This window comes from Emys orbicularis, chromosome 12 (genome assembly GCF_028017835.1).
Source record: "Emys orbicularis isolate rEmyOrb1 chromosome 12, rEmyOrb1.hap1, whole genome shotgun sequence".
Taxonomy (NCBI): domain Eukaryota; kingdom Metazoa; phylum Chordata; order Testudines; family Emydidae; genus Emys; species Emys orbicularis.
Genome location: NC_088694.1, coordinates 8,457,541 through 8,590,917, shown reverse-complemented (window position 1 = coordinate 8,590,917; position 133,377 = coordinate 8,457,541). Strand labels below are relative to the sequence as shown.

The following is a 133,377-nucleotide window of genomic DNA, read 5'->3' as shown; positions in this document are numbered from 1 at the left end:
ATGCCCATGAAGATCAAACAAGCAACTGTTTAATTATAAGGATATAATGGCTCTGGAGGCTCTCTGGTGACCTCCAACCATGGGAAGCAGAGCTTGATTAGATAGCAAAATCAAGAAACAACCACCATTAAAGATTTGTTTCTCTGTATCAACTTATGTAGATTCAACTGGGTATGGAATTTTTGTTTTACAATGTCTTTAGGCTAGTCTGGTTTTTTTTTTTACCCCCTTTGAAAGTAATTCAAATAAATTATCACTCTTAACAATAATGGATTAATAAATAGCAATGGTTAGAGCTACATATGATCCAGGCAAGTGTGGTGAAAGCTTCTCTACGCACTGTCCTAGGTCTGACAGATTTCCAGTCTTGCCATATTTTATTATATGACAAATCATTCCTAACCATCGAGGTGCTAAATTTTTATTTGTGAAATAAACAGCATATGAACATACAGAAGATTCCTGGAAGTGAACTGTGCAATCCCTTTCTATTTTACTCTTACCCCACCCACTCAATCCCGATTTACCCTTTAGAGACAGCATTTATCTGGACACTTGCCTACTTTACTAGCTATAGAACCACACCTTAGATTGCAACTGAATGTATCAGGTACAACAGATATAGCATAATGCCATGATGTAGCAAGTACATCATAATCATTCATTCATGCCAGTTGAGCATACATACAAGTGACAGAAGGTTCAGTGGAACTCCAGCAATGGCGTTAAAAGAACCATCCTCCTTATACATTAAGGCTATTTAGTTGCAGTGATATAAGATGTGATGTGGTTTAACAGAACAACCTTTTCTTGAAAGTATGAGAAGAACCTTTTTCTTCAGAAAACTCAAATTCTCTAACAAAGGCCTCTTGATTAATTGAGAAACAAATAAAGCATGGAGGCTGTAACTGCTGGAAAGAGAGTCCTTCTGACAATTTAGGGAAGATTTTTCAAAGGCAAAAAGAGCAGCTAGGCACTCAATTCCCCTTTACTTGTTAGGGGACCTATGCAGTCCATCTTACTTTGTCATATGCTTGCTCTTCAAACTGAAAATATCATGGCAGGCAATTCATTTAGAGAGCAGTCCTTTAACCTGTTGTTCCTAAATGCCTTCAGGATTTATAGTTGACACAAATGTCTGAGGGTCTTCTCCTTTCTAACAGCTCTTAATTTAACTCCTCACTCTGCTCTCTTATTGCTTACCAAGGGAGGAAGTACCAAGATCAGGAGTCATCTGCGGGTGGGTGGGGGAGGAGCTGGGAATATTAATGAAAGAAGCAGAGTGCCATCCTGAGAAGATTCCAACTACACATTCAAACTGACATTAGGATTTTTGTTTGTTTCGGAAGTCAACAATTCCGGAAGGTTGTGCATTTCTAGTAGCCTACATTCTATCTGTGGAAGGCAGGTGGTGCCATTGAAGATTTGAGTTTTATCTTGTACTTTAAAGTCCTCTATCCACAGTTAAAAATTCTTGCTGAAGTCAAGATGTTTCATGGAAGTGATTAAAATATTATCCAGGTAATCATGCCAACATTTTATAGTCCTCAAGCTCACCAACACTGATTTCAACAATTTCAGATATTGGTGGTGGATAACAAGTTACAGTATTAGACAAACTGAAAATATTTGCTTCTGAGCTAATTCATATAATTTCTGGTAACTTTAAGTAATCAGTCTTGCCAAACCGTGATCCTTTAACTATGTTGTCTTGACTGATAACATCCTACAAGAAGTGAATTCACTCACCCACGTAACTGGGTCTCACTTTATTATTGAAGGGTGTCATCCAATTTGCACTCTTTACTATAAGGGCCAAAAAGAGATCACTATTTTCTGTTAGGATAACATTTAATCATTATGGTTACCTTGCTGGAAGTCTGACTGTCAAGAAAATGACTGGCAGCAAAAAAAAGTGAACTCTAGATGGAATGTGGTCACTTTTTATTACAAAGTGGTCAGTCCACAACAGAAATCCCACTCCCACTCCACTCCACCCCACCCCCAAGCAGAGTATTTACACCAAAAAGGAAAACTGCTAGAGATTCCATGAAGTGCACTAAGGATTTCACTATTGCTATCGATTTTACATGGAAGGAGCTCAGTTATGAGCAGCAGTATGAAACCGTAGGATAGATATATTCCCATTACTTTTGTGCTACAGAGTGTCAGCATATTAGAAAATGTGCCTCCAAATTCTCACACAAACTGGAACTTCCTTCATGATGCCATACCAATTAAAACTATCGAAGTGGTTCAGTGCAGAAATTCAGTAATTTCCCATTCCTATGCCCTGCACCTCCCAAAAAGTATAATACAGAAATGTGGGAGTTGTCAGGATAAAATGCTTCATATGTTACTCTGGAAAAAACAAAGTTACTACCTAAAACTGATAACTTTAATGATACCATCAACTTGCTATTGGTAGAGATCCAAACTTTGATGCACCCAAGTAGAAAGGTTTAAGTGGCTGCCTAGATGTCATCAGGCACCATCTTAAGCAAACTTAAGCATGCAGTTATGTACTGCTTCTGCATATCCCCTCCCCCAACCTCTTCTGTGATTCTACTCATGCCACAGAAAAAAAGTTCTCAGGACAGAACGATACAATACCTTACCCAGCTCAATCTTAACCTTTCTGCATTTCTTTCCTAAAAAGGGCAGAATATGTCCTTAAAATTTTAACTATTTCAATAATTGACAAAACGCTTGAACTTTGTCTTTGGATGCAAAGGTACAACAGAGAGGGAATAATGAATTAGGGAAGTATTATCCCCATTTTACAGATGGGGAACTGAGATATAGAGGGTATGTTCACATAGCTGCTGGGAGCAAGTCTCACAGCCAAGGTGGACAGACTGGTGTTGTGGGGCTCAGGGTAGTGTACAAAAATAGTTGTGGAGGCATTTGCTTTGATGTTTGGGTTCAGGCTCGGAAGTCCATGCTCCCTCCCCTAGGCTTCAGTGCCCAAGCTCCAGCCTGAGCCAGAACATCCACATTGCTATTTTTAAGCCTGTTACAGTAAGTCTGTCAACCCAGGCTGCAGTTCCCAGTAGCCATGTAGACACCCCCAGAAAAGCTAAGTGGCACAAGGTCACACAGGAAGTCTGTGGTAGAGCATGAATTCAAAGTAGGTTTCCCAAGTCCTAGGCTAGTACCTAAACCACTGGACCAACCTCCCACTCTAGAAAAGCTTCTACTCAACATGCATGCCTGCCTCCCTGCTACAGTGACTGATTTTGCCAGTTCTAGATCATGGTCATCCTTTTATTCCATTTGCTTCCTACCATCCTCCATTCCCTCCCACATATCTCCCAACCAAAAAAAAAAAAAAAAAGAGGAAACTTAGGAAAGATTGAAGGTAAAGAGTTGACTTGCTTTTCCTAGGTGAGTGTCTAAGAACAGGTATAGTTTCATAACTGACACAGCATCAACCAACAGTTGCTGTAGATGAATAAATTCATTCAGCAGAACCTGATATTTTATTTTTTGTATTACAGCAGTGTCTAGGAACCTTAATCAAGATTAGGACACTTACGGAGGCATTGCACAAACATAAAATAAGACATTCTCTGCCCTTAAGATCTTATAATTAAGTTGAGCAATAGGTGGCAGTATATGCAGGACGTAGTCTTGTACCTGAAAATACACATTATGGCTTACTGTTGAAAGGTTCTGATGAGTATCTAATGGCCCAAAGAGCTTTTGTCAAAGCTTTCAGCATGTCTACAATGCTTACATCAAAATCCAGACTCCATTAATTTTTGAGCTGGAAGAACTGGCAGATTGTGTGAGCAGGCCTTTCACCCTTTATTAGACGGTGACAGAAATGGTTAAATCATCAATCGGCTATGTTCAAGACCCAAACTATAAGCCTACCAAATGGTTTTATCAAGCACTACAGAATCTTTCATGGCAGCACCAGACTGATTTCAGTGACCTTATGAAGAGAAGTGGATGCAAGAGGTGTTGAACCATATAGCTAAGGTAAAGAGTGTAGTGTCTATCAATTTACTCAATTCTAGAAGATGCAAGCGAGGGAGAGAGAAAGATATTAAATTGTATCTAATAATTTTCTAAATTTGGAACCCCAAAAGTAAATGGCAAAGTCATACCAATTTTCTTGAGACTCTGCCTTTTTTCCCTTCCTTCTCTTTGTAAGTGTGATTATGACATGAAATTGATTAAAATAATAGCACCATAGCTCCTTCACAGAGCTGACTCACACAATGAAAAAAATCATAGTATAAGAGGGCTATTAAACAGGTGTTTTTCTGAACTTTGTGACGGTCTAAAATGTTTGTGGACTTAACCTATAATAGTTGGAATAACTTTCTTAAAAAATAAAAACCAGAACAACTCATGCTTTCAGGCTGGTAGAATCTGACTGTTGGAGAATAATCAGTGGGCCAACTTGCAGAGTAAGGTGCTATTCATTGTGAATAACAGTGGCTGAATCTGGCCCCAAGTAAATTATAACAAAACAGGTCAGACTTGGAACACTAGGCCGGTCTCTACTGAAGAAACAGGCATGTGTTAGTTTCCAGATTTAGGCATACATCTCTCCTTCACCCCATTTTTTAAGAGATCGCTCCTTTTCTGATGGAGTCTGAGGATCTTCCCATGTTTCCCTCCCCCATTTTTCATGCTTTTAGCACACCCTACGTTTTCAAAACTCCAGAAGGAAGGACTGACCGAAATATAGAATAAAATACAATAGGCAGCAAAAGAAGAAACTAGTGTAAGTTTAAAAAGGAGTTAAACAAATTTACCCCTCAAAATACATAATGGGGTACAAACACCAATTCAAAGGAGATGATACACCCAGGTGGACATTTAGATTCTTATGTTCTAAATTGTCCCTTTATAGTAGTGCTTTTCTTCATGAGGTTGCTCATGATATCCCTTTTATGATTGCAGAGTCACAACAATACCTGTAGTAACTATTAGTTAATTTTTCAGAGAGGACAGCCAACCCATGTGTTTGTGTAAACAGTCTATGTATGTATTACTAGATAGGAGGTAATTTGCATAGAACACTATTTTAAAAAGAATAGTAATGGAGATAGCAATAAAGAATGTGTAAGTATATCCCTCAGTCTTTTGTCAGAAAGTCAAATTGTTTTTGTTTCCCTTAATTATTGTCCACAGAGCAAAACAGACATCCAGGTCTCCTGCAATAATCAGTTCAGTGAACTAAGAAGTTTATTGTTCCATTAGTATTCCTTGAACTTAATATTAAGCAAGCTAAGTACAATTTTACTACTTGGTAGCCTGGCACAGCTGAAGCATGAACGCACAGTACCCAAAGAACAATAAAGTTATAAATCAAAAGTTAATGTCAAGTCCTCCAAGGCATCCCACTGCAACGTGAGAATATAAAATAGTCTTAATACTACAGAACACTTACATTTCAGACACACACAATTAAAGTCATTAGTAAAACAGAATTTGGTAAGCAGAGAGAGGCTTCCAAGACAAGAGTTTTAAATTTCCAAAACACGTAGAACACAAGTAAACAAAGGGGATTTTAAACTTAGTTTGAATTACTTATTGTATTAGATAGTGTCTGAATTACCTGTAACAGCTTCACACCCCTCCTGGGTAACTTTAAAAAACCTTTCTAGTAAGCCATTTTGCTTATATCACTGGGAAGACTGGCACAAAAACAAACTTCTTAAATTAATCTACTCTTGTTACTTATCCACTGTCTGTTCAGCCTAACACAACAGCTCTGGAAGGACCACTTTAAAGGGTGAGGGAATAAATCTCTCTCCATTCTTTGGTCCCCCTCTGAGCTTCCCAACAATTATGCTAAATTATGATGTGGACCACAGGTCCACTAGAAACTGAAGTCACTATATACCACCATCAACTCTGGAATGCTAGTTCTACAAAAACCTTGACAGACTACATCAAGCTCCCTTCATCATTACTTTTCTTCTGATAATACAGAGATTTTCAGTGTTTCTGGACAGGTAAACATAAGTTGTATAGAATCAAAAACTCACCCCCTTCCTGAGGTTTGGCTATATTAAAGAAATTAATAAAATAAAGTTCATCTCAAGGCTTTTTCCCATGCTCTATTTCTTCTGAGGTTTCTATCTCAAGATTACTCAACCTGCATCATATCTTCTCTTTTTTGTAGAGCCACACCCACCTCTATTATACCTGGGTGGAGTAATGAGCCATCTATTCAATGAGACAGTAGAATCAATGTAATCTTTTACCTGTAGACATCAGCAAGGAACACTGCCATTCTATTACAGGACAGTTCTAGCCTGACCAGTGATTCTATACAACATCATTATGGGGTTCCAATTCACTGTTTCTCACTGATTTCTTTTCAGTTTACAAAAAAAATAAGATTTTTTTTGTCCAACTCACATTGCCACCGTGCACGCCAAAGCCAAATTAGGTTCTTTTTAGCTCATGCATCATCAGTAATTAAGATTATTCAGGCCAATTAATGCCCTCGATTACACCTGTGCAAAGGTGTATTCATATGATGCCTCAGTGACAACTGTGAATCCAAATGAGCTTTCAGTAGGTTGGCACAGGTAGCATTGTGGGCATAGTAAATTACTGCTGATAATTATGAGTGAGATGGAAAGAACCCAGGATATGTTTGTGTGGGTGGCAATTAGGGGGGGGAATCCTTTTACTTGTAAACTAAGGACATTTGATATGGAAAGCAGTGAGAAAATATGAATACTAAATCTCATATGTTATTAGAGCCACTTTTCAGGGCAGAACTGCACTTTAATGGTCATTAACCACAAAATCCTTGTCCAGCTGTAAGAGTAATGTGAGGTATTAATAAGTGCAATAATACAAAACACTTTGAAGTAGTAAAGGTCACAACTTACAAATGCACATGCAAACTATAAGGTGCCACTACATTAGGGAGAAACAACAGCCACAGTTGACAATTCAGAAAGACAGTGCAGGGATACAATTATAATCAGAGACTGATCTAGAGTAGTTTGGCTTCTAAAAGATAAGAATTAAATAAAATAAACAATCTGCCTCCTGAAACTTCATTAAAACCCTCCTGTTATTACGGTTATTGTGTTGGGGAGCTATTGCTATTCCCAGCACCTTGTAACAGAGAAACAATTTGAACCCACGTCCCATTTAGAGATAAGCTGCATTTTTATAGTAAGTATAAAATACAAAAAAAAGAACACCATGGCAGAAAAACAATGAGAACTTATTGACATCCTCAAAGGTGTTTTTGAAACATACCTTTTATAACATATCCAAGAACTACTGTAGAGAAAAGTCAAGCTATGGATCTTGCAGCGGGTGTTATGCGTGGAAAGAATGAGCATGACGCCTAGTTCGACATAAGATGGTCTGCTCCCCCATTGAATAGAAAGGAAGAGAATCTACTAGTGACTTGCAGGTGAGGTGAGAGAGAGATTAATATCTCTGGCTCCAGCACTGAGTCTATTATAGAGAATTAATGCTATTCCGGTCTCTACACTGAAACATTTAACAAAAGAATTCTCTTTCCCTTATGTCCTCTCCTTACACTTATTGTATGAAGTGCTTTCTTCTAACAAGAGAAATGGGTGACAGGATCCTTCATCCTCTATTTAAAACTTGGAGCCAGTGAACTAGTGTTCAATGCAACTGTGACTGATCCTGCTCAAAAAATTGGTCTAATGTAGAGAGAGAAGTAGCAATATTGTTTGTAGAGCTCTTTGAAAGGTTTTTGAGTTTTCAGATAAAATGATAAATAAGTTTTTCAGAATTTGGTATGTAGGCTTCTTTATATGGAATACTGAAGCTTTCTATTCTGTTGACGTTCCAGCGAGATTAATATATATGTGCTCACTAACATGTCTTTGACTTGTTCTGTAGAATCACCTATAGGGAGTGAGTTTTCATTCTCCACTCCCCCTCTATTCCCTAGTCTCTATACTGAGGCTACTTGATAAGGTCACTAATTAGCATCAAATGCAGTGTTTAAAGGTGTCTGAAAAAAGTGGTGGGAGCATCCTATCATAATCAAGATGTAGCAGCTTTGGTAAGATAGTGCTTAAGTGCACACCTCAGCAATCCACTTTGCTTTTTCATTTTTGCCAGCTCTGTGACCCCTTGTGACACCCCACTACCCCCCTTACCCCCACACACACAATTTAAATGCTGGTCCGGTGTGATGGTGGATTTGTAATCTGGACACTTGTACACAAGGGATTGGATTTAGAGCATTAGTTATCACTGTTACAAACTGTAGATATCTTAACTAAAGAGTGGAGCTATTGGAAACTGACTGTAGGGCAAAATTCATGGACTCTTGGCATCCCAGTTAATGCAGATCTTTAAGCTCAGAAAATTTATTTACAGACTAATCTTCTGTAGTATTGCATTTCCCACAGATGAGTTTATGGCCACCCCATCTCTATTTTATCATCTTGTAACTTCTCAGCATTCAACCTTAGGTACCACATCTCTCTTTCATTCTTGTTTCTTTCCTCACTTTCTGCCTGAAAACTTCATGAAATCCTGCCTCCATTCTAGCTTCTTTTAAGTCAGCAAAGCTGTGAGAGGAGCATAGGTGTACTGAGACTCACACCACAAGTGCTTTGCAGCCCAAGATCATAAGAGCAAAGCAAAGCAAACTATGTAGCAAAACACACAATTGCAAGTTTTCCCACTTTGAACTCAGGTGCTTTAGGCCTAGACTCAGCACTCCCCACTGTTCTTGAAAAGCTATCACTGTACCCTAATTATTTCCAGACTCGGGTTCTTTGTCTTCAGTTTGTATCGCCATAACAGCAAGGTTCAGCTGAGTCAGTCTTTTATATCCCATTCATTTTACCAATTAACCCACCTTCTTGAAAGGATTTCTTTACATTAACAGCCTCCAGTCCTGTGAACAATCATCATCCAAATATCCAAAATAGTTTAGTCAATCTTGCCTCACCCGATTCAGAACAACTTCAGCATAAAAGATGCTCAGGCTGCCATTCTTGCATACTTTTAACAATTACGGCTCAGTGTTTAGATACTTGGGACTGAAAGTCAGAACTCCTGGGTTCTGTTCTTGGCTTTGCTACTGAGTTAAAGTTGGGTATGTCACTCTGTACCTCATCTCCCTGTATGTAATATAAATATAAATACTTTAGAGAGGTGTTAGGATGAATTAATTAATTATGGTAAAGCACTGTGAGATCATCCGACAAAAGGTAGTTACGTATGTCCAAAAAGTGTTATTTGTATTAAATGAAGTAAATATATGGTCCCTCCTTTCCCCACTGCATTAGGGGGGCATAGTTAACTTGAAATCTAAACAGCTTCAAAGAACAAGTAAAAGTAGTTCTTTGAATGGTCTCTGTATATTCCTTTTCATAAGATGCACCAACAGTGCAGCCTGAACCAGTCTAGGATGCACCATTGGCATACTATGTGAATGTGAAAAGTCCATCACAAAAGCCTCCAATTACAGGTGAGTAACCTCCATTTTCAGACACTATTATTATTTAATATATATAGCACCATAGCGTGTAGAGGCCCCGTTTGGAATTGGGACTCCATTGTGCTAGGCACTGTACAAATACAAAGTCAAAAAAGGTCACTGTATCAAAAATCAAGTCCCCCTGCCAATGTTCGTAGTTGTACAATCACATTTTCTATTTTAATAAAAGCTTTTTCTCTCCCCTCTTGGTGTGTGAAAGACACATATAGACTTGCACCAAAACTACAAATTAAACAAACTAGAAAATAAAAAATATTTTCTCTCTAATCTCTGGGTTTATTTGTAATAATATTTGTAATAATTTTTTTAATTGACCGTGTCCCAAAATTCCCTGCCCATGTTTTCATTATTTCCATCTCCCCTCAACATAAATTATCTTGTGGGGCAACTGATGTCCTATTTATAGATAATAAAATCATTCTCAGACAAGATTCCACCATCTTCCTATCTATCTAAATTTATCTTGTCTTCCTTAATCTAGGTATTAAACTCATCACTGTTATCTCACTGCTTTATAAGCAAACTAGTCTAGAACCAGTAGTTCTTTGCTGATTGGTTCTCTCAATCCCCTCTGCCCTATGAAAGAGAGGGATGGTTTCATACTCCTTTGAGGTTTTTTAAAAACAGTTGTGGGAAAACTATGGTGAGAAACTGGGCTCTTATTACCTTGAATCTCTTATTTGCTCCTATTGTCAGGAACCTGAAATTTGACTCACCCTGAATTTCTGCATAAAATCAAGCTGGACAATGAGAACGCACACAGTAAGACCTCAGTAAGCTTAGCAAAACCAGCCTCTTCTGGGCCCAATGTTGCACTGAAAAAACTGGTATCATGTTACATAAACTGTGGCTGTATAAATAAAATGATGAAGGTGTTGGGGCTACTTAAGGTTAGCTATATTTTCATGTACCCAGTTAGGCAGTTTTTGTTTACCATGTTTTCTTAGTATGTCATGTATGGATAGTAATCTGGTTTAATGCTCCTTTTTTTTTTTATTATATTTTTGAGCAGGGGTAGGGTTTGTACAATTACAAATTGTAACAGCTGTAGATTTGTTTTTCTTTAGAGGCGCTCAGATACTCCAATGATGAGCACAGTACAAGAACCTAATAGAATACAATAGAATTTTGGAATCTTATATTATTGTTCTAGAGGTAAAATCTAATCCCCTGAGTCGAAGACCTACTGCCTGGTGACTGTACCTATATGACTTCAATTACTGTGTTATCAGCCTATATAAATAAAAATGTTCACCTTCCTAAATGCATTATTATTCCAAGTGGTTTGAGCACTCAATTATGACCCTGGCTCTGACACTAATAGCCTCTGTGGTTTGAGGCTTTTCTTTCCCTTTTTTCCATTTCTTTATTAACTTTTCTATTTCTTTCTTTTCATCTCCTTCTTCCATTGTCTTCTTCTCCCTCCACTTTCTTTCTTCCATGTTACTACTATTCTCTCTGTATATCTACATTTTATTTATTCTATCTTTGAACCCTGCATTTCTTTTTTGAAAAAAAAAAATCCTCAGTTTTATACAGACTGACAGAGCATCTTTTTTTCTTCGAATCTTTCCTTTCTCTTTTCATTACCCTCCACCCTTCTCTTCTCTCCCTCACTCCTATACTTTGTTATACATTCCCTACTCCATAGCTAATTACTGAACATTGTTTCTCCATCCTTGTTCTCCTCTTCAGGCATCTTCATTTCTTTCAACCCATTACTCAATTCCCGCACTGTTCTACTTCTTGGGCTCATCCATCTCTTTACTCCTTTATACCCCTTTATATGTTATCTGTCCCCTTTTTCCCTCACCCATCCTAAAGAAAGTTCTTCCTCTCACTTTCAACTCTTCTCTTTCCCACCCTCTCTTGAGCCACCAGCCTTTCCTGGGCCATCTCTACAATTTCTCCCAGCCACCTCCCAATCACTACGTAGCAGCACTGAGGAAATTAGGGCCTCCTCTCTCTCACCCCCATACTGCAGCACTGGAAAGAGACTGGCTCGATGATATATAGCCTTCCTCTCTCTTCCAACTGCCACAACTGTCCCTCTATTGCAGTTGTCCTGCCAAGCTGTCTATAACTGTTACCAGTTGCCACAGATTTCCCTCCAATTGCCACAGGTTTCCCTTCAGCTTCTGCTATCACCAGCTTCCATGGTCACCAGTTGCCATATGTTTTCCTCCAACTGTCTTTAGGTACCACAAGTGTCTCTCCAGCAGACAGTCAACAGCTGCCACTTGTGTTCCTCCAGCTGGCACTGTTACAGATTTCTTTCCAATTGACATTCTGTCAGCAATTCCCATGTCCCAACAACTCACAGTGCCACAGACTTCCTCCTAAATGCCATTGTCATCAACTACCATGTGTCCCTCCAACTGTCACTCGTTGCTTCCAAAAGCCACTAACACCAGTGGCCATAGGTGTCCTACATACTTCCACTGTCACCAACTGTCACAGGTTACCCTCCAACTGCCATTAACTGTCATCAGCTACCACAAGTGTTCCTTCAACTGACACTGTCACCAACTATTGTTAGTGACCCACACGGTCACCAACTACCACTTCCTGTCACCAAATGCCACAAGTCTTTTCAACTTTGCCACCAATTGCCACACCGTCACCAACTGCCACTTATATCCAACTTCCACTGTCTCCAACTGCTTCTGTCATCAACTGCCACTGGTTGCCCTCCTACTGTCCCAAATGCCATACTGTCAAACTCACATCTGCCACAACTGTCCCTCCACTGTCATCTAATGCCACTATCATGGGTTTCCCTGCAACTCCTGTTAACTGACACAAACTTCCACACAGATATAGTCAGTCAACACACACACTGAGAGGAAGCTTCATCCAATCTTCTGACACTTAAGGGGCCAATGGCTACACTATAGATCCCCCTGAGCGACATAACTTATGCCAACTTAAGAGCTGGGGAAGAGCTCTCTCCTGTCGGCTTAGAGTGGCTATACTAGAGAGCTTACAGCAGCCGTAAGCTTTCTAGGGTAGCCATAGCCTTAACTAAGCTTACAGGGGCATTACAAGTGCAAGCTGTCATATTTCTTTTCACTGATCTTCTATGATCTCTGTCTTTTGTCATCCAGAAGCTGCTAAGGTAATTCCATAGCACAAATTTATGGCCACACTGTGCATGAGTTTATTATTGTGTGTCTCCCTTCCAGTGTGAAGCTTATGCCACTTTGTTCCATTCCTTTTTACCTTAATTATTACCCCCACATGACAATCCCTGCTCTGACAGGGAGTGATGGTCTTTTCCTCTCTATTGCTTTAAAACAGAGAGTTTAAAACTACTGTGATCACTTTTTCTGGGACAGGATGGAACACTGGAATCACAAGTTTCCAGGAAGGCTGGAATCACAATGGCAGGAGTCTTCTGGTGTCTGCATGTTCGTGAGAAACAAAAGGAGGTGGATTGAAGAAACTGGAGGCCCATAAGCCATCATCACACTTCTACAAATATGTAAGATTGGAAATGAGGACTATTAGATCAACAGTATTGTGAAGACTGGGGACACAGACTGAAAGAGAAAATACTTGGTTCTCCAGACGTGGCTACATTTTCTTCACTATCTTATACGGAATAATGAGCCCTGATGCCTCTGAACTGACTTCATTATTAAATTTTCATTATTTCTGCTTGCCCTATTTTTTGCAGTTTTAACTTTTCCACAGACCTCAGTTAGATGCACCTTAAATAGGAGAGTTAAATGAATTTTCTCATTTAGGAAAGTTTCTAATTGGTAGCTTTCAAGGATATAGGTATTTAAAATCAGCCTTGTTGTGCTTCAGTATAGTTATATCTTCTATTTAGAACCAGGTTATGGGAATCTAATCAAAACATCAATAGAAAGGTTTTTAATACCAGAAAACATTGATCAAATTTAAAAGCAACTTTTATTTTCAAATATGTTGTTTTTTAATTCACATATCATATTCAGGTTTTTTATTTTATACATTTTTACATTTAATTACAGGGCTTCATCAGTGAAAATTTAATGTGTGTGTGTGTTACATGTGTATTCCAGGCTCAGAAAAGAGATGTCTGTGCTCTTCATGCTGAAAGATCTCTGCTCTCCATGCTATATCAACCATAAAGCACTGTGGTAAAGGGGGAGAACTGCTCTCCAAGCCATGGAGCACAGCACTGCAGTGCCTTGGGGAAGGGGAAGAAATCTGTGCATGCCATTTAATGTGGTCCTACAGGCCCTGTCCCTGTTGTAGAGCTTGTGGAGGGCAGGGGATCACATAGACCTTGGAGGGATCTGTGCACTCTATATTGTAGGTCAGGGGTTGGCAACGTTTGGCACGCGGCTCGCCGGGTCAGTTTATTTACCTGCTGACGCGGCAGGTTCGGCCGATCGTGGCCCCCACTGGCCGCGGAGGCGGCGAGAAGCGGCGCGGGCGAGGAATGTGCTGGCCGCGGCTTCCCGTTGGCCCGGGACGGCAAACCGCAGCCAGTGGGGGCCGCGATCGGCCGAACCTGCCGCGTCAGCAGGTAAATAAACTGGCCCGGCCCGCCAGGGTGCTTACCCTGGCGAGCCGCGTGCCAAACGTTGCCGACCCCTGTTGTAGGTCACTCCATATTACAGGGCACTGGAGGGCACCACAGTCCCTGAGGGGACAGCTCTTCCTGCTGTAGGGCCCTGGGTGAGTCTCTGCTTACTGTGGCATTGAAGGGAGCATGGGGGTCACTACAGACCTTGGCTAGGGAGGTGCGGTCCATGCTCTCCTTGTTATAGAATAGTGTTTATCAAACTTTTGCATTGGTGACCCCTTTCACACAGCAAACCTATGAGTGCAACCCCCCCCCCAAATTAAAAACACTTTTTTTTTATTTAACACTATTATAAATGCTGGAGGCAAAGCAGGGTTTGGGGGTGGAGGCTGACAGCTCACGACCCCACCATGTAATAACCCTTGTGACCCCCTGAGAGGTCACAACCCCCAGTTTGAGAACCCCTGTTATAGAGCCCTGGAATCTCTGCCTACTGGAATCCTGAAGGATTAAGCAAGGAGGTACTCCAGGGCTTTGAGGCGTTTAGGTCTTCCTATTGTGGCCCTGCAGCTCTCTGGGGGAGGCTTCTGTTTTGTCTCTACTGCAGAGCTCTCAGGGCCTTGCTGTGCTGTAGAACTGGAGGGGGGCACTGTGGGGCCCTGGGTGGGAAGTGGAGTGCTCTGTATTCCCAGCAGCAGAGTGCACTGCTGGTATGGGGTCCACAGGGCCCAGGTACCTACAGTCCATGTTGCTATCTCTGGTAATCTCATAGCGTGTCTTGTGGCATCCTTAAAGATGCAGCTTCTGGAGCAATGGCAAAGGATGAGAATTTAAATTTTCAGAAGGAAGTGTCCAGCCCTTGCGGTTGTAGGGACAAGCTGGAGGGTGTGACCCAAGTGTCACCTCAAAGCTTAACCACCAGATGGCAAACAAAGAGACCCCACAACGTATCATCTTAAGAATCTCATGATTTGGGGGTCCTGACTAGCAATTGTTTAATGCTTGTGGTGGGTGGGCTTCTCACCCTGTGGTCCTAGAGCACAGGAGGAGCGCGACGGCTCCCAAAGAGGGGTGTGTCTGTACCCGCTGCAGGAGCGCATGCTGACAGTGGGCTCCTGCACAGCCCTACGCTTTGCCCTGCGCCGGCATCGCAGCTGGCTCAGGCGCGGGGTCCCAGCACGCGCTCTCTGCCCCGGGGCGCAGGGAGCAGGCGCACGTGGCACCCACTGCCGGCAGGATCACGTGACTGCCGTCTGACCCGGTCTCTCCCGTCTGGTCAGTGATGGAGAGAGGCGCATGCGCGATGTCGCACCAGCCCCGTCTCCCTCCGCCCTATATAAGGCGCAGACGGCGGCGGCGAGGCTCCCGACTCCGCAGTGTGTGAGGGGGCGAGGTTGGGCTGGCGGTGCAGCTACCTGAGCGGCCTCTCCCCCGCGTCTAGCCAGGGCCTACGCCGCCGAGCGGAGCCACCCGCCTCCTGCCGCTTTCTCCTCAGCCCCTAGCCAGGCCGCGCGGCCGGCCCCGGCGGAGCCATGAGCTCGGGCACCCCCTACATCGGGAGCAAAATCAGCCTCATCTCCAAGGCGCAGATCCGCTACGAGGGCATCCTCTACACCATCGACACCGAGAACTCCACCGTGGCGCTGGCCAAAGGTGAGGGGCGGCCGGGCCGGGCATCCTCCGCGCGGCGGCGGCGGCGGGGGTGGCTTCTCCCCACAGAGCAGACCGCGGGGCCGGTACGGGGAAGTCGGGCCTAGGCATCCGTCCCGCTGCTCGGTGGAGAATTGGGTTGCGGGGGGTCGGTGGGCACCCCGGCGCCTGGTAGGGGGCGGGACAGCGGAGGCACTCAGCGTCGCCTCCCCGCTCGCCGAAGGCAGCGATGCGGGCGTCTGCGGAACGACGTGCCCGGGCCCATTGACGCGGAGACGGCTGAGCTGGGGCCGGGAAACCTGCCGCGGCTGGCCACCCCCGGGCTCGGGGGCTGTGGGCCCCGACAGCGACTCCCTGCCGTGGCTCCGAGGCTGCTCCCTCCCGATGTTGCCTGGACCTCGGCTTCAGTCCGTGTTAAATCTCTCGCCGGGTCTGGGATGCTCTTTCAGCCCCCACACGCCTGAACAATGAGCCGAGCCTCCTGGCGAGGGAGGTGTAAACAGGCAGCAGCTGGAGCCAAGCTGCTCTGCAGGGGTGGTCTGGCGAAAGCCCCAGGGACCCCGCATCTTATTTCAGTCTGGGGCTGGCTGACTCCGACTCCAGCTCCGAAATACCAACCTGCCCAAGCTCAAGTGCGGAGGCAGACTGAGGAGCAAAGCCTTAATTACAGCCGGGGCTGGTTCATTTAGCTGTGGCCTCTTTCATGAGTCAGCATTTGATTAATTACTTTACAGTGCCAGAGCTACCTCCTACAGTATTGTGAGCCTGGCTTGTAGTGCAAATGGTCAAATGCAAGAAAGTCAAATATTCACAAGAGAACTAACTGCTGGATATACTGCACCTTACTTGGAGGCTGGTGGGAATATTACAAGGCCTTTTTTGGACACCTGTTTAATTTCTCAAGCATAGTGTAGTAATTCAGCTTTTTTTGTGACGAAAACATGTGAAAGAGTTGCTAGTATCTGAAGTTCACCTGTTAGTCTTAAACAGCCCCACTTCTTTCTCTTACAATAATTTAGTCATAACATTCTGTTCTAACAATTGAATTGATTTTTACTGTCCTACTTCATATACTTTCTATTACTTGGATGATAGAATAATTCTGCAGTGTTTGGATTGGGTGAGTAACAGATCAGAGTGTTTGTGGAAATAGAAGAATCTTAATTTCTATTATATTTTTGTTTAAAATAATGTACAAACCCTAAATCTTGGTTCCTCATTTTAATACTTGTGATCAAGAATTGGACTAAGTTCAAACTGAATAATGCTCTGGAATAGTAATCTCTTGTGCAGTGCCCTTAAATCCTATGTATAATCCTCAGTCTGTTTACCTGGTTTTTTGACACTGCTTTTCTGGTTCTCCTATCTTGCAGACTGCTTCTTCACTTACTCTTTAATCTGTCCTTGGGCATACTGATCTTGATTCTCTCCTAGTCTTTGGCTGTCCTTATTTTCATCTACCGCCTACACAAGTGACTCCCAAACTTAGTTCTGTTTGCCATCTCAAACCAGATTTCTTCCATGCTGCTTTTCTAATCATGCCACTATCCTTCTCCTATTTCCAGCCTCCTGTCTCAGTGTAAGCTTTGGTTTTCTTCGTCTCTGCCGTGTATCTTTAATTTTGTTGCTTTCTCGATCTTCACATTTCACCCTCTCCTCATTTTCCTAATGGGGGAAAAGACTTTGTGCCTTCGTAATGTCTAACTTTCCTCATCAGCACTTCTTCCTCTCCAGTCTGTTGAAAATGTTACTTCTAAAATCATTGAACTCTGCCTGTGTCTCAAACTTTAATCCTTCTACTAGCAATCTCTTACTGCATCAGATTCAAGGACCTCATCTTTTCGTCTTTCCATACTGGGAAGTATTCAGGGGATCCAGGCAATCTTTCCTGGTCCACAATTCCTATGTGCCGAACTGTAGATAAAGAAAATCTAACTTGGATGTTTGAAACCTACTTAAAATGAGTTTATTTTGAATTTCAGATATCTGACTAACTTCAAATAATGAGATATAGCTGAGCAGGATTTACCTCCACATAAGCATGCCTGTGTCTAAAGCTATGTACTTCATCACATCCTTTACAAAGCCTGAGTAACAGATTGTATGTAAGGAAGCTAGGAGAAGAGAATGGAATTCAGTTGGATCCCAACACGGCTGTCTGTCAGCTGGAACAGCAGGGCTATGGCTGCTTTGTCCTTTAAGTAGAGGTCCTAGCATCCATATATACACAAATGCAATTTTTTTACCTATGTCCTATCTACACTGCTGATTCAGAGCCTCCTTTGTAATGAGTGGGATGCAGCAGTCTCCTCTGTAGCCTTTGTTTTCCACCTAGCACTCACTACTTCAGTGCTTAAGTGGAGTGCCTTTCACAGGACCTTGGTACTAGAAGAATGTCTTCATATGTAGTAAATTAGTAGGGAAAAATACATGCTGTTTTCCTTAGAAATAAAGCTATAAGTCTTAAAGTATTTTGGCTGTTGGTCACTTTTTTAATTTGGTGCACTGCCTGCAGCATATTGGCATCTGTGTTGTAACTTAATTTCTTAACTGACAGATTCATATTCCATTGTTAAAATGCTACTTTATAAGTTTTTCAAATCAAATTTTGCTTTTTTGCGAAGACTAAGATTTCTTAAACTACAGGATTTATGTCAAGTGTTTTCTGATGCCTGACCACAATAATAGTGCTGCAGTCATACTTAGACCCATGCCATTGTGACAGAAGTGTGGCTCATAAATAAGACCTTGATTTGTTTGGAGAAGTAGAGAAGCATTTTGAACTCTTGACAGAATCTCTCAAATTGCAGATAGCTAGCAAATGCTAGCAATGTCCATTTAAAAGACTTGCAATAAGACTTCTGTCCAATGTCCTAGGTGTCCTAACGTTTTAGATCAGTAAGGTCTCAGCAGTACAGAAATAATCATGTCAGCAGGAGCTAACCCAGACATCTATAGAAACTCCTTTCCCACCCCCTTATCATTTTGGGACATACTCTCAATTTTCTCTAAAACTGACAGACTTCTTTTGCAGCGTGCCTGGAAGGTCACCACATTTGGGCTATTTCAGACCAAGGGAGGACCAAGCTATAGAGTTCTGGGGCTATCACAGAACACCCTACCAGCTGCTGCCTCTCTGAGGGGATCCAGCTTGGGTAGCCCCTGCTGACTGCAGATATGGTAGTATGGCATGAGGAGAGGCAGTCCCTCAAATAGGCTAGTCTCAGGCCATTTAGGCTTTTACACATCAAAACATGTTAAACTGCACCTGGAGAATGCACTTTGCAGATCCCAGAGTACCCGTAGCTTGTGGTGTTGAGGTAGTTTAAAAGGCTTTTGCAGACTCAGCAGTGCTGGAACAGAGAGGAGCATTAATCAGTTACTAGTGTCCTAGTCCTGTTCCAAGGATGTGCCACATAATGTAGTGCTCTGCATTGACCTGTAAGGAGAATGACTGACACTAGTCCTGCTCAAATATGAGCAACATCTTAGTCTGTGCTTCAAGAAACTGCAAATCCAGAAGTCCATTCAGTGCAACTTTGCAGTTTAGTGGTAGCTCAGTGTTCGCAAAATGTAGTTAAGCTGTGTTTGAGTTCTTTGCTTAAGATGTAAAGCAGGCAGTATATGTATTAATCATGAAACCAATGGCATTCCACTCTGGGAGTGGAGAGAGGTGAATAATGTGTATTAACTTGTGCTTTACCTGTACCTACCACACGCTTTCATGAAAAATTAAATATAATGTCATGGTTTGAACTCTAAAGCTTTAAATGGAGTGGGACTAGAGCTGGATGAAATATTTTTTTGGTGATTAACTTATTCTATGAAAAACAATTTCGGATTGACCAGAAGTATTCATGAATTTGTGCTGAGTTCATCAAATAGTTTTGACCAAGTAATAGGTTTTTTTTTTTGATAATGTCAAAACAATGTTTTGTTTCAACTATACTTGACTTTTTGGGGGAGGGGCACTTTGCCAAAAGCAAAGGAAAATTAGCTTCACAAAATTCTTGTACGGGTAGGAGGAGAGATTTTTAACTTGTCTTCCACATTACAGGCCAGTGCCCTTGCCACTGGGCTATGACCGATTCTGATAAGAGACATTCTCAGTCTCTTGTGTTGCAGCTGTTCACTTTTTTTACTAAAGAAACTAGTCATTGGAGCAGGAACTAGAACTTGAATATCTCACATTCTAGGTGAGGGCATTAACCACCAGATGAGTCATCCTCACTTTTTTCCTATTCCAGTGACAATTGTAAGAACAGCCCAGGTGGGTACCCAAACCACTGGACTAAAGGTTATAAGGGAGCTGCTGCTCCTAAGTGTTCTGTGAACCTAGTCGTCCTTTGCTTTTGGCAGATTGCCCAAATTGTGGCTGGGGGATCAAGCTGGGATGTTTTTGACTCTTTGGAAAGATTCAGCAAATGAGAATGTTTGGCCCAAAACTAATTAACTTTTTTTGGCATTGCCAGTGAACAAAACAAGTCCATTATTTGCTCAGCTGTAGTTGGGACCTTGCTGCCTGAGACGGCCCCTCTTCTTGTGCTATTCTGCCACAGTTGTGGTGGTTGGAGGAACTCAAGCTGGATTCCCCAGTTTGAGGCTGACAGTAGAGCAGTCTCGGGTAAGGGGGCGGTGGCAGCTCATCTTAGAAACAGGCTTCATCAATACAAAATAGCGCAAGTCATTGACTTTAAGAATCACCTGTTTACATGGACTACTGCTGAGGTGGGCTTTAGAAAAATCAGATGTGTGGGGGTCAGGAGTTGTTCGTTCTAACTGTGACCTGACTTCTGGGGAGGGTGGGTGGGGAGGGTTGTGTGTATATGTATATTGTAGCAGGGATCCTTAGAGCCTTGAGTACATGCCCTTTGCTGTGGCATAAAGCTAAACTTCACCCAAAACTATAATGTGTTGGAGAAACAAGTTGCAGTACTAATAGAGGTTAATATCTACTACTTTCTCTCTTAAATGCTCCAGTGCGGTCATTTGGTACTGAAGACCGTCCCACAGACAGACCTGCTCCTCCAAGAGAAGAGATTTATGAATACATAATTTTCCGTGGAAGTGACATCAAAGACATTACTGTATGTGAACCTCCTAAAGCTCAGCATACTCTGCCTCAGGATCCTGCTATTGTCCAAGTAAGAATTTCAATTTGAAATGGTGGTAGACAGTTTTGAGGCAAAATACAAGCAATTCAAAGCTTGACCTAAACCACAAGGCTTCGGGTTATAAAGGTGGTGGTACAAAACTAAAGGTCCGTGTAAATGTTTCCAAGAACTTTCATAATTCAAGAGGAAACACTGGTTTTCAACCCAATACTTCCTTCAGTCTTTGTGGCCAAAGTATTGCAGCATTGAAAACCTGGTAAGCAGTCCAGATTTTAATTGACCCAGGTGAAATCACTGCTGTAAGTTATCTTTAAATATTTTCATAAATAAATTGACATTTTAAACAGTCTTGTTACTTTTAGTACCTTAAAAGCACTAAATCCTCAACTGCGAGGACATTGGGGAAATAGGAAATACAAGAGTTCAGAAACTGCTGGGTGCTGTCAGTGGAAATGTACTTACACTATTCTCTTGTTATGCAGTCTTCACTGGGCTCTGCCTCTACATCATCCTTCCAGCCACATGTGCCTTATAGTCCATTTAGAGGCATGCAGCACTACAGCCAGCTTGCTGCCAGCTCTTTACTTAGCCAGCAATATGCAGCTTCATTAGGTTTAGGTGAGTAAAAGCTTGAAGATGTGCTCTTTGAAATTGTACCCTGTCTTTAAGGCGTGGTTTCACAAGGGTTTGTGCCCTAGCGTTACTAATAACTACATTTTCTGAATTGACTGTTTGCTTTAACTGCTGACAGAGGATACAGCCAGCCTTATGAAATGAGGCTTAATTGTATAAAAAAAAAGTTAAGAAATTTGTCTGTATAGAGACAGTAAGAACAGTAAATGAGTCTAATAGCATCTGTTTGGAAGTACTAATATATATACACAAGCTTAAACATTTTGGTTATTGACTTAATGAGGACATAGTCTGTTTCTAGTTTAAGATGACCTGCATATTCTGCACTCTGATACTGAAAATTCTCAGTACCGTAGGAAAGGACTCCAAATAGGTAGCATCTCAATACTATTCTAGGTAACTTCTTGTATCTCTTTCCAAGTCCTCAGTGTCTCAGCTACCTTGCCTTATTTGTGTACCTTTTTTGCTTTCTCTTCTCCCCTCTGTCTCTTTAGAGAAACTGGTAAGCCCTCCAACATCAGCAGCTGCTTCCAGCCCTAGCTCTTCTCCGTCTCCACAACCTGTTTCAGAGCCTGACATGTCTTCCGAGCCACATCAGCTCTCTTCCAAGGGTAACAGCAGTTTGAGGACTCCAAATATTTGGAAGAACCTGCATGGTGTTTGCAAAACATTCTATTCTGCTTGTTAACCCTCTCAAAATGACAGTACTTGTGTGTAACTGTAGCAAAATTGATACATCGTTCTTAGTTCTTTGTTTCGGACCATTTGTTAGAGCTCTGGCTTACTGCTACTCTAGGAGAATTGACTGGGGGGCTGGGGAAGGAGAAAAAGTACAGGATAGTGGTTAGTCTTCATAGGGAAGGCTGGCTGGCTGCAGAAGATGTTTGCTTGTTGGGACATAACAATAGATATTTATTTGCCAGCTTACAGAATGGCATGAAATGGACCTTTCCTTTCGGTAGAGGAAGGAATGATGCTTACAGCCCTGCAAATCCATGGATATCCACTTTATATCTGTGGACATCCACAGATGCAGATACAAATTTTGTTTCCGGGTAGGGCTATAATGGTACTAAGTTCTGGGGTAACTGCTAATTAGCTAGGTCCTTAAAGAAATACTAGAGCCTTCTCCCATTTGTGATTGGAGAGGAATTTTTGAATGCGTTCCACACTTGACATGGGCCACTGTAAATAGCTCTCTGCTTCAGTAGGTGGTGCATGAATGCAGTATTCATGCTTTACTCATTGAACCTCTTGTTTGACAATCTGCATTCATGGAAACTATCATATCTGAACAAAGCCATGACAGTTGGTCGATCTTAAATTTTATGCACTATAGTGAATCCAGTTCAAAAGTAGGTTCAGGGGAAAACTAGGTTGAAGAGCTTTGCAGTGTTTTCAGGGCAAATAGTGTGGGTACAATCCACATGTGCAGGTAGCTGTCATGAATCTGCTTATAATCTACACTTCAAAAAAATGCTTGGGTCAAGTTAGAAAGCAAACGTGTGTAGCTTCCCGCCCATCTCTATCTCTGTGTACCATATCAAAGATCCAATTAAAGTAAGCTTCAAAATGATGCTTGCTGATAGTAAGTACTGGGAAGGCTTAATATCTAGACCTACTCTAAGGGTATTTCTGGTATATTCTTGTGAAAGTATTGTGCCACATACTAACCTAGTACACACTTAAGAGAGAATCCTAGAAATAGAATGCAGATTCAGGATGCACTAAAATAAGCAATGGCTTGGCTTGTGTAATGGTGCAATGCATTTCTTTATCTTAAACTGAACCAGTTGCATGGAAGCAAATATCTCTGTCCTCACTTATGCAAAACTACCTAACATTCTGTTAATCAAATTTTATGTTCATATAAAGAATTAAGTGAGATGTCTCGAAGTACCAAACATTAACTTCTTTGCAACCATAGGGAATGAGTATTTGTCTGAACATTTATTTTAACTTTCTAAAATGGCTTGTTATACTTCACACCGTCGAGATAAGTTCCTAAATGTGTCATAGTGTAAAAAAAGGTGTTGAAACAAAAGTTCAGGAGGTTGGTTAAGGTTGAAATGTTACCCTCTAACTCCTGTACTGTGTGCTAGGAAACATTGAGACTGGACTAGTTTCAACTTGTCTCTGGGTTTTCTTGGTGGTGGTTTTTTTTTTTTAACAGTACCCAACTACTTGATGTAGTGTCCTCATGGAAGGACTTCCAAATGAATATAAATGTGACTTGTACTTGATGGACCATAACTACTAGAGCCATTAAACATTTATTTTAACAATAGATCTGACATTGATGCCACATTAATCTGGTTCTGCATATCAAAAAGCTGTGTACAGTAAGACCAAGCTATAGATGCAGTAAAAGTTATGCACATTGAGACTCACAACTACTTTGAAAATGAAGCACTTTCAGGAAAAGTCTGAAGCAAGCTTCTTTTAGCTAAAAAATATATTTATTCTGTAAAATCATACACAAACAAGAATACCTAATGAAGAGAAATGGGAATTTGTATATTTTGGAAGCTTATTGCGCATATATAGTGACTTCTTAATTTGATATGCATATTAACTTTGTCCTTAACCATTTGCTCCTTTATAGTAATAGTTAACTTGCATTCTTCAAGGGTAAAATTGTTGACTTGATTTATGGACCTGAGCTCATGGGCCAAAACTTGTATGCCAACACTTACTCATATGTAGTGAGATGCATACCAAACTCCCATAGCAGAATAATGGAAGTGCCTAGGAGGTTCTATGCAGGTATTGAAATCTGGTTTTGATCATGGAGGTAGATGGGGTTCAGGAGCACTGTTGGTGTAATTCTTTCATGCAGTACTTCCTGGAATGCAACTAAAAAACTAGTTATTGTAATCACCCCTTTGTTTTTCCAGGTACTGGCTTCCCGTTGGTTCACCCCGTACGCAAAAGCCCCATGGTGGAGCAGGCTGTTCAGACTGGTCCAGTTGATAACATGAATCAAAAAAAGCCACCCCCAGCAAAAGTAGTTTCCGGGATCCAACGCAATGGAAGGCAGATTCCGCAAAGTAGTAAGACAAATGGTATACCAAAGTCTTGTTTTCAAATGGGTATTTGGTAGAGCTTCCTTCAGAAAAATGTTGAAGTAACTTATCAAGCAGGCTTAAGGACTGTTCTAAGTTAGCGTACCTTAGAAGTTGAAAGTTAACTTTGTTCTTACATGCTTGGGTTATAAACAGTGTTCCTTTCCCTGTTTCTTTGCTGTAGACACAGTTCAGCCACCACCTGTGCAAACTCAAGGCCAGGTGAATGATGAAAACAGAAGACCTCAAAGGAGAAGATCGGGTAGGCTAACTTGACCTTAAACATACAAACTGCCTTATAGAACTCCAATTCTCTGCTCCATATAATTGAGAATACTGGCTAACGTAAGATGCTTATGAGCACCACCACGTTAATAGTAAAAAATAATAAAATAAAGAGGGTACATGGAACAAAACAGCCAAAAGAGCATTCAGGCATGCAGAAGTAATGCTTCCTTAGCTCCAGAGGTTCTTCTGCAAGAACCTTGCAGAGCCATAGAGAACATACCAGGGGAGAATTGCTCTGTTGCGTCTCCCCTGAAACTCCAGTATACTCATGTAAACTTGCTATAAATTGTTGTTGTCTTTACACAGGCTACCCCTCATACTGTGTAAGGATCTTCAAAAGGGATTTGAGGTAGCCATAACCAGCCAGACCATGTTATCACAACTCATCTAACTTGTCTTCCTCATGTATTGTAGAGAACCATTTAACTGGTTCCAGCCTTGTGTGGGTTTCCTGAAATCTGTACATATCCCAATGTGTGTGGATTTATGGGCTTAAATTCCTTCAGATTCCTTGGGAAACTTTAATTGTTTAGTTTTTTCCCCACAGACTGCTTGGCGTTATCTTTATAGTAGTTGAATGCAACACTGTCAGGGAAAGTTGGCTGTAGTCCTCTAACTTAACAGTAAGACTTAACAGCCAAGAATGTTTTCCAAAAAGTTAAAGTATTGCTCTAATGTGTTTCTACAGTGAAGATCAGACGTCTCTTTCAAAGAGGTGTGGCATAATCACAGGACTGGAAGCCAGAAACTCCTGAGTTCTAATCCTGGTTTCTCTGGCCTTGACCAAGTCATTTAACCTTCCTACGCGTTACCAAGTGTTTAAACTCTCCTGCTTTCAGGAAACAGGAGAACCAGAAATCGTTCTAGAGGACAAAATAGACCAGCCACTGTGAAGGAAAACACAATAAAGTTTGAAGGTGACTTTGATTTTGAAAGTGCAAATGCACAGTTCAACCGAGAGGAACTTGATAAAGAATTCAAGAAGAAACTGAACTTTAAAGGTTTGTGTCTTTATTAAATGTAAGTGGCTTTACTAATTTTAAGGATGGTGTATAGACAACCTCTTGCTCTGAGAAATTACGTGATTGATTAAAATAGGGAAGAATCTCCGATCTAGTTTGAGGGAGCAAGAAAACTGATGGCTCTTCAGTATACGCAGTAAGGAAGTATGTAATTAATCTTCTATCTTCAGATGACAAAGCTGAGGCAGGGGAAGAAAAGAGTGATCCTGGAGTAGCATCTCAGAATGATGGCAATGCAGATGAAGACCTCCTTGGACCCAATTGCTATTATGATAAATCAAAGTCTTTCTTTGACAACATCTCTTCGGAACTAAAATCCAGGTAATTATCTTTCTGAACCTCAGCCTGTCTTACACCCCTTAGTGCCGGCAGTATATTAGTGAGGTTCTATGCTAGGCAAAGCCTAGCCATTTATAGGAACATGGATAAATGAAACACTGCATCTTGAAAGGCTTCTTCTATTCTGAAGTTTTGGATGGTCAATAACCAGGCTTTTGGAAGGCATGTGGCCCTAGAATTTGACAGCTCACTAGACACTACTAAACTTACAAATAGTGATATCTGATCTTAGAACAAATTGCAGTCTTGGGTTTTTTTCTTGGGGGCGGGGGGAGGGAATTTACTTAACTTAAGCACTTGTTCACATCTGAGTTTAAAGTTATGCTTTTGGTGTATCCGATTGAACGCAAGACATCCAAATGGTGAACTATTGGAATATCAAACTACAATATCTTTTAGACATTCTAGAAACTGTTTTAAAATATCCTTAACTTCTTTACCTAATTTTTTCCACTTAGTCGTTACCATTTGTCCTCCAAGCCTGAATCCGTTCCATTAAGATTATGGAGAGTTGCTTGCTGTTCTTCCAGGCACAAGTGCTGCAGTGTTTGTAGGGGAAAGTCTAAATCCAAGTTGTTCCATGCTTCCATTAGAATTTCCTAAATATAATTGCTTAATTTAAGGATTTTATTTAAAACATTGTCTCTAAACTATCTGTGTCCCTTAAATATCTGTTTAAAAAAAAAAAAGTTCTCCTGGGTTTTAAAATAATCCCCTGATCACCTATCCATTCCTGTGTCCTTACCAGACAGCTGGTGGCTAGATTGCCCTTAACTTTTTTCTGAAGTTCTAAACCACCTCCTCTCCCATTACTGTATGCTGCACTTCCTTGGCTAACAGTTGCATTTTTATCCTTCTAAGTCACTAATTGCACTCTTTTTCTTCCTATATAAATTGTGCAAAGTAATCAGTGTACACCTTTATCTATTGAGGGGAAGGGGTGGGAAGGTGTAGAGTAGAGCTGTTGTAGAAGTCGGACTTCTAATGCTTTAATCCAGGCTCTGCTGTTGAATTTGTGTGGGCCTTAGGCAAATCACTTCATCATCTGTTTCCTTGCACCCTCTTTTTCACTATTTAGACTGTAAGCTCTTGAGTCCAGGAACTGCTCTTGAACAGCAGCTTGCACAAAAGCCCTGATCTTGGTTGATTCTAGGGGCTGCTGTAATTCTGAATCTTTAAACAGTGACTTTGCCTATCTGTCAGCACTCAAGCCCAACATTGATAGTCTCATTTGTTGACAGTGGAACTCGGAAATATAATCCTGTTCTTCCATACAGTTACTATAAGTAGTATAGTGATATACAGTTACCTTTTTTGTGGGGAAGGTGTCGTCTAGTGCTTTCTAGTTACTAAAGCTGGTCTAAAACAGGAACTCCTTTTCTGGTTGTCATGATTGAAACTTGGTAGAACTTAATTGCTCTAAAGGTACCAATAGTATTTCAGGAAAACATGTGGCGGGTACTGTAGCACTATTGAAACTACTGTTCAGTCCCTTTAAGGCACTTGTGGTTCCTGCTTCCAGTTGGGGTGAAATGGTAACTAACAAGATATGACCATTGAGCCATCCCTTAATATGTGACAAGTCCAAGGCTTGAGTAAGGGTGCAGAGAAGGCAGGGTGCAGCATATCAGTCTTTCTAGATCTCTGTAAAATGATTTCCTCACTCCTGCACAAGTGGGACAGACTTTCACAAAACATCTTCTGAATAATGGTCATGCTTGACTCAAGCCTGACTGCAGTCTTGTTCAGTTCCAGGCGTACAACATGGGCTGAAGAAAGGAAGCTTAATACAGAGACATTTGGCGTGTCTGGCAGGTTTCTTCGTGGACGTAGCTTTCGTGGTGGATTTCGAGGCGGAAGGGGTAGTGGAGCAGCACGGCGAAACCAAACAACTCACAGAGCTGGTACTGGAAGAGTGTAATGGAGGCAAGTTTTTTGTAGCAAATGCTGTCAATTTTTACCTTGGCTGCTAGTTTTGCAAGCAGACCAAAGGTGATTCCTTATGGATGCACCTTTCATCCTCTCTTCATAGTGGGTGGTATCGGGATAGAGCAGCCTTAACAATGTCATTGTCATGCCACTCATGGTTATTCTTTGCTGCGGTTGACATTCTGACCAAGTCTGGATAAAAGTGGCCCTTGCCTTCCTCCCAAGATAGTAGAATGCAAAACATTGAGGTTGCATTTGTGATTTAGTTGAGCAAGTATAGCTTGACCAGGGGAACCAATCTCAGATTGGTGTTTCTGTGGGCATGGATGGGAAAGAGGTGGGATTGGTCTCCTTTATTTGATGCCTAATTCTCTCTCTGCAGGCTCCAAATTCCTCTGCCATGAAGATGAAAATTATGTATATAGGATGAAAATGAACTGCTGTACCAATGTGGGAGAAGAATAAGTCCTTGTTTAAAGTCAGTGACAGAAGTTCATGTACTACTGCTTGTATTTTGGGCTTCAGCTTAATTTGAACCAGCATCTGAGAGCTGGAATATTTTTGCAAGAGGGAATGTGTTCAGGGTTATCTTCTCTGGAGTCTTTTTTTCTTCCCCAAAGTGCAGGCTAACTTAAAATATGGTTCTTCTTTCTGGGACTCTATAAGGTTGCTGTAGTTGAAACAAAGTAAAACTCCCTTTCTGTACCCTGAAGATCATGCTATTTTAACTTTCTTTAAAACCGAACCAAAGCTCACTGGAAGTAAACCAGCTAACTTGTTTGTTCTGAGCAACCAAATGTACCCTTTGCTGCTGCTGAGCTCTCATTGTTAAGGCGGCATAACTTCAGTAGCATGTGGTCTGGAAATAGATTTCCACTGCTGAAGGGGTTGTGTATAGTGTGACTTGGGAATACTGGGTGGCTGCTGATCATGTGATAGTGTAAAAAAAAGTGTACAGTTATTTGCAAGTCCACTACTCTTTCAGGGGTACTGCATGATTCCATGCAATGGCACAAAATCAGTCACTTGGGGCTGTCTCTGAAGTCCTGTTTGGAGGAAAAAGCCCAAAGCCTCTAACTAGCCAGGGTCTATGTAGGGGAGAGTGCTATGCTGTATATCCTCACTCATTAAAAGAGTGCTAGAACAGCAAGTGATCTCCTACATGCAGTGTTAAATACTCCATGAAATGTTCTTGCAGTAGCTTACCTGTAAACTAGGCAAGAATAAAGATGGAGAAACCTCTCAAAAGGAGCAATTTGAGAGATGACTTATTGCCCCCCTAACAGTACCAGATTGTGTAAACAGTATACACTGCAAACAGCTTTATGTACACTAGTAGGCTCTGTGATGGAACACTATAGAATGTTGCTTTCCCTAAACTTAAAAGGGCAGCCCATGTAATGAAGCTTATCGGATGGGTATTTTTAATTTGTTTTCTCTAACCCCCCAAACTGTAAATAGTGTTTGTTTGTTTTTTAAGAGGTGTGGGGGGAATTGGAGGGAGGGGTTATAAACTTGTTTGCATGAATAAGTGGGTTAAGCTCTTAGTTATTAGGTGTGTGTTCCTTTCATGGTTGATGGGGAATTTTGTTGAAAAAGCACTTCAATAACTGAACCCATTACAAGCCAGAACTTTAATTTATGCATTGACTAAGTTACTGTAAAAGCTTGGATTTATTTTTGTTAGGACTTCATTGTTAAGAATTAGAACAGAGCTGCCCCATTGCTATGGAGTAATGTAAATTGTAATAAATAAACATGTATATGTTTAACACTTCTCCCATTTTTGTTCCTGTAAATGGCTAACAGTTGGTTGCTTGAAGGAGTGTTACTCAGTGGCTTAATGGCTGAAACCTCTGGTTTGAAATAAGCCAGAGCCCTAGTATCTAATGAAGGATGGGCTTGGTGTTAATCACCAAGAAATGTCTAACTTTTATTTGTATGAAAAAGAAACTCAACCAATCTGTACTTCCTCCACAGCTTCATACTTCCATCCCTTCATTTTGGATGGCTGCTTCTCTTGCTTCAGTGGGAATGAAGACTTCAGCACTTGTCTTCTCCTGGGAGAAACAATTAAAAGCAGCAGCTGAACTCTTATTTTCTGTACTGGATCAAATATCACTGTTTTAACATAGAATCTAATGGATTTCTCCTTTGCATTTCCCTGTGAGCTTAGCCTGAAGTGTTCAGCTATCATGTTTATCATTTATCTTTATGCAAATACCCTGGAGTGGGAACCTCATGCCAGATCAAATTCCTTTGATTAAAAAGGAAGAGATTGTTCCCTCAGCCTTGTGTAAGGGGAAGTAGTAGCTAAGCTTAGCTAGGAATGTCCTGGTCTGGCTTATGCTAAACTTATTTCTTAGCACTAAACTCCATAGGCTCAAAAGAGGGAATCTACATGTCAGTCCTATTCTAATTTAAATCTGTCACCTTGTGGTTGGACTAGTGTCTTTATTATTTGACATAATATCTGCTATTGGTGTGTACTACAGCATATAGATTATTTTACTTCCTAGCCCATTACACTCTACACACTTAAAGCAAAACCCGGTTCTGGGGCACATCTAAATGCATAACTTTTTAATTGTCAGGCAGCTGGCCCTAGCTTTCTTGCATTTTGTACTAGAAAGTGGGCTAGATGACTTCAGCATTACAGCTCTAGAATTAAAACCATTAAGGTGGGGTGGGGGGGGTGCCCTGTACCTTCTAAAATTACTGAATTCTACTAACTGCAGCTGTCTCATTTAAGGATTTGAATGTACTCATTTGACTAGATTTCATCCATAAGCAAGTCTCTACCCTTCTCCAGTCAAGCTAGCTGTCATTAAGCAACACCATGCTAGTAACTCCAATAACTACTCCCTTCCTTCATATCACTTAAGGCACAGTGCTAGCACCAGCTCCTCCAACCCCTATAGGCTGTCCTCTCTTCCACAGCTAACATACATTCTAAATTCTGTATGTATTTCAGGAGCATTGCTTCACTAGCTGTCTTCAGCCCCTTCACTGTGAGTAGCAGTGTGTATATTAAAACCAAACTTAAAAAAAAAAAAGCTGAAAGGTGCTGGGAGTCCCTTCTAAGCTTCAGGAGGATTAGACATGTTAAAAGCATGAGCTAGCAGCTCTATTCCTTATTAATTGTACATGGTGACACATGCTGGGGCTTATCTAGACCCATACCACCTGCCTAGTAACTTTAGGTGCCTTAATACTTGACAGTGCTGCCTGTGGGAGCCAGCTGAGGTCACTCAATTAGGGTGAACTGCAAACAAAATGGGGCAGACAAACCCCAGAAGCTGGTGGATATTCCAATACTTAGATTTACCAAGCCAGCACAAAACAGCTTCTAGAGTACCTCGCTGGTTACTCAGAAGTCCAAACAACACAGTTCCCTCAAAGTGCCCAGCCTCAGGCCTCTGTCCAGACACACCTGTCAGATATAATGATTATTGAAAATCATCTCATCATATAAAAGAAAAGGTTCTTCCAATCCCAAAGTATCAGCCATGCACCCAGGTCCAATTATAACTTAGATCTTACCTAAAATACATGCTTATAGCCAATTCTTATTAACTAAGCTAAAATTTATTAAAGAGAAGAGAGAGGGTTGGTTAAAAGATCAATATACATACAGACTTGAATTCAATTCTTGAGGTTCAGATACATAGCAGAGGTGAGCTTGTAATTGCCAAAAGTCTTTTTAGATATAGTCCATAGGTTATAGTCCAATGTCCATATTCAGGGTGGCTCCAGTCAATGATTAGGGTTCTCAATCCTTGTGGCTTAAGGTTTCCCCCTCTTGAAACCCAAAGCAGATCTGAGATGCAGAAGGATTGTGTCTCAAGGTTTTTATACATGTCCAGCAGCCTTTTGGCCTGAGAAAACAATAGGCTCAACTTTCCTTCTTCTAAACATCATGGCAATTAGCACAGGATAATTTATCCATTAAACAGTTCAGATACAGGTTACCACAACCTTCAAAGAGACATATAGACAATAATACTATTTCACTCAAGTATCAAATGTTAATATTCCTTTTTTTAATCTTTGAATTCAAGCTATAGCAATAGACAAGACTTGTTTGCTTACATCACAAGACCTGAGCAAACACCTACCCTTCTACCTCTAACAATATAGACTTACATTTCAAAGCTCTCTGCATTTACTTCTCTTCCTAACCAGTCTCTACAGGTCAGCTGTGGGTCAGGTCAGTCCGTGAGTTAATTAACTCTTTCTGGCCCTGTCACCTTCCACTGAGATATATTACACTCATAACATCACAATGTTGTGTTCCCATGGCTCTGAGTTCTGACAGCAGTAACCAGCCCACATGCATTAAGGTCTGACCCTGGCTTCCACCAGCCTAGTTATTCCTTGCAGAGTGACCAACAGCCCTTCTGGCCCCAAGTCTTCCCAATTGTTAACTGCCAGGCACTCAGACTTTCCCTGTCTGGCTCATCACCCTCAAAGGTGTGAAAACAACCCCCAGTTACCAGGTCACTTTGGGGGGACATACTCCATGGAGTTTGCCCAGTAGAGCTCTGCTTGGGGTAAAAATAAACTAAGTTTATCTAGTAGAAAAATCACAGATTCAAAAATGAAATAGTAAGGAAAAGCAAACACATGCAACTTACACCAAAAATAAACTATAATGGCCCATCATTTGTCTTCTCCTGTGTAGTGCCATGCATCGTTACTTATGTCTAGGTTTGCGTAAACCCCTGGCTTGAGAGGAGCACCTCCCTGCTGCAAGATGTATTTGAAATTGTAATACAAGTCATGAACATAGTATTCTAAATACATAAATTCATAGCTATACTCGTACATATCTCATTAGACTATCAAGTTCAGAACATTACAAGTTTTCAGAAAAAAACGTAACCTGGCATATTTATATACACACTACCATTCTAAACAACTAGTTGCTTCAATTGCTTACACCTGGGGGTTCAGACCTGCTGTTCTCCCTTGGGTTGTCTAGACCCTGATTGTCAAACCTGTGTGAAGTACAAGTTTTCAACATTAAAGAAAGGTAATGAGTAAGTGAGAGAAGTAAGGACCATATGTTCTGAAAGTCTAAGTTCTTGCTGATCATGGGGGTTTCTGATAACTTATACCAACTTCAGACGCTGAGATGACCAGGATGTCTACCTAGGCAGATGATGTTGTTTAGCTCTAACTATAGCCTGAAAAAAACCCTGAGGATTTAAAGCCTAATTTGACATGTATTATCCTAGTATAAAAGCTTGAGGTATTGAAGTATCCACCTGAGAAAATAAAACTTATGCTGTTAGAAGTCTTTCAAAACTCTGTCAGGGTGGTCCCAAGTCATATGTACCATAATGACCTTTGCTCACATCTATCGAAAGGAAGGGTGCCCAATGCCTCCTGAGGGGATGCCTTCTGTTGAATCAATTAACTAGGTCAGCCAATAGTTTTTAATGTCTTGACTCATATTTCAGTGACTGTAAGGTGCAGTTGCATGGTGAGAAATGAATTTGTATAAATAGGGAATTCCCCACTTTGACTGCAGTGCCTGACTTGTTCAATTTTCCTAACACATGGTGCAGCAACTTGTCACGATCTGAAAGTCAAGCAGTCTTCTAGCTCTTGCATGGTGCAAGTAAGAGATTCTGCCATGGAACCTTAGTTAAAAATTCTCCCCCAAAACTGTAGGGCGCAGCTATGCTGGCTTTCTACGAAGAGTCCTCCTTCCACAAACCATACTTGGCAACCTTGCTTGTTGCTCCTCTTTGCCATACTGTTGCAAGTAGCTGTCTCAACTAGTTGCCGTTGGGTCTGGCTTTTTCTGTTGCAGGCCCCTTTGGTTCCTGTGTGGGACTTTCAGTCCTTCACCAGACAGGCATTGCATTTCACATGGGAGGTGCCAGGGTCAAGGCAGAGATCCGGAGAAGAGTGCAAACTGGTTTAGGGGACCAAGTGTCCCAGTTTCCTTTCCAGCTTATCCCTGCCTTGATGGTCCTTAACTTCACATGCAAGGAACCTACTTGAAGATCAGGCCTGTTTCTCTAGCAGTGACCCTAAAACAGACAGGATTTCCTACTCACTTGTAGGGTCTCCTTTAGGCAAATTAGGGATATTTCCCTCTTCCTACCCCACATTTGTGGTCTGTTGGATAGTAGGGCACTGGGGACTCAGGAGGCCTGGGTTTTATTCCCAGCTCTACCACAGGTCTGCTGTGTGACCTTGGACAAGTCACTTGCCCTCTCGTTGCTTCTCTTTCTCCCCCCTGTCTGGCTTGTCTGTTTAGACTGTTAGCTCTTCAGGAGAGAGACTCTCTTACGACATGTAGCTACAGCGTCCAGCGCAATAGGCTCTGATCTCAAACGGGGCCTTTAGGACTAAGGTAATACAAATAATAATATTGGTCCGTCAGAGTAAATATAAAAAGCAACAGAGGGTCCTGTGGCACCTTTAAGACTAACAGAAGTATTGGGAGCATAAGCTTTCGTGGGTAAGAACCTCACTTCTTCAAATATGGCTCTCTTGAGATGGGGAGAGAAGGCACATGATGTTGCAGGCATATCTTTGTTTTCCCCTCACAGTACTAGTTATTGCCATCCAGCAGCCCTGGGGTTTGGAAAGTATTTGCCAGAGGAAGGCGTCTCTCCTGAGTCTAGAGCATGCCAGAGTAGAGTTATAAGGAAATTACTTCCCCCTCCCCCCCCAGGAAAAACCTTGACTTCTTTTATTGGCTTTTTTTGTTGTTGTTTTTGGATGCTTGTCACAAAACAAATTCTAACCTGAAAAAACGGAATCTGTTTTTGTCAAAATCAATTTGCACAAATGTCTGTTGTCAAAAAGCCATTTTGCACTGAGGAAATGTTTCAACAGACATTTTTCAACTAGCTCCAAGCATGCCTGTCTTTGCCAGAGAGCTTTTTGATTCCCCTCAGGAGAGCTGTGTTCTCCATCCTGGATTTGTCCATTTAGGGTTCCCAAGAATAGAAGCCTCACCAGGAAGAACTTTGAGAAGCATCAAGAACACTTTGGGCACTCAACTGGGGTATTTAGTGTAAAGGAATTGGGTAGCATCCCTTTAAATACTTGTGAGACCCACTACAGGGCTCCCAGTAGGCTGGTTTATGGTACTTTAGAGAAATACTTGTACTACAGAATCTAAACTTTCCTTTAGACAAAGAATGGAGGCCTGAAAATAACCTTAAAAATATGAACAGTCAGCAGATGGAGTGATGTTTGCCTGAGTCTGCAGACAGCCTGAAATAATAGCATTGAGAAAGGTATGAGCTAGCCCTATTAATTTCAAGGCATTGTTGATCCTGAGGTCTAAGCATGACAATTTAAATATCAACTATTTCACTGCTGATCAAAGCACACAACAAAAGAGCAGGACAGTCATATTACAAAAAGGTTTACTGAGCGGAGTCTTGTTTTGACCTCTCAAGTCAATGGAAAGAAAAGTTACTTACCTTTTAGTAACTAGAGTTTTCTGAGATGTGGTGTTTTTACACTTCTGGTGTGCATGCACCCCACACCATGGAGAGCAGAATGCTTTAGCCAGCAGTGTCTATTGTCCACAGCTGCTCCCTTGATTATCTTGAGTCTTTCCTCCCCTTGAGAGCATAAAGGAGGTGGAATCACCAACAGACCCTCAGTTCCTGCATTGCTATCAAGTCCAGGCTGTTAGAGTTGGTAATAGCAGGGAAAGGAGGATGGGTCATGGAACACAGGTAAACAACACATCTCAAAGAACTCCAGTTACTAAAGGTAAGTGCTTGTTTACCTATGTTCCACTTATAGAGACACCCAAACAGCATGTAATAGATGATGGAGGGAACTGCAAATCTAATTAAACAAAGTCTGCAACACATCCCTCCCAAATTGGTTGTCTGAAGGAGATGTTTGAACTAAAGAGTAATGGGTAGTGAAAGTATATATATACTACTGCAAGTAGTAGCGGTGGTCATTCCCCTAAGAGGGCTGCAGAAGTGGTCAGTGCTCTGTTGGGATGTGACCAAACATGATCTGGGAGTTCTAAATTGACCACCTTGTAACACAGCTTTATGCAGTATGACACCCAATTAGGCCATCTCAACACAGAGAATATCTAATGCTTGGAGCTCAGCAATAGAAATAAATAGCTTTGGGGACTGCCTGAACGGTTTTGCTCTAATCAAATAAAATGAGGGAGCTCAGAGGACATCCTCAATATGTAATGCAGCCTCACTGTTGGATGAAAGACGCTTTGGGGGGGGGGGGAACAGGCAAGTAAATGGCTAGACTTTAAATGGAAAATCAGAGTACTTAGGGAAGAAATTTTGCTGTAACTTTATTTCTCTGAAAAATAGTATGTGGGGGTCCCGCAATGAGAGTTTGCAATTCAGACCCCGCATGCCAATGTAATTGCAACAAGGAATAAACGTGTCCTAGACAAATGGAGTAACAAGCATGAGGTTAGTGGCTCAAATGGAGGTTCCATCAGGCTGGTAAGTACCATGTTACGATTTCAAGATGAAAGGGGTTGTCTTATCAGAGGAAAAACTCTCAGATCTTTCACAAACGTTAGCTGAAGGGTGACAAAAAAAATTGGTGTGGTCTTGAATTGATGGATAAGGAGCTGAGATAGCAGCCAAATGAACATGGAACAAGTTTAGTGACAAACCAAAGATTTTTAAAGATATTAGGTACTTAAAGATATGAGGGATGGATGTCTCTGTGGAGAAAAACTATGCTGGTAAGCTCAGGGTGAAAAAATACTTCATTTTGCAGTATAACTTGTCCTTGTAGATTATGCTCTGAATCAATATGCTTTGTATATCAACAGAACAATTCTTCTCTAAGTCTGTTAGTCAGACAGTTTTCATGCCATGAGGGGTAGAAACATATCTGGATGGTGTCCTGTTCTGAGTAATTAAGTCTGGTAGAAGACGTAGAGATATTGATGGTATCACTAAGAGACTTCTGATGTCTCTGAACTAGTAGTGCCTGGGCCTGTCTGGGGCTATTCGGATGATTGAGACCTTGTCCTGTTTGACCTCCTTTAACACACATGGGATCAGAGGAAGTAGGTGGATAAGCATAAAACAGGCCCTGAATTCAGAGGATTAGGAAGTCATCTCCTTGAGTACCTAGACTCTGTCCTATCTTGGAACAAAATATTTGCATTTCATCTTCTGTTCATTCACAAAGAGATCTATGCGGGGAGCACCCCACTAATTGAAAATGGACTTGAGGATTGAATCTTTTATGGACCATTGGTGATTCCGGGAAAAATGCATAATTAGATGGTCTGCCAGCGTATTGTGTAGGTTTCAATTAGTGTTACCCCAATTTCACAGAAGGATTGCTTCTTTACATTAGAGCATTGATCTTTGTTTACCTAAAACATTGCAGTGGTATTGTCAGTTCTTATCTGTACACTCTGATCTTTGAGATGAGGTAAAAGGTCGTGCAGACAAACCACGTCACTCTGAGCTCCAGGATATTTATATGAGCCGAGCCTCTCTTTGAGACTGCCAATCCTATATTGTAAAGTTTGTCGAGATGGGCTCCCCAACCCAATAATGAAGTATCAGTTACTACTGACGTGGTGGGAAGTGCTGGGGAGAATGGAACTCCTTGTGGATTTGATGTGGGTCTTTCCACCAGATGAAGGAATTCAAAACTTCTTGAGTGATGTGTATTCCCATATCTATCTTGTGAATAGCAGGGTGATTAGACCATCTGTAACCACCCCTGAAGACAGCGAAGATGCAGTCTGGTAAATGGCGTCACCAGAGTACATGAAGCCATCACACCTAAAAGACAGAGACATGTTCTTGCTGTAGTACATGGATTGTTTAGCTGTTGATTTATCAACTCTTGTATGTTATCAAATCTGGTCTGTGGCAGGTATCCTCGAGCCATTGTGTAATCAGTTAGAATTTACTGGGGCTCTATATTTTGTTTTGGAATTAAATGACATTTTCAAGTTTAGTCTCAGTCTGGAGAACAGATGCCTATGTAGTGAACACAGTTTATCACCTGTTCGGGAGACTATCCTGTCACCAACCAATTGTCAGGAGATGGGTAAACTAATACATGTCTCTTTCTGACATGTGCCGTGACCACAGCCAGACATTTTAGTGCAAGTTCTCAGGGCCATTGACCCCCTGAAAGGCAGCACCTGTATTGGTAATGTGTATTGCCCACTATAGAACAGAAATATTTCGTGTGTGTTGGATGGATGGAAACGTGTATTTGTAGACTGAGAGCTGCAAAGCGATCTAGGGAAGGAAGTAGTGAGGACAGGGTTATCAGTTGTAATTTCAATTAGCTAACAAAGACATTCAGATCTGTCAGGTCCAATATTGGACTGTAGCCTCCCAATTTTTGGGGTCTAGAAAATATCAGTAGAACCCTTTCCCTAATATTGGGGTGGAACCTCCTCTATAGCACCAGGAGCCAACAGAAACTGAACTTCTTGTTGAAGGAAACTCTCATGAGAGAGGTTCCTGAAAAGGGATGGGAGGAAGTTGGGTTGGTGTGGGACTATTTTGGAATTGAATCAAGTGGCATTTTTGGATTATTTCCTGTTCCTATCTCTTGCTGGTGATACTGCTCTGTTTCCTGGAAATAATGCAGACAGTCCCCGAAAGGGGTAGGGAAGGGGTAAAGATCCTCCAGCATTGGTTGGTAGCTCTTGATTATATACATCAAAACAACTTCTTAAAGCCAGCCTTAACAACATTCAAAGCGGATGCTGATGAAGGTCTCCTCTCATGTGTATGTTGTTTCTTAGAGAAGTCCAGCCTTCTTGCTTCAGGATGATAAAAAGGAGTAGAGACAGGCTGTTTCAGTCGAGGATGATATTGAGACTGCTTCTTCTTGTATGGGGAAGTATAGATGTCTAATGCTAACTGCTAGGTCTCCAAATGTAACTGTAAATGGGAAATTTGTCACTGAGCAGGTCTGTTTCCAGTAGATCCTGCAGGGATTGGTTCTGGGCCCTATGCTATTTAACATTTTTATCAGTGACCTTGGAAGAAAACAAAAATCATCACTGATAGTTTGCAGATGACTCCCAAATTGGGGGAGTGGTAAATAATGAAGAGGACAGGTCACTGATTCAGAGCGATCTGGATTGCTTGGTAAAAAGGTGCCCGCAAACAATGTGTTTTAATATGGCTAAATGGAGATGTATAAATCTAGGAACAAAGAATGCAGGTCATACTTGCATGATGGGAGACCATCCTGGGAAGCAGTGACTCTGAAGATTTGGTGGCTGTGGTGGATAAGCTGAAAGTAAGTTCCCAGTGTGATGCTGCAGCCAAAAGAGCTACCACGATCCGAGGATGCTAAAAAGGGGAATCTCGAGTTAGGAGTAGAGAGGTTAGTTTGCCTCTGTATTTGGCACAGGTCTGATCACTGCTGGAATACTGTGTCTCGTTCTGGTGTCCATAATTCAAGAAGGATGTTGATAAATTGGAGAAGGGCCAGGGAAGAGCTATGAGAATGATTAAAAGATTAGAAAACCTGCTTTATGGGGATAATTAGCGGTTCCCAAACTGTGGAATTTGGGGTTATGCCATCAGTGGATGGGGTTGCAGCGATCCTTAGTGTGTAGAGGACTCCATTTTGCTCTGCACAGTGTGACCTCAAATGTACTGAGAGTGCAAAATCACAATGCACGAAGGTCTCCGTTTTGCTCTATAAAATGGCAACCTCCATGTAGCATGACCTCACACATGCAGTGCATGTGAGATCATGCTGTGCAGAGGATGCCATTTAGCTCTACAAAATGGCGTCCTCCATTCTGTCTGGGGTCCCGGGAGGAAACAACTCATTACAATGGGGTTGTGCTGGCAAAAAGTTTGGGAACCCCAGGATAGACTCAAGGAGCACAATCTATTCAGCTACCTTAACCAAGGGAAGCTTAAGAGGTGACTTGATTACAGTCTATAAGTGCTTATATGCGGAGTAACTATTTAATAATGGGCTCTTCAGTCTAGCAGAGAAAGGTCTAACAATGGCTGGAAGTTGAAGCTAGGCATCAGCTAATCATCCTTCACCCTCTAAACTGAGGGAGTGAAGAGAGGTTACCTGGAGCCTCTCACTGATGATTGTCTTTCAGTGACAAAGAGAGAGAGATTTTTTTTTTTTTCATAAAATGGTTTGTATTTAAGTATGTAGCCCTTTCACCTGTGCAGGCAACAGCAATCACAGGTGCCTAGCAAAGGATTTTTCTTTTTTTTTCTTTTTCTTTTGAAGGAGCCATTGGTGTGGGGAAGTGGGTTAAGAACCAAACATTTTTTGCTCGTATTTCTACCTTAGACAGATCAAGAATTTCAAGTTTGGTCTGTCCTGGTTTTCTGAACAACCCTGGGGAAGCTCCTAAACCATGGTTGTTGTGAGCTGTAAGGGGTAGTTTACATACGAACTTGCAGACTGTAACTCAGTTAGCTTCCTGAAACAGAGGATTATTTTGCTGTAAATCCAGTTTTGGACACTTCAGCATTAAGGGGCTAGTCAATTTAGCTAAGGTCAGTAACAAACCAGCCTTAGCTAACATGAATGTAATCACCTTTTTTACTCCAAGATGAATGTTCACACACAGTCTGGCACAAAAACAATGTAATGGGTTTCAAGTCACATTATTTTGGTGGAAGTTTGTAGACCATCCCTAACACTAATTGAATGAGTTGGGTTTTGAATCTTTAATGCAAGTTTCCCTTATCTCAAGTGTTAGTCACAGGGGTAGGATTTTCGACCTGCTCTGTTGCCTTTGTTACTAGGCTTTGCACAGGGAGTGAAGCTTGGCTCTGCAGCCCCTATGGTGGGAATTCCCCCAGCAAGCACAGAGATGGCTGGTGCCACCAAGATGTGGTTGCAATATCTTGCACCAGGAATTTCCAGCTGGTGCAGAACTTCTTGAAGGCTGACTTGAGAAGAAGAAGGAAAAAAAAAAATCTATCTTCATTTGTTTTTAAAGTGCATTTTAGGCCTTCTTTGTGTCAAAGTAACAAGCCTCACTTCCCCCTCCCTTAGCAAATATTGCTGTTAAAGGTGTCCCGCAGAGAACTTAAGTTCTCATTCTGTACTTCTTCTACAAGTTGGCTGCACAATGGGTTGCAGGATCAGGTAATAGTTTTAAGATAAGCTGCATTTTATGATCAATGTAAAAAGACAGTTCTCTAGTCCCTGCACCTCCATTTTTGAGGCGCTCTCACTTGTTTTCCGCTTTCTTCATCTAAACTGCTACTCCCTATTGCATTGTGGAGGGAGAGGAGTTTTATTTTCCATTTACTGGGCAAACACTACAAATGCTATTGTTCCTAATTCAGAACTCATTTGTTCATGTGCCATTAAAACAATGAGATTACTTCTATACCCAATTGTGTAGTGCATTGTTATGAAAAACACATGAAAACATGCTCTATTGAGACAGAACTGAAAGTAGCTTGATAGCTCATCTTACTTAGTGTGATGTTCCATCTTCCTGCTCTTTCAAGAGTAGAGGTGATTTTTATAAATAGGAGTATATCAATATAGCTGTTCTCCTCTCTGAAATAAAATACCCTTTATTTGTTAAGCAGACACAGTGATTTCTTTGTGTCTAAATATATTTGATTCAATCCACCTCGTCACCTGTGACTATATTCCTAGACTTTGTTTAAACACAAGTTTCATTCCAGAGCTGCATCAGGTACTTAGTGGACTGAGGGACACAGCACTGATAGCTTATTATACAGACTAATGAGCAATCTTCATAAAAGATGATGACATGGTTTTGATGGGTGGTGGCTGCATACATGGAAATTCCACATCACGTTCTATCATTTCTAAGGACACAGCTTTCAGAAGGGCAGAAGATACAAGCTCAGCTCAGTTGTACAAGAATGGAAAAAGTGGACATTTGGCCTGAAAAGTTGAGCAGACGATATGAATGCTGCTGGAACTACAGTGGGAATAGACAGGAGGGAAGAGTAGTAAGAAACTAGAAGAAAATCTCAGCTCCCTTTCAGAAGGAGAGACTGGCCTTAAGTGACTGAGAATCCATCTCTGGAAAATGTTTGATGCTTGTTATTGCATCGTGCAAAAAACTTTTGCAGCTATTTAACTACAGAAAGGCTAGTACTGGTCTATAAATCCGTTAACAGGCAGTTCAGGGTCGTAGCTTGTCACATTCAGATAAATAGAACTTGCATTATCTCAAAATGAGTGTCAAATCCACCACATCCGATAGCTCGAGCATGTTACATGCTTTCACACCATTGAAGTGTTACAGTGCCTGCTCTGCTGCTACCACAGCTACATCGATTTAGCCTAGCCCATTTGTTTCTATTATAGAAACGACTTTGTCAAATATGACTTCTAATTCAGATTACCACGTATGAGGAACTTTTGTAAAATTAAGAGTATTGTCAAATGAGAAAAAGAATCACTGAGTTTGGACCTGTCTGTTATGGCTTTATAATTATGCTATGAGATAGCAATCTAGGATTATAAGCAAGCCAGTTTGCAGAAGTGATGGTGGAAAATAGTTATTGAACAAGAACATCAGTGGCAAGGTTCAGGAGATAGTAATCTTCATCCCTATCACTCTCTTGTAACCAGCTGCATAAGCCTAGTTTAAAATCCAAGGAACAAGTAGATTTATTTAAAATAAGAAGCTTAAAAAAAATCAGTAGGTTTATTGTAGGTCTCAGAGGGGCACAATATGAATAAATGGATTGCCTACATCTCTATACAGAATAACCCATGATTTGAATTAAAAACAAGCAGCTATGCAATTGGATTTCATTCATCATGATGTTTTCTTCTGTTTTTTCTTTTCATTCTCTTCCTTTTCTTTTTCAATTTCAGCAACATACTTCTCAATTTCTTCAGGACTTAAAATCTTAAACAAAAAACAAAAAACATAGGTGACTCTTAAGATACCAACAGACTTTATTGGAATGTGAAAGATCTACTTCTGATAAGAAAATATAATATAATATAATGTAATATTGTGCAGGCGTGAGTGTCTGTCTGTAAGCAAACAAATACTCTGAACAGGCCGAACTGTTTTGGAAGCTTCTTTTGCCTTCGTATTAGTTAGAAATACAATTCTGCATCTGCCCTGAATGTAGAGCTGCTGTAGAAGTCAATGGGAATTCTACATGGAGAGCAGTACAGAAACAAGCATCAGAGGAGTAGTGAAGGTGAACAATATTATTAAAACTACAACAGTTACCTTGAGTGGCTGATCTCTTCTCATAACGGCCAGCTCAATGTTTTTCCCACCTGACTGCACAACCTGAAGTAGTCAAAAAGTTGAAAGGTTTAGAATGAGAAATTCTATTCCATATATCAATTCTGATTAAGTCTCCCTAAGAGAGTCACTGATGGGAACTTTAAATTTCTCTTTCCATTAGCTCAGAGCTGTATATTTCATTACAAATACTAGCACTGCAAAATAATAAGCCTCTTCAGTCTAATGAACTCTACTCCAACTCAGTGCATAGATTATGTACACTTGCACCAATTAAAAGTCCAAGGCACTATGAACTGTAGTTATTCATTTAGCTCAAGTTCTAAGTGCATACAACAGAACACAAGGAATAAGCTAGTGCACATTGTTTAAGTATGTTCAGAATGAATTTGTGTGCCAATATCCAAAGCTTAAGTCTGATTTTTAAAAAATTATTCTTCACAAGAAAACTGGTAGATTACATACAGTCCTGGTAAAAATCGGTTGTTTAAGAAGTGTTTTGTAGCTCAGTCCTACAGCCAGTATCTAGTGTCCTCAGACTATAATGGAAAATACCATTTTTGATAAATTCTAGAAGTCACGGGTGACTTATGGTGATCAAGTACACACACACACACACACACACACACACAGAGGAGAGAAACACTGTCAGCAGGTTGTTGAATCAGACTCACTTCAAGAAGAGCCTTGATGACAAGTTTAATGGTCAGATCATCTGTTTCAATGGCTTCATCCGTATAGTTTTTCTCCAGGAATTCACGCACAGACTTGGCTCCTCTCCCAATGGCATTAGCCTAGAATAATTGCAGAAAATGGTACATACAAGTTTGGGGGGGGGGGATTTAATACTTTTTAAAGTACACTTCATCGAGAAAATACTAACAGAAAATGATGCAAATACCCAACAGACCGCATACCCTGTTGTGCATATAATGATCCCAAGACTGGATTAATAACCATTCAGAAGATCATTGCCACTCACCCACGATAAAAAACAAGTGAAGCCAAGATCACTATAAAAAAAGTGTTGGAAGATACTTAACACACACATGCTTGTGTGGTGTTGTTTTTCAGGAGGATGGGGTAAGATTTCCAAAGTAAAGTTTTATCCTATGTGCTGCGAGACCTACTAAACTTTGGTCACTACTTCTAAGTCTCAACTTTAATACGGGGTGGGGTGGGGGGGAATATGAAAATCAAGTGTTTTTTACATATTAAAAAAGTGGGCATAAACATGCACAGTATGTAGTTGGTGCTAAATTTTGTTGTTTTACCGAAGTGTGATATTTTTGCTGACATTTTCAGGCAGAAGATAAAATCTTACAATTCACATAGATTCATAGATTCTAGGACTGGAAGGGACCTCGAGAGGTCATCGAGTCCAGTCCCCTGCCCGCATGGCAGGACCAAATACTGTCTAGACCATCCCTGATAGACATTTATCTAACCTACTCTTAAATATCTCCAGAGATGGAGATTCCACAACCTCCCTAGGCAATTTATTCCAGTGTTTAACCACCCTGACAGTTAGGAACTTTTTCCTAATGTCCAACCTAGACCTCCCTTGCTGCAGTTTAAGCCCATTGCTTCTTGTTCTATCCTTAGAGGCTAAGGTGAACAAGTTTTCTCCCTCCTCCTTATGACACCCTTTTAGATACCTGAAAACTGCTATCACGTCCCCTCTCAGTCTTCTCTTTTCCAAACTAAACAAACCCAATTCTTTCAGCCTTCCTTCATAGGTCATGTTCTCAAGACCTTTAATCATTCTTGTTGCTCTTCTCTGGACCCTTTCCAATTTCATAGAAACATAGTATCATAGAGATGAAAGACACCTATTAGATACGGGGTATTCAAACTTTTCTGCCCCGTGACCACATTTGAACAGACATTGTTTCTGTCTAATGGACATATTCTCTCCCATTCACAGTTGTGCAGACCACCTCCATCCTATTTGTAGTCACCTAACATCCCCAGTAATATATTTGTTGCTGTCTTAGAACATTTTTGCAGCTGGCAAGCTAGCACCATGTCAACAGACAGCTCTCCACGGGCTCTCAGACCATATAGTATAAGACAGGGGGACAGCAACCTTTCAGAAGTGGTGTGCCGAGTCTTCATTTACTCACTCTAATTTAAGGTTTTGCGTGCCAATAATACATTTTAACGTTTTTAGAAGGTCTCTTTCTATAAGTCTGTAATATATAACTACACTATTGTTGTATGGAAAGTAAATAAGGTTTTTAAAGTGTTGAAAAATCTTCATTTAAAATTCAATTAAAATGCAGAGCCCCCCGGACCAGTGGCCAGGAACCGGGCAGTGTGAGTGCCACTGAAAATCAGTTCGTGTGCTGCCTTTGGCATGAGTGCCATAGGTTGCCTACCCCTGGTATAAGAACTACCAAGTCCAACTCCCAACAAGATATGATCTCCCCAGAGACATTTAGTTTAATCTCCGCCAGTAGAAAGAGTCAACTCACCTTCCAAGCATGGTAAGTGCCAGAGGGATCAGTCTGATAGAGCCTAGGAGTTCCATCGAAGTCAAATCCCACAATAAGGGCAGAGATCCCAAAAGGTCTGCGGCCATTACTTTGAGTATATCGCTGATGAGAATCAAGACAGAGCTTATTTCAGAAACTTCTCTACAAAGCATATGGATTTCTAAAGTAGTAGTTGTCCAAAAGTTACATAGAAAGTTTATCGTATTTCCTATAATTTGTTACTGGGACCTTTTCTCCCCTTGTTTGGTTTCAAGAAATCTCTTGTAGTGCAGGTCACCCATAAACTAAAGCATGTAAGAGGATGGTTCCAAAATAATAGCCTCTCTTAGATACTTCTGAATTAACTACTACCACATTCAAAAAAAAAGTGAAATATTATTGTTCTTGTTTCATGTTAAGACATTCAGAGGTATCTAGGAATGTAATTTGTGTAAATTGATTAGCAGATGTGATGGTCACAGAGAGAATGCAAGAAAGCAGCTTTACCAATCTGTATTGACATGAAGGCTTAGAAAACCCATTTAAAAAACCCCAAAAGACATGGAAGTGAAGCTGAAATGTGATAATTCTTACAGAACAGTAACTTTTGTGATAAGTCCAATAGCTGCCAAGATCCCAAGTCTCTAGAATTTAAATACTTTGTGATGAGAAGCAGGCTACTCCACAGCTGGTGTTGCTTCACTATGTTAAAGAACACTCACATTCCATTTCTGTCAGTATAGAGGCCCAATCCTGCATTTCTTGCCCAATTATTTTTGCAGGAATTTGGGCCACCGGAAATACAGAATCAGATTTGTTGCTTGTAAAACAAGTTTTTAAAATATTTGGGTATCTGTCAGAATGAAAAATAATTACATGTGAGATTATTCCCTTGCAGTAAAATAAAAGTCTAAAATAAACGTTCATGGAAAGAATATAAACATGTTTTGCCTTTCCAATACATAACAGAGCTCACACTAAAGATGGACTATGCATAAACTGGACTCTTACTAAATAGTGGAGATCACTGAGATTAATGCATTAGGAAGAGATTAAATAAAAATGCATCATGGAATATACTATTTGTCCATTTTGATACACTAGAACTTAATTTAAAATTACAGTATTATTGAATGTATTTTATAAAAATGTCTTAATAGGTCTCACTACAGTTTTCTGCTAGTAAATCTTGATAAGCTGGAGAAACCAATCTGTTTGTGTGAATTAAAGATTGCAGATCGGCACGTTTCTACTGTTAATACATAAGTGCAATAATGCTGTCCCAATGAGCACTAATTAACGTTCTGGATTTGCCCATCTTTGGGAGAAACCAATGACATACCCTGTTTCTCCCCTTTGTCTGAAGCTACAGCAGTAATACCCAACTAAGAGATTCTGCTCTGTTATCGTGGCTTTTCACTAGTGTAACAGCAGAATTTGGACCAATTTATTTACCCACTGATTCTCTGGCACCATACCATATTTTTACAATGAATGGAGAAACACAGTACAGAGTTATCTAATATACCTGTTTCAGGCTTGCGATGTAACGTGTGATGTATTCCACAGTGACAGGATCCTCCACAGTAAGTCTATGGCTTTGACACTCCACACGAGCCCTATTTATCACTATTCTGGCATCAGCTGTGAGCCCTGCAATGATGATATAATTCACTGTGTGCTCAAATGTGTACTTGGCACCAGATAGATAAATAAGATAGACAGTCCCTGCCCAAAAGGGGCTCACAATCTAAATTCAGACAAGAGGGATGAGTAACAAAAAGGGGACATGGGTCACAATGACAAGATCATGTAGTTACTTCAGCTTGTCATGAAGGTACAGTAATTTTTTATAAGTAGCTAAGATGTTAAACCAAATTTTAATTTTAGTTTTTATCTTTCATGCTTGTGAATTAGAGACAAATGCTCGAACAAGTGTCCAGAACATTTGTTAGCAGACTGTCAGTAGGCCAACTAGAAACAGTTTAGCAAAATGTCTGTCCTCAAAAAGATTTCTGCTATATTGCTCATATACTGTACTGCCTCATAATGAGCACAGGTGACAGATCCAAATTAATCTTGTCCAGTCCTCCTGGTTAGAGGTCAAGTTTGATGCTGCTGTTGCCATAATAGGTCTATAGGATTAAGAACTGTAAAAGTTAGTTTGCAAGAATGACAGATGTGTCTAAATCTAAAGAGGAATACCTTGGCCTACTGATCTGGATATCTGTCCTAAGAGTAGTAATTTACAGCTGTTTAGTATTTTACAACAGTTGTGCTACGAACAACTTACATTGACAGTGAAAGAATTCTGACTTGTCATGACTTACGCTGCTTTTTCATTACTCTCAGCTTAGACAATGAAAGTCAATCGAGTCACTTTAAAGTTCTTAGTGCTACAAGGTTAGAGCTTCAATCATTGTAGGCAGGAATTCATTTAAAATTAGTCTTTCTTCTGAGCTTTGGTTTTATAATAGCTCGTAAAATTTAACCTTGGGGTCCGATTCAAATGGGGAGAGTTCCTTTAATTTAGCCTGTTCATATATATTATGTCCATTTGATGAATGATCAAATTATTTGATCTGTATCTGTTTGTTTGTTCACCTCCCCTCAGCCACAATGCACACCTCTGCCAAAGCTGGAATTAAAATACAGGAATTCCCAGTTTTCAGCCTCATGTTTAATCCATTGCATCACAAAAGCTCTGAACATAAGGACATCTTCCTCATTAAGTTGCTGGTTCTATAGAATTACTCTTTAGGCATTCTTATTCAAAGGAAATAAGTAAACACCTAAATAGAATCCCTCCTCTTCTCCCTTCCACCAATTGTCCAAAGGAATTTGATTTTCACCGTTCATAAACCCTACCCAATATAGCAATGCTCCAATAACTACCTTTTAATTCCAATGCCTGTTCCCAGCTTAATAGATGAGTATTTAATAGTTCAACTGTCAGACACTGCATACCTGCAAAAGCCATGCAGACATTGTCATCAAGGGCGCAGATCTTCCTCACAGTTCTTTCATCCTGAAGTTTTGCCATAGATTTCTTCTCCACACCAAGAACAACAATCTCTTTTCCTCGTACTCCAACCTTCAATGCATTCAAAACCAATGACAGTTAAGATACACCCAACAGACCAATAATAGGTATAGACTTTTCTTGAAACAAGTACAAAAGTATTAATTCCACCTGAAGCTTCAAATGCTTTGCTTCATGTTGTAGTCTGCAACAAGTTGGAAATTAACTGATGTAAGACAGCAGAAATTGGCCCATGTACCAGCAAGTGTAAGGCTTTATCATGAATATGCCACAGAATAATTCTGAGCATACATTAGTGTTTATAATGTAATTGTACTTTATACCTAATGTAGTTGCATCTTTATACTTAATTCCAAGCTGAATTAAGAACACTGTTGCTGCTGTATTTGAGTACTTGTTATGGTAGTAAGTCAGAGCCAAATACAAGCTATTGCTCCTCAGGTCCAAAAATATACTAAGATTGTTGCATAGTCTATGGTTCTTACCATAAATGCAGCCCATCCATACTTTGCTTCCTCCATATACCAAACTCTCAGGTCATCCTATGCACTCCTTCCCCCACCTCCCCTTTCCCAAAGTTAGGAAAATGGGGTTTGTTGTTTAAACCCATATTCTCACTGCTTTTCATACAGGGGACTGGAAAACTTGGTTCTTTCTTGACAATCTGATTTATGATGTTCCAATAGATTTTCCAATTTTACCATATTACAGATTATCGCATAATGAGAGCTACAGCCAAGATTACATTGGACACTTCCACATTCTCCTTACTTTCTGAAATTCTCCTTTAGGCTTGAAGTTTGTTACGCTCATCCCAAATGCAAATATTTTGGAAAGCGAGCAAAATTTTCCAGCTGTTTTGTTACTGGAGAGTTAAAAAGAGATGCACAGTTTTTCAGCATTGTCTTTCTGCCCTGAACTTTATAAAGTGGCAACATTTTGCACCCATTGTCCACTAGTGTAAACAGCTATACAAAGTTCAGTGCTCTGGTGAATCAGGCCTTCAATTTTTTTTCTATTGCTGTCACCCTGAACAATTTTACCCCCTCCCCCCGATGTAATGCTGCCCAGTGAGTTCAATCTTGTAGAAAATTGTGTGTAGCCAAAAGGGCATGCAGCAACTGTCAAAACTCATTCCTCCACACCTCATTTGCCTCAATGACTTGTAATGACCTACTGGTTTAGGGCTTAAGTTTGTAGTAGTATCACTGGCAGATACAACTATTCAATAAAATATATTTGCCAGTGTCCCAGGCAAAGTGTCATGGTGCTGGGTCTTCCCAAGACAACGAGCCTGTCCTGTCATACACAACCCCAGGTGCTCCCACCACATGCAACCACTGCTGGGCACCTACGCCCCACACCCCCAGTCATCCATTCCCCACACTCCTGAGTTCCCTCAGACACCCCCAACCCCCGTCCCTCAGCCCCCCCCACTACTGCCCCCAGCACCTGCCCCCTTCCTTCAGACCCCCCTCAGGCCCCCCACTACTGCCCTAACCCCTTCCCCCCCACCTCTCTCAACCCCCCCCTCAGCCCCCCTACTGCCCCCAGCGCCTGCCCCCTCCCTCAGACCCCTCCACTACTGCCCTAGCCCCTTCCCCCCACCTCTCCCAACCCCCCCTCCCTCAGGCCCCCAGCCCCTTCCCCCCACCTCTCCCATGTCCCCCTCCCTCAGCCCCCCCCCGTCTCTCCACACAGGCCCCCCCACTATTGCCTCCGGCCCCTTCCCCCTTCGGGCCCCTACTACTGCTCCCGGCCTCTTCTCCCCACCCCCCTCCCTCAGGTACCCCCATCTCTCCACACACACCCACCCCGCTCGAGCCCTGCCCGCGGGCGCCCCCTCCACGCTCGCCCCGCTGCCCTGGGCCCTAGGAGCGGCGGCCATTCCCCGAGGCGGCGCGGCGCGGCCCGGCCCGGCCCTCACTCACCGCGGTGGAGCCCTTCTTCACCGCCTCCTGCGCGTACTCCACCTGGAAGAGGTGGCCGTCCGGCGAGAAGACGGTGATGGCCCGATCGTAGCTCATGACTCCGGCCCGCTGCTTTCCCGGGGCACAGACCGGAACCAGCAACCTCCCTCCCTCAAAACAGCACACTCATCCCCCCGCCCTGCGCGCGCCGCTTCCGGGGCCGCGCCACTCGCCCGGCACGCCGACGGCGGCCCTTGCGCCAAATGTGTAGGCGGATCTTCATCCTGACGTACGTACTTGGCAGGAGGAGCGCAGGCAACTCGAAACGCCAGGCATCTTATCTACGCCTTTGGCGTAGCAAGTTGCTGTCTGCCTCCCATACGCATTTGACGTATGCACTTGACTTTTCATGGTGTCTGTTTCCCCCACGCGCTTGGCGTACCCTGCTTCTTTTCCTACGCACTTGACGCACTTGGCCGCTGTTGGCAAAGGCAGAAAGATGCTGTTCGCCTGCGACAGGAAACCCAGCAGCAGGGATGCACCATGTGCAGATCAAAGGGGAGGAGGGGAAGAGGGGGGGACAACTCGGATGACTTTACTCCTCCTCCCCAAATCTCAGCAGCTGGCTCCCCACCTTGCAGTGGGATCAGAGGCATCAGGGCGAGGGTGGTGCATGCAGGCTCTTGGTGCAGTGCCCCTGGCTCATTGCAGGGCACAGATTGTACCATCTGCGCTGGCTCCCCTCCCCATGCACTGCGGAGAATCTTTGCACAGCAATAGCAGCCAGATAATAACAATATTATTAGAGCCTAGGAGCAATATATTATAGACACATTAAAAAACCCCACCATGTCGGTTGCCTTTGCTTCTGCTCGCCCGAGAGGCAAAGGGGAGGTCACCCAGCAAACTATCCAGAAGGTAAAAAAGCATGCTTTTATACAGACAAGAAATGTTATTTATATATTCCAGCTATGGTGCTGTGACTGGGGAAGGAGGCTTAATTCTAAAGTGATCACGAAAACTAGTGAATTTGCAAGGGTTGGGAAGATGGACAGCTGGGGGGGGGAGGAGGAGGAGGAGGAGGTGGAACAAAGCAAAGGTGTTCAGATCACTGCAAAAAGAGAGAGAGAAGGAAAGCAACCAGAGAAGGATCTGCAGAATAGAAAATTCATTGCATATTATCTTTCGTGCTTGCAAAGAAAAAAATGCCAGGGATAAATTGCAAGCAGGGATCTGCACATTTTGGATGGCATATCAGCTCTTAACAAAAAAAAATTGTCTCAGTGAATTGACAAGTTTTTTTTGTTAAAAATGGTTGCAGGATTTTAATCTTTTAAAATATGGAGGAAGGTACTGAAGTGTGGCCATAAAGATGCTTATTGTCATCCTCCAAAGGTTTTTTATTAGGAATTGCAGCTGTTCATGTATAATGTTTAGCAGGCAAAGGTTTTAAAGGATTTTCTCTGCAGACTCAGCCTGGGTTTCGTCTGGAGGCCAAAAGCTGAGGGTACCGAGTTTGGAAGTTATGATGGGTATTTGTAAGAAAATAACAGAAGGGTGGGGAGATACATACTTGCCCTCACTAACCTGCCACCCTCCTGGAGTGAGAAACCTGTGAGATAACTGTAAATAATGGAAGCGGTGTGGAGATGTCAATAAGGAACATGTCTGTGTCCTCGATCTGGTTAACTTATACAGTACCTGTAATTTCTAGTTCCACTGTGTATTTTATGTCACGCTTTGCTCTGCTTTAGAAATTCGGGCTGTGCAGGAGTTTGTTTAGTCAGTGCAGTGGAACTAAGGAATAAAGGTCTATGGCCCATTTGTAAATTATAATGGCGAACACACACACGCACAAAAGGTGTCAGTGCTGAGAGTAATCAGTTGCTCATCAGCATTTCTTCCAGAGCCAAGCCATCATCTATTGCCAGTTTTATGAATTATAGGGGAATTCATCTCAATGGAGGATATGATCAAAGTACAGGAGAATGAAAGCAGGACAAACTACCTTAAAGAGAGTTAAGAGCCTGGTGTACATCTGTAAATACCAGGAGATTCTATCTGAAATTCATTCCCTTGTGTCTTGGTCTTGCCGCACATGTGATATTGTGATCACACCCACTTACTTTTAAATGCAGAAATATTTAGGCACCAGTGGTTAAGGATGGAGTTTTATCCTTAACTCTGGATGTTTATGTATATAAGATAGACTTTCACAATTCATGTAATGTAGTCCTTTTAAAATGACTTTTGATTACTTTCCATGAAAAAGGACAATCAAAGAATTTTCATGATTCTCTCAATTTTTAAAGCATTAATATCTTGGAACTAAAATCTGTTTTGTTGCAAATATAAAAAATACTCCCTCTATCAGGTACACTCAATGACTTGTTACTTTAGGATTGCTCATGTATGCTGAGCTGTTGAATTGTTCATGAATGTGGAAGGATTTTCTTTTTCAAAATCACTGAAGTTTTTGTCTGGAAACAAGCACATAAATAATTCAGTGGGCTTTATAATCATAGATCAGAAGTCGGGGTCAAAACTAATTGTGGGACACTAATTTTGGGAATCCACAACAGTGTTCTCTTTAGGAGCCAAAATTGTATACCAGTTAAATTAAAAAAAAACGCACAAAAATGCATAATTTTTACTTTGTATGTTTAAATACATAATCAACTAATTTTCATCATACATGTTACTAACTCAATTTCAATGGCTCCTTCAAAGCCTTTACAATGGCTCCTTCAAAGCCTTTACTACATTACTTACACAAAACTTTCCTTGAAGAAAGTGAGAGTTTTTGAACCACCAGGATTGCAGAATTGAGATTGTGTACTTAACATTAGCTCATGAGCAGGGCTGGGCATTGACGTTAACCCTATATGTACTCCCGTGCAACTGAGTTCACAACCTTGTCCTTTTTTAACATAGTAACTGTCAGGACACCAGAACTATTCCCTATTCTTTTTGCAATGAGCAAAATGGGAGATACATACTTGCCCTCACTAACCCGCCACCCTCCTTATTATCCCATCCAAAGAGCCCTTTTATTACAGCAGCAACCTTTTGTAGTACCACCGGAGTGCCAGTACTGGATATGAACACACACCCATAGGTGAGACCTGATTTCTAAGCCTGCTTTCCTAGATGTGAGTTTGCTATCAGCTGAGACATTTATTAGTGATACTTTAACAGGTTTTCTAGCATCCTAAAAGATAAGTAATGTTTTTCAACAAAGTTACCCTCTGCATTCTGCTCTGCAGAGCTCAGTTTTCGATTTTCCACCAATTCTGCACTGGGAATTTCCGTTGACATCATGGATGCAGAATATGAAACAAAGAGCTTCACTGTGAATTGGACAGGAGTATTTTGCTCATAAAGATTCTGTGCCAAATCTGGGTTCCCATGTGTGCATAAGTACATACTAGAAAACATAAAGGAGAAATGTGGATCACCATGACTCTGACTCCTCCCATTACCTTCCGGGAGCTAGGTACACCCTGAAGGTCTGCCACATCAGGATACCACAGAACCTCCATTTCTCAGACCCTTCATGACAGGAGTCACAGAGGGATGTTGCGAACCCTAGCAGGCAGGGTATGTGGTCTGCAAGTACACCCCTATGCCTGGTAATGACACACCCCTATGACACACCCTTTCTGTCTGCACAAATACGGAAGCAAGAGAAATCTTGAGCTGTGTGTGCAGTGGCAGTATCGTAGCTAATGAGGTTAATCCGAGGCGTGATTATTGCTGTTGGCTAGAATACACTAATATGATAATGCTGCTTTTGCCAATTTTTCCATGTTTGTTCCTTTGTCTGTATGTAAATTTGTCAAGAATCATTCCTTAAATAGAACAAGCAGATATATGGATGAATTAATACTAACTTTTTGTAGAAAATATTTAAAGAATGTTTCACATTTCCTGATGATAAAGTAAATTTAAAAACACAGGCACAATCATGCAAGCACTTAATATCAGGAGTAGTACTTACAACCATGCATATCTTCATGATTGACTTTAATGGGACTACTGACAGTAGTGTAGACTATGATAAGTAAGGTGCAGATCCTCAAAGGTATTTAGGTGATTTCAATGGGAGTTAGGCGACTAAATACTTTGAGGATCTTGGCCTAAGTTGTTGGCTGGATCAGGCCCTAATTTTGTAAATACTGCTTTCTTTACTCTTTTATCTCTCCAGTCTTTCACTTGTAGAAAGTTCACCACAAATTATCAAGGAAATAATAAAAAATAATATAGCAGACTTTAAACTCACTAAGAAATTGGTGGAGACAAAAATAACTGTCTTTGAAACCATTTTAAAATAAGCAAAATGTGAATTTTAGGCAGTGTAAGTTGTATGATGAAATGCTCTCTCTTGCATTTTGCCCAGGAACACTCATTTTTTGGAAACAAGTTAACCACTCTAGAACTTGCTTAAGGCATAGACTAGTCAATTGAAGCTTTTGATCTATTCTACTGGCATGCAGCATCTCACTGGTGCATGGTTATTCAAAATTTTTCTCTATCTCAGAACAGAACTACTTCAAAGAGCAAAAACACACTGAGGGATGTAATTCTCCTGTGAATGCAGTTTCAATCTAGTCAGTGATGCAGATTTCAAACTGCGCTTCTTCAAGTGCAGTATGCTTCACATGCTAGCTTCTTAATTTGCTTTACTGCAGGGCTGGATAGTCTGAAATTATTTTATGTGAACTTAATCTCTATAAAAGTATGTTTACTGTCTGGCAATGATAAGGTTACACGGATATTTTTAAAAGGTATTTTAGAATCAGGTGCAGATATTTAGTGGAGAAAGTGCCCCTGCCTGGCAACAATCTATCTGGCGTTAAGGACCAACAAAGTAAACCCATTGATTCTGTAGTGTTGTATACTTTAGCTAAATCCTCTACAAATATATCTGCCTATAAATGTACTATAAAAATGCACAGCAAATGGCTCAACAAAGACATGTGGATAAAGCTGTATTTTGGCTAAACTTCTCTAAAATCCAGCACATAACTTTTAATTAGAACAGAACTGTCTGGTGGCTTGATGCCCATTTAAAACAACTATCATCAGACTTATAACTACTTTACTAGCATATAAGATTTTTTAACAGCCTCCACAGTGAGGAGCTATAAAGGCTGTATTATTGGCCCTATCAAAGCTTTTTACTCAGGGTCAGAGGTTTGAGATAAAGGAGATTAATTTATTTGATTAAAATGGTTATTAACCCACTCTTTGCTGTGATGATGGGCAGGGCTCATATTTCCAATAAATGGAAAAGGAAAGATCCATATTTCAGAATAGACCCTTTAAAAATTGTACATAACTGGCAGGGGAATTACACAGTTTTCCTGATGTTGTTGTGTAGAAGGATCAATTTGGGAATCATTGCGTGAATTGTGTTCTTGAAGGAGAAATACTTGGAGAAAATACATAGCTCAACTCAGACATATGTTGTAAGTCTATTAAAAAAGAATGCATATGAACCAATGGATTTGTGATGCGTGGCAAAGGGAGCTCATATGACTCTTGGTCCCGATATTAAACAGAGGTTCTCATGGCTGCTCCATAAGTATTGTATCTTGCAGACCACTTCCAGTGTACAGATAGGTTACTCATTGTAGCAGAAGTTACTTCACATACTGCACTGCATTGCACCAGGCCTGCTCCGTGGCCTATGGAGCACGCGAAGGCGTTTTGGAGATGGGGTGGAATGAGGTGTGAGACCATACAGAGATAGTCTGCAAGCTGCCTAGACTTGTACCCTGGCTGATGTGCAATCTTTTGGGAATCTAGCGGTTATGTCTCCTCTAGACTAGGAGTAGCTGCTCTTAGGTGGTTACTTTTGAAAGGGCTCCGAAGTGAACATTTTCGTGTGTGTATCTATATCTATATATATGCATATCCCAGATCAGGGGAATTGCATATTCAGATAAAAGGACCTCCCCTAACTTATTAAACTGGGGCCTCCTGTGCTAATTGTGACAGATTGCACAGTATGCAGCTGCAGGCTATGAGGATCAGATGGGGATCAGTCAGTGGGTCTACTTGGTTTAAAAGCTACAGGGTGCCCCATGGCCCAATTACACAGCCCTTTGTGAAGTATCTATTCGGTGATCCTTTGTGATTTAAAGAACAGTGAGGCACAGGGCAAACACCTTGGGGGTTTTCTGTGCCTGCAAACTTGTTAGCCTGTCCCCATCATCTATGAAACATAGACTTATATGCAAATACCATGAGGTTTAGGTTTTATAGCTGTCATATCTGTCAGGTTTCTTTTCTTGCATTTTGTAATAGTTACTAAATACCAGAAAGGAAACTTCCCAAATTCAACAAAAAATGTAAAGTTTAAATATGTTCTTGTGACATACCCGTATAGGACTCTGGAGCTCAGATCTGGAGCTGGTGATTGGTGCTAAATACAGTACGTGCGGGTTGTGGGGGTTCAATGCTCCCTTTACCCGTAGAGTCCAGACTCCTCCCATGGTATCTACATATCTGCCTTTTTCCATATCTTATAGAAGGATCCAGACTAGCCTCAGGGATTGCTACTGTTCAAGAATCTTTCTGGCAAACTGTAGCAATATATCTTAGTGGGCTCACATGGATGTACAACCTATGTTCTGCTCCTCTTTAAGAGATAACGGAAATGCATTCATGAGGCCATGGTCCTGGAATGCAAAAGGGACATGGCATAAAAAGGTTAATGTTGAAATTTGTTTATATTCATGTGTGTATTTTTAAATCAAACATCCAACATATTTTATACTGTAAGCTTTTGGGGCAGGGACTGTTTACTATATCTTTGTACAGTACCTAGCATGATGGGGACCTCACCTGTTTGAGTCCTCTAAGTTCCACCACAATATTAATGTTAAGTAATAATAATCACTACCTAAAATACAGAAATACTATTGACATATTTATTCTTTACAGTATTAACTACCAATGAGATGTAAGCCTACAGTACAACTTTTGTGAGCTGTAATTTTATAAAAACATGTTTTAAGTAGTACACCTCTACCCCGATATAACGCAACCTGATATAACATGAATTCGGAAATAACATGGTAAAGCAGCGCTCCGGGGGGGCGGGGCTGCGCACTCCGGCAGATCAAAGCAAGTTCGATATAACGTGGTTTCACCTATAGCGCAGTAAGATTTTTTTGGCTCCCGAGGACAGCGTTATATCAGGGTAGAGGTGTATAAGTTGTATCATCTTTCATTTCTGACTTTTCCTCCATTTAAAATGAACTCAAATTGTAAAATTTTGTGGGTTGTATTTAGTGAACCTTTCATAAAAATTGTACTCTGAAACCAGAGCAATGCACTGAGTATTTTAATAAGGAAGTTTTGTATCTTTTTTTTTTTTGGTCATATTTTTCTGTTCTGTTATTCCTATTCAGGCATAATATATAATAGTTAGGACTAAGATTAACACAAAATGGACTCCACCCTTCCCCCCCCCTCCTCCAGGAGTTTATTTTATAGTAATGTTCAATAAATAAATTTGACTTTTGGGAGTTTTGATTCCATATTAATATTCCTGTGCCAGTCTAGGAACTTCATAATGACCTGGAGGCAACAGACACGCACAAAGAACCATCAAGCTAAGAATGAGTGAAAATGGAATATCACAGAAGGAAGAAACATATAGCAGAACTTGGTGTGTTTTAGTCTTATCGCATAGTAACAAGTATTTTGATCATTTTTTTTTATCCAGATGCTAGATGAAAATCACCACTTAATACAGTGTATTATGGACTATCAGAGCAAAGGCAAAACAGCAGAATGTACTCAGTGAGTATTATTTACTTTGGAATATTTTGGATATTATTCCTGTTCTTACCACAAAGTGCAAGAAGAATACTCTGACTAGTGTTGCACAACTGCCACTGGCAAGAGTACTTGGAGTGCTAATTTTCTAAGATTTACCATTAGTCAACAAGTATAAATTATTCTTGGGACACAGTATTTTTTTTTCACCTTAGATATTTTGAACAAAGTAGTTGTACAAAATATCAGGATCAATAACCTATCAAAACAAAGGAAAAATTGTGCAAAAATCAAGACCGTAGTGATGTTGGTGATAAGAGGTGAAGAACACCTTCTGAAAATAAGCAAGAAAGTTGAATATTTCATCAGTTTTCAAAGGAAAATTTTAAAACTGACCATAGTTTGTTACTTGCACATCACTACCCTCAGTGGAAGAGCAACACTGGGAATGAGGAAGGATCATGGCAGTTTTGATTTTTAAAAAACATGAAGAGTAACTTGAAATTTATATGTCGACCTGATCCTGAATTATTTCGCATGCAGAACTCCCACTGAAATCAAGTGTGGATCAACTGCAGGACTGGCCCCATAGGCTATATCTGAAGTAGGAGAAATGAATTGTGGGAAATTTGGAGTTCTGCCTGGAAAAGACAGTATTTTCTTTTAGGACCCAATCATGCACTCATGATGCAGGCAAAACTTATAGGATTGGACTATTATTGAATGATACCACATTTATGCTGTTTTTAAAAACATGCCCAATTAATGTATGAGAAGAGTCTTTACTATATGAAAATGAAAGCTAGGATCTGTTTTGCCTTTAAAGGGTATATTCCTCTTATGAGGCATATACAGGTAACTCCTGTTATGCATGTACAGTCGGGGAGACATAACATAAGACTGTAGGTCTGTATATAAATCTGTAAGCTCTGACGTTCATAAAGAAAATGATTAGTTTTTAGAATATTCTCTACATATCACTTACAAAAATAATTATAAGGAAGTGTAAATTTAGGATTATGGCACTATTTGTTCAGGAGATAAATATCAGCAGGTAGGTAATTATTTTCTAGTATGCACAAAGTCGATAATATAGTTTTATCAGAAGGGGATTTAATTTTTAGAGATCTAGGATCTTGGTGATCTATGCCAAAAGAAACTGAATAAAGGCTTGTTAGTTTCCATCACTGCTTATTGTTCTTAAATCATGAAAGCAATGTACTTTTACTGTAAACATGGATTAGATTTCAGTAGGAACAGGCCCAATGAGGGGTCAAGTTGAGGGAGGACAGGCATGAGAAAGCTGTTATTCTTTCAAAAAGGAAAGTGTGTATACGGAGAGGGAGGCATTTGTCTTGTTATGTGCTAATGATTCAAGACTTCATCACAGGAGATCTGAATCCTTTTCTGTAGGGAGATGGGTATTTACTTCCTGCACTGATATTTACTCACAAAAGACCCTGAACACTAAAAATTAACTCAAAGCCTTATGAGTTCAGGTACCTTCTCTGCACCATACTTCTCTCCTCCTTTCCATCACTTTCATTCTTGTCTCCGTTCTGGATTCATTTTGCTACCTCATTTGCCCCCACCCTCCACCAAAAGAAAAGTCATACAGTAAAAGAAGTTACCTTTTCTTTTTTTTTGGTGCCTCTCCAGCTTCCAAAAGTTTGAATTTCCTCCTGGGTCAGTGGCACAGTTTTTAATGTTTTGTATCTAGGTTCTCTCCTGCTTCTTATCATGATCTTTTCAAGTTCATTGATGACTGGGAGGAAGCGTGAATGTTTCAGATGGTTTTAGTGGATGGCAGTAAGCATGCGAGTTAAAGCACTCTTGAAAGAGTGTTGCTCTCCTGAGCTTGCTTGCAGGGCAAAAAGGTTTTGTTTTCTGGCGCTCCAGAATTTATACTCTTTAGGACTGTGTTGACATAAAGGAAGTGACTAGTTGTTAGAGCAGGGGACAAGAAATCAAGACTCTAGGCTCAATTCCTGACTCTACCACTCATTCAGTGGGTTTTCAAACAAGAAAGTATGCAGGGTTGTAGTAGACATGCTGGTCCCAAGGTATTAGCGAGACAAGGTGGGTGAGGTAATATCTTTTATTGAGACCCGAAGAAGATCTCTGTGTAAGCTCGAAAGCTTGTCTCTCTCACCAACTTTACTTGCTGAATTTACCCATTTGTAAAATGGTTGTTGAGTATTTTGAGACTTCCTGAAAAGAGGCAGGACAATACAGAAATGGTCATTATTATTATTTATTAAGATGGGAAGAGAGTGGGCTAATTTACATTTACCGATGATTTATAGATAGCACAGAGAAGCCAAGACTGCAATGAATTCATGAAATGGGATATGTTGGTATTGCTAACTCTTCCCAAAGTAAGCTCTATTCCTTATCTTTTAGATACCAACAAATCTTGCACAGAAACCTGGTTTACTTGGCAACAATAGCAGACTCTAACCAGAATATGCAGTCCCTGCTTCCTGCAGTAAGTACCAATACTAACATCAAATACGATGTTAACTATACCAAGGAGACAATTATTTGAGTATTGATTCGTGACAAAAAGCTGTTACTAGTTAGCCATTTTTAATAACCCTTTTTAGGAAAAAATAAGTTCTGGATTTCAATGGACAGTAATAGAAAAGCTACTCTATGCATATTTTATTGTTTATCGGGACTATTGTTTTAATCCTGCCACCTGCAGAGCCAAGTGCCTAAATTACCATGAATCAAATTGTACAGGGTTCAACAGGATCTATTAAAAATCTCTAAATAACCAAAAATAGGTTTTCTGTATTTTAAATGTCACTATTGTATGTGCTCAGGACCTTCTTAGGGTTGAACTAAGTGCTGTGTGTGGCACTGGAAACTTCCCTTTCTCGTGGTACAAGGCTGCTGTTTCTAGTCCTGAAAGGTACCAATACATTGGTCCTTAAATCTGCCACCAGTTCATGATTAAATGTTGCATAATGTTTCTTCATAAACTATCAGCCTGTTTTTTTGCAAGGCACATGCATGGTAATAAGCCTACTGTAAAGGTCTGGCCCTGCACCACCAAAGTCCATAGCAGCTTTGTCATTGACTTCAGTGACAGAATCATGCAAAATGCCTATGCCGGATTGACAGCTGTGATCTAAAGATACGGGGTTTGTTTCTGTAGTACTCTTGCAGGAAAAACTCCCACTGACTTCAAAGGCATTTTTGCCTGTATAGGAACTGCAGGATTGAGACCATATTTTCTTAGATTTTGCGGCCAGAAGGGACCACTGTGATCATGTAGACCTTCTGCATAACACAGGCCATAGGATTTCCTTGAGTTAATTCCTGTTTGAACTAGAGAACATCTTTTAGAGAAAACATCTAATCTTGATTTAAAAATTTCCAATGATGGAAAATCCACCATAACCCTTGGTAAATTGTTCCAGTGGCTAATTAGCCTTACTGTTAAAAAATTGCACCTTATTTTGAGTCTGAATTTGTCTAGCTTCAGCTTCCAGACACTGGACTATGTTATACCTTTATCTGTTGAAGAGCCCTCTTTTATAAAAATTTTGTTCTCCATGTAAGTAAGTACTTAAGACTAATCAAGTCTGTTTTCTTGAACATAGCTTATATTTCTTACATAAATCAAAGGTCAAAACTAGAATTGTTCTGAAGATGTTTTGTAGACTCGTGGTCAGATCTAGTGCCCTTACTCAGGCAAAATTCTCATTGATTTAAATGAGAGTTTTGTTTGAGTAAATTGACAGGATCAGGCTCTATGTTTGTGTTTTAATTCTGCAGTGAATTTCTTGCTAACCTAATTGATTTAGAAAGTATCATATACACAGTGCCATAACTAAAAATGTGCTTTATAAAGGTTAATTCCTGCAAACCCTTACTTACGTGAGTAGTCCTTGCCCATGTATGTAGTTTCACTAACTTCAGTGATGCTACTGGCATAGGATGAAATTCACCTCTGTGCAGAGGGTCTATCACAAGGACCGTGCTTCATTTAGGCTCTAGGGGGCATGTGCCTTACACAGTCTGCTCTGCATAGGGTGACCAGATAGCAAGTGTAAAAAATCGGGATGGGGGTGGGGGGTAATAGGTGCCTATATAAGAAAAAAGCCCCCAAAATTGGGACTGTCCCTATAAAATAGGGACATCTGGTCACCCTAGCTTTGCACCCAGCTGAATTTTATCTATAAGGAATACTTACATGAATAAAGGTTTGCAGGATCAGGCCCCAAATCTGTAAGATTAAAATCTGGAAGCACACTTTCAGATGAGTCAGTTTGTATTCATAATGAGGTTAGTTTCAGGGTTATTATTTTTCTAATTAAAACCTAACCAAAAATCTGCTTCCCCTTCTTGTTGTTTGCAGCCACCAACGCAAAACATGAATTTGGGCCCAGGAGGAATGACTCAGAGTGCATCCAACCAATCTCTCCATTCACAGAGCAATCTCAGTGATGCAATTGGGACAGGCCTTCCTCCTTCCTCCCTCATGCAGAGTCAGATTAGCAATGGTGAGCTCTGTTCCCCTTTGTGCTGTTTTATGGTTGCCCAGCAACAAAATCATTAATGCAGAATATACTTAGAAGAGGTCTTTTACAGCTCTGTAACTCACCTTTCAGCCACATGGGAATTTCAGGCACATGCTGAAATATTCACAAAATGGCTACAGTTTATACTGCTGCTTGGATTCTGCAAGGGCTCCAGTCCAATTAATAGATTTATGTAGGGGAAATAAATATGAAACAAAATATTTTAAAACGTGCAATGAAAATCACCAATAAAAAGATACCTCAAAATTAAATACCATAATAGTTTTAATAATAAACATACATTGAGTTGCATGTTGCAACCCTTTTGCACTCATGCAAGCAGCCCCATAAAGGTAAATGGGATGGATAGGGTGAGCAGGGATTGTTTGTATGAGTAAAAACTGCAAGATCAAGTCCTCAGACTTCAGAGTTCGTCTAAGATAAGTACCCTTTCAAAAATAAAATGCAGTTACTTTAGTCTTCTTTTTTTTTTTTAGAGTAGCCTTTAAAATGTTGTATAGTATAACCAAATAGCTTACATAGATCTTTTAATGGAAAACTGTAAACTTAAAAAACGCACTTCTGTATGAATTTTTTATACCCGTGTTGTTGCAAAAGCACCATGAATGAATGTAACTGAAAGAAAAGAGATTTTTTTTTCTATTTTGCATTTTGTTTCCTTCATATATTTGACATTTGATGTATGGTCAGTTTCACTATTCCACTTCATAATCATTCAGTTAGTTTTCTCCCTTTGCTTTGGTCTTTCACAAAGTGTTAGAAAGGAAAAAGAACCGTTTTTAAAAATAGGAAAACGTGATTGTTCCACAAACATTGGCAGGAGGACTATTGGGCAGATGTATCTCATGAAACTACTCAACTTTTTTTTTTGTTAAACTTACTAGTGTCTCTGTAAATTAATGGATGAGAGTCCTACTTAGAATAGTTTTGCAGTTTAAAGAACTGGACTTTTAAAATTTATTCTGGGCCTTCCTATTGCAGTGTTCTTCCTGCCTGGTACGCAGTAACAACAGAAATCAGTCAGCGAGGATTGTTCTGTGCACTAAGAATCTACATTTTCATTAGTGTGTGTGTGTGTGTGTGTGTGTGTGTGTGTGTGTGTGTGTGTGTGTGTGTGTGTGTGTGTGTGTGTGTGTGTGTGTGTGTGAGTGAGTGACAGCCTGACAGCCCTGTAGACTGAAGTCTTCTATTTATCCACAGAACAGGCAACAGCAAGGGCAGCAGCAGTGTAAGTGTACCGTGTGGTTGCCCCACCAAAGTGCGTCAACCCTGCCCTAAGGGGACTCACTTCCGGGGGTGAGAAGGTAGTTCAGTCTCAATGCCCAGTCAATCCTGGGCCTCTGCTGCGAATGTCAGCAAAGCAGTTGATTAGTGCCAGTTGATATTGTGATGAGAACACCAGTCAACTGGGTACTAGACTAAGACTGACCAATTAATTTCACACAGGGCATTGAACAACCATTGGCTGATAGTAACGTTTGCAAACTGGGTACACAAATGTACATGCAATTCTGAAAATGGAAGCTCTAGTATTTGTGAAAGTGTTTGAGTGGCAGCAATACAGAACTGAAGTTGTCTGTTTACTTAGCATCACAGGTACAGCACAGGGAGAAGCAATACAAGCTTCTGCACACTGACCCTCCATTATCCTCAGTCAGGTCTTAGAAGGATCCCCTCTAGAAGAGAGAAGGTAGTTCAGTTCCCAACATCTATTCAATCCTTAACATCTCTCATAAGACTGCTCGCAAGAGTGCCAAGTGTGATGCTGATTTTGGTGATGGGACAACAGTCTACTAGGAAGTGGACAGAAACTACCACTAGCATTTCAGATAGGCCACCTGATACACCAATTGGAAGTCAGTTATTTCTCAGGCCTTGGATGTACAGCTAAAACCACCAAACTTAAACAGCCAGTCTACAAGTTCTACTGGTGCAGCTTGTAAAGTCTGTCAGCCATACCACTCGTGGTCAATCCCAGTATTGCTAATCCCATGCCTTCAAAAATCCTGAATCAGACCCCAGAAATCACAAGGTTGGTTTACAAAAATCGCCAGATTTTTAAAAAAATGTTAGGTTTTTTTTTTTTTTTTTTATTGCCTTCTGTTTTTCAAGCTTCAAGTACATTTGGGTCATGTTTTCAAGTTTTTATCTGCAACTATGAGTACCAGAAACGTACTGTTTTTTAAATGAAAGCTGAGATTCTCATGTAATAACATAACTCTGGGCTCTTGGACTTTAAGAAAACCAACAAATATTGCAAGAGTTATCAACGCTGTAGTTAATTCAGCCTTCAGTATTTGTAAGGTCCATCAGCAGAAGCACTCTCACTCAGAGAGATTACAAACTCCATTCAAATTCCATGTTGTCTTCTGTTCCACTGAAGAAGAAGTATCAGTTTTATAAGACATACATAATTGTAGGGTCAGACTTCAGCAGCCGTAAATTGGAATAGCTCCACTGACTTCAACAGAACTATACCAGTTTACTCTTGCTGAGAATCTGGCCCATAGCCTCTCGATAAGGGGGGAAATAAAACATTCTACAGCAAGTTTTCTCATTTCAATATTTGTAAATACTTTAAGAATACCTAAGGAAAACTGGTATTAAAAAAACTTTAAGATGCTGTTCAGGCTGTAAATAAAATTAATATCAATTAAATCAAAATAACATGAACAATTTTTCTTATTTGGCGATCCTGCATGTGTCTCCATCTAAATGGTCTTGCAACAATGTGAAACAGTGCACAATAAATATGAATAAGTTTGCAAAAAATTAAAAGAATTCAGAGCAATACTGGATATGAAATAAGGAACGGGTCCTGCATAATTGAAGTTAGTTATCCAATAACAGTAAGAGCTAAGATAATTAAACATATGATAAGGTAAGTAGGACAGTGCTTACAGCCCCCGGGTACAACCACAGCATATTGACAGCTATTCTTATTGACTGTTGGCTTTTATTAGTACTACAGATAATTGACCACAACTTACAGCTATGTGTATGAAAAAACAAGGTCAGCTTTATCAACTGGGTGACCCTGAGCAAGAGCGAGGCTCCATGCTGCTGAAGAGTTGAATGAAGTTATGAGTTTCTTTCTTGTATCATACAACTGCAAGGGAAAACTGGGAGTTTCTACCTCTCTCACCATCATGAGAGGAGATCAGGAATTTGTAAATTGCCAAGTCAGGAAAGAACTGTGGGATCACCCCCAAAAAGTGTGGGTGCCAGGAAATCACTTTGTGTTGTTTATGCTTAAGGACAGGCCTGGTAATAAAGAGCTCTACATTTTTGGTTGTTCACTGAAGAAAACTTGTATTTAGTGTGTGGGTTGGCTCAGAGGACCCACTGAAGTCAGTAGGAGTCTCTGTGTTGACTTCAGTGAGCTTTGAATTGGGCTTTTACAGACCTCTGTAAAAGCAAAATCAGCCAAGCTAGCACATACAGTGTCCCAGTCACAATTAGCAAGATACTGTTAGTATGAATCCCAAAGGTTGAACTCCTAGCGCAGAGGTCAAGTCAGCAAATGAACTGGGAAGAGAAGAAGAATGGTCATGGTAGTAGCATGGTGTTTTGGAGAATTTTTCCTCTGAAACTACTGGGTATCTTCAATCAAGCTAGGGGAAGACAGAAGAAAGAGGATGTGATATCTGTAGAGGCAGTACAGAGGCAGGATGAGTGCCATCATCCCCCTCTTTCCTTTCTACTCTAATTAGGTTTGGTGGGGCCCCCTTTCTCCTTATATGGCGGGCTTGCTGAGGGACCTCTTCCTCCATTTCCTCTCTTCTGCCTCCCCCATTTATGGGGCCTTGTGATACCTCACCACCCTCCCTCCCCATCCAGCTAGCTCCTCTCTCCCACTGCCCATCTGGTGTCAGGGTCCCTAGGTATGTTCTTCTATCTTTTTAAACCCTAGCAGAGGAGAAAGTCTATTGGTACTGCTGCTGGGCACAGAGCAGTTGTGTTTGATGCAACAGCAGCATAGAGGAGCTGCCAGCTGCTGTTGGGTCCTCCCAACAACACCCGTTACAAGAGAGGGGTAGCTGATAACCTTTAGGGGAAGCAGGAAGCAGGGGTTGAACCTAGTCAGGGAACACCTGAGCTATTGAAGGGCTCGGACACTCCCAGAGTTCTTGATTCAGTTTAGTGTCTGAAGCCGCAGCTGGCATTTGCCAGCCATGCCGACTATTAGAGCTGCCTCTGTCTTAGGAAAAGCTGGCAGAGCCTTCTAGTTGGAGAGCCTTCACTTCTGAAATTTGTTCCTGCTTGCCATTCAGCAAAGCCAAGTTTGGTAGTCTTTAGGACAAAGTTCAGTATAGCTTTATAACAGACAGTCGGTAGTAGGTTTGGCTGTTTGTAACTAACAGGGGTTTTAAAGTTGAGGAATGGGGGGTGGTATTATTTTTTTATTTTATGGCCTTTGGTATATAAAATATTTTTATATATATATATCCCTTCCTAGGTACCATAACAAGAATCCAGGTAAGCGCTAAATTTTTTTATACTCAGCGTAGGTTGTCAATAACAGCATCACTCTTCTTGTTGTGATCTGTTAGGTCCTAATCATGTGTCTATGCAGCAGTCAGGCCAGAATACGATGCCCACAACCTCTCTGAGTATGACCGTGAGCAGCCATGGAACTGGGCCTGGTTATAGCCATACAGTGCCTGCATCTCAGAACGTGCCAATGCAAGGCCAGGGGTCAATAGGCAATTACGTCTCTCGAACAAATATCAGCATGCAGTCTAACCCAGGTAAGGTTCCCTTTCCTTTTGGGATTGAAAGGACTTTTCAGTGGCCTCAAAGATGCACAACATGTGAAAACGTGCTGTAAATACTCTCTGTAACCCTGTTCCTGCACAGGAGCAGAGATGCAGGGAAGAGGTGGTTTTAAGCTACCTTTGTGTTCAGTATTTTCTGGACTCAGGATAAGTCAGAATAGCCTCAGTGTCACTCTAACTTCCATTCTATTTCTCATAGCCCTCAGCGTGTGGTGGAAGGAGTGAATATCCAGAGTGCAGCAGCACTCTGGTCATACTGTGACAGACCCAACACATATCCCCCATATGTTCTGAGCTGTGAGAGGGGCTGTCATAGAATAGTTATGCCAGCTAAAGAAGCTGTCCATGCTGGTGATATTCCTCAGTGGATATTTCCACTTCCTTTACAGGCCTTTCACATTGCTGGAGTGGCACAAAGGGGCCAGAGGGCAATGGAGAATCTGTCCCTGTCTCTTAAAAATGTTGACCACCGAGTAATGAATAGCATATCAGATATGAAAGAATTCTTTCAAGGAAGTAATGTGAAAATAAAAAAAAATACTATAACTTCAGTTTACTTAACTTCTGTAGTCATCAGGCCTATAAATAAGGTAGAAGAGGAAAGAGAAAGTTGGTTAAAGAAAAAATGCAGCTGAAGATAAGGGTGCAGGTGAAGAAGAATAAATATTTCAGTTTCCTCATACATCCTTTTCTGTAGTCATGTTTCAGAAATGATTTCTGTTATTTATTGAGATCAGATGTATTTTAAAATACCTGACAGAAAAATAATGGAATGAATTGATTATGTTATCAGCATATGGTTCAGCTTAGATTGTAGAAAAGTTAAATATGCACACTGGGAAAAAGTAAACAATTTCTGTCTTTTTTTTCTTTTTCTTTTTCTTTTCCCCCCTGTCCCCCTCATGGAGGATTCACTGAATGATGATCTGAATGCAACTTTAAAAGACTAAATTGGCTGACGATTTTAGTTATTTTCAAAAAAGAGTAGGAAAAGAATTGTGATATCCCTTTAGAAAACAATTTTATCTATGTTCTATGTAGTCTCCATGATGCACCAGCAAGCGGCAACATCCCACTACAACTCGGCACAAGGAGGGAGCCAGCATTACCAAGGACAGTCCTCCATTGCCATGATGAGTCAGAGCAATCAAGGCAACAGCATGATGGGTCAGCGACCCATGGGCCCTTACAGACCTTCTCAGCAAGGTAAAGTGTATTATTCGGTTCCAGAAAGGTGGCTACCCCACCATTCCTGCTGTCATAGACAAATATGCCACAGAAGCCATAATTATCTGGGACCCCAGTGAAAGTTGATAAGACAGAAAATGCCAAACAGGGTGAAAAGTGCAAGTAGAACGTCAATAAGGTTTTGCTCTAGTTTTATTTTCAGAGCTTTTCATTTCCAACAGGGCATCATCTGTCTGTATAAAGAAAAAGACCAATAGTCTGATCCAAAACCCATTAAAGTCAATGAAATTCTTTCAGTTTACTGCAGTGGGCTTTGGATCAGGCCATTAGTCCCAATGTGGTACTGTTCTTAATAAGGAAGAGGTCTCTGCAAATGAGATTTCAGTTATAAATATAAATCTATATTTATATATATGGGCCTACATTGGAACGAAGTAAATTATGATTTTGAGTTTGAATGTTAGCATGAGCAAAAAGCTCAAAGAATAAAAACATGAGAAAGAAGAATTGTTTGGGTTAAATTTGTAGTGATCCTAAATACCAGTATTATCTTATTTAAGGCTTGGAAACAGGGAAAGCATGGTTAATTGGAAACCAAGTGCAAGGTGTAGTCCTATGACTCCCTCTTCTGTCTTTGGGTAAGGTCCAATAACCAGCAATGACATCACTTGTTTGTTATAGTGTATAAAAAGCAAGGATCTTTAGTAGTTTTTGTCAGAACTTTCCTTAACCCCTGGTGTCACGCCATGATAGGAAGGTACCTCCTGGGCTTGCACCTGTTGTAAGTGTTTTGGCCAATGCTTATAACTGTAGTGTTAGTAGGATATAGAATATTAGGGTTTGTATGCTGATGTTGGTTATATCCAAAATATTAATATAACGTGGCCTTTGGATTAATAAAGGAATGTTTGTGTGGAAACTGAGTCTTTATAAGCCTTAATAAAATTATTAGGAAAATTATTTCCAATAGGCACCAAAGGATAATTGCACCACTGTCAATCGTGACTGAAAACATCTTGGAAACCATTATATAAAGTGGAGAAACTGCTAGACCAATTCTGATGTAAAGTGAATTTAAATTATGAAATTTTGGTTTATTTCTGATTGGATACTCATAGACATTTAATGCTAACTATATTATTATGCACAGGATTCCTTTGGGTTTTATGCTATTGGGCAACTCAGGCTAGTAGATTAATTATGTCAACTGGTAGGGTTTTTCTTGCTCTATTATGACAGCTATACAATTCTAATATTAAACTATACTTTCATTCTCAGATTTAGCAAAAGCAGTTTTCCTTTCCAATGAGAAAAAACATCTTTGAAACAGTTCTGAACATATAAAACTCAAGTGATTTCTCCCAGAAGAAAACACTGTTCACTTCAAGAATATCTAAATAATGAAAAATCTCCTTTTGGGTTCATGGGCTACTTAAAACACTCTCTTTCTCTCTCTTTCCTTTTGGTTTACAGGTTCCTCTCAGCAGTACATGGGGCAGGAGGAGTATTACAGTGAACAGTACAGCCATGGACAAGGCTCATCAGAACCCATGAACCAACAATATTATCCAGATGGTAATTTTGCTGAGTAATAGTAACTCTAATATTGATGCAGCAGAGCTTGATGTGGTACTGAATTGTACAACTGCCACATCCAAGAGTTAAAAAATTGGAAACCAAATAGCCTGTAAGATTTGTTTCCAACCTGAAATGCCAGCAACTCCTGTTCCCAATACATAAGATTCTGTGTACACATGTTCATCGTAGCACCATTATCAACTGCATCCTGAAAAGCGCAGAAAGCCTACAGGAGAATCCCTGGGATAGGGTACACACTCAGTTTAGCAAGGAGTGCTACTTCAGACTTGGCAAATGCATTGTCATTTTCACCAGCAAGCTATCTACCTCAGATTTGCCCACTTGAGCTCTTTCTTTCTTTTGGCCTAATCTGTGAAGCTATGTGACTTTAAAGTGTGTGTGTGTGTGTGTAATTATTTAATTATGCATAAAACATAATAGGTACTCTACATTGTAATAAGAACACAAACAATTATATAATACATGTGCCAAAACAAACTATGGCTCAGATGAACCTTTTTAATTAACCTTGTCCATTTTGTCTATTTCTTACTGACTGATTGCAGGTCATGGTGATTATGCATATCAGCAGTCATCCTACACCGAGCAGAGCTATGACAGGTCATTTGAGGACTCCACACAGCATTACTATGAAGGAGGTGAGAAGATATATTTGCAATCTATGCAAACAAAAGCGCTAAGCTACATAAAGTACTAAGTCTACTTAGGAAAAATATGAAAACTGTTTTATAGCATTTCTGCAGAATTAAAACACTGCTCAGCTGCTAGACTAAAATATTTTCCTAAATTGAACGTTACTCAGAAGTGTCTATAAAATAGAATTTAGTTATGTATAGCAACTTTTATATTACATATATCTCAAAACACTATGCACAACATTAGATAATGTTAGTGACTATGTAGGTTAATGATTACTAGCTCACACATAAGCCTTGTGTGCACTAGTAAACAACCCATTGCTGACAACAGAACGTGTGTAGCTGAACTAGATGCAGTTCTAGTGTTAGATAGAGACTTTTTAATGTGTGAGGAAAACATTAGCTATAATACCACAATTATTTATTTTCTTAAAAAACATGCTGTATGATGTTTTCATTTAACTTTAAATTGAGATATAAGTGGCTCTTAATATATTAATTGTTAAGGTCAGAGATCATTCTGGAGGAAGTAAACTAAGGTGCGAGAGTTAGAAAAATGTCTTAAGATTAGGGAACAAATAGTCGCTATAGATGGAAACTTTTTCAAATTGAGGGAGGGCATATTGGTCTTTAGGTATTGTGAAAAGCCAACTGGCTCAAAAGCTCAAATGAATGGGGTTTCACACCTGTAACTGAGATAAAATGATGGCCCAGTATTTCTTAATTTTCAGACAGCACTAAAATTGGAAGCAGAGCAAATAATGAGGCGCAATAGAAGTAAATATAAAGAAGACCCGACAGCTTAAATAATTGGGACTACTGAGATGAGTAAAGGCTGTGGAATCAGGCCTGTTGTTCTTATCAAGCTAACAGGTCAAGGAAGCTCTTCTCCCTTGAATAACTAATATTTTTTGTTTCATTATGTTTCAAAACGGCAAGTAAACAAATACATATCAGTTATTCTGGGGATAAGCGCCTTACTGGCCAACAGGGAACAAAGAGGGAGGATAAGAGAGGAGAGAAATGGTTGTGAGTGAAATGAGTCAAAGAATTTTAACATTAAAAAGAAACCTTACAGTTTCACCTTCACCACTATCACAGCCACATTTCCTTTGCTTTTTAATACGCTTTTTCTTTCATTTAAATGTTGGAGTTTGTTTAAGATGAAAAGACGGTAGCAGGTACCTTTGTTGCAGGCAAATTTTTTAGCACAGGAACCACCTGGAGCAAAGGGATTATAACAGTTAGAGTAGAAAGATTTGTATATTCACACTACAGTTATTGAGAAATTATAGGGAAAGATTTTCAATTAGGCACCTAACTTCCATTGAAAGTTAATGGAAGTCAGGCACATAAATGCCTTTGAAAATCTGTACCACTGTGATTTTGCAAATCAAGCATGAGAAAAACCTGAATATCACACACCAGTAGTGCCACAGTCTCCTGCACTCTGATTGGCTGAGATAATTTAATTTCAGTATAATGAGGTTTATTTTCCTCCTTGATAATAGTGACACTATATCAGTCATTTCAGCAAGATTCAGCATATTTATTCCAGAAAGGAATGGTAGAATTTTCAGCCAATTTAATGACCCCATTGCCTCAACATTTTTGGGAGCTCAATCACTAGAAACACTTAAATTAAATTACTATGACATCTCATCTGAGGAAACCAACTTTTATGTAGAGACTTTATTCATTTTGTTGTTTGCAAATTTGCAAACTGGATTTCCCTTTAAATGTTTTAATAGTTCCAATAAAAAATTGCAGGGTCCCATAACAATGAAATGTGTTATTTTCCTTGGAAATATGAATACAGAATATTGTTATTTATGAACTGAAAGCAAATACAGTGGGAGGGCTTCTTGGGACACCAGCTGTTGTGTCCTGGCACTCTTGTCATTGAGACTCTCTTCTTTTACCTTTGGGACAGTTTTTGATTAGAAAAGCTATCCGTTTCGGGGTAGGCTGGTTATTTGCATGTTCAGTGATGTAGATGAATAAACAACCCCTTACATCCCATCTGCCCCTACTGTGAGCTCCACAAGAAATGGAATTTATGCAGATCTAGGATTCAACAAATTGCAAATTAAAGCCAATGCACTTTGCATGTTTTTGAAAAACAAAATCTGATTCTAAAGAGTAAAACAGATTTTAAATATAATATATTTATAGAGCTGGTTTGAAAGTTATGAATATAATTAAATATCTGAATGAAAATAGTAACTACTCTAAGTCATTTCAGGAGGACTCTGTCAAGGTATCTGAAATGAGTTTTCTAAAATATCATTTTAGTTTTTAACCCACTACTGTGTTTTACAATAACCTTGTGGAAGTTTGAAAATGAAATGTTTCCTTACTGATTTTTCTTTATTACTAGACTATTTGCATAGTATAGGGTTGTTCATTATGGATCAAGTTCATCCATAAAATTCTAATGTATAACTCCTATTGAAGCATATAGGAATTACAGTGTGCATTATAAGGTAGTATTTAATCCTATGAATGCTGGGTGACTGAATTTCTTTTTTTAAAGAGAAAGCACATTTGCTTTAAAACAAAATCATACAGGGCCAAATCCTGACTCCTGGTATATACATCATGTAAACCCCATTGGCCACATAAAACAGTTGAGTTTTGTAGTTCTCCCAGCCTTCTCTGTCCATCCTAAGACTGTAGTAACTGTGTTTATTTAGAATAGGGCTGCTCCAGTGGTGAAAAGGGGGAAGAACAGAGGGACCATATCCCCAAAATTTTCATGTGTGAGGGGTTATTGGGGATTCTTCAGCTCACTGAGTCTTAGTTCCGCTCCTTAACTAACAGACCCATTTTGAAGCTGGTTGACTGTATGTTGTGTGAAAAAATGCTTCCTTTTTTTTGTTTTAAACCTGCTACCTATTAATTTCATTTGGTGACCCCTAGTTCTTGTGTTATGAGAAGGAGTAAATAATACTTCCTTACTTTCTCCACACCAGTCATGATTTTATAGACCTCTGTCATTCCTCCCTGAGTTGTCTCTTTTACAAGCTGAAAAGTCCAAGTCTTATTAATCTCTCCTCATATGGCAGTCGTTTCATACCCCTAATCAGCCATGTGACCCATTGGTTTATCCACAAATGATTGCCAGTCATTGAGCCAAAGGAGAGTCTAACTGCCATCTGTTGCATTTGGGCTGGGTGGAGTCCCACCCCAGGGAAGGGTAGGATCTTTCTTTTCAGAATCTATATAATTGTTAACATCTGCCTGCGCAGCAGGCAGGTCACACAGCTCTGGTGGGCTCTGTGTTGTGGAGACTTAGGGTATGTCTACACTACGAGAGTAGTTCGATTTCACTTAAATCGAATATGTGGAATCGATATTGCAAAGTCGAACGTGTGTGTCCACACTAAGGACAGTAATTCGACTTTGTGAGTCCACACTAACGGGGCAAGCGTCGACATTGGAAGCGGTGCACTGTGGGCAGCTATCCCACAGTTCCCGCAGTCCCCGCTGCCCATTGGAATTCTGGGTCGAGCCGCCAATGCCTTCTGGGTAAAAAAATGTGTCGAGGGTGCTTTTGGGTAACTGTCGTCATCCGTCCGTCACTCCCGCCCTCCCTCCCTGAAAGCGCCGGCGGGAAATCAGTTCGCGCACTTTTCTGGTCAGTGACAGCGCGGACGCCACAGCACTGCGAGCATGGAGCCCGCTGCGACCATCGCTGCAGTTGTGGCCGTTGTCAACGCCTCGCAGCTTATCATCCACCTTTCCCAGAGGCAGATGCAGATAAATCAGGCGAGGCTACGGCACCGCGGTGAGGGCCTGAAGTCTGAGAGTAGCACAGGCCTGTCAGAAAGCACGGGACCCAGCGCCGAGGACATCACGGTGGCAATGGGTCATGTGGATGTTGTGGAACGGCGATTCTGGGCCCGGGAAACAAGCACGGACTGGTGGGACCGCATAGTGCTGCAGGTCTGGGATGAATCCCAGTGTCTGCGAAACTTTCGCATGCGGAAGGGGACTTTCCTTGAACTTTGTGAGTTGCTGTCCCCTGCCCTGAAGCGCAATGACACCCGGATGCGAGCAGCCCTGACTGTCCAGAAGCGAGTGGCCATAGCCCTCTGGAAGCTTGCAACGCCGGACAGCTACCGGTCAGTCGCGAACCACTTTGGCGTGGGCAAATCTACCGTGGGGGTTGTTGTGATGCAAGTAGCCAACGCAATCGTTGAGGTACTGCTCTCAAAGGTAGTGACCCTGGGAAACGCGCAGGCCATCATAGATGGCTTCGCCGCGATGGGATTCCCAAACTGCGGTGGGGCTATAGATGGAACTCACATCCCTATCCTGGGACCGGACCACCAGGCCAGCCAGTACATCAACCGAAAGGGCTACTTTTCAATGGTGCTGCAAGCACTGGTGGACCATAGGGGACGTTTTACCAACATCAACGTCGGATGGCCGGGCAAGGTTCATGACGCTCGCGTTTTCAGGAACTCTGGTCTGTTTAGACGGCTGCAGGAAGGTATTTACTTCCCGGACCACAAAATAACTGTTGGGGATGTGGAGATGCCTACAGTGATCCTCGGGGACCCAGCCTACCCGCTAATGCCCTGGCTCATGAAGCCCTATACTGGCGCCCTGGACAGTGAAAAAGAACTCTCAAGGGGAGATGGAGAAGCTTACTGACTCGCTGTGATCTCAGCGAGACCAATATCCCCATTGTTATAGCAGCTTGCTGTGTGCTCCACAATCTCTGTGAGAGCAAGGGGGAGACCTTTATGGCGGGGTGGGAGGTTGAGGCAAATAGCCTGGCTTCTGATTACGCCCAGCCAGACAGCCGGGCGATTAGAAGAGCCCAGCGGGACGCGCTGTTCATCCGGGAGGCTTTGAAAGCTAGGTTCCTGAGTGAGCAGGGTAACCAGTGACTTTTCAGTTTGTGTACAGAGAAGCTGAACCTGCCCCCGTTTCTTTACCCAGTTAATGTTGACTATCCTCTCCAGTTACATACCCCCTTCACCCCCTTCCAAAAAAATAAAATCACTTCTATTTTGTTAATGAACACCGTTGTCTTTATTACTGTTTTCGCGGGAATGTTTTAAACCTGGGACGCAGACTGTGGTGGGGAGCGGGTGTAGTGTAGTGATGCAAATGACGCTTCTAAACTCCAGGAATGACAGGCTCCGCAGTGGTGGACTGGTTGTTGCAACGGAGCCTGCCACACCTCCTGATCGGGACTGTGTGTATGTGGGGGCTATGTGACTTTGTGGCAGGGGGAGGACGGTTACAGATCCCCTGCTGCGTGGCTCTTTGATCCAGGATAAGGACCGCTGCATAAGATCTCTAACTGCCCTCCCCTGCCACAAAGTCACAGAGCAACCCCCCCCCCCCCCACACACACACACAGAACATGAAAACCACCTCTCATACTGACCAGGGTAACTAGTGACTGCACTGTGTATGTGCCCTGCTGCTGGACCTGCCCCCTGCTAAAGGTGACTGTCCTGTCCAATTACCAACCCCCTTCCCCCCCTTCAGACAGACTCTCCTCCAAAAGAACATGATGGAAACAGTAATTAACAGAAACGTATTTTTTATTAGCAACTACACATGAAACTGGGGGGTGAAACTTGGACGGGGGCTTGTGTGAGGCGGGAAGGAAGGGACTTGTCAAATTTTGGGGAATGAGAGCCTTCTAGTACTAGAGCAGTCTGCAGGGGTGGAGTGAGAGTTTTCACGGACTCTGCCGCCCCTCCTTCTTTGGACTTTGGGTGAGGGGGGTATGGGACTTGGTGGCGGGGGATGGCGGTTACAGATATACTGCAGCGGGGCTCTGTCCTCCTGCCTCCGTTCCTGCAGAACATCCACAAGGCGCCGGAGCGTGTCCGTTTGCTCCCTCATTAGTCCAAGCAGCGTTTGAGTCGCCTGCTGGTCTTCCTGCCGCCACCTCTCCTCCCGTTCCATGTGTGATCGGTACATTTGGGACAAGTTCTCCCTCCACTGGGTCTGCTGTGCTGCCTGGGCTCGGGAGCAGCCCATAAGTTCCGAGAACATGTCTTCCCGTGTCCTCTTCTTCCTCCGCCTAATCTGCGCTAGCCTCTGGGAGTGTGATGCCAGGCTGGGTTGGGAGACAGTCGCAGATGTGGCTGTGGGAATGGGAAAAAGGGAGTGAATTCCTCAGAAAGATTAAATTTAGTTGTGAACAAAGAACATAGTCTTTCTCTGTGAACAAGACCATGCACAGCACCTATCACATGCGCACTCAGGACAAGGTCGAATTTTCGGCCCTCGCATTCAGTGCCTGGGGTCTTGCACTGCAGATCTGAGAAGCGGGGCAGGACACCGGAATTTGTGTAGCAGGCAGACATGGTAAGCGGTAGACTTGTGGCTGCTTAAAACTTTAATAGTAGCACTGGCCTTCTTTCACATTGAAAGCAATGACAGTCCCTGCTGCCAGCAATCCGGCAAGCATGAACTCTGCCCCTGTCCCACCCCCTCGTGGCTGTCCCAGGGAAAGATCCCTGTATGCCGCCCCTCTCCCGCCTCCACCGCGTGGCTGTAAACCGGCGGTTACAGTTCTGTAAAGGAACGGGCAAGCAGTCCCAATACTAACATTCCCCTACCTAATTCAAAGCAGGTCACCATGAGCGACATCACCCTCATGAGGATCTCAGACAGCGATAAAGAAAGAATACTTCGGGAAAGCCTGCAAAGACCAGGGCCGTATGCCGCCATGCTCTGCAGGGCAATGATCCCGGAGTACTTGATTGTCTCCTGGCGCGGAAACGTTTCATACCACGGAGGACCCAATAAGGCCGCTCTCCCCAGGAACCTGATGCAAAGGCTTTCCAATTACCTACAGGAGAGCTTCGTGGAGATGTCCCAGGAGGATTTCTGCTCTATCCCCAGTCATGTAGACCACATTTTACTGTAGCTGCACTGGCAGGGACTAAACAGTAGAGCGGCTTGGGCAGAACAATCATGCAAAACCGGACATTGTTAGATTTTTTTTTGAATAGTTGCACTGCCCAGGACTGAAACGTTAAGCGCCTAGGGCAAACTAATCATGAGAAACCCATTGTTGTTATTGTTAATATTCCTGTTCTGTTAAAAATAAATGTTTAGATGTTTAAAACACTTACTGGTTGATCCTTCCCCTGATTCTGTGTCCGGGTTAACGGCTGGGGACGGTTGGTAGGGGATCTCTGTAAGGGTGATGAAGAGATCCTGGCTGTCGGGGAAATCAGCGTTGTAAGCGCTGTCGACTGCCTCGTCCTCCTCATCTTCTTCCTCATCTTCCCCGTCCGCTAACATGTCCGAGGAAGCGGCCGTCGACAATATCCCATCCTCAGAGTCCACGGTCAGTGGTGGGGTAGCGGTGGCGGCCGCACCTAGGATGGAATGCAGTGCCTCGTAGAAACGGGATGTCTGGGGCTGGGATCCGGAGCGTCCGTTTGCCTCTTTGGTCTTCTGGTAGCCTTGTCTCAGCTCCTTGATTTTCACGCGGCACTGCGTTGCATCCCGGCTGTATCCTATCTCTGCCATGGCTTTAGAGATCTTCTCGTAGATCTTTGCATTCCGTCTTTTGGAGCGCAGCTCGGAAAGCACAGACTCATCGCCCCACACAGCGATCAGATCCAAGACTTCCCGATCAGTCCATGCTGGGGCCCTCTTTCTATTAGATTGCACGGCCATCTCTGCTGGAGAGCTCTGCATCGTTGCCAGTGCTGCTGAGCTCGCCACGATGTCCAAACAGGAAATGAGATTCAAACTGGCCAGACAGGAAAAGGAATTCAAATTTTCCCAGGGCTTTTCCTGTGTGGCTGGTCAGAGCATCCGAGCTCGGACTGCTGTCCAGAGCGTCAACAGAGTGTTGCACTGTGGGATAGCTCCCGGAGCTATTAGCGTCGATTTCCATCCACACCTAGCCTAATTCGACATGGCCATGTCGAATTTAGCGCTACTCCCCTCGTTGTGGAGGAGTACAGAATTCGAATTTAAGAGACCTCTATGTCGAACTAAATAGCTTCGTGGTGTGGACGGGTGCAGGGTTAATTCGATGTAACGGCGCTAAATTCGACATAAACGCCTAGTGTAGACCAGGCCTTAGGGTATGTCTATCCTGCAATGTAAGACCAGGGTTTGAATTCAGGCTCAAGCCTACCCTCCTTCCATCTACACACAAACCACACTAATCCAGAGCTTGGACCCAGGACTCCACGGGGATGGAGGGCCCGACCCTGAGTCAAGCTGGGACTCAGGGTTCGAGTCTATTGCTTTGCAGTGTATACGCAACCCCACTGGGCTCATGCTCAGGTAGTCCACCAAAAGTATCCCACTGACCTACTTTCTTTGTCCTCTGGACAGTCAAGTTTGCTGCACAGTCATGTTTTCCCACACTTCACTATGAACAAATGGCTAGAGCAGCCACATTTTGGGAGGGCACTAGGAAGTCTCGGATATGCTCAAACCCTACATTAAACCCAGGATCTGCTCATTTGAATTCTACTAACCCTGGGCTTTCATTGCAGTGTAGACCTTTGGGTCAGGGTTTTCCCTGAGAAGAATTGGTTAACTTAAAAATAAAAAGGCAGGTCAAATTTTGGGCCACCCAAATTTTACAATGTCCCTTTTAAATTAATTATAAATTCTAAAATTAGCTTGTGTGTAATGAACAATTCTGCATAGGACTTCCTTTTGAGGAACAAGGAACTGCCTCTGGCAACTCTCCAATGTCCAGCATATTTTGAGCTAATTATATTATGAGAGTTGGAATTCCCCTGTGCATGATTCATTATCAGCTGCCACCTATTGACAGCACTCAAGAAAGGATAGAAAAAGCTGCAAAACAGAAAGTAAATTCACCATGTTATTACTAGGTGAATTAGACATATTAATCTCCAAAAGAAAACAGTGAGAAAAACAGAGTGGCAAAAAACGCCATAAAATATACCTTAAACTGAAGTAGTCAATTAATCTTCTAACATTCCAAGCTACAACAATTTTAATATATGTATTAAAATCAAATAAACCTGGTAACCAGTGTCAGAATTCAACACGGTACTGAAGGTAAGTGATCCCTGCAATCTAAAATACATGTCATTTCTGAAAATCTGTCTTACAAAAACACGTAGGAAGATAGAACATGAAGTAAATTTCTTTATTATTTTAAGCGATCAAAGTTTCTCCATTGTGCACTAATTAATTCAAACCACAATGGTTTAGCCTTAACTTTTATTATGTTTTATTTTCCTTAAAGGTCAACACGCCTGATTCTTGTTTGCCTCACGCCTTGTGTAGTTCTTTATACCTGGATAAAATGGCTGTTAAATGCTACTGTTCATTTTACACCCACTTTACATTAGTGTAATGACTATACCAGCTGTAAAGGAGTGAAGAATCAGGCCCAATGCTTTGGTCACACAAAACCTTCGTGTGGTAATGTTTCCTTTTCAATCCACTTGTTTGTGGTAATCGACAAAAAGCTAGAGGAAAGCCAAAATATCAACTTAATGGAAAATAAAACTTAGTGAATTAAGGATAAGCCTTTGCAGTTCAAATAGGCTGGTGTATATTGGGGAAATTTTGATCACCCACAAATTTAAAAGTCAGTTTTCTTAAAGAATGCTAGATACTATGAGTATCCAAATAAATACATGAATATGACTGTGTACAAACAGTAGGATGTGCATTTGAATAGACCAGGGATGGCCAAACTTACTGACCAGAACTGCATACTACAATCTTCAGAAGTTTGAGAGCTGGGGCGTGCCTGCTGGGGCTTGGGGCTGCAGCCCTTCGGCAGGGTGGTGGGGCTAGGGGCTTCTGCCATGTGGGGCCTGGGGTTCTTGGGGCTTCAGCCCCACAGGGCTTGCCTGCCAAAGCTCAGGACTTCAGCCCCATTCCTGCTGAAGCCCCAAGCCCTGGCAGGTGCCTCCCGTGAGGCTGAGACTCCTAGACCCCACTCTCTGCTGGGCAGAAGCCCCTAGCTCCACCACCCTGCCGAAGGGCTGAAGCCCCAAGTTCCCCCAATCAGTCTGGTAGGCAGAGAATGGGGAGACATGGGAGGCTCCGAGAGCTGCATTTTAACTGTAAAAGAGCCACATGAGGCTCACGAGCCACAGTTTGGCCACCCCTGGAATAGACTTTACTTGGTCTTTCTGTGTTATCATAGGAAAAATATATAATTAGGAGTTTATATTTTCCCTACTTTATAATGTATTGGAAACAAAGTTATTGTGCTCTTTTAAAATGTATATTTTATTTTAAATTTTTTGATGAAAAGAGAGCTGATGTTTAAAATGTAAGAGGAAAAGGGAGCAGCTGGTGGGGGGGGAGAGGGGAGAATGTGCATGTAGACTTCTTAAAGAAAACTTTTTTCATACACAAAACAAAAACACAGCCTCTTCAAATGAGCTAAAAATAACCAGAGGAATAAACTCAACTTCAACTGATTGGTAACATATAGTGGGAGGCTCTTTTTTAAAGGAATACCCTTTTCATATCAATGAACCTCATTCAGTTATTTTCAGTGTGATCAGCAACGATATTGGGACAGCTGCTGAGTCTGTACATAAACTATATCAATCTTCCCTTTCTAGGAAATTCCCAGTATAGCCAGCCGCAGGCAGGATACCAACAGGGAGCTGCGCAACAGCAAACATATTCACAGCAACAGTACCCAAATCAGCAAAACTATCCAGGACAACAACCTGGATATGGTGAGGAAGTCTTCTTTGGCATGTCTTGTGTTTGCAATCCCTGGTATAAATTTGTCCATTCTGTACCTAGGAACAAACAGATAAATTGTCTATCTCCCTTTGTAGCTCAAGGCACCAGCTTTAACTTATAACAAATGTAGTACCTGGTTCAGCCCAGTGGATGTTATCACACATCATACAGGATCTCTAACTCCCTGACACCAAGGGCTGGGAAAGCTGTGTAGACAGACAGCACGTTTATTCCCCACATTATTGCCTTTTTTACAGGTTTGGGTGGCGGGTTATTATACTAGTGCTCAGGCTTCACAAATGTGAAATTTTTATGTAATGTAAAGTGGAAGGAATCCCACAAAATCACTACCACCTCACATAGATTTCTTGCAATAGCATATATGCTTTACTGTCAATTGGTGAGGAAAAAGGGTTGAATGTGATCTGAATATTTTTGCACTAGCATGCTAAACGAGAAATTTTGGGGCCATTCTGCTCACAAAATGATGATGCTCTCCACTACCATGTAGAGAATCCAGGCTTCATAGTTGGTCATGGTCTCTCTACTCAGATTAGGGTACTTTAGAAGCAGCACTTTGAGTCCCTCGAATGAAGAGAGCATTTCATATTGCTGATCAGCAAGTAGTGGTGTTCATGGTCTCTAAGAACAATGGTCTTAACATGCTCAGCCACAGGATGGTGACCACATCACAGGGCTTTGAGACTGGCATATAAAGCAATAAGTAATAGAAATATCCCTAGGGTTTGAGAAAGGATGTGAATGACCATTTGTGGGAAAAAGAAGCTTTGATTTGCCTGACTGGCACTTACAAGGTACATTGTTTCAGGGTCTTGCTGACCTTGGCAGCATTATAGGTATAAGAAGTATCTTTAATCATCTGTATCCTAGTAAAATAAAAGGCAAACTATAAGAAATTGTTAAAACTACTACACTGACTTTAATTTAAGCACTTCACAGTCCTCAGAAATGTTCCCCTTATTTTCTAGTTTTTACCTAGCCTTTTTCAATGGTTTGGAGCACCAGTTGCTGGCAATCTACTGTGCTGTGACCCAGGAGTAGAAATGCATTTCATTCAATTTGAACAAACTAATTTATAAACCACATGACTAAAATGAACAGGAGGAATGTACTCTGAACCTAGGTCTATCAAAACAGGGACTCAGGATTTAGGGATGGTCCGAGTACTATCCTCCAGAACAAGGATTGCTAGTGCACATACCTGCGTTAGTTCAAATTTGAAAACTTGACCTTGTTGATATCGCCAGTCCGATGCATCATAGTTCTGAGGTTGCTCTGGATTCCAGATCTGTCCTTGACACTATTTGTTGCTATGCAATTGTACCAACCTTGAATGTCTATCCTTCTATATAGCAATAAAACCTAGATTTCTGATCACTATATTAAAATATTTTAATTTCGCTTTACAATATTGGTAAACATTTTTGACCACCCAAACCAGACAAATATTATAGGTTTAAATTATAGGCCCAAAATTTGGTTAACAATGTTAAAAAACCATGGGGAATAACCTTCTAAATATGTTCCCAAAAAATATCCACCAGTACCTCAGAAAAAATTTTTAAAACTCCATTTGCAGTTTATACACATGTATTACTAAAGTATCTGCATGTCCATCAGACCAGTTAAATGTGTAGCTGGTCACTTGTGCTCACAATAGCATTCACAGGTTAGGCATGAAGTTGCTTGTGCATTTTCTGAAAATAAAGACTACAATATTTTGGGCTTTTCCGATGCAAAGCCTGGCAGTGGGAATAAGCAAGTTACAGCAAACTAATCTTATTCACAAACTGATGCAGGTATACATTTAAAAAAAAAAAAAAAAAGGTAGAACTATGTTGACTTTTGCATCATCAAAAACAATAATATGATTCAGCATTTAAATCAGTATTTAATTTTCATACTACTCCTGTGAGGGTAAATATCACTAATTTACAGATGGGGAAACAGTTTAAGTGACTTGCCCACAGTGATGAAGGGAGTCAGTGTCAGGACCAGGATCAGACGTGCTTAGACCACTAGACAATGCGTGTCTTCAACAAAAAAAGGGAGAATGCAGTGTTCATCAAATGGAAAGGACAACCAAAACTGACAGGAAAAAGACAGTATTATTACATTATTAAAACCAATGAAGTAAATAAAAAAAAGTATAAAGTTTTTGGCATGTCTTTTTAAATGAAATTATTGACAGTAGAACCTCAGAGTTACTAACACCTCAGGAATGGAGGTTGTTCGTAACTCTGAACAAAACGTTATGGTTGTTCTTTCAAAAGTTTACAACTGAACATTGACTTAATAGATTTTGAAATTTTACTATGCAGAAGAAAAATGCTGCTTTCCCTTTATTTTTTAGTATTCTACTTTTAACACAGTACTGTATTTGCTTTTTTTGGTGGGGGAGATCTCTGCTGCTGCCTGATTGTGTACTTCCGGTTCCAAATGAGGTGTGTGGTTGACTGGTCAGTTTGTAACTCTGGTGTTCATAACTCTGAGGTTCTACTATAATGGATTAGTGAAGATGATGTGTAGGGATCCAACTCATAATAAAATAAATATTTGCATTACCGTCAATTTTTCCATTGGGGGAAATTTCAAAAAGCTATATAACCGCTACTGAATTCAGCCTTAGATCTCTGGAAGGTAGATATTGTCATGATTTTACAGCTATGGAAACCAAGACACAGAGTGAGTTACCCTAGGAAGTCAGTGGCAGAGCAGGAATAAAACCTAAATCTCCTGTTGCAGTGCTGTTAACTACAAGACTTCCCCTGAGTAAATCAAACTTTGGTCATAGGTTTCACTATCTTAATCACAGAATCATAGAAATGTAAGGCTGGAAGGGACCTTGAGAAGTCATCAAGTCCAGCCCCTTTGCACTGACGATGGACGAAGTAATCCTAGACCACCCTGACAGGTGTTTCTTTAACCTTTTCTTATTCCACAACCTCCCTTGGAAGCCTATTCCAGAGCTTAACTACCCCTATAGTTTGTAAGGTTTTCCTAATATCTAACCTTAATCTCCTTTGCTGCAGATTAAGCCCATTACTTCTTGTCCTACCTCCACTGGACATGGAGAACAGCTGATCACTGTCCCCTTTATATCACCCTCAACATATTTGAAGACTTATCAGGTCCCTCCTCGGTCTTCTTTTCTGAAGACTAAACATGTCTAGTCTTTTTTAACCTTTCCTCACAAGTTCTCTAAACCTTTTAGCATTTTTGTATCTGTCCTCTGGACTCTCTCCAGTTTCTCCACATATTTCCAAAAGTGGGGTACCCTGAATTGGACATACTGTTCCAGCTGAGGCCTCACCAGTGCCAAGAAAAGCAGGATAATTACCTCCTATGTCTTACATATAACTCTTGTTGAGACACCCCAAAATATTAACCTTTTTCTCAATTGCATCACATTGTTGATTCATAATCAGTTTGTGATCCGCTATAACCCCAAGATCATTTTCAGTAGTACTATCTAGCCAGTTATTCCCCACTGTGTAGTTGTGCAGTTGATTTTTCCTTCCTCAGTGTAGTACTTTGCACTTACCTTTATTGAATATAATCTTGATTACAGACCAATTCTCTAATTTGTCAAGATCCTTTTGAATTCTAATCAAATTGCTTTCTACACCTCCCATGTTGGTGTCATCTGCAAATTTTATCAGCATACACTCCACTCCATTATCCAAGTCATTAATGAAAATATTAAATAAACCTGGACCCAGGACTGACCCCATGGTATCCCACTAGATATGTCCTCTCAGTTTGATAGCAAACCATTGATAACTATTCTCCGAGTAGTCTTTCAACAGTTGTGTACTCACCTTAGAGAAATTTCACCTAGACAACATTTCCCTAGTTTGCTTATGAGAATGTCATGTGGGACTGAGTTAACAGCCTTCTTTAAATCAAGATATATCACATCTATTGTTTCCATCCACTAGGCTAGTACAAACTGATTGTTTAACAATTTGTTCCAGTATCTTTCCAGGTATCAAAGTTAGGCTGACTGGTCTATAATTCTCTGGGTCTTCTTTCCTCCCATTTTTAAAGATAAGTAGTATGTTTGCTCTTCGCCAGCCCTCTGGGAGGTCACCCGTCTTCCATGAGATCTCGAAAATAATTGTGACAGTTCTGAGATTGCTTCAACTAGTTTCTTAAATACACTGGGATGAATTTCATCAGGCCCTGCTTATTTTAATACATTTAACTTATCTAAATATTCTTTAACCTGTTCTTTCTCTATTTTGACTTGCATTCCTTCCATCTTGTTGTTAACATTAATTGTGTTGAGTATCTGATCACCATTAATCAATCTTTTAAGTGGAGCAAGCAAAATAGGTATTAAACACCTCAGCCTTCTTGATGTGATCAGTTATTATCTCTCTTTCCCTGTTAAGTAGAGGGCCTGAACTTTCCTTCTTTCCTTTTTCTCTTGATTCTAATGTATTTAAAGAACCTCTTCTTATTGCCTTTTATGTCCCTTTTAAGGCATGACTCATTTTGTGCTTTCGCTTTTCTGATTTTGTCCATACCTGCTTGTACTACTCTTTTGTACTGAGCAATTCATCGATGTTTCCACTTTTTGTAGAATTCCTTTTTGATTTTCAGGTAATTAAAAAGCTTCTGATAGAGCCATACTGGCCTCTTACTGTTCTTGCTATCTTTCCTTTGCAGGTCCTGCACAAGGAGCCTCTTCACAGTATTCCAGCTACCAACAGGGACAGGGGCAGCAGTATGGCAGTTACAGAGCTTCTCAGACAGGACCATCTGCCCAACAACAGAGGCCTTATGGCTATGAGCAGGTAAATTATCTTAATTTGTGCCGTAAAGGGTCTGGATTAGCCTTTTTCAGGAAGCCCTGCCTTGGAAGAACTCAGCTTTTTCTTGCACACAGGAAAGTATGAGGTTGAAGACCCATATCCATTGTCATACTAGGGAATCCAATGTGAGTGTATTGGCAATGCATTATTGGGCCCATCCAATTTTGTAAGCCAAAAGACAATAGTTTCATCCAGTCCCCCTGAGTGCATGATACAGAAATGATATTATCTTCTAATGTGTCGTATTTTGTAATTTTTAACAGGGTCAATATGGAAACTACCAGCAATAAAGGGAGAAGCTCCTGTATCTGATTCATTTCAATAGTATATCCATCTTTTGAACTGGATGTACTGGCAGTTTTGATTAATTGTAATATGTTGGTTACCCCTTAGCACAAAGCAGCGTCTGTATGTGAACAGTGTTCATTTCATGCTGGATATGAAGCAGTGCACTACTGGTAACAAGACAATGCTTTAATGGTTTGATATATTTGGTGCTGTGTATAGTATGTATGTTGATACAATGCAGAGGTTTTTTTTCCCCATTCTTGATGTTTCTAAATAGCTTAGGGGTCATTTGATCAGAGTTTTTATGTGCCCAGATCTGGGAAACAGCTAGGATATTCTGCAATCCAGCTAAATACAAAGATCACTCAGTCACATCTCTGCCCATGCAGTTATTCTAATGTAGGTTATGAACCTATGTTTAACTGGATACATTGCAGTTTACCTGTTGTATATGCCAGCCTCTGAAATCCATGGTTCTCAAATGTACTACTTTACGGTATGGAGATGGGGGCATTCTTTATGTTGAATCAATTTCCACACTATAAGACAAAAATAAAAACAACTGAAGTAATATTTCATTTGCTGAGGACATTATGCTCAGCAAATTTTTAGAGCTAATTACCCATGTCTTCTAATGTAATATCTGCACAATTCCACATTTTTGTAGTAAAAGGTGCAGAGATGATCAAAACCGGTTTTCAAGGAAATATGAATACCCAGAAGCACCTTTTATAGATCCATGAAAGTATGATATATGTCATGGGTAAAAGAAATAAAAAAAAACTCTGGGAATGAATCTGTAAGTCTACTAGAAATCAGTATGGCTTCATATCATGTTTAGCTGACAAACATGTGACCACATTCCAGTCTTAAATATGCTACTCCAAATTTTATCACAACTTATAAATAATCATGCCAAATTTCCCAGGTAGCCGGTTGTTTGCTCTTTAATTTCTGGTTCTTCCATTGCCCTACTAGTTCAGATTTTCTAGCAAGCATTATAACCGTAAATAAAATCAGGTTATCAAATTTACTTTTTCTGCAGTTATTCATCGCTTTTGCTTTTCTCTAGTAGCTTGATAGAAGTACTTTAGAATTGGTGTAAAAAATCCATCTTTGTTTCAAAGGAAAAAACAGTAATTCAGCTTTAACTATGAACATTCATTATGCATATGGAAAGGTGATTGTTAATGGGATTCAACCATTAAAGGAAAACCTATAGATGGAGAATGAGAAATATAGGGACAGTGGTACTTAAAAGCCAACATGAACAATAAAAGTAAAAAGTAGTTTATATTCAGTTTTACATTTTCTTAAAAAATGGGATTTTTACTGCTGAGTAAAATATGTCTAAATTGTCTGTGACTAAAGGGTTAAAATGGCTAAAATTTATTTAATCTACATTTTTTTAAAAAGTGAAATATTACCTTAAGGTTAACGAGAACTTTCAGAGTATAGAGTTAAATATATCCTCTGTGAGTTTTCTTCTTTTGAGGTGTTTATTGGATTATATTTTGAGTTGTGGAATTTTTATATTCTGAAAACTACCACCACCCAAAAAATGTAGATATCACGCTTCAGGTTTGGATTTGTTTTTCCTGAAAAGGAAAATCTTAATACTGGATAGCTAAATGGTTTATTATTAAATGTTGTTCAAGCTCTGCCCTTGCAGCATTAACACTTCTAATTGCTGATCAGTGAAATGGAGTTCGCATTTTTATTCATTCTTCATTTCTCTTTTCCTTCCTGCTGGTGTTTTCATAGAACTAAATACTTTTAAATATCAAATAAGGCACAGAAAAGAAGTATGAGTTTTTTTAAATCTATGTTAATGTTACAGGTAGCCAGGAGAATGCAATATTGTTCCTTGCCAGCTTGGAAATATGCCTTTTATGTGGTTTTTGAAAGTGCTAATATAATCCTTTTGAGAGAATATGAACAACATTTAAAAAAAAATTAAACAGCAACATTACTTCTATCTGAAATGTCTTACATTAAGAATTTCTTGAATGTTGTGTATATACTGTATTTGAAAGAGCACTTTGGAAATAGTTTGTACATTTATTTCCTAATTTATACATGATTTTTGGTGTTAATATTTCTAATCGTTAATAACGAAATGTTTATTTAATGTGTTGTCCATTTTTATGTATTAATGTGGAAACAAAAAGTGATGCCAGCATTTTGACTTTTTTCATTAATTGTATCATTTTCTGTTTTGTAATACAGAATGCTTGAAACTGGTTTAGGTTAAAATGAACTGATTGCAAAGCCTATTGATGGTACTTTTCCTATGATGCAAAGACTTTTTTAAAAAAGGACCAGTGTAATAACAATGGGAGATTAAGTTTTTATTGCAGACTTTTTGGAAACAATGCCTCATCACACTCCCTCCCCCCCCGATAGTCTGCCATACTTCAGGTAAAGCTCATTGCATGTGAAAACACTTACTACAGTTTTTTCAGATGTTCTAAATCAGTAGTTCTCAAACTTTTGTACTGGTGACCCCTTTCACATAGCAAGCCTCTGAGTGCAACCCCCCCTTATAAATTAAAAACACTTTTTAATATATTTAACACCATTATAAATGTTGGAGGCAAAGCAGGGTTTGGGGTGGAGGCTGACAGCTCGCGACCCCCCATCTAATAACCTCACAAGCCCTTGAGGGGTCCCAACCCCAGTTTGGGAACCCCTTCTAAATCTTGTTCAATCTGCAAAGATTAAGCATTATACTTTTATGCTGAACCAACACTGTCTCTGGAGGATAGACTGTAACTTAATGTTGCAGGTAAGTCCCCTGCTTTCACTGATGTCAAAGGTAAAACTCCTAATGATATTAATGGGAGCAGGCTCAGGCCCAAAAGATGGAGACAAAAGCTCTGATATTGCAAAGATTTTTGCACATGCTTAACTTTATGCACTGCAAGTACATCTAGTGACTTCAATGGCAGTCCTTCCAATGGGTAGGTCTGCACAGCACCAAAAGGTTAATTCTCACCCTGGGTAGACAAACATGTGCTAGCTCTACTCTAGCTAGCACGCTAAAAATAGTAGGGTGGCCATGGCAGCACAGGCAGTTGCTCAGGCTAGTGTCCAAATATGTACCTGGGGGGCAGGCAAGATTGGATTCAGGTGGATAGTTCCAGCCACCCTGGCCCCACTGCTATTTTTAAGTGCACTACCTTATGGGGAGCTAACATGCATCTAATGTGGTGGGAAGCATCCTCCCAGCTGCTGTCACCATATCCCAGGAGTGAAGTTAAGCCTGTCTTTGCCAGGCCAGGGCTCTATTTTAAGAGCCATGATAAGGTAACACAGAGGAAACACTGACGATTTCAGGGCCCTCAGACAAAGCCCTAAGTCAGTGGTTCCCAAACTTTAACAACCTATGAACCCCTTTCACTAAAATGTCAGTCTCACAAACCCCCTCCTAAAAATGAATATTTCCAGGAATTTTCTCCTTTACCTGAGCATAAATTATAAAAGCAGCAATCTTGGAAATATAAAATTTGTTTTTGTGACATGCTTATTACACACTATTTATTATTTATCATTACAGTATTATTACATTATGAAAACGGCAACACTCTTCCAAGATCTCACTTTCGTAGCTTGTATCACTTTGAATAAGCCTGCTATAAGACAAGACTACTATGTTTCATCAAGGAGTATCAGATGTGAAACAGCATGAAGGTATTTAAGAAGCCACCTCAAAGAGTTCCTCCTACACAACCAGTGAGGCAGGGCCAGTGCAAGGATATTTTGCGCCCTAGGCCCTTACACCCTCCCGAGCATCGCTTATTATAAACTTTCAAAAATGAATACTGCATAATGTGGCATTGTTCATTAGAATTAATACAAAGGGGTCAGAGGAGATGATCACAATGGTCCCTTCTGGCCCGGGGAACCTATGAGCAAGGAGGAGGCTGAGAATGCCCCCAGCTCGCAGGGTTTCTATATGTTCCCAGGCTCGGAGTATTCTGCCCTTTGGGGGGGGATCCAGGGGCAAGGAGGGCAGAGCCAGGCTCTCCCAGGGAGCAGGTGAGGATCTCCCTGGGGATCAGGGCTGGCTCCCCACGTTGGCACAGTGCCACGGGGGGGGGGAGTGAGAGTTTGGAAGCAGCACCTGCGCCAGCCCTTTCCCCTCCGTTGCACTGTGGGGTTTAGTTTCACTTTCCCTCGCCCGAGGAGGCAGCTGCGCCTGGCCCCAGGCACAGCGCATTGGAGGGCAAAGCTCACCTGAGCTCAGGACCGCGTCCTGCCTCCCCCAACGGCTCTATCCCTTGGCCGTGCTGGTCACCGCGCCCAGCTGGTGGTCTCCTCCTTGCTCCGCCGCAGGCTCCTACTGACCGTCCTGCGCAGCGCCCCTCGCTGCGGGGGTGGGTTTGTTATGGAGGCCTCACTCCCTGCCCTGCCCCGCTCAGCTGACTCCTGTGACGCCGGACACCGCTTTTTGGCGCTCCCAAATCTTGGCGCCCTAGCCAGCCGCCTAGTTTGCCTAGTGGTTACACTGGCCCGGCATTCAGGTCTTGAGCAGTCCAGACAAACAATACGCATTACAACAAACCTTAAACTTGTTCTTCGTAATAATTTTAAAAACAATACTAGCTGCCTATTTAATTTTAAAAACAGCAAAAAAATATCCACCTCCCTTTCCATTTCTTATAAGGAGTTTTGAAGTTTAAATCTCCTCAGTGTGATAGATACGCTTGCTTTAATCTGCTTAGCTCTTGGAAGTCTAGGGGCTCCGGGCTGCTGGCCCCGTGCTGCCCAGGGTCCCTAGGAACAGCTCCGTCCGCCATTAGGGAATTCCCCCCAAGAGCCCCTGTAACATTTTGCAAACCCCAGTTTGGGAACCAGGGCCCGAGGTCGTTTCAGCGTCTGACCAGCAGGGATTTTGTACAGCGGCTTTTGAACACGCCCAGGGGCATCTCCACGCAGAGAACATGCCCGCTGCTCTCCCCACAGGACTCCCTCTTCTTGTGTCTGGGTCCCAGCCGCCTGGGCCTGTACACGGTGCGTCCCCCCACACCCATCCCCAGGGCTGGGGCCAGACCCCGAGCTCCGTGGGCAGGGCAAGGATCGGGTGACTGGAGGCCATCTAATGAGCTGGCTCTTCGCCCAGCCCCAGGCTCCTGCGTGCTTACAGGCGCGATGTCGGGGGGAGGAGCGGGCACTCCGCCGGCTGAAAGCCAAGAGGGGAAGGGATAGCGCGGCTCGGGCCCGCATTTGACCGCAATAGTTTTCCCGCGCTTTTCTTACCTACGGGAGGGGGAAGGGGAAAGAACTGCGCGTGCGCCAATCTGACGGGCGATGACGTAACGTGCGTGAGGTCGTGACCTCTGCGTCCAAGAGAACGTGGTATTAGTGGGCGGGTCCACCACAGGAAAGTTCCTCGCAGTTGGTGGGTACTATGAGGGGGTTCGGATTTGGGGAAGAGAAGATGGCGTTGGGGCAGCGGGAGGGGGAGGGCTCTGGGGCAGCGGGAGGGGGAGGGTGCAGGGGCTGGCTCTGGGGCAGCGGGAGGGGGAGGGCGCAGGGTTTGGCTCTGGGGCAGCGGGAGGGGGAGGGTGCAGGGGCTGGCTCTGGGGCAGCGGGAGGGGGAGGGTGCAGGGGCTGGCTCTGGGGCAGCGGGAGGGGGAGGGTGCAGGGGCTGGCTCTGGGGCAGCGGGAGGGGGAGGGTGCAGGGGCTGGCTCTGGGGCAGCGGGAGGGGGAGGGTGCAGGGGCTGGCTCTGGGGCAGCGGGAGGGGGAGGGCGCAGGGGCTGGCTCTGGGGCAGTGGGGGGGGGGGGCTGGCTCTCTGCTGCTGAGTAAATAGAGGTTCTGCATATTATATATAGTCCATGCTTGTGAACAGCCCTGCAGTAATGAATGCATATGCACAGGCATTAGTGAAGGGAAATCAGTTTAGGGGAGGTATATGTGCTTGGTGTCTGACTCTCAGAAGGATAGTAGAGCGATTGAGTTAGAAAATATTTGTGAAATATTTATCAATCCTTGGACCTTGCGTTTCTAACCCATTATGTGTTTCATTATGTAAACCGATTTTTTGCTCTCTTGATTCGCATGTGAAACAGTTGTTTCTAGAGCCACAAAGGTAAATTTTAGTTAGTGGTGTTCCTTTGTCTATAATTTTCATTTTCTAGGTGGATATGCTGGTATCTAAAATCTTGTCATCAAGAACATGGGTTTTGTTGGACGGCTTACGGCAATGGAGACCTGCATATTCACCACATATACAGATTTGCTTATTGCAGCAGCAGGTTAAGAGCTGGCAGAGGATTCTTTCCACAAGCTGTGCAAAGTGTGCAAAAAATGAACGGCTGAAACAAAAAAGAGCAATATCAGAAAAGAAGCTGGTAAAGTCTAAACTGAAATTCAGATAGGCTAACCTACTATACGTTTAAAGAACTTGCTGTATGCTAAATGACTACACCACTCCCAGAGATGAGTGTTTTGTGTATATTCCCCACTTACCGTTGACATTATAAGGAAATATTTTTATGAAATATAATTAACTTTTTGAATAGTGGAAAAAATAAAAAATAGTTGTAAATAAGTATTTCATGTAATAAAAATCTCAGTTCATAGTGAACGTTATTCATGATGACTTCAGTGGTAGTAGTAGCTATAGAAGTTGCTTCACTATAGAGCAGTGGTTCTCAACCAGGGGTACATGTACCCCTGGGGGTTCTCGGAGGTCTTCCAGGGGGTACATCAGCGCATCTAGCTGTTTGCCTAGTTTTACAACAGGCTACATAAAAAGCACTAGCGAAGTCAATACTAACTAAAATTTCATACAGATAATGACTTGTTTATACTACTCTATATTCTGTACACTGAAATGTAAGTACAGTATTTATATTCCAATTCATTTATTTTATAATTATATGGCAAAAAATGAGAATGTAAGCAACTTTTCAGTAATACTGTGCTCTGACACTTGTATTTTTATGTCTGGTTTTGTAAGCAAGTAGTTTTTAAATTAGGTGAAACTTGGGGGTACGCAAGACAAAGACTCCTGAAAGGGGTACAGTAGTCTGGAAAGGTTGAGAACCACTACTGCTGTAGAGGTTTTAATTATCATAATTCTCTTTTGGGTTGGAAAAATGACATAGAACAATACATTATTGTTTTTTTAGACAGTTGCCATTTTAAAGTTCAATTAGTGTTTTGCTTGTTTTTTTTGTTTTTTTTTTTTTTTTAAAGAAATTATGTAGCTCCCAAATTGCCTAAATTTAATGGCTAGTTAATCATAGGCTTTCTCATTTTTGTTTAGGTGCTTCCTTTTGGTTCTATATTTCAGCTGCAGGGAAATGAATTCATTTTTTATAATAAGCAATAATTGCATCTAGTTAATTTAAAACAACAGTTTTCAATTTTGCCATTTGGTGGTGCTAACTACATTTGAAAAAAGAGGCTTTTTAGCAACGGTCACATTTTTATGATAGAATCTCAGCGTTGCAAACCCCTCGAGAATGGAGGTTGTTCGTAACTCTGAACAAAACATTTTGGTTGTTCTTTCAAAAGTTTACAATTGAACACTGACTTAATAGAGCTTTGAAACTTTACTATGCAGAAGAAAAATTCTGCTTTTAACCATCTTAATTTAAATGACAAGCTCAGAAATAATTTCCTTGACACATCTTTTTTTAAATTTTCCCTTTATTTTTGTTATTAGTTTATTATGTTTGCTTTTTATTTTATTTATTTATTTTGTGTCTGCTGCTGCCTGATACCTCATTTGGAACTGGAAGTATGCTATGTGGTTGATCGGTCAGTTCATAACTCTGGTGTTTGTAATGCTGAGATTCTGCTGTACTGGTGACTGTGCAAAAGGAATTTTGGTTATTCAAGAATTGGATTTTTCTCAGGTGCTTGTGTGTCACTTTACTAGTAACAGAATTTTTCACCACTCAAGCTATTTTAATATTTTAAAAAATATCTGCCATTCTCCACCTGGTTGTAAAGTCCCTTGGCGTGTTACTAGATTCTTGTATTACCATTTGTAAGTAAATTTTTCTCTACATCTTGACACACAAGAAAATACCTATGTACATGCCAATACTTTTTATAGCACTTTTCATCTGAGGAGCCCCAGAAAATTTTCCAAAGATTGGTGGATAAGTATTATTAACCCTATTGTACATAGAGAAGTTAAAATGACTTGCCCAACGTAATGCAATAAATCAGTGGCAGAATTGGGGTCAGAATCTAGGACTCTTCACACTGTCTCCTGCTTTAACCACTGGACCACTGCCTATAGGAAGTATTTAGTGATCCTCACCCTGCCCCATTCCCAAGAAAGACCTTTTCTTAAATTCTTGATGTGTTGGACTGTTCTGTCTTATTAAATGAAGATTGAAGTTTGCATGAAGAATGGCATAATTGGAGTAGTGAACTGATACCAGAAAATAGCCCTCCCCTTCATCCATTATGCAAACTTTAGCTCATGTATAAGAACCAAATCTACTCATTTCTCAAATATTTGAATGCCTCATTCCTTCCATTTTGTGCTCATGAGTAGAACAAAAGTGCTAGGTGATAATATTTGTATTGCAATAGTACACAGAGCTTCCAAATCAGGATTGTGCTAGCTACTGTACAATCATATAAGAAAGATGCAGTCCCTGCCCATAGGTTCTCTTCAGAGAGTCTCCTGTAACTTTCCAGCCCAGGTTTGTAGGCTTGAGGTTCAAATATTTCAGATAAGCAGTAAGGAGTTTAGCTGCTTATTATTGCAGAAGTCTAATGCCAAATCTTGAGGTTCAGTCTAAGTTAGCTTGGAGTGAATGATAGCTTGTGCCAGAGAACAGTTTCATCTTTACAGTATTATTATAGCTTGCTATTTTTATATCCTAGTGCTGCTGAGACCCACATATCTTTCTTGGATCATCCATAGTTCACTGTACTTTTTTTTTTTTTTTTTTTTGGACTCCATGCACAAAATGCCTTCAGTTTTTCCCACTCTGTTGGAAGAGTTCTTACAAATTCCAGGTCAGAGCAGTGGTTGGAAACTCTAAATTTAGTTAGCATGGAGCATACAGACTTTTAAATATGCTTAGACTGGCCTTTTTAAAATTTCCCATGTACTGCCAACTACCTAGGTTACTGAGTTTCCTCGCTTCTTTCATTGGAAGAAGAGGTCTGTGTAAGCTTCAGAGCTTGTCCTTTTCGCCATCAGAAGTTGGTCCAGATATTACCTCACCCATTTTTTTTATTTTTTTTCAGTAGATGTTCATTAGCATTTTAATAGTTTCCTAATATACGTAGTTAGGGAGGATGATCTTTGAGCATCTTCTCTCTGGAATTCTTTGCCAATGGAAACTCAAAGATGTATGTTAGATGTTTGTGTTTTAAGGGTCTCTTAACATGTGTGATTCTGTGTACATCCTTCAAGATAATTGCTAGATTAATGGGCTTTCTTTGGTTGATGTCTGAACTGTAGCTATGCTATAGGTTTTGATTTTCAAATGGAAATTGGAATTCCTGACGCTTAAAGATAGCTATGTTTTGTAGAAACCTTCAGGTTGTTGAAACAGAGGTCTGATACAGTTTCACTAAACTGTAGAGAAATCATATGAAACCATCTCTCCATTGCAGACCCGATATTTTGTAGATCATCGAAGAGTGTGTGTGATTGGAGGCCGCGGAGGACAGGGTATTAACTCTTTTCATAGTGAGCCTAGAAAAGAGTTTGGAGGTCCTGATGGTGGAAACGGAGGAGATGGGGGCCATGTTATTTTGAAAGGTAAAAGTTGCATATCCTTTTTGTCTTGTATACCACAGATTAAGGGATGGCTTGTTAAATATTGTCCCTTTGTTTAAAGGTATTTTTGATGTCTTTCCACAAACTGAGTTTGAGTGATAGAACTAATAAATATATATGACAGGGAAATGTTTTTCTTTTTCTTAACTCCATCTGTTCTTTGCAATACTTCCAAGGACAGCCACTGTGAAGGGGATGTGAATGACACTGATATTCTTACATGATCTAGCTAGAAAATATTTCAGGTCAAACTGATTTGAAAATCTAATACCTTTTTAATATCTCATAGCACATGCCTTGGAAAATGCTAAAATACTCTGTCATCTTCCCACACTGACACAGATTGCTCCTGAAGCAGGGAGTAAAGCCAACATTTATTCTTTATAGAACTAAACGCACACATTCCAGGTGTGCTTCTTTGACTTTGCCTTTAGTAATAAAAATGCATGGCACAGCAAACATAAAATGCTACAAAAGTGTAAGCTAGATAAATACTAAAAAAAAATCTAACATAACCTCTTGGGAGAAAAAAAGAACAAATATGACAGATGCTAGATGTTTCTTAATGCACTTCTGGAAGACTCTCAGGTACTACTATATGAATGAGAGTGGTGTAAGAATCCGAGAAGAATAAAATACACACATAAAAATGGATATAGTGTATGACCTTTAAAACAGACTTGAAACTACTAATTGGCATAACATCTGTGGAACACTCAAAGCAGAGAATTTCCCTAGGTTGATTTAAATCAGTGATTTTAAACTTGTTTTGCATTTGTACTTTGTAGTTATTTTCCTAAAGAAAGGTTGATTCTGATTGGCTGGTAAACATTAAACATATTGATTTGTAACTAAGTATAGCCTTGACACTAAATTGGGTACTTCTTTTTGCTAACCAGCAGGATATCTGTACACATTTATTTAAGCAATTATATAGCTTAACATAAATTTATTAAGATTCATTTTAAACACTTTTTATGATGACAAATGGAAAATGACATTTCTTATTTACTAGATTCTTTTTTTATTCATGATTTGTGTCAAGTTGCATTTGAATGGAAATTAGAATTCATTGAAAAATGCACAAAAACAGTATTTGAACATTTGTTTTTGATTAGTTAAATAAAACTATCTGAAATATGCTGGATACATAAGGAAAAAAGTAAGTTAATCAAAACAGGTTTTGCATTTAAAACTAATTGATTTATTTAAAAAAGGAAGTATCTGGACTTAGTGAGTTGAACTGGTTGTTTTTGGTCACCATGTCTTTCAAGATTTTAGAAGTAGTAGATCTCATACTCTCACCTCGTTTTTATTCATAGATTGAAAGAGGACAACAAACCTTCCTGCTTAATTTCCAATCAGTAACTTAACTTTGAATGAAATAGTCATTGAATTTAACTAGCTGAATAAGTAACATAGAAGAAAATATTCTCTTTACACTTGTGGAAGAGGCTGCTGCTGTCAAAACCTAGTTTAGCACTTCAACAAACTCTGGTTTCAAGTACTTAGCCAGTGACTCACAAGTTCACTGGTTTGACTTTCTTTAAAACTTTGGTAGCAAACAAACTGAATATTTTTTTTTTATTTAATGTAAATGATTTTAATAGAGTATAAGATTAGCCCTTAATATCGGTTGTCATAATTTTAAATAGGTTTATTTTTAAAAAGACAAAAGTATTTAATTTGTCTTTTTTTAAAAATGAATTAAATAAAAAATCCAACTTTTTAATTTAAAAAGAAATATTCAATCTTTATCCACTTTGATTTTCCTTAACAGAAACAGAGAACAAAGAGTGGAGGTTTTGTCAGAGGTTTTTTACAGTGGTTAATGTTTTGATGTTTTGGGAAGACTAGGACTTTTGTGTTTTGCTCTGAAATTAGAAGTTATTTCCAAAAGCACTAAATCGGCTCATCAGATATACCTGTTTTTTAGTTTCATTTGTCTCTTACCCTGTTATTTGGAGTTACTTGCATCTTTCAAGGGGAGAAGAGATTTCTAACTTTCTGGTTTTGGATCAGCAATTCTATTTTTAAAGTGTGTGTTTTGCTTTATAGCTGACCAGCAAATCAAATCACTGGCTTCAGTCCTCCCAATGTATCGAGGCTTTGATGGAGAAAGAGGGAGAAGCAAAAACTGTTACGGAGCCAATGGTGGATACACATATATTAAAGTAAGATACTGTTGCTGACTATTTTGAAAGTTTTATGTGAGAATTCAGGCCTCAGTCCTGCAAAAGCTTATCTGTGTGAGTAACTTTATGCATGTGAGTAGTCCTAGTGGGACTAGTCAAAGTGAGTGTTTATAGCATCTGAGCTGGTTCACACACAGGCATGACCAAACCACTTTGTTCTCATTGTTCACACACCAGAACCTCTCTGAAAGAGCATGCTGCATCTCGCTAAAACAAATACTCACCAGCCTTTGCTTCTAGAATTCATATAGGCAGTGCAATCACACACACAACTTGGGACATGTCCATTTTGATGCTTATCCCTACTATGCTTTCCAAGCTCATGACTATATATATATATATATATATATATATATTCTAGCAATGTTGTTTGTTCTGACAGTTTGTCTGCAGATCCCATGTGAGAACAGATTTCACACTTTATCGTATGCTTTATTAGCACAAATGAAGGGAGGTTTTCCTTTCTTTCTAGTGAAGACAAGGCTTAGAAGCGAGATGTATTTTTAACACGTTAGCTAGGGCTTATGTTGACCAACTAATATATTTAAAACTACAACTTGCCTTGTCTCCACTAAGACTTCAATACACTAGTTAACACACGTTAAAAAGCACCTTTTTTGCCTACGGTAGATACAGCCCTAAGCTTTATACCTGTATTTAGTGTTATCCATAAAGTCAATCTTCAGAGTCTGTTTTGGAGCTGTGTCAGCTGTTGGGGCGTGACTTTATGTATTGATGATAATTTATTTGTGGTCATGCCCAAAATCAGGTAAGCATTTTTTCAGGTAGAGAGGAAGACCAAACCCAGACAAACCACACACGCGCATGCACACCACAGCAAGGTGGTAATAGTAATACATCACGTTGGTTCAGTTTTTTTAATTAAAAAACAAAAACAAATTCCCGTCTGATTATGTCTGTTGCTGCTTCCTTATTTTTTAATTTGTTTTAAAATATAAATCATTCTTACCTTGCCTTTTAGCTACCCAATATGATCCCTAATCTGCTTATGTTGGTATCCTGAATTGGTTCACCACCACTTTGTGATACCTGGGACTGGGAACACAAAAAGGCCACACACACACACAAAAAAGTATGGTACCATTAAAGTTCTAAATGTCCAACATTTAGACAGTTTGTCAGTGCTGTTTGGGTCTAGAGTGAGAGTGCTTATTTGGTCTCTCTTGCTAGATCTGGGTCCTAATGACTCTCTTCACACTTTCACCCAGCTGGGAGATGGAGGTTGTGGTGTTAGCTAGACCCTGAAAACATCCCCAGCCGCCGGGAACAGCTGTTAAGTATTTGAACTTTCATAGTTTGTTTTTGCTTAGGACTTTCTCTCTTTTCAAGGTTCCTGTAGGCACTCTAGTTAAGGAGGATGGGAAAATTGTGTCTGATCTTGCTCAGCATGGCGAAGAATATGTTGCCGCTTATGGAGGAACTGGAGGGAAGGGTAACCAGTTCTTTCTGTCCAATGAGAATCGAGCACCAATGACAGCTACTCTAGGAGAATCAGGTCAGGAAAGAGTCCTCTATCTGGAGCTCAAGACTATGGCACATGCAGGGCTGGTGGGTATTGCCTTTTTTGTTTTGTTAACCTTTGCTATACACTTCCAGGATGTCACTTGACTAGCTGACGAAAGAATGTTGCTTTGTTATATTTTGTTCTCTCAGCAAGTTTGTGTGGGAGATGAATGTCAATGATTACTTAGTAGAGGAATATCCTGAGTGATTTGCCCTTCTGTCACTTTTTTGTTACTGCTTTATATATAACTTGATGCCATATCTCTTTGGTAAAAGGCTTCATGCCAAATCAACAGGAAACAAGGTACAGGCTTCAGTAATAATTGCAATAATAAAACAGTCTCCCATAAATGTCTCTTTAGAATATGTCTTGACATAACAGAGGGCTTGAATATATACAGGCAGCCAAGTTATCAGGGATCAAACCCCCAGTCTTTGGCACTTAGGGGTTTTTGCCACTGAAGGAGAACTTTTGTATGCTGCTTTTAAAGTAATTGGACAAGCTGTTTCTGGGAGACGTGATGACATGCCCTGAGACAGCATGTTACAGCTAGAAACCATCAAGGAACACTAATGGCTCTTAAATAACATCCCTTTTTAACAAAAACATAATCACCCTTCAGTCTCTTTACTTTGCATTGTTATTGGTATTAAACTTTGTTAGCTTTTTGTATAGGTTTCAGATATGTAAATTTTGCCTTCGCATTTAAGTTTGAATGGTATGCTAATGCTAAGTCAATTTATTGTTTCAGCTGATTTCATTTTTAAATCCATGCAATTTTTTGATCTCTCTCGTGGAGCTGTTGAACAAACCCTTATTTTACAACAGTACATAAAGTGCATGTATCTTGCAACGTTTGTCCGGCCCAGAAGAGCTTTGTAAAGAAAAAGAAGTGAACCAGCATAGGTGGTTCAATAAACTTAGCTGTATCTTAGCCTAGGCAATCTCCTCTCGGTCTTAAATTGGCAGCACTAAATCCAGCTTGTGCCCATAGAAGCCAATGGGAATTTTGCCACTGACTTTAATGGGAGCATTATCGGGGCTTAAAATTGACAAGGTGAATCCATGAGCGTCCAGATCTCTACCATACTTATTATGGCAGTTGTTCAGAATGATTATCCCCAGCAGGCTGGAAAATCTGATTGTTTCATGTAAGTGCTGTTGACTCTGCACACACTTGTCTGATCAGACAGGATATCCTAAGGCTGTTCTAAGACCATTCCTCCCAGCAAGCATAGACTTCCTAGGAAAGTGTTTCAAGATGTAGGCTTTAGGAGTGAGGGGAAACTAGCCTCAGAGAGAGACTGCAATAGAAGAATAAAGAGAAAAATGTTAGTTTACCCATAGAGTATATTATGATTCTGTTACCTTATAGTCCAAATGAGGAGATTGATTCTGGGGAAGGCCCATTGGTGATAGTTACTCCTAGTAGTCAGATGTATGATAGATCCGCCAACATCCATGGCATGGAAAATCCTGTCCATGTTAAAAATGACAAGCCTTATGTCAGAATCAAGTAGATTTTTATAATGTATGGTCACTTTTTTGGAATTTGAACATAAATACATAGCTGACGAGTGGCTGACCAACTGGAGATGGGTCTTTTACAGTAATAAATGCAGGTTATGAGTAAGTCTTGTTCGTGCTTGTATGGAAAGCTCATATATGTTAATGATATAATGAAAAATTAAAAATAGAAAAAAAGTGTGCCCAGATATCTTTAGATGTGAGCATGCAAAACTGATGCATTTGTGCACAAATGGCTGTACAGCTCTCTGAGTTATGACAACTACTAAAGAATCATTGATACGTATTTTTAAGAAAACATTCTCTCTTTATTTTGGTTAATCTGGAATTGTGGCCTTGTTGAATATTTGTGTTCCAGGTGGGATTCCCCAATGCTGGGAAGTCATCACTTTTGCGAGCAATCTCCAATGCAAAGCCTGCAGTGGCTCCCTACCCGTTCACAACCTTAAATCCACATGTAGGCATTGTTCACTACCAAGACTATGAACAAGTGGCAGGTATGTGTTACGAGATTTTGTTTATATAATAATTACTACTTTTAGTTGTGACATCTGATTGTCTCCCTTTATGTTCCTGCTTGAGACAAAAAAATAAAACTGTAAAAATGACTCTCTAGGAGCTTACTAGTTCTAGGGAGCTACAAACCTGATGTAAATGTGAAATAAATTTTAAACCTTGTATTGTATTTCATATATATACTCTTGACCTCAGACTTCTGAGCTGAATCCAGTGTCTCTGGTGAAATTACTTGATTTTTTTTCAGGGCTGAAGGAGATAGACAGACAAACTCATGCAATGCTTTCTTAGAGACTATATTGAAAGGGAGCTATATAAATACCTAGACTGACAGACAGACAAATAGAACCTCTTTAAGTTAAACATGTTGTGTTCACATTCAGTTCTCTCTCGTTTATAGTTGCTGATGTTCCTGGTATAATAAGAGGAGCTCATCTAAACAGGGGCCTTGGATTGGCCTTTCTGAGGCACATAGAACACTGCCGCTTTCTCTTATTTGTGGTGGATCTGTCTGTGTCTGAGCCATGGATTCAGCTCCAAGACTTAAAATATGAACTAGAGCAGTATGAAGAAGGGTTGTCGAAGAGACCTCATGCTGTCATTGGGAATAAGATGGATCTTCCTCAGTCCAAGGCTAACTTACTACTACTTAAGGAGCGAGTGGAGCAGAGAGTCATCCCACTATCTGCATTGACAGGAGACAATCTGGAGGAATTATTGTTGCACCTAAGAGATTTGTATGATGCTTATGTAAATACTGAACAATCACGTAGACAAAACCCAGTCAAATGGTAGGAACCGGAGCTCCCGTGAACCCTAGGCTGAATGGAGGAGGAAAACAACATCGTTTATCACAGGATGTTCAACCTCTGGAACTCTTTACCAGAGGATGTTTATCAAGGCCAAGACTATAACAAGGTTCAAAAAGAACTAGATAAATTAATGGAGGATAGGTCCATCAATGGCTATTAGCCAGAATGGGCAGGGATGGTTTCCCTACCCTCCATTTGCCATAAACTGGGAATGGGAGACAGGGAATGGATCATTTGATTACCTGTTCTGTTCATTCCCTCTGGGGCACCTGGCATTGGCCACTGTCGGAAGACAGGATACTGGGCTAGATGGACCTTTGGTCTGACCCAGTACAGCTGTTCTTATGATGTATGTGTGGGAGAAGCATGGGGCACAGGACACAACATGCTGTAGATTTGTTCTCGATTACTGTACCAAACAAATTGAACTATAAGCATCTCCTATTTTTGAGGCCTTTACATTTTGTTGGAAAAAGCTTGAGACTTGTGGTGATGTGCGTAACAAATTGGCTTGTCACCTAGGGAAACTTGCTTACAAATTCTGGCTTACAGTTGGTTATACTAGACGATTTTTTGGTCCCGGAGTGATAACTAGGCTTTTAAAGTGATCATGAGTTGCACAAATTGTACTGGGAGTAGGCTAGGGCTATATTCTCACAGACAGGAAATGTTCTCTTTCCACCTATTTTCTTTTGTGGACAGTGTTCCTGTTCGTTTGCTGTTCATTAAGTCATTTCTTCCTCAGAAGTAGTTTCTTATGCATGTTCTTTTCCCAGGTATATTTTTGTATGTCTGTGAGACTATTAATATTGCTGTCCTGATGAAGATCCAGAACGTGTACCCTAATATCATTTATTGAGCCTCAAGAGGAGAAACAGAAGTTGCTGTAATGGTACTATCCTTTCATGTTCATCATAGGTAGAATGATGCCCTTTAATCTCAACGGCGAAGCCGTTTTCCCCCAAATGGATTGTTTATATAAGCTGCCTTTTATGGGCAGACTCTGCTGTTCCTCTATAAAGCCAACACTGGGAGACCACGTGTTGATCTCTTTCCACAGAGAATTCTAATATGCTATTGGCATACTGAGAATAAGACACACATGCGAAGTTAGGAGAGACCATTGTTCTTGGTTCAGCATTTATTTCTAAGGATGATGGACTATAAAAAGAATCAGATTAATTTTTACTTCCAGGCCAATAATCTGAAGTTGTGAACACCCTATTTTTTTTTTTTTTATTATATCAAGAAAATACAGTGAGAACCATCAGAGCTCACAAACATTCCATCTTATACTATACAGCTTCACTTTTCAAGGAATTAAAAGGACAGGTCTTAAGGACAGTTAGAGGATGTTTTTATAATATATTTTATTAGACCAAATAGAAACATTTATTCCCTAAAATAGTATTGGTTTTTAACTAAGCTTATTTAGCTGGCAGTGAAGATTTCATGCTGTGGATATTTTTAAGGTTTAAATTTAACATCAGCCATCACCTCTCCTCTAACTGCAATAGTGTGAGTTACAGAGGAGGATAAAAATCAGCCGCAGTGCTCCTTTTTAATAACTTCCCCCTGCTATAGGGAAGGTGACGATTCTCCGAACCTCAACTGATGTGCACACAAATTTGGCATAATTTGTATATTCCCAAGCATGGCTAACATTTATGAGGAGCACATCCTTACAAGAGTGGCTCATTCAGCCCAGTCATCATCTTGTGTATGGACTGGCTTCCTCCCATTACCATTTCTACACTGCCCAGCCTGTCACCTGTCACTTGGGGGAAAATGTCATATCAAAATACAGAATCAACAGCTGTTTTTTGTTTGTACAAATGGTTTTTTTAGGAAAGCCCCAAACCTTCCTGGTGTATCAGCTTTGAAGAATAATCAAGGCAAATCTCAGAGATGTAGCCTCCTTGTAGATTGAGTACCACCTGGATCAATCTCTAGCTATGCCCTTTAGACAGTCTGGCTGGGTGTTCACTGGTGTCCATCACTGGTGGCCTTTTTGTGCCACTGAAGGTCTTGGCAGCCATGTGGTCGCCGACCATGTACTGGTATTCCTTGGTAAACACACTTCGTAATTCGTTGGTCTTCCATCCTAATAAGTCTGGATCAAAGAAAGCTATCACAACCAAACTGGTGCTGATGATGGAGGCAGTTGCTGGGTTCAGTTACACATAGTCTCATAGCTGATCTTGAATCAGGTCCTTAGTTACTCGAGTGCAAAGATCTATGTATATAATGTGAAAGAAGAGCTATGCCCCTTATTATTCATCCAGAACAATTATAGAATCGTAGGACTGGAAGGGACCTTGAGAGGTTATTTAGTCCAGCCTCCTGCACTCATGGCAGGACTAAGTATTACCTAGACCTGGGGTGGGCAAACTACGGCCCGCAGGCCGGATCCAGCCCGTGAACCTTTTAAGTCACGCCGCGAGCTCCTGCTGGGGCGCCATGTCAGGGGCCGCACCACGCGGCTCGGCCCCACTTCAGCCGGGGTGCCATGTTGGGGGCCTCACCACGCGGCTCGGCCCCGCTCCAGCACTGCACCATGCCTAGGAGCCAGAGAAGGGACATGCCGCTGCTTCGGGGAGCCACTAGAGGTAGGCGCAACTTGGAGCCTGCACCCCTGAGCCTCTGCCCATGCCCCAACCCCCTGCCCCAGTGCTGATCCCCCTCCTGCTCGCCAAACCCCTCGATCCCAGCACAGAGCATTCTCCTGCACCCCAAACCTCTCCTCCCCAGCCCGACCCCAGAGCCCACACCCCCAACCAGAACCTGCACCACTTCCCGCACCTTTGCCCCAGCCCTGATTTCCCCCTCTGTCCCAGCCCAGAGCACCCTGCTATACCCTAAACTCATCCCCAGTCCCACTCCAGACCCCGCACCCCCAACCAGAGCCCTCACCCCCTCCTGCACTCCAACCCCAATTTTGTGAGCATTCATGGCCTGCCATACAATTTCTATTCCCTTATGTGACCCTCAGGCCAAAAAGTTTGCCCACCTAGACCGTCCCTGACAGATGTTTGTCTAACCTGCTTTTAAACATCTCCAATGATGGAGATACCACAACCTTCTTGGGCAATTTATTCCAGTGCTTAACCATCCTAATAGTTAAGAAGTTTTTCCTAATGTCCAACCGAAACTGCCCTTGCTGCAATTTAAACCCATTGCTTCTTGTCCTATTCTCAGAAGTTAAGGAAAACAATTTTTCTCCCTCCTTGTAACCGCCTTTTACGTACTTGAAAACTGTTATCATGTCCCCTCTCAGTCTTCTCTGAGGGAAGATTGAAAAAACTGGGTTTGTTCATTCTGAAGAAGAGATCATGTTTTCTATGTTATCTTTCATTCTGAGAAACAGTGAAGTCTGTTTAGCTCACTACCTGTTTTCCTATCTCTAAAATAAGGAGAACATTTAATTACCTACCTCACATGCATGTTGTGAGGATTATTAATGTCTATACAGTGATCCAAGCATATAGAACCTATATGTATGCTAAATATGATTACAGACCCAGATGTTTCTGTGCAATTAAGAAAACAGACCAAAAAAAGGTAAGTGAAAAATGTATCCTCTCATGAGAGTGAGGTGTACCATGTCTCCAAGTGCCCCTTACACTTTGTTACTCACTTCCTGCATCCTTCATGTCCAACTGCAACATTAGCATCAGTCTAAATGTGGGGCACAGCTGTATGGCACTACTTCACCCATCTGGATGCAGAGCCACTTCAGGCTTTGCTAGTAGGGTTCTTCTGGAGAAAGGAATGGACAGGGATTAATGTTGTCAAGAACCAGTATGCTAATACTACTTTAGACCAGGGGTTCTCGCAACAATTTTTTTTGGTGGCCTCAGACTGCGGCTACCAACTCTTGCTGGTGGCCACTCTGAAAAATTTTCCTAAAATACTTTAGGAAAAACAAACAAATATGCACATATGTATTTCTATATCATTGTAATTTATTTATGTAGGATTTTTTTTATGCAGGCTCAATAATAAAAATAATGTACACTTGTCTCTATTCTTTACTGAACCTAAACAGAATAGAAACACAAATAAGGTGCTTTGCGCGTTCTAATTTTTTTTTCTTATGTCTTTTTTGCTTTTTTGGTTGCCTTTTTTTCTTTTTTAGACTTCCTAGTTACTAAGTCTCCTCTGAAAAGTGATACTAACAAACATACAAATATCACTTGTCACAGCAGACTTAATTTATCCCCAGGCTTGCCAGGGCTGAGTAAGCCCTGGATGGGGAGGTGGATATGGGGGTGGGAGGGGTTACCTTGGGGCCAGAGCCCACCATTGTATGGCTGGCATACGGAGCCTGAAGCCCCATGGCTGGAGCCTGCCACCCGCCATCCCAGGGCTGGAGCCTGACCTCACCAGCCTTGGGAAGGTGGGGAACTCACTGGCTATCTGTTCCTCCAGCTTTTGTCTCTCCAAAGGTGGGCAGGGCCCAATCATTGCTGGTGGCCCTAGGGGAGGGATCTGCTGCTTTGCTGACACCCCCCCCCCCCCCCAAATCACTGCCTAGGAGGCTGTGGCTGCAAGAAAAGTCACTTGTGGCCGCATTTGAGAAATGTTGCTTTAGACACTGTCAAGTACAAATCTGTCATTTTAAAGCCACTTGTCACTACTGCTCTGCAAACTAAGTATTTTGGGGTTTTGGCTGACCAGCATTCTGAATTGCCTCATATCAAAACTGGGACTTCCATGCCTCCCTTTCTGTTGCCATGGTATTGGCAAATCCATGACACTTAGCAGTGCTTCATGTGCTCCGCAAACTCTTTTTAGGTGCTTTAAAGCGCAGTGTATCTTGTGAACTACAGTTGTAATTTAAAACCTAAGAAATCTGAAGGAAAAAAAAAAAAAAAAAAAGTGGGATAATTGTATCCCTGCTCTATTACCTTTTTACACTCTCCTTTTAAGAAAAGAGGTGATCTCGTGTAATGGAACACTCAATGGATTCTTCCATTAGCAGCGAGTAGTGTGGGGTAGTTGTGGTCGTGGTTTGAGTAATTGTTTAGTGAAGAACAGTTTAATTGTTCCTGCCAACTTCATCACATATATTAATGAGCTATCTTGGTCTCTTGGTAAGAAAGGTACCATTCAATCCTTGTGATCTTGCTCCAGTTAGAGATACTAAAATTCAAGTATAGATGCTACATGTATATGTACCTCCCCAGTTGTTTCTGGCAAAGCAAACAGGGACAAATTTACAGGTCCCATTCAGCTCAACAGCAAAACTCCCATTGACTTCAATTGGACCAGGATTTTGGTCTGCAGGAAACACTTTGGCTGTTTCCCAAACCACACTCAGGCTTTGAATGGCCTATTGAAGGGCAGCCATGTTGTACTATGAATCTCCTGCTGTGATTGCACTTGTAGAATAGATGGGTCCTGAAGTTCTACTCTGCCCTACCTTTTAAACAGAATTTGGGAACACTTCTGAACTTGGTTTCATCATGATGCTGGTTGAAACATGGCTTCAAAATACTAATCTCACAGCTTGGTCCAGTCCATGTTGGCCAGGTAAGCTGTGTCAGAAACTAGTTTAAGTGGAATCAAGTTTAAATGCAGTACTCACTTTGAAGGGATATGGTTCACCTTAGAATCTAATTTCTCTGAAATATATTTATTCTCAGTAACACCTAATATTTCTGTAACTGAAAAAAATTAGAGACACTATTTTCTTTTTTCATTTTCCGTTTTTTGCTCTGTGTACTTTGTGTATAGTTTCACTGTCTCTTTTGTTTGTGTGGGTTTTTCCACACGGCAACACAAGAGAAAAACAGGAAAATATTGTCAGACCACCAAAGTTGGCAAAGGTGCACAGTGGAACTACTTTTAGCTCTGGATGGGTTTTTAATGGGCTAGCTTTTAAGTTGATGGGGTCCCTGTTAAGGTATGTTCTATGCTGCAATGTAAGCCCAGGGTTAGTAGTAGAACTGGAGTTAGCAAATCCTGGGTTTGTTAACCTAGGGCTTGAGCATCTACGCTCATTTGTAAATCCAAGTTAGGAATTGTCGAACCCTGGGTCCCAACCTGGGGCTTCAGCATCTACATTGCTTTATGCCGGCCCAAGTCCTACCCCCCCATATCCCAGACTTCCTAGTGCCCTCCCAAAATGTGGCCACTCAAGCACTTTGTGCTGCAGTGTGGGAAAACTGATTGTCTAGCAAACTTGACTGCCCAGAGGACACAGAAGTTCAGTCTGTGGGACTGTGGTAAGCTTTTGGTGGATTCCCAGAGCGCAAGTCCAGTGAGGCTGTGCCTATAGTGCAAAGCAGTAGGGCTTGAACCCTGGGTTCCAGCTTGACTGAGAATCAGACCCTCCACCACCGGGGGGTCCTGGGCCCCTAGATCTGAGCTCTTTTAGCGCAGTTTGTGTGTAGACTGGGAGGATTGGGCTTGCATTGCAGTGGAGACATACCCTTAAAGGCCTGTGTACATTGGAGCTTTTTTCCATAGCTCAAATAACACCAGTTCTTATGAAGATTCTGCATAGTAATATGCAATCAGAGCATAACAAGCAATCCCACCTTTGAGAAATTCTTTCTCTGAAACTATTTCTGTGCTAGAAGGTTGCTAAGTAGTTTAACAAGGTATAATACTGTCTAAATTAGTTTTTGTCTATAACAAGTAGCTGATTGTGCTCTGAGATGCCAATGTGATGTTCTTCATTGTGTGTTCATATGATTAGCTTCAGAGGGGTTTCATAAGGGCGTGTTTCCTTTCATCCAGCGGAAAAAAGTGCTCAATAGCCCTAGATCTGTTGGTATTTTCAAACATTGAGCTAGAAACATTACACTTTTTAAGGGCCATTTTCTCTCATCCTTGCTTGTGTTTAGTACCTTTTTCCACAAACAGCTTTGTTGATTTCAGTGGGACTCCTCCTAGATTGAAGTACTATTCAGTAGAGTGAAGTACTATTCAGTACTAAGGGTGACAGAATAGGTCCCTAAATTAGCTGAGCATTCAAAATACTGGTGCCAAAATACTAGTTTATTCAGTCTGCAAAAATTTTACTTATTTAGACTCTTTGTAGAACAAGTGAGGCTTTGCAGTGTATAACAGTGAGCAGGAGGCTAGAAAACTTTCAAGTGTTTGTCCCATCTCTGATGAAAATTAGAAAATATTCCCAAGGTGTACAAAGTATGATGGAGTTAATAGGGTAAATGTTGGATAAGAAGTGGTGATGGAAACTGTAACTTCCAGCAGAGTCAATGTCCAAGGTACCTGTGCTGTAATCTATATGTTTTAGCTGAAAATACTAGGTTCACAAAGGAAATTAGTCTCACCAGTGGAAATGTAGGAGAAAACTGATCAGGTGAAAGAAAAATAAAATGAACTGTTGCAAATGAAATATGCTACCCGCAAAGTTGGCACATACTGCAAGGTCTGCTCCCAGTCCCACTACATAGTGGCCTTGCATTGCTCCCTTTTCCTAATACATGATCTCCTGCATCTCACTGTTTTTCCCCATTGAAGTCCTTGAAGTTTACCTTTCTATCTCCATGTTGCAAGTTCACAGGAACCTGGATGGGAGAGATGGAGATCTTATTTCATCTTCTGAGAATGAACCTCATTTTAATGTGAATTGAAGTCCTAACTAAAGCAGTATTTGAGATTTAGAAAAGCTTTAAATCTATTTTGTTTCAACATTCTGCAATTTTACTTATATTAATGGCTAGTCTCCCTTATAATTTTTCAGAAGGACTACAGAAATTCATGCAAGAGCATTTTAGTACAAGCCATATTTTTGTTCAGTTTCCTCCCCCCCCCCCCGCTGCTGTGTTTGCGCAATGGTTAGGTTCCTCATTTAATCAAGGGAACTACATTTCGCTACTCTAGTCTAATTTTAACTAGGTCACAGAATAGTAGTTTCCAGCTATATGATCTGCCAGCCCTGTTTGGCATGAGCTTTTAGTTCTTTGTATGAAACTAATGAGAGCTAGCTGAATCTCTGCCATACTCAGTACTGCTTGAAGGAATGTGCTTCCTAAAGTGCTGTGCAATTTAACACTGCTGCAGTTTGCTAAATTCCTACAAACAATGAGATAATTTCAAGAAAATAGGGACTGGGATGATTTAGTTGGGGATTGGTCCTGCTTTGAGCAGGGGGTTGGACTAGATGACCTCCTGAAGTTCCTTCTAACCCTGATATTCTATGATTCTACAGTATCCAGTAGGTTGGCAACGATTTATACTTTTTAATAATAAAATGCTGTTGACAGATTTACTTTTTAAATTTTTGTTACTGTTTTGCCTGCTTTTAAATCTGGTTTGTTTAGTTTCTCCATTGGCATTGTGAGTAACTTGTTTGTACTGTTGCCGAATGAAATGCTGTTTGTAATTCTACTGTATTACTCTTAATGGAGACAATTATCCCTGTATGTGTAGCACATGTACCCAAGGGAGACTGTCTTCAGCAGCCAAACGACATGGTCTCAAAAGCTGTTCTAAACCTTGACAGTTGGCCTTTTGTGAAGATACGCTGTAAAGAGAGGTATGGACTAAGATGAGAACAGGGAATCAGAATTTTTTTTGTTATAATCCTGGTTCTAATATGGATTCCTGTGGTTTTAGAAGAGGGGTTTATCTTTGCTTCTGTTTCCCTACTTAAAAAAATGGGGCGGTCACTCATCTCCCATGGCTGCTAGGAGGAACTATCACTTGATGTTTGTAAATCATTTTGAGGGTAAAAGGGAAGGGTTATAGTACCAGCATGCATGTAGATCATGATGTTGCATCCCTTACTCATGTACATAGTTCTGTGGAACTTAATGGGACTATAGGTGGGTAAAATAATGCAACTTTAGAAGATACCTTTCAAAAAGGTAATACTTTTTATTACATATTACTGTGAAAGGCATGCAATACAGAGATCATTACAATAAGGCTTGAGACCAAGCTGAAATCTTTTAACAGTGAGAGTAAGTGCTGCTGCTTGAACATTAGCTTTCATGTAATTTGATTCTTTCTCCAGGTTAGATATTTGCCTCTGATACACTATTAAACTATTTTCATCATTTTTAAAAATTGGTTTACATCCCACCCTATTTACAGTAATTCCCTGGGCACCTGAAATAGTTTCCTTGCTTTACTCCTTGTGCAAGCCCACTGAGTTGTTCTAGATTGCTCATGAGTGTTGTGTTGGTGTAAATTTTGAAAAAGAAAACAGCCATGAAATATTACTTCAAAAACAAATACAGAAAATTATGATACTTTGCAAGTATAAAGATAGGGAAAAGTCAGATTTCTGGCAGTGCCTTTGTTAAAATATATGCATTCAATGTACTTAAATCCTACATATTTCTTATCTTGTGTTACTAACAAAATACCTATCTAAACTTACTTCATTTCACATAATGTTTTAAAGTGATTTTTAAGGCATTTGCCATCTGTTGAATTGACAGCCATGAAAACTGAGTTCCTTTATCTATAGAGCAGACAAAGGTCATGCAAGTTTCCCTTCACTACCCAACCATAGTAAGTATGTTTGCTTGTTCCATCCCTGGCTCCTCTTACCTCCCTGCTGGTAAGGCTGTGAATTAATGCCAATTTTTGGTTTAAAGGTGATGGTTTTGGTGATGTGGACAGCTGATGAATAGGAGCTGGGCTGGGGCCACCAATTCATTTCACTTAAATATTTCTGTAAGCTTAATGGAAGCCTCACTAAGTTTGGACAACAGAGCCCAGATTTTGAGACCTCTTTATGAAAAAGCATACATATTTATATGCTAATTTGTACGTGCAGTTGCCATGATTGCTTGTGCAAGTCAATTGATAGGCATTTGCACAGTGCATATGTGCATGCAATTCTTGATTGTGCACACAAATTAAGTGCAAATCCATGTGCACAACTTTGAAAATGTTGGCCCATGATGCGTGACCATTTTAAGAGACTGTTGATTGTATTAATATCATTGCTCTTTATGGGGTCCCCTTTGTGATATTTATAATGGAAAAGAGGTCTAGTCTCTCTAACAGGTCATACTGAGAGCTATCTGCAAATCTTGGCTGAAGTTGCGCTCAATAAGTACATTGTTCCCTGTGATCACCCTAAGCTTTAAAATAATAGCTTTATCAAGCTTTTCACTTTGAATGAATGAATGTAGCAAAGGCATACTTGGCCTCACCTCTGAGAGACTATTTCTACTTGTTCTACAGACTGCTAAAATGAATGATTGGGGGATGAGAATAATTGAAAACAAAAAGCTTGATGGTTACTCTTATGCGAGACCACTGTGACTCAGCTAGTGAGGATAATAACAGTCTTCAGTGTTCCTAATGTGTTCACCAATCAGGGTCTTTTCAGAGCTGTGTCCACATTGTAGCGACCTTTACTATATAGCACGTGTCTCAGCTGTGATGGAAAATCACTCAGTATTTTTTGTCCATTTAGAATGAACGCAAACAAAATGTGTGCTACCTGAACCTAATATTTAAGCAAGTGTAGGAAATGCAGAAACGAGTACTCAAGGCTGAAGCTGAGATGCCCAAGTGCTGTAGATACAGTAGTTACTCTCCAAAAAAGAAAAAGATGTTTCTTGATCAGGATGGCTCCATTTCTATGGTGAAATAATTTACTCAGCAATACAGAAGATGGAGTTTAAGGTCCTGATCCAGCAAAGCACTTTAAGCATGTGAGTAATTCAATTGAAGTCAAGTTTAAATTTAAGTTTGTGCTTAAGCATTTTGCTGGAGTGTAGCCTTAATTGCCTGTTAAACCCAAGAGAGGGCATCTTGGGTGGCCAAAATCTAGAAAGGAGGGGGACATTAATTGGGTTAATATCCCCCAATTGCTTAATGTTACAAGCAGTTATGGGCCTGATCCTACATCAATGAAATGACATGACATTTTGCCATTGACTTGAATGTGAGCAGGATTCGACCCTATGTGCCCCAGGGCCGGATCTGGTGCACCTTATTAAGCAGTGGGTAGCTTACACCACATGTGGAACACTGGGCGTTGTGCACTGTATTACACTTAACGGGGTAAGAGGGCCACAGAGTAAAAAGCTGCAATCTCGTCCTCAAGTGGCTATTAGAGAGAGCCAAAACAGACCCTTCTTCAAAGTAAGCAGGAATTTAAACAGGAAATTATTTTTCTGGCTCCTGAGTTGACTGCTCTTCAGCTGTTCTGGTGCTTCCTGTTTAAGAACAGTTAGCTCAATCATAATTATCAATGCTGAAAGAGATCTGGCTGTTGTCAGCTGCGTCATCTTTTACAATCCATCACTAAGACTCCTCTTGGGAGCTGAAGCAGATAATAAAGCACAGGTTCAGCTTACAGACATTCTGGTCTCTTCACTTGCTGCATGTACTGTTAATCCTTTAGAAGCCGCTTCAGAATTATTACATCTTTATTGATACAATTCTCCAACTGTGTATTAAGTACTTCTCAGATAATAGGAAGAGATGATCCCTGTCCCAAAGAGCTTAGGCCCACATCCTGAGGAGTATTTGTTTACCTAACTCTATTGATCTCAATGGGATTTAGATGCCCAAACAGCTTTGAACATCTGGGCCTTACAGACGAAAGGGCAGAGTCTGATACTGTGCCCATGAGTGACCCCATTGAGTCAGTAGGGCTACTCTGCTATGCTGCTTAACATGGATAAGGAAATCAAACTGGCTGCAAATAAGGACAAGGTGTGACCGGGGCAGACAACTGAGAGAAGTGGGGAGAACGTAGGAACAGAAATAAGCAATACAAGTTAGTGGGATTGCTTGGCATTATAAAACATTATCTTGTTTGTGATTTGTTTTTGGGCGCTGGGTTCTCAAGGGTACTGGTCTGCTCCATCTTTCCTCAGCCTCAAGCACCCTGTCTCAATGTACCACATACCCAGGTAGCAGTCCATGGACCGGGAGCAACAGCTAAAGAGGAAGGAGGAGAAAAACCCTCCTTTGGCAGGTCTGGGCCATATGCCCCTCACACAACAGAAAGTGGTTCTGAGGGAGGGAGCCCAAGAGCTGACTGGTTTGGGGGAAGGTGAGGCATGAGAGAGGGAACAGGTTGAACCGCTATTTTTTTTTTTTTTATGGGATGGGAGTGGGGGGAGGCGGGGAGGAGAGCGGGGTTTGAACATTCCCCAGGTAGTTCGGCTTTTAACAGGCTGGGATGTTGCCCTCTCCTCCTGTGAAAAATGTGACAATCCAGCCTGTATCTTCTAAATTCCTTCTACCCTCCTGGAAAACTACTAGGCTCGCTCCCTTGCAGGCCTCTCCTGCTTCTTGGAACGCAAGGAGAGAGGCTCTGAGGTCTGCCTGAACTAGTTGTGGTGGGAGGGAAGAGGGTTGCCAGCCCCAGCATTAATTGTGTATGGGAGGGCCCACCTTTCCATCCACAAACCCACCTTCTCCTTGTGCCCCGTGAAAGTCCCAGACAAGGACTCTCTCCTTTCCTCACATCCCCAGCTCCCTCCAATGTGTAACAGATTGCAAAGCTGGTTTATTTAGAGTAAGAAAGTATTTTTAAAATCAGCTTTTATACTTAAAAACCGTGATAACGTTTCAGTTCTTCCATGACCTGCAACAAAACCCAGGTATTCCACACTGGGAGCATTGGTCACACATTGTGATGGTCTGTCTCTCACGGTGGCAGGACAAGGTTGAGAGGTATGGGGTGGCATTATTTATATGCTAGGTTAGAGACGAAACATAGGAGCGTGTATTGGGGACAGGTGGGTGTGGGATAAGGAGGGGATTGGGCAGATGGAAAAGTGAAGGGTTGCAGTTTGGGAGAGCGGGGGTGGTGCTAGAAGGAAAGTGATTGGTGATGAAAAGCAGAGAGAGTGGTGGGGAAAAAGGAGTGAGAGAGAGGGAAGGTTAGGCTATGGAAAGAGCAAAAACCAGGAAGCCTGGTGATATGCAAGCACAAGAGGCATATGAATGGAAAATCTTGTTAGCATTCTTTGCACTGAATAGTTCTGCTGCTGCTAAGTTTGATGAATCTAGCACTTTTCCTGTGTATTTTCACAAATGAGTCATCAGAATTTTTTAAAGAAAAATTAAACTACCAGAGATGCTAAAATCACACTTATTTCCATATTAATCTCTCCATTAAAGGTAACATGTTTCCAAGAACTTCCCTTTTCCCTACCATTCTATATTTTATTTTATTTTTTTAAAAATTGAAGTTTAAAAAAAAAATGAAAATGTTAAGATTAATTGATCTGTCATTTTGTTTGACGTGTATTTTAATATTTTAAAGAATTTTATGAGCTAGGTATTAATAGTTGACAATCCAGTAGAGGAGAACATTCTGATAGGTATCTTTGAGGGGTAGGTGGTGGGGGGGGGAATAGCTTTGTCTACTAGGGTGTGATGCCTCAATCATTGTCTTTGCTGTCCTATTTTCATCAGCCCTTCAGTGGATTTTATAAAGTGAGCTCAATAGGATGCTGATGGCTCTAATATAGGGTTAATGCCTACAGTGTTAGGGTCACAGGATGCATTTAATGCAGGTGTGCAACTTAATGGGTTGTTAATTAGATAGAAGGTAAAAATAAATAGGGAGCGCAGAGGGTGTGAATAAGCCAGGGTTATTTAAGATGAATGCTGAGCTCTGAAATGCAAAGCAAATGAATTAACTTACTGGTGTAATCTTTATAAGACCAGCTTTGTTTTTCTGTAATAAATGGAATGTCATTGCATGCTCCATGAGCTTTGTACTGGTTATCAGAATCTCCTGGACTTTGGCATAGGCAGACTGTAGCCTGTAACATGGGAGGATACTGAGTCTCAGTCTGTAATTGTTATATGCTGATATAGAAACAAAAGAGACGTTCTGAGTTTTCATTAACAATTCCGTTCATCATCATGAAAATGGCTTTGTTGACATTTTCATTATGCAATAGGCACATCTTGTTTTACCACGTATCCTTGTCCCTCAAAGAAAGGCTCCATAGTCTTCTCTTTATCTTCATCACTGGCAACTACAGTGATGTCTACCCCTGGCTAGTTTTCCCCATTCTGTTCAATATAGGGATACTAATACCTGCTCTATGGAGTATTGTGTAGCTTAATGTGCTTTAGAAGCATTAAAGACTTAAGATTCTCAGATGGCAGGCTGTGTCTGTAAATCATGATGGATGATTTGGCCACCTGAGCGGCTCTCCTGATGCACTTCATTTCTGAGTTCCTTTATACATGTTCCAAGTATCGTTACATAAGTGCCCATGTTTCTGAGCCATACATCGTTGCTGGCATGACATAGGACAGGTAGTCGATCAACCTTCTTTTCTTCAAGTTGAGTGGGTGCTTTCTCTTTCACTCTCCCATGCAGATGCAATTATTGTATTTATCTAATTTTCCTGGTTTGAAAGAAAATTGTCTAAGTGATCCTTAACAGCATCTAATTTTTTCTTATCCACTGAGTCCTGTTCTTTGGCTTTGTTTGAATTAAACATCATTTTGATTTTTCTGAATACTCCTCCTGATTCTATATTCATTAGTGGTTAGGTTCAGTTCTCCTCTTATTGCTGTAAGTGCTTTTTATGATCTTTCTTGTACAGGTGAAGGCACAAGACTAGCAATGCAGCTAAGCCGTGTAATTATGGTTCATAGGTGTCACAGGCATGCCTGCTTGCTCAGTTTAAGTAAAAAATAATGGGTAGGGTCCTACCAACGGTCCATTTTGGTCAATTTCATGGTCATAGGATTTAAAAAATCATAAATGTCATGATCTCAGCTATTTAAATCTGAAATTTCATGATGTTGTAATTGTAGGGGTCCTGACCCATAAAGGAGCTGTGGGCAGGTTGCGGTACTGCTACCCCTACTTCTGTGCTGCTGCTGCTGGTGGCGCTGCCTTCAGAGCTGGGCACCCAGCTAACAGCCGCCGCTCACCGGCCGCCCAGCTGTGAAAGCAGTGCAGAAGTAAGGGAGGCAATACCATGACCCCCCTAAAATAAACTTGTAACCTCCTTGCAACTCCCTTTTGCGTCGGGACCCCCAGTTTGAGAAACGCTGGTCACCCCAGTATAGGGTAAAAGCACACAAAAGACCAGATTTCACGGGGGGAGACCAGATTTCATGGTCCATGACGCGTTGTTCATGTCCATGAATTAGGTAGGGCCCTAATAATGGGCAATATTCGCTACTGTGTTACACCAGTGTAATACTGGTATAATGCCACTAATGCAGAACTCCATATTGTAAAAATGTAGGGTGCTTTTTGGACAAAGTAACAAATGGGAAGTAATACAAACTTCTGAAATCATTGGCATGTGTGAAATGAGAATCCTGTCTTTATATCTATTTGGGCAAAATAGGTCTTGTTTTAATTGTTTAACCAGTTAATTCAGTACTTACTACCTTGGGGCTCAGGTTCAGTCTCCATGGTTCATTCATTTCTTGGCATGTTTTCTCATGGCAGGGCTAAGCTTGGTGGGGGTTTTCATTGTGGACAGCTGCCCACTGGGAACTGGAGCAATATTGCCATACTCCATAATTTTAGTGGCATTACACAGGTATTATGCAGTGGTGAATCAGACCCATTATTTTTTTTCCACCTTGATAAAGGGTTGTAATATGCTCTAATATCACATTTTATAGCTTGGCCATTGCATAAAGTAAAACATTCCACATATGTGGGTCTTATGCATGCTGGAAACATTTTATGAGGACTAAATTACCTCTTACACCATTTTGAAACACAAGATGTTTGTAAACATTCACCAGGCTCTATCACCACAGGGTCCTAGCCCATGACTCGGGCTCCAAGGCACTAGGGTAATACTGATGATGATGATGATAAAAAGATGGAGTAGAAGCTATTTGCAGAACTAATGAAACCTTTCTGTGTTACAATTAAAAAAAACTCAAATTCCAGAGTAACTGTTACTATAAAAGTTCCTGGCTAATAAATGGAAGATTTTTATAGACAAATATTTTAGAAATATAAAATGTAGGCTTTTGTGGAGTTCTAGCCTGTGAACTGAGACAGTCACAATTTTCTAAAATTTCGTTAAAACTAACATTTTTATTTCACTCTTGATGCTTGCTTCCTGCCATTGTTAATTACCCTTGAGATTAACATTACTGCTTTGCGTGGACATGTGAAACCGCACCACCACATAGACACACAGTAATCAACCATTCATGGAATTGTAGCTATTTACTGTCTACATCTAGATGATTCAATCTTCCACTAAATGTGGAAAATGCTCGTGGAGGAAAAAAAATATTTGCAGGAGGCAATGTAATTGCTAAAACGGTAGTTGTCAAGAAGACATCTGTGATATTACAGATGAAATATCCATGTTTTGATTATCTTATTCATGAAATCATAATTGTTTTGTGACTATTCATTTCCTGTTGTTTTCCTGTATTATAAACCAGAAAGATGAATCTGGCCAGCTACTTTGCTTTGTCCAGATAGGACACATTTATCATTTTTAAAAAATAACCTAGTAAAATGTCACTTTATTAAATTGACATTCTACTGGGTAATTTTTTTTTTTTTAAATAACAACCTGATTTGCTTTACCCCAACCAACCCCACATCCTAGCAGAAAAATGCCATTCAAGTTTTAAGGCATCAGTTCAAATAAAACAATAATTGTTACAGAGAGCTCTGCCCACAAACATTCTCTTATTAACAATAATTTGTCTGCCTAGAAGGTCTAATCCTGCAGCCCCTTTTCACAAGACTGCTAATCTGTAATATTGGGCCAGTGGTACCTTTCATATCTGTCTAAAGTGGTACTTTAGCTTCTGTTACTGTAGTATCTGAGTGCCTCATAACTTGTAATCGGTTTATAATGTGTAATTGTAATCTAATTGTGATATAGAAACAATAGACATTCATTCTTCACTGCCATAATGACAGTGGCATTGTTACATCCACTGCAAAATTAACATCTCACCCTTGCTTTGCCACATATCCCTGTCCTCACAACCCTCTGGGAGGCAGGGCAGTGTTATTAGCCCCACTTTACAGATGGGGAACAGAGGCACAGTGAGACTAAATGACATGCCCAAGGTCCCACGAAGTCTGTAGCAGAGCAGGAACTTGAACCCAGTTCTCTCAAGACCTAGGCTAGTGCCATAACCACTCAATCACCCTTCCTGTCTCCAAGCACTTCCCAGACATTCATTGTAATAACTAACCCATACATTGCACATATTCATCAAGTGCTTTACAAAGAGGTGAGGAAACAAGCAAAGTGAAGTGACTTGTCCAAGTGGCTCCCAGTTCTGTACCTTGGACACCAGACCAAAGCTGCCTCCCTAAAACCTGAACTTCTCTTCACCCTGGTGAAGACGGTTTTAGAGAGGAGTGAATAATTTATTCATGGAATTTCACTTTTTTTTTTTTTTTTTAATGCTCAGGAGCTGTCTGTGAACAGAACACAGACAGTGCAAATGCATTCCCCTTTTTCTTGACGATGTTCAGGAGTCTTTTCAGTAAATAATTCTTGGCCTGTAGATCAAACTGTAAGTATTGCAATCTAATACTCAAGTCACACTAACCCATGTAAATTATGTAACTACCTCAATTTTTAGTTTTTTAAAAAGATTTTTCACTGTATCTCTAGGGGCCATTGGCACTTACTAAAAAAAAAAAAAAAAACTGTTCAAGTGATATATGAAATAGACCAATATGGTCTGAATTTTAAACTGTGTTCAATTGTAATAGTTGCAGTTCATACGGTGTCAGTTCTATTGATTATCCAATCAGGCAGAAGAAACAATTCCACATGACTGACTTAGGGAGCTGAACTGTTAGTTAACTGAATTGCAAAATTTACAATTGAATGCATGGTTTGAAATGTGCTTTTAGTGAATAATTGAGCATTCAAACTTAAAAAAACCCTTTCCCCCTGTATTTGTACTAGTAAAGCTTGAGTGCTTGTGAAAAGTAAATGTAAAAGGGTTACAAACACAATTGAAGTAACATTCATTTTCACATGAGAGAGATTTTTCAGAAAATAGTTTCCACAATTCTCTCAAATCTAGTAAATCATCAATATACTCATTTTGCTTGCCAACTCAGTAGTATCCATCAGCACACCACCACCTAGTCACATGTTATAGTGTATGTATTTCCTTAGGATAATTGTAACGTATTCAAGTTTACATTTTGTTTTTTTGAGGATTGTTATAGTTAGTTTTTCAGTAGGCTGCATGATCTCATCTCTTATTAGAGCACCCTTCTGAGTGCTGCTTATTATTAATATTATCCCCAATTTACAGATGGGGAAAAATAAGGCAGAGAGCTGAAACGACTTGCTCATGGACATAAAGCAAGCAAGCGAGTGGGTGAGCCATGATGGAAACATAGGAGTTCAGACTAATGACCATAATGATCATTTCTGGCCTTAAATCTATGAATCTACACGTTCCCTGCTCCCAGCCATATGCTCAGTGCTTTACTGTGCCAACTCTCACAAGTAAAGATGAGTGAAAAAGATGATGATCATAATGTTAATTCCCCAACGTATGTGATGCAGCAGTCCACGTCCTCAGAAGGGAAATACTTAAGTTCTCTGGAACCACAAGTTCAAATCTCTGCAGAGCTGGCTCAGCTCTTCAGCTTCCTTAGACAGATAAATTTGTTCCATACATTACACTGTGCATGGAACATTTCAGATGAGAACTTCTCCTCTGTTGAGATACCTGCTTTGGGTCAACATTGGAGGTGTTGGCATCTGTGTCCTTAGCCAAAGTTTTGATTCCTCCACTTTGCTGCCCAAGATGTACTGAGCTGGTTGTCATCTGTACAAGTTGACTTCCAGCTTCTCTCCAGCCTAGCAGTGGTGGCACGTCGGTGGTCCTCTGTCTATATAGTTTTGTAAAGTGCAGTGGGATCCTTCAAGATGAAGGAGTGGATCTTTTGAACTCCAGAGTCCTCCGCTAATATTTCCATTTCATCTGGTATCCAGGCCCCCAGACTGCCCCCCACCAATAAAGGAACAGGTACCTTCAAATCTCTAGAATGTCAGCAGATAAATATTTGACAGTTGTGTGCTCTGCAAGTGGCCACATGATAAGGAGAATGGAGACCTGCCCCCACTGGGGGTGGAAAGTGAACATGTATTAATGCATCCAACTGCCCCTATGGGCCTCCTCATTTTTTTGGTCCGATGGAGAAAAATAAGATGCCTATAATGGGACTGCATGAAGGGTCTGGGCTAACCTAGCTGTGAGGAACCAAGTTTATCCTTGTCTCCATGCAAAAGCATCTATTTGACACAGCCCAGACTTGGAAACTGGGAGTAAATCTATAATTTGGAAGGACTGGCAAAGCAGGGGCTTCAGGATTTCCCAATTTTGTCCCTTTTCCAATGCTAAAGCAACATTATGACTTGCTACCCTCCGTGGAGTGGCAGTGCTTACAGCTAAAACACATCCTAACATATACTTTCGTTCCAGATCCCCTAGGGCTGTCAAATGCCCAGAACTACTCAGAACCTTAGAAATGCTGCATAAACTCCCCAGGCCCATGTCTGTCATGTATGCTTTGCTAATGAAGAGGCGCTCTATTGGTCTGGAGTTCTTTGTGGAAGCATGAGAAGGGGGGTTATTGCAGCCCTTAAAATAATCCTATTGGCAAAGTCTATTATGTAATGTTAAAAATGCCTCTGTGGATTTTAGGCTATGCCTGATAGAACACAAGATTTTATTCAAAATGAATTGGATACCACAAAGGTTGTGGTGCGAGACGGGGGCCCTTGTCCTCTGATGTTTGTTGGTGCTGTAACAAAGATGCATATGTTGTGGGACTGTCCAACAGTCAGGCAGCTGTGGAAAGAGGTGGACACAAGACTGAAACTAGTAGTTGGCTTCAGCAACCGTAACTCAGCTGAAAATTATATCCTAGGTTATGTACCTACTAGGTGGGGTTTAACTCCACCATCAAGACTTTGGTTCCTAAGGGCTGCAATGATCACCCAGTGCATGATTTTCCAAAATGGAAGAGTAGGCTTATGCAAAAAGAGAGCTGTGCTATTTGGACCTGTCTGAGTCCGCAGCCAAAGAAAGAATAGCTTATCGATGTAGAGAGCCATTATATGAATTCAAAGAAATTTGAACCCCATTTCTAGATACATTTTGTTTGAGCCATCTCAATATTTTTGTAATCAAAGAATACCTGACCTCCATTCCACCTACCCACCTCCTCTTTTTTTCCCCTTTCCGGTCTCCTCCTTCCCATCTCTTCCTATTCATGTGTGTCTTCTCTTATTTTACCCCCAACTTCACGTGTAATGTCTGTGCTATTGTCTGGTCTTGCAGCTTTGACAAGTTGTAAAATTGTGTAATTGAATAATTTTCTTGATGATCCCAAGAAGTGTGCAGTATTAGGAAACACACATACAAGCTATAAGTCATTTACCAGTTTGCACTTTTCATTCTCTGTTTCTTTATGAAAATCAATACAAAATTAGTCACCAAAACAAAAAAACTGAAGGAGTGTCCTGGACTTGACTTGTATAACATCTCTTGAGTAATAGCTAAAGTTCATGTTTCTAGAAGGTACAATTTAGATTTTAAGACCCAGTAGTTATTTTATCCCAGTCTATTTAAAACTACTGTTACACCAAACATACAAAATAGCACTTTTGCTGAAATGGTCTATTAAATTTGTGCTTGTTGGTGTGTAAATTATTTTCTCAATAGACAGTAATCACTCTACTTTGTCAATCCTCAGTTAATTCATGAAAGCTGCAGGGTGCATATGCAACCTGATGATCAGGGAATTACACATGCAATTCCTGTTATTATTTATTGTTAAGTAAACAAGCTCCAATACCCAATGCTGGGTATGAGCTTTTACTTAACTCTTAATGGCTAAAGTGTTTACCAGAACAGCCACTTCTCTTCTAGCAGAGAGCTGCTTGTTTTGTGAAAGGCTGTGGGATATCTTGAGTATAAATATCTGAATAAAAACCTTTCATTTTGTTCAGTGGGCTTCACGTTGCTAAATCCTCCGGCATCACACTAAAAAATTAGTCCAAAGTCTATTAAAAATCCAAATGAGATGTGTTTAAAATAAGGCCAAATATCCAGGTGAGGGATCCAGACGTGTACTTGCAAAAGAGGTTCCCCCCCCCCATTGGCTCATGAAATGGGTATGTTCATGCATATAATGGGTGCCTGTGCATTGTTTGTACACACATGGATCACATTTACCCATCCAGATCTCACTTCCTGTTATCTTTGGTGTACGATTGTACATTATTGCAATATGCTCAGGGATTGTTGAGTGTTTATTCCACAAATAAAAAAAAATGTAATTTCAGCTTAGTGAATGCAAAGGCTGTCTATGCATTTGTGTGGTTGCACCTATTCCGTCTACAGATGAAAATTTTCTCCTAACCACATTTGCACAGCAGGTAATTTAAAACCTTAATGAGGGGCAGATCTAGTATGAGTGACTCTGGCTTCTATTCCTGACTGATGCTGATTTACTGTGTGATCTTGGGCAGATCTCTTCAGCTCTTTATGCTTCAATTACCCCACCTACAAAATGGAGTAGTAATTCTTATCAACCTCAGAAAAGCACTTCAAGACACGTGGGTGAATAGTGCTATATACTTCCAAAGTATGATTAACTTCAGATGAGTTTTTCCAGATGTGATTTGTTTCTCTCTTAATACTACAGCCTTTACTACTACTTGGCACATTTTTAACCTGAAGCAGGTTCCAAAATTTTACAAATGCAAAACAACCAACAACAAAAATAATATCCTATTTCCCCCCACCTGCAGAAACGTGGACATACATAGCCAAACCTACAATATTTATTCATAAATTGGATTAAAATATTAATTCCCTGTTGGACTCAGACCTTGGAAGTGGCTTGTAAATTACAGAGCAAAAACCATATAGTATGCCCATAAATTCCTGAGAACAAAAGGCCACAATGGAACTACTGATGTACCCTGAACTATGGCAATAAAAGTGGTGCTGATCTAATGGACAATATGAATTCCATACTTTGCAGCAGGAAGAGAAACTCCCAAGTATATTCCAGTTGGATTTAGGACCTCTACCCTCAATCCCTGTATTATTATTATTGATTATATTATAATATATTTGTATTACCATAGTTCTTAGGAGAACCAGAGATGGACCAGGACCACATTGTGCTAGGCACAGTACAAACACAGAACAAAGAGGCAGTTCCTGCCCCAAGGAGCTTTCAATTAAAACAACATTTAAGGGACAAGTATGTACATGTCCCTCCTATTGACAGCAGAAGACTTTGTTTGAAGCCAACTGTGGAATGATAGTTTCAATATGATATCACAATACAAAGGATTAATGATTATATATTTTAGATTTTCATCTTGGAGGATCCCTAAAAGCTTCTTCACATACAGTATTCACTTAATCCGGTACTGAAATGCAGCCACTTCTGAGAATAAGGATGGTGGATAAATTTGCTGTATAACAGTGTAACCCTTCTGCCCCTCTGAGTTGGCAGCAACAAGGGCCGGGTTCAGTATCTAGGGGTTCCGTTTCAATAACGCAATGCAAAACCGGCTCGAGCCCCCACCCAGTGACCTTGGACAATTACATACCACCCCCCCCCGGCGCCTTTAGGAGGCAATACTTCCCCTCTCGGTTTCCCTCTCGCAAGCACGGAGTGTAGCAAAAGCCTTTTAATAAAGGAGGGAAACAATGCGGCATTATGTTGGTGAAACACCACAAACAGGATTCATAACACAAACCATGAGCAAAAGACCTACCTCCAAGTAAGTTTGGCAGTGTCCTTTTCCCCTCAGGGTCTTAAGTCCAATCACCCCAAAGTCCAACAACCCCAAAGTCTCTGTTCCTGGTCAGTGCCGCCCCAGAGTTCAAAAGTTTATCTGCAGAGTTTTACCCCCTCCCCCCAGCCTGGGCGGAAATGGGGGGGAGGCACACGGGATGCTAAGGGGCACCTTACGTGGTCCGAGGCCGACTGCCTCACCTCTCCATGGAGTTTTGCTGCAGCCTTTACCACGAATGGCTTCGCTCTACCAGCCGTGCCACGCCGCTCCGCTCCTCCAGCCGTCCCCGCAAACTGCTTAGCTCTGCCAGCCGCTCCACTCCATCAGCTGTCCCATGAACTGCTCCAGCTGCCCCCGCAAATGGCTCCGCTCCGCTCTGCGCCGCTCCGCTCGCTGTTCCATGGGCCGCTCCAACCGTCCCACAAACTGCTCGGCTCTGCCAGCTGCTTAGCAATATATTTTCAGGCTCCCCCACTGGTTAACACAGCACTCAGTGATCTCAGCTCAGCAATTTTAGCTCTTTTAGTGATTTCAGCTTGTAGTAGGGGAAGCCCCAGTGCTGGTGCACCATTGGCCCAAAGTGAATTTAGTTCAGCAACTTCTAGCTAGACTTCTAATAGAAACAAACTTAGCTCTACTATTCAACTGTAGAGGGGGGAAGGGAGGGGTGTAGTGCAATTGGTGTTCCAGGCCCTCAAACAGGGCCCATGCCATCAGGTACACATACCTGTCCCCAACCTCTCTCTATTCACTGGATTGTGTAACCCATGCCCCTTGTCTAGCGAGTGCTACTTAGTTACTGGTGACTCCCTCTGTCATACAACAGTTCCACTGGCCTTGATTCACAGAATCAGGGTAACAACACTTTATTCTTCCTGCCCCAATAACAGAGAAACTGGGGATCCCACACCAGCCAAAGTAACCACTTTCAGTTGTTGTTGTCCCAGGCTAGGCGAGTGGGTGTGCCTATGCAAACAAGATCAGCCCCTGAAGTTCTTTTCCACCCTCGCCATAATTCACCACCAGATGTCAGGGTAGAGCTTATCCTGACTCTGTTTACAACAGCATAGAGGAAAAAGGGAGATTTAATCCAATGGCAAACTTGGGCTCCTTACTGCCCATAAAGTCTTCTCTGAAATTTTGAGAGAAAGGATGGGTTTATGGTGGATTGGGACTCAGGACTAGGTAAGGCCTTTCCCCCAGCTCTACTGTAGTCTTCCTTTGTGACCTTGGGCAAATCATTGAATTGTTCTATGCCTCCACTCCCCATCTTTAAGTGGGGATACTACTACTTTTTGTCTACCCTTTGTCTGCCTTGTCTATTGAGATGGGAAGATCTTTGCAGCAGGGATGGTCTCTTACTATGTATAGTGTATGTACAGTCTTTAGCACAATGGGGTCCCAAGCTCTGGTGGGGCCTCTAGGCACTATCCTAATGCAAACAGGGCCGGCTCCAGGCACCAGCTCAGCAAGCAGGTGCTTGGGGCGGCCAAGGGGAAGGGGCTGCAAGTCGGGCTCTTCGGCAATTCGGCAGTGGGTCGCTCTCGGAAGGAAGGACCTGCCGCCGAATTGCCGCCGAAGAAGAAAGCGGCGCGGTGGAGCTGCCACCGATCGCGATGGCGGCTTTTTCTTTTCCCCCCGCTTGGGGTGGCAAAAACCCTGGAGCCGGCCCTGAATGCAAATACTAAAGTAAAAAAGGAGCTGTATGCAGTAAACTGAGTGGATCTTAGTATCCTTGGGATACGCCATGTGTTAACATTTAAAGGACAAGTCCTGCAATCCATACTCAGTTCTTACCTGGGGAAAAACCCATTGAAGTGAGCAGAGTAAAGGCTGCAGGAGCCAGCCTAGATTTTAAAAAAACATTTGGGTTTGTCAGCTTCAGCCTGAGAATCACTGAGAAATGACAAGTTGACTCTAATCTAGCATCCTGCCATCCTAGTTCTGTGATGTAAAACCAATGTTCATTTGCAAACAAGGAAGGGAACCATTCGGCATCCTGACAAATCAAAATATAATCACATCTTCCTGATTTCAAAGAACATCCTGCTTGGCAAGTCTCATTAATGATCCCAGACAGGTGTTTTTCAACAAAAGCTTTCTCATTTGTTGCCCTTTCTGCTGCCTCCTGCTTGAGCTAATGAAGCCTCAGTGATATATTTGGAATAATGGAGCAATTTATGTAACCCCAGGTCAGGAAAAAGCACAAGTAAGGAATCATGACTAGAGAAGGGCATTAAAGAGGGGCTGCAGGGGCAAAGCTCCTCTCTCTGTGAGCAGAGACATCTCATTATCAGTGATTAGGGAGGAAGTATTCCAGCACTATGGGGGGGGGGGAGTAACTGTGTTTTAAAAATGTTGTTTGATAGCTTGTTAATATGCAGACACTGTTCTGTGAAAGGATCAGACTGAGACCTCATTACTGTGGCTTTTACATCCTGTAGTGTTTGTAGTTAGAGAAAGGGATTGCTACTACTTCTCTTGGGTAATTCATTTAGGGCCTGATTCTTTGAAAAAATGCATGTGCACATTTCATGGTCACAGAAATGTCTGTGTGTTTGCCAACATTGGCTGCACAACCTGGATACTTCTGCATGAAAAGAGTTGTTTAGCTAGCAGGCTGTGTGCTTGCACAAATATCTGGTTTATGCATGCCATCATGGCAACTCCTCTTACATGTTTTTGAAAACAAGGCCCTCCGGGCCTCAGTTTCCCCCTCTATAAAATAGAAATGGGAATACCTTTTTCACAAGTGGGTGACAAAGGTTAGCTGGTGTGTATAAAGTGCCAGGGTGTAATCCTGAGACCATTTTTGTACCCTGTTCATATGAGTAAATCTGCAGAAGACAGTAGGATGAATCGTGTTTGCAAGAGCTACTTGCATGAATGAAGGTTGAGGGTCAACCCCTAAAATTCTATTAGACTAATTGATGAGTATGCTTTACTGCCTATAAGTAATTATTATTTTATTTCCTCCGATCGTGTATGGTGTATGCAGAAGGCTCCTTGGTTCCTACCACTCAGTGTTTTCTGCCAGTCAGTCTCAGACAGACGTGTATCTTCTAAACACTAAAATCCAGCATAATGGTAAGTAACCCTTGAGGGCATTTTTGCATTAGTCATCGGCCACTTTGAAGGAAGCTTCAAGCACAGCTGTGTCTCTCATGACACTTGTTTGGTATGAAAACCAGGGCTCGAGTTTGACCTCAGATACAGGCACGAAGAGCTGTTTTTCCTTTATTTCTGCAGTTCATTAGCTTGCGTTGCAGGCAGGAAGCAGTGTAAGCACATTCCCCACACAGTCTATCAATGACTGAAAACACTTTTCAACCTTCGCCACTGTAATTCAATCAGAAGTGACCTCAGAACTGTGAAATGCTGTTAAAAAAGGAGTTTTTCCTGAAAGGCAAAGTTTAGGGCTGTATTTCCCCCCCCCCCAAAGTATTTTTCTTTCCAGCCTGAAGCAAGAACTGTTCTGGTTGAAAATTAATACTAGATTATCCAACCTGACCTGTCCTCCTCCTCCTCCCAGTCAGCTCAGATGCAAGAGGAGGTAGCTTAGATCTGAGCAGTAGCTATCAAACACCTAAATGACCAGGAATTACAGGGTAAAATCTCAGCAGAGTTGACTCACTCCTTCCAGCTTGCTAGGTAGATGAATTAAATTCCTTGTTTACTGTGTGTGGATCTTTCTGACAAATCCTTAAAAACAAATATTTATTATTAAAGAGCCAGGGCCGGCTTTAGGCAGCAGCAAACCAAGCACTTGCTTGGGGCGGCATTCCGGACATCTTTTTTGTTTTTTGTTTTTTGCTTCGGGCGGCAAAAGCCTAGAGCCCTGGGGCCGCTGCAGTTCGTGCCGTGGGGGAGCAGTGCCCGCACCTTGTGGCTGGGCCGGGCAGGCTCTGAGCGGGGGACACTTGGGCTGGGGGCCGCCCTGCGGGGCACATGGAGCCGCTGCCCCCCAGCGCCACAGCCGGGGCTGAGCAAAGCGGCCTGAGCCGTCTAGGGACTGCGGCAGGGTGGCCAGAAGCAGCAGCGGGGCCATAGAGGGCAGGGCGCTGCCGTGCGGGGCCCGCGTCCCGCTCTCCGGGGCTCCACTCCCTCTGGGGCTACCCTGCCCTGGCTCCTCAGCCCCCTGCCGGGGCGGTCCCCTGGCTCTGCCCTCCCGGGTCCCAGCCGGTCCAGGAGGCCGGAGCGCTGGCTGGAGGGACCCTGGGCTGAGGCGCGGCCCGGGAGCCCCGCTGCTTACCCCAACCCTGCCAGCGCCGGACTGGCTGGAGGCAAGTGGGGAGCGGGCAGAGTCAGCACTGGTGGGGGGGAGCCCAGGGCTGGGGCGGCAGGGGGCGCGGGGGCGGGGAAGAGAGAGCCCAGGGCTGGGGAGCCAGGGGGTGCGGGTGGGGAAGGGCACTGGTGGGGAGGGGGGGTGAGAGGCCAGGGCTGGGGTGGGGGGCAGCCAAAAATTTTTTTGCTTGGGGCGGCAAAAACCTAGAGCCGGCCCTGTAAAGAGCTTATGGCATTTTCTGCAAGAGAGAATTTTCCCTAGGTGCTAACTAAAATTTCCTTTCTCTCACATTGTTGTAAAGGGTGCTCCTGGAGGCCTAGCTCCAGCCTTAGTTGGTTTTAACACAACATTTCAGTATGAGGAACATTCATTTCAGAATTTCTTGGGAAGAAGTCTATTGGCGTTACGTGTGTGTGTATGTGGGGGAGATGGGACAGAGGGGGAATTAACACTGACTGTGTACACTCCACCCTCCATAACTATTATATGAATTGTGTGTTCATTTTCTGTGATTGCACATGCCAGCAGCTCACTACAAGTATAAATTAGGCATCCAACTGCCAATTAGGCATGCAAGAGTCAGACCAATTCAAAACATGATTCTGTTTATCTTTTAGATTGCAGTACCTGCTTTTGTATTTTATGCACGCTCTATTTGGCGGGGGAGAGGTTAGTTTTCACGTTCTAAATAGCATGATTATAAATTCTGGTCTAGACCTACGAACAAGACGTTATTTTTTTAATCCCCTCATTCAAAATAGGTGAGGATTTTCTTTGCTGAATTGGGGGTACCAATGCATAATGTGCTTAAGCAAGTGCTTGGCTTTAAGCACCTGTTCACATGCCTTGTTGAATAGGGATGTACTTAAGCATGTGTTTAAAAGCTTAATTGGGGAGCGATAATTTTTTAGTAAACAAACACCACAAAATATTAAACAGTGTGTTTTTTTTAAGCTCATTCCTCTCCTGATGTGCTTGACCGAGCCCCTAGAACATTCCATGTGTGTTGCATCATTATGCAGAAGCTGAGATCTGATCTCTTCAGGAATTCTTCCTTTACTATCTACAGGTTTGTTGCCCTGAACCTTGGGGTACTCAAAATCCAAACCCAGCTTTCTGTATGACAAGTGAACCAAACCCCTGGATTTAGAACATGCCAGTCTTCGGGATGTTTGGAATAAGATTCAAAAGTTGGGCCTTGATGCCATCTCCCGTAGAGATCAGGGATGGTGGGCTCAGCCCAATGGACTCGCTTGTCTGCTTTTTGCATTTAATATGTTAAAATTTCTAATTTCTTATAATGTGGCATGATTGTATTAAATGATACAAGTCAGGTTTATTTCCACACACACACACTGTCAATCTTTTTTGCTCATATCCCAGCGGGGTGCATGTATGCTGCAGCATGCCAAAAGTTCTGAAAATCATGTTTCCCTGGAAACTACTTTAGAAAGAATTGATACTTTTCTCATATTGGATTTGAGAATTTATATTAGATTTGGGACTAAGTTTCACAGTACAGCAATGCTCATGAAAAATTAAAATGTTGCCTCCATCTATACGAGGAAGGCAGCATCTCTGCATTCTTCTCTTTAAATGTAGCTATAGGATTCCTTTACCTCATGTCCCTGGTCTTCACTCTTCGTTTTATTATGGATGAATAAAAATAAAGGCCATCTCCCCAACAATGCTTATTTGGAAATGACCCTAACCCACTTTCCATCAGTGTGGAGGAAGGAGGAATGATACCTGTGGTTTATAGGAGATTGCAAGCAAAATTGTTTCAAAATGTTCCCTTTTATATACTAGCATACAGGATTGAATGACTACTTGAGAGGGCGTTTCAGGGCTTTGGTTTTCTTTAAACACCCTCCATCCTGGTACCACAGTGAACCAGCAGGAACTAGTCACACAGACAAGTTGTGCTAACTAATCATATTTTTGGTTGGTGCTCACACAAGGGGGACCAGGAAGCAGAAGTTTAGTGCATTACAATTTGAATCCATTTGTACATTTTGTCCTTCCAACAGATGTGCTACTGAGAGATTCTCCCCTGCACATACACACTTTCCTGGGCTACATGCAGTGTGAAGGTTTGGCTAAGGTGAAGCAGATGGATCAAGCTTACATTCGCTAGGACAAGGTAACTTATCAGCTGCAACTTGATGGATGGGAGAATCATTAGAAGAGTTTGCTTAACTGGATCTAGTCTGAGACCTTGCCACTGGCAATGATCAAAACCTGATGCAAAAACCTCTTCCCATACATTATAATATACCTGCTTAATTGTGCAATTCTGTATGTGTAATGGGGACATGGTTTCCTGGTGATCAGCTCACACCCTGAAGCATATTTTACTGGACCTATTAGCCAGCATAACTACAATTATTACTGATCATAGCCATTTCAAACTCTATTTACAGTATATGACATCTTGTGGCAGTGAATTCCAAAGGCTGACAACAGATGATGTGAAGCAGCATTTCCTTATGTTTACTTCACTTGCCCTTGTGAATGGCATAGAGCAGGAGCATGCAGATAGACAGCTGGAATTTCTGGCCAGCTGGCCACAACTTTATTTAACACTCAGCTAATGCAGACAGGATAACTTCAGAGAGGCGACTCATCCTGGCAGCTGTAAAAATGGAGAACAGGGGAACATGTGCTCCAGGCCATTCTTAACCTCCCCAGAGGCTTCCATTCAGAGCCTCTCCCACCCTCCATGGTATGTCCAAGGACCAAATGAGCCCACCTAGGGTGGGATCCACAAGGAACTTTGGTGTTGCAGTGCTGTGGTGTCTAACTTTTAGGTGGCTAGAAAAATCACAGGAACAAAACTGGGATCCTCAAAGACTAAGTTAAGCACCTAGACTCCCTCTCCAATGAATGGGGAGGATAGGCGCCTGGGAATGCCATCCACAGATACCAGCATGCTAGGCAAG

General features: G+C 41.3%; 4 protein-coding genes across 10 annotated transcripts; 3 read left to right on the top strand and 1 right to left on the bottom strand.

Moving 5' to 3' along the window:
* Window positions 1-15,375: 15,375 nt before the first annotated feature.
* LSM14B (LSM family member 14B) lies at window positions 15,376-30,558 on the top strand. 7 transcript variants are annotated; one of them, XR_010561793.1, is made up of 11 exons: window positions 15,376-15,659; window positions 20,637-20,800; window positions 21,253-21,388; window positions 21,898-22,059; window positions 24,301-24,468; window positions 24,653-24,730; window positions 25,596-25,757; window positions 25,949-26,099; window positions 27,867-28,043; window positions 28,429-28,524; window positions 30,027-30,558. XR_010561793.1 is itself a non-coding variant. In XM_065414470.1 (10 exons), exons 1-9 carry the CDS (start codon window positions 15,539-15,541, stop codon window positions 28,036-28,038), a joined length of 1,263 nt encoding a protein of 420 aa, XP_065270542.1. In that variant the 5' UTR covers window positions 15,376-15,538; the 3' UTR covers window positions 28,039-28,043; window positions 28,429-29,983. The 7 variants fall into 7 exon arrangements, 6 of the variants coding, with proteins under 6 accessions (XP_065270542.1, XP_065270541.1, XP_065270540.1 ...); XM_065414470.1 differs by lacking the exon at window positions 30,027-30,558 and having other exon boundaries at window positions 21,898-22,014; window positions 27,873-28,043; window positions 28,429-29,983; XM_065414469.1 differs by lacking the exon at window positions 30,027-30,558 and having other exon boundaries at window positions 21,898-22,014; window positions 28,429-29,983.
* Window positions 30,559-42,687: 12,129 nt separating this feature from the next.
* PSMA7 (proteasome 20S subunit alpha 7) lies at window positions 42,688-50,921 on the bottom strand. Its single transcript, XM_065414189.1, has 7 exons — window positions 50,715-50,921; window positions 48,708-48,834; window positions 47,269-47,393; window positions 45,741-45,863; window positions 43,938-44,057; window positions 43,246-43,308; window positions 42,688-42,909 (listed from the first exon to the last, which is right to left on the bottom strand). The coding sequence occupies exons 1-7, from the start codon at window positions 50,808-50,810 to the stop codon at window positions 42,817-42,819; spliced, it is 747 nt and encodes a 248-aa protein (XP_065270261.1). The 5' UTR covers window positions 50,811-50,921; the 3' UTR covers window positions 42,688-42,816.
* A 621-nt stretch (window positions 50,922-51,542) lies between these two features.
* Window positions 51,543-87,075, top strand: SS18L1 (SS18L1 subunit of BAF chromatin remodeling complex). Its single transcript, XM_065414606.1, has 11 exons — window positions 51,543-51,611; window positions 58,432-58,508; window positions 60,888-60,972; window positions 62,854-62,998; window positions 67,591-67,788; window positions 68,857-69,021; window positions 70,477-70,578; window positions 71,148-71,240; window positions 81,815-81,934; window positions 86,640-86,767; window positions 87,049-87,075. The coding sequence occupies exons 1-11, from the start codon at window positions 51,543-51,545 to the stop codon at window positions 87,073-87,075; spliced, it is 1,209 nt and encodes a 402-aa protein (XP_065270678.1).
* Window positions 87,076-92,431: 5,356 nt separating this feature from the next.
* MTG2 (mitochondrial ribosome associated GTPase 2) lies at window positions 92,432-104,246 on the top strand. The gene is made up of 7 exons (XM_065414479.1): window positions 92,432-92,477; window positions 93,220-93,432; window positions 96,677-96,824; window positions 98,901-99,016; window positions 100,388-100,606; window positions 102,448-102,586; window positions 103,006-104,246. The coding sequence occupies exons 2-7, from the start codon at window positions 93,226-93,228 to the stop codon at window positions 103,398-103,400; spliced, it is 1,224 nt and encodes a 407-aa protein (XP_065270551.1). The 5' UTR covers window positions 92,432-92,477; window positions 93,220-93,225; the 3' UTR covers window positions 103,401-104,246.
* The last annotated feature ends 29,131 nt before the right edge of the window (window positions 104,247-133,377 follow it).

Coding starts and splice junctions, on each gene's coding strand:
- LSM14B (XM_065414467.1), top strand. CDS start 15,539: ATGAGCTCGGGCACCCCCTACATCGGGAGCAAAATCAGCCTCATCTCC. Junction 21,389..21,897: donor TGCAGCTTCATTAGGTTTAG/GTGAGTAAAAGC, acceptor CTGTCTCTTTAG/AGAAACTGGTAAGCCCTCCA. Junction 26,100..27,866: donor TCTTCGGAACTAAAATCCAG/GTAATTATCTTT, acceptor AGTCTTGTTCAG/TTCCAGGCGTACAACATGGG.
- PSMA7 (XM_065414189.1), bottom strand. CDS start 50,810: ATGAGCTACGATCGGGCCATCACCGTCTTCTCGCCGGACGGCCACCTC. Junction 47,394..48,707: donor TGTCTGCATGGCTTTTGCAG/GTATGCAGTGTC, acceptor TCATCATTGCAG/GGCTCACAGCTGATGCCAGA. Junction 43,309..43,937: donor TCATCAAGGCTCTTCTTGAA/GTGAGTCTGATT, acceptor TGACTACTTCAG/GTTGTGCAGTCAGGTGGGAA.
- SS18L1 (XM_065414606.1), top strand. CDS start 51,543: ATGTCGGTTGCCTTTGCTTCTGCTCGCCCGAGAGGCAAAGGGGAGGTC. Junction 62,999..67,590: donor GCAGAGTCAGATTAGCAATG/GTGAGCTCTGTT, acceptor GTGATCTGTTAG/GTCCTAATCATGTGTCTATG. Junction 71,241..81,814: donor ACAGCATTACTATGAAGGAG/GTGAGAAGATAT, acceptor TTCCCTTTCTAG/GAAATTCCCAGTATAGCCAG.
- MTG2 (XM_065414479.1), top strand. CDS start 93,226: ATGCTGGTATCTAAAATCTTGTCATCAAGAACATGGGTTTTGTTGGAC. Junction 96,825..98,900: donor GGGCCATGTTATTTTGAAAG/GTAAAAGTTGCA, acceptor TTTGCTTTATAG/CTGACCAGCAAATCAAATCA. Junction 99,017..100,387: donor GTGGATACACATATATTAAA/GTAAGATACTGT, acceptor TCTCTTTTCAAG/GTTCCTGTAGGCACTCTAGT.